General features: G+C 39.4%; 3 protein-coding genes across 9 annotated transcripts; all 3 read right to left on the reverse strand.

Annotated features, from left to right (window-relative positions):
- Nucleotides 1-16,506: 16,506 nt before the first annotated feature.
- Nucleotides 16,507-33,169, reverse strand: LOC121523155 (progranulin-like). 2 transcript variants are annotated; one of them, XM_041807922.1, is made up of 7 exons: nt 33,014-33,169; nt 31,501-31,638; nt 30,093-30,383; nt 29,852-29,933; nt 17,631-17,716; nt 17,227-17,370; nt 16,507-16,917 (listed from the first exon to the last, which is right to left on the reverse strand). In XM_041807922.1, exons 2-6 carry the CDS (start codon nt 31,636-31,638, stop codon nt 17,230-17,232), a joined length of 738 nt encoding a protein of 245 aa, XP_041663856.1. In that variant the 5' UTR covers nt 33,014-33,169; the 3' UTR covers nt 16,507-16,917; nt 17,227-17,229. The 2 variants fall into 2 exon arrangements, with proteins under 2 accessions (XP_041663856.1, XP_041663855.1); XM_041807921.1 differs by lacking the exons at nt 16,507-16,917; nt 17,227-17,370; nt 17,631-17,716 and adding an exon at nt 28,531-29,392 and having other exon boundaries at nt 29,766-29,933.
- Nucleotides 33,170-38,039: 4,870 nt separating this feature from the next.
- Nucleotides 38,040-49,890, reverse strand: fam133b (family with sequence similarity 133 member B). 5 transcript variants are annotated; one of them, XM_041809867.1, is made up of 11 exons: nt 49,740-49,890; nt 48,872-48,969; nt 44,053-44,131; nt 43,249-43,368; nt 43,133-43,165; nt 42,906-42,977; nt 42,705-42,803; nt 42,547-42,585; nt 42,300-42,392; nt 40,298-40,348; nt 38,040-38,724 (listed from the first exon to the last, which is right to left on the reverse strand). In XM_041809867.1, exons 1-11 carry the CDS (start codon nt 49,761-49,763, stop codon nt 38,629-38,631), a joined length of 804 nt encoding a protein of 267 aa, XP_041665801.1. In that variant the 5' UTR covers nt 49,764-49,890; the 3' UTR covers nt 38,040-38,628. The 5 variants fall into 5 exon arrangements, 3 of the variants coding, with proteins under 3 accessions (XP_041665801.1, XP_041665800.1, XP_041665799.1); XM_041809866.1 differs by having other exon boundaries at nt 42,303-42,392; nt 42,547-42,588; XM_041809865.1 differs by having other exon boundaries at nt 42,547-42,588.
- A 4,925-nt stretch (nt 49,891-54,815) lies between these two features.
- On the reverse strand, nt 54,816-111,406 carry cdk6 (cyclin-dependent kinase 6). Of its 2 annotated transcripts, none has more exons than XM_041808692.1 (8): nt 111,213-111,406; nt 110,043-110,392; nt 104,319-104,454; nt 92,969-93,136; nt 69,019-69,128; nt 60,433-60,483; nt 57,826-57,961; nt 54,816-57,702 (listed from the first exon to the last, which is right to left on the reverse strand). In XM_041808692.1, the coding sequence occupies exons 2-8, from the start codon at nt 110,264-110,266 to the stop codon at nt 57,550-57,552; spliced, it is 978 nt and encodes a 325-aa protein (XP_041664626.1). In that variant the 5' UTR covers nt 110,267-110,392; nt 111,213-111,406; the 3' UTR covers nt 54,816-57,549. The 2 variants fall into 2 exon arrangements, with proteins under 2 accessions (XP_041664626.1, XP_041664627.1); XM_041808693.1 differs by lacking the exon at nt 111,213-111,406 and adding an exon at nt 110,951-111,058.
- Nucleotides 111,407-128,336: the final 16,930 nt, after the last annotated feature.

The raw sequence follows: 128,336 nt of genomic DNA on the forward strand, positions 1-128,336 counted from the left end.
AGTAGCCACAGATAGGGTGTTGTTATACTGGAGGCAGGTATGACTGCTGCCAGTGTAGCAATAAGCTCGGATGTAGCTTTAGTATAGCATTTTTTAAAACTGGGCCACAGTTCTTTATGAGGGCAAAGAACAACACTGAAAGCTTCTCTTGGCAGAGAGGATGTTTTTGCACTTCTCCCGATTGGCCTCGGCATGAGTTTTATCCCCCAACAAATGATACCTTTCTAAAGTGCTTCCCTGTCTTCCTCCTTCAGACTGTGTTGCCTTTACTGCTGGTCCATGTCACATGACTTTGGGGACCAATCATACACAAGTAATAGATCTTAGCAGCTCTACTCCCTAGGGGTGGGACAAAAAAATCGATACACTGAAATATCGCAATACTTCCTGGCGTGATACTTTTATCAATATTTAAACTGCAGTATCGATATTTAATTAATTAATTATTCATTTTGTTGGTGCGGTAGTTTGTGGTGTAAAATCCCCCCCTGACCGCTAGTTGGCGGCAGGCATTGCCAGCTGGCAGTTGACTCTTGCCTCTTCTCTCTTGAGACAACAAGATCACGCGAGACTTCCGGTCTGCATGAGCCGGTTGCTTATAGCTGAGCGACTTCTGCTGCATTCATAGTGGATGTGTGGGATTATTTTGGCTTCCAAAACATTAAAAACAGCACAAACTTGGACAGGAGTTAGACCGTTGTTTGCAAGATATGCCACGCCAGAGTAAAATACTCAGACAGCACGACGAATCTACAAGTTAGGCATCATCACATTAGCGCTACAGCTAACGGCTAACTTCAACAAACAAGCCCACTGAAGCTACCGCTGGTCTCTACTCGTGCAACCATAATCACAGTCGTTTTATTTGTAAGAACCTATCCTGTGTAGTGTCATTGAGAATGACAGTTTCGGTAATACAATAAAGAAACACTGGCCTGTCACATATGCCCCCTGTAAAACAGTCTATCAGTCCTTAAAGCTGGACGTGATGATCAGCCCATCTCCCATAGTCTCCCTCCACAAACACTTGGTCGTTATGTGATGATATAAAAAACTGATATAACGCGATATACAAAGGATTGGAGTACATTCACTCATATTAACTTATTCCCCTATTCTTTAAAAAAAAAAAAATGGCAGCATTTTAATTTAGTGCAACAAATGGGGAAAATCCTCATCTTCAGATTGAACAAAGATAGTTAAAATGCGAGATGATGCAGGACTACATATTTTTTAAATAGCGTAATTCTACATTGTTAAATTCCACATGAACTTAAAATTATGTAACAAGTTGTATATATACACTACGCATATCTATAGACTTTATGCACTTCATATTCAGTATTTAGCTCGGTCTGTGTCCAATTCTGTGAAATTGACACTAAATTGTTGTGAATAAACTGAGAAATCCTGCACTTGACCATTTTACAACTATTTTGTATTCTCTAGTTAGACATAGTTTGTGATGTATCGTTATACAATTTTCTTGCAATATATCAATTATCGCAGTATCGCAGTATCGTGATAATATTGGTATCGTGGACCATGTATCGTGTATCGTATCGTATCGTATCGTATCGTGAGGTACCCTGTGATTCCCACCCCTATTACTCCCACGGGTATGAGCCTGGCCATCCTTCTCACTGAGGCCCCCCAAGTCAATTTCAAAATTGTAAGTAAAAAAAAAAAAAAACTCTTGAGGCCACATGCAAATACCACAAAATGTATGAAGATCAAAATATAGAAACATGACAAGATAATTATTTCAATATTCATATAATAATCAATTTCTTAAATTCTTGTTTGAAATTAGAGGCTTTAGCTGGCTAATCTATCTCAACTATCTGATATTTATTAAAGACGTGGGGCATTTTATGATGTAGATATTTTAATTTTAGGTATATAAGTTTGTTCTATAATTATTATTATTATTATCATTAACCTGCTTGCACAAACATTTTAATTTAATAGAAGTGTCTCTTAAAAAATTTGGGAATGACCTCGATACATCTTTTTATTTGCCTGAAATGTGTACCTTTTAAAGTTTAATAGTCCGATATTTTATTTTATATCAGTATTGGTAAAATAACATCAACATGTATTGGTATTCTATCGAATTCCAAAAATTTGGTATCTCCCATCCCTACTACTGGAGCTGCGTATGCCTACTACTTAATTTTGTCTTGTGGCTCTGATTGGCTCGTAATGATTGTGACAGACACAATGATGGTTCAGTCACCTTCTAACCTTGCAAAGCAGATGGATACGCCCATTTCCGTGTTTCTCACTGGTGAATCCATCTTGCAAAGCTCCCATCTGAACCGTTTGGGCCTGGTTGGAAAGTGACAGGACCAATCAGCCACGAGGGGCAGTACTTTCAGGCGTGGTGGAGTTGTGACGTAAGCAAGCAGCAACAAGAAACCAGTGCAGTTATGGCAGAAGAGATTAGCGTGGATGCTGTGAAAGCACCAGTTTTATCAGAACTTGACGACATTTCTTCTTTAAAAGGAAAACTAAGAACAGCAGTGAGTTGTTTTCTTTTCAAAAACAACAAAAGTTGTGTACTGACATGTCTATAGTTGCCATGGTTCTCGTTATTCCTCAGTAGCTGCGCACCCGCACCTCGGTCGCAGCTACATCGCATTTTTTGTTGCTCTGATTGGCCCGTAAAGATGTGACAGAACGTTCATCCAATCACACTCTGACCTTTCCCAAATGCTTAGTATTGAAGGTTTTCCAGATGGATGTGTGAAACAAATGCATCTGGTGCGTCAGGTTAGCCACTTTCCAGTTTCTTGGAAAAGTCCTGCCCTTCCTAAAGACTTTGTATGACAGGTTTCCTGGATGAATGTGAAACATTTCTTATGCGTTGGAAAAATTAAATTAAATTCAATCTGGTGTTTCAAGTTGGTTTGGTTATTGATTAGAAGCCTTGCAATCTGCAGCTTACATTGGGAAGTTGCTTTTTGACAGCTTTTTTACTGTCCAGATGTCTACATTTTTACAACTGAGTCTTTTTATCTTGGAATGTCGGTTTATGGATTCTATGCAAAGCTGAATGGCTCCCCATGTAGTGTTAAGTAACCAGTTTTGAGACTGATTTAACCCTCTCACTGTGGTAAAACTGCACACATGCTCTACAATGTTGTGTGGAGTTCACACAATAAAACATAAGTGGCCTCCATCTACATAAAGTTAGCACTAAAATAGAAGTCTAAATGTGAAAGAATAGAGTGAACAAAGGAATGCCAGGTCAGTGTGTGTTTGTGTGTTTTTCAGTATCCTCTTTGGTGTATCAGTGGCATGGCTTCAAAAGTCCCGATCTCCTCATTATAAAACTGGAACAAACTGGCTTTGCCAGAGAATGTGAGGGTAGCTAACAAGACCACTCTGTACGTGCATGTCTGAGTGTGTGAGTGTCTGCCTCCTTCATATTCAACACAGATCCTAAAAAGAGCAATCTTGCCAAACCACACAACCCCATTAACTCAGAGGGAAGGACGGGGCTGGGGAGGGCGAATGAGAAAACGAGAGATTTGATTGGATGGCGTCTCTACAGGGCTAAATTTTGAGTAATGGCCTCACCATTTTTAAACTTAATATGAAACACAGCCTAACAGAATACTCACTACTCCTGCAGTGAATGATCTGACATGAGATTCTCCCTTCAAAGGCACAAATACAAAATGATGTCTGGGAATGAAAGCATATAAACAAACAATCAATGTTTTCCACCTGCAAGCACTGAGGATACTCTCAGGAGCGTCGCCCAGAGATGTTTACAGAGAAGATGTGGTGCCATTTCCCAAAAAGACAAAAGTCTTTCTGGTTACTGTAAACATGTTTTCATGTATTTGTAGATGGAATTGGGACTCATTAACATATGCAAATAATGTATGCATGTGGATCTGTCAGGAAACCTTTGAAAACGTAACACAGGGGTAAGCATAATATGGTCAAAGTATCATCATAAACAGCTACAAATAAAATCCTCATATAGCTTATGAGCTGTACTTTCTGAGAGTGACCCTGCACGGCAGCACATATGTGTAAGTGAAAGTATGCAGCTTGCACTGACCTCTGCTCTGACCCTGGGACAGGATGCACCGTGTGTAATGTAATCCTACTCCATAAAACACAAAGGCCAGCACGTGTGGGTGGGTGCGTGCAGAGGGGTGCTGGGACACTCAGTCACAGTGATAGCAGCATTGAAGCGGCTGACATCTAGAGAATCCAGAGCTTTTAGGGATCAAAAGATCTAACAAGGCTTTTCCCCACTGACATAACTCATATGGTATGCAAACTGAACACTGTAACGTATTATACAGAAAATATGTTGAACTAAAAGACAACCTACTCTGAAATCATAGGAGTGCACAAGTCCAGCAGAACTGTGCTTTGCAATTCTATCAAATCACGCACAAATGGTTCTGTAGATGAACTGTTGCATCATCAATTTAACATTAGTGCTAATATCAGCCTTTCACTCATCTGCATTAACAGATATCAGTGGCAAATGTTTATCCATTGTGTCCCATCAATTTAAAGCTGGAATCTACTTTACTTAACTGCTGAATATAGGGGGGTAGGATTAGGTGGTATTAATATCTTAATACCATAAAACCTTCCCAAAAAATTCCCTGTAGTGTGCAGAATTACCACTAGGTGTTTTTAAAAACTACGGTGTGCAGGTAAAACACAGCAATCAGTGTGCATGCCTTTAGTCATGCTACATTGACTCCTTTCACAAAATGCTTCGGGGCTAAAACGGAACTAGAGATGGGCGATACCAATTTTTTAAATTCGATACCAATACTTTTGAAGAAATAATAAAATATTAAACTCACAAACTTTCAAAAGGTACAAATTTCAGGCAAATAAAAAGGCATACGCATATCATTCAGAAATTTATTAAGGAAGAAACTTCAATTAAAATAAAATAGTTGTGCAGGGAGGTAAAAAACAATACAAATCAAATATTATCATAGCACAAACATGTATTGAAATATCAACAACATAAAAATGCCCATTTCGTTTTTGTTCAGCTTAATTCGGATAGAAGGGCTAAATTAGCCACCTATAGCTACTAGTTTCAAGCAAAAATGTAAGAAATACAAGTCATTAGTGATTTTCATGGAAATGTTTATCTTTTTAAGTTTCTACAACTCGGTCTTTATACATTTTATGGTACTGGCATGTGGTCTCAGTATGTTTTATGTTTTCTTAAAATTTTGAAATTTACCTGGGGACCACATTGAGTGAGGTCCACATCACAGACTATAAAATAAATTCATATGCGAGCGAGTGGAGTGAAATCTGCTACTCATTTATGATTGGTCCCCAAAGTCACATGGTACGGCAGGATCAATGTCCGATTGGTCTCCAAAGTCATGTGACATAGACGAGCAGGTAAGGCAAGTCTGATTGGTGTCTAAATTAAAGTGACACGGACAAGCAGTAAAGCCAAAACAGTCTTGAGGAGAGAGAGGCAGGGAGGCACTCGGAGGAGAAGCAGTGGTGAGACGTGTTTTATAGTACTCATTTGGTATCGATACTTTGCTAAAGGGATTGATACCAAGACAGCACTTTTTAAATATCGATATATCGATACTGTAGTATCGATACTCCCACCACTAACAAAAACAATGAGGCAGTGTATTTCAGGAGCGCTGTTTTCACTATTCACAGGTAAGCTGAGTTACATCAGGATGTTTTTGTTGTTTTCCCTCTCTCACTCTTTCTATGTAATAGTGCAGGTTATATGAGAAATAATTATCCAAAACTATTATCAGATCTAGAATGGATACAGTAATGTTTTCAGTGCTTTCAAATAAAGAATGAGCAGCCGTAAATATAATCTTTTTCACGTTGTATATCAATGGCAAGCTTTGTTCAGCCACAAGTTCACTATGGCCTATGGGAAGCATATAAAAAGTCACAGGCTACTTTCGCACCCAAAATAACTAACAAACACCATTTTGAAATAGAAAAACTGAAACTGTCCTTCAAAAAGCAATACAAGGCACACTGTAGGTTTTATATGTAATTAAAATGCCTTTATTTAACATGTCAAAACACTTTTTTTTAAAAAGCCAACACATTGCGATCTACTCAGGTCTTCATCAGGGCCTTTGTCAGCAGTGGCATTCACACCTGCAGAGTAACACTAATCAGGTGAGTGTGAGGACCACTCCCCTATTTAAAAACATGTTTCATCATGTAAAATAAAGGCATTTTATTGCATATAAAACCTAAAGTGTGCCTTGGATTGTTTTTTGTAGGACGGCTGCAGTTCTTCTACACCGCCATCTACATTATTATGCAAATGATATTTTTCTCTGATTTTCCTAAATATTAATGCAAATAACAGTAAGAATATTTTTCAAGTCATCAGCCATTAGAGCATAATTCAAAGGTTTTTGAACAAACTTCATAATGACAAAAAATATTTAAAAAAAAATAAAAACCTCAAAATGCACTGTTCCACATTATTATTAAGCATGACAGCTTTTTAAAACATTTTATAGGTTGTAAAGACCTGAAAATGGTCATTTGTAGAAATTGCAGCATCAGGGGGTCATTATAACTGAAATCAAAGCTATTTCAATCAAAAACATCTTAACAGGACAAGTTCCATGTTAACATAGGAGCCCTTCTTTGATATCACCTTCACTATTCTTGCATCCATTGAACTTGTGAGTTTTTTGGAGAGTTTCTGCAAGAATTTTTTTTGCAGGATGTCAGAATATCCTCCCAGAGCTGCTGTTTTGATGTGAACTGCCTCCCACCCTCATAGATCTTTAGCTTGAGGATGCTCCAAAGGTTCTCAGTAGGGTTGAAGTCAGGGGAGGATGGGGGCCACACCATGAGTTTCTCTCCTTTTATGCCCATAGCAGCCAATGACACACAGGTATTCTTTGCAGCATGAGATGGAGCATTGTCATGCTTGAAGAAAATTTTGCTACAGAAGGCACGATTCTCTTTTTGTACCATGGAAGAAAGTGGTCAGTCAGAAACTCTATATACTTTGCCGAGGTCATTTTCACACCTTCAGGGACCCTAAAGGGGCCTATCAGCTCTCTCCTCATGATTCCGGCCCAAACATGACTCCGCCCCCTCCTTGTTGATGTCCCGGCCTCATTGGGACATGGTGGCCATCCACCAACCATCCACTACTCCTCCATCTGGACCATCCAGGGTTGCACGGCACTCATCAGTCGACAAGACTGTTTGAAAATGAGTCTTCATGTATTTCTGGGCCCACTGCAACCATTTCTGCTTGTGAGCACTGGTTAGGGGTGGCTGAATAGTAGGTTTATGCACGACTGCAAGCCTCTGGAGGATCCTACACCTTGAGGTTGGTGGGACTCCAGAGGCACCAGCAGCTTCAAATACTTGTTTGCTGCTTTGTAATGGCATTTTAGCATCTGCTCTCTTAATCTGATGAATTTGTCTGTCAGAAACCTTCCTCATTATGTCTTTATCTGCACAAACCCGTCTGTGCTCTGAATCAGCCACAAATTTCTTCACAGTACGATGATCATGCTTAATTTTTCCTGAAATATCAAATGTTTTCATTCCTTGTCCAAGGCATTACACTATTTGACACTTTTCAGCAGCAGAGAGATCCTTTTTCTTTCCCATATTGCTGAAACCTATGGCCTGCTTAATAATGTGGAACATGTGGAAAAGTGCATTTTGAGGTTTTTATTAAAAAAAAAAAGTTATCATTATGAAGTTTGTTCAAAAACATTTGAATTATACTGTAACTGTTGATGACTTGAAAAATATTATGACTGTCATTTGCACTGATATTTAGAAAACCAGAGAAAAACGTTGTTTCCATAATAATGTGGAACGCGGTGTATTTTTCACTATAAATCTTTGGGTTAAATCCATTGTTTTCTTTACTCATGCAACCACCCCTTCACCAGATGAACTGAGCAAATCAAGCCCAAAATTTCCAAAGAATACCTGTATGTGAAACCACAGAGACCTAGCAGTTCTTCTTTTTGTCTTAAAATATTACTTTAACATTAGATGGTCTGATGTTTCTGCTGCAACTGCAGCAAGTATGGTTATTGATAATAAACTTCTGATCATTTCCCATCACTGAATTACCACCAGAAAGAGGAATTAATGTGTCTTAAAACTTGCATTGCTGTGGATCACATCACAACTAGCAGTGTGTTTTCCAGTTTGCCTTTAAAGAAGACCGTAGAGCTGTGCCGTCTCGTGGCGCGAGCCCTTTTCATTCCTGGACATCTTAACAAACAGGCAGTGGTGCTGCTGCTAGAATCAGACCCATATTCTTGAGGCTTTCATTCTTAACATGTGCTCATTACAAAGTATTGTCTTCTTGACTGTAATCAAAGCAATACCATGGCTATTCCAAAATACTCTGGTATACAGTATTACTGCCAGTTCCACACATGGGTCCTCCTTGGCATGGAAAAGTTTGGAACCCCTGCCCCAAACAAAATTCCCCTCCAATCTGACTCACTGCACAACACTTCATGACTCCTCACAGTGGCACTTCTCACATGAATGAGGGTCACATCAATGGTAGTTAACCGAGCAAAAAACAATTTGACAATCAGCAGGGTAAAGAAAAGAACAGTACATCAGTACAGTACGATAGGATCATACTGTATCCTATCATACTATGGGTGAACCTACAATTCCTAGATGAACACTACCTCACACACACTGTAAAATGTGCTGGGAATCTGTAAAACAGTGGATAATTGCCAATTGTTCGTTTCCAAATTAATTAAAACACAAATTACATCCTAATGCTAAAAGCCTGGCACACTCTAGCTACGAGCAAAACTTCAGTGTCTATGACACATATGAATTAAGTCTGACAATGAAAATTGACACCTCAAGGAATCAGCTCTGAATGTCTGCCCATACAACACTGCTGCACAAACAGCATGTTATATGATGCACTGCAGCTCTTTAGCTGTGTGCTCTGGGCATTGTTGACACATCCTTAAAACCTCCAGCAATCAAGTCCAAACAAGACTAAAATAAACTCTCTATTATATGCACCACCTTTTGTTTTCATTCACTGGTCTCTCTCTCTCTCTCTCTCTCTCTCTCTCTCTCTCTCTCTCTCTTTCTCTCTCTTTCTTTCTCCAAGCTTAGCATGCTCCAAAGCTTTAGTTGGGCAGGACGCCCTCTAGAGGACACACAGGAGCTATAGCAAAAAGTGACACTTGCTCCTGTCTCCAGTTCAGTCCCGGGCTCTCTGACAAAGACTATTTTTGTCCCTTTGTCCATTTTTCTGTCAGCAAGCAACACAAAGAACAATGGAGAATAGAGAAGGGGATCTAATCATATACACTCTTCCCGTTTGTCGAGTGCCTGCTGACTGCCCGGAAGAACAGCCAGGCCAGGCCAGGCCACAGAGCTGCACGCTCACTGACCCACTTTGACTCAAGTTCATGTGTTACAATAGTTCAGTGTTACAATGACATATCTAACAATTCCCATTTAGGCCAATATGGAACACATTAGTGCTCTTCAAAGTACTTGGCTGCCATTATTACTCTATAGAAAATGAAGCAAGACAATGATAAATCAAGTTAAAGAGCACAATGTAGCTTTATACCTCACATTTTGGTTAACAAGCAGATACAATACAGCTTCACTCTATTAACAATGATAAGCGATACAAAGGCAAAAAGTGCTTAGAAAGCTGTATCCAAACAATGTTTAGTCCTTTCCTGGATAGAGGGACTATGGCATGCAAAAATGTCATATTTTCTGTTGACTGAAACAACCACTGGTTGGACTGATCTCATCAATTCACTCCCTCTGTCAGGAAAAGCATCTACAATCAAACCATCAGAATGTTGGTATTATTCAGAAAAGCCTTTAAATAACATGTGACATAAAAACCCATGTCAGTTTAATGGGCTACACTTTGTGCAACCAACATTGTTAGGGTTTTTTCTGCATTCGCAATTTTGTGGTGACTGGCTTTTTTTCATTAAAACACCACCTCTCATCAGAGTCAGACATATCTTTTAGACATGAAAACTGTCATCTTTCAAAGGCAGCATTAGATTAATTTGACATTGCCAATGACAACATGGCATTTGTGGTGGTGAAACATCTGACTGTGGCACATAAAGAGTTGTCTTTCTCAATTAAACAATTATAAGAATTTTAGGGCTGTAGTCAACCAAAGAAAAACTTGGTCAGCTAAAATCGCACCAGATCATCAATTAATCGATTGGTCGTGGGACAGCCCAGAATTAAAAAAACAAACAAACAAAAACTTCATGTTATTTCTACATCAAACTTATCACTGACAATGTAGTCAGTGCATTTAGGTGGTAATTAAAATTCAAAATAAACCCAAAATGAACTTAAAAATCCTACGATTTTTACAGTATATCCACCTTATGTTGTAATTAAATAATAATCCTTTTTAACAAAAAGTTGCCAAAATGCTGACTTTTTTGACATGTTGTCAATTAACAGGAAACGTGTATAAACGTGCTTCACTGGCTTTGGTGGGAGGGTCCTAGTGACATTGTTTTGACTTTCTGGGTATTTAACCTGTAAATAATTACCCTTAAAGGCACAATACATTTTTATATAATAGTAATAATAGTATATTTGAATAGTTATATTCGTAGTTATTTTCTTTTGTAAATTATATTTTGTAACACTAGATAACCGAAAAAAATAATAACACATGACATCTCCCCTCTCACCCCTGCAAAAAAATGGATTCTTCCAATTAAAGTAGCATGTGCGATTGTTCGACCAATTGGATTTTGGTCGGACATGAGGTCATCGACCAGTCGATTTGAGGCCGTCAGCCCTAAAGAACTCCTATAGTTTCCTGAGAGTGCTTGGTTGAGGTAGAAAAACAGGAACGATGACATTGTATTAGTTGAGACCTTAAAGCAACCAGAGTGCCCTATGATATTGAAACTATTATTTTCAGCTGTAAACATAAAAGTAAAGTGAGAGTTACTGTTTCTTTAGTTTTGAAGTCATTTCTATGTAACAGACTGAAAACATTTGTACATTTCTTGTGAGTTTTGAAAACACAGAAGTAGGGTTGGGTATTATTTGGGTTTCGTCCAATACCGGTACAAAATCAATACTTTTTAAATGGTACTGGTGCCTAAACGGTGCCTGAATTTATACTTTTAAGAGAAAAAGTGCGTTCAAAGTTGGTGGGTGAATAAAGCTGGCTTAGTATCATGAATGACTCAGAGTAATATCTTAAAAAGATGCCAACAGAACAACAGTTAAGAAAAGGAAGAGGCTAAAGCAAAATCAATATGTTGGTGTTGCATCAGAGATTAAGTAAATAAGTCAGTGAGTGTGACTGTGTCTTTGGTAGGAAAACCAGGTTAACTTAAATTTCTCTGGACAACAAAATAATTCAAAGATGTTCATGGTCTTCTGAAATAAAGCAAGAATGCATAAATCACATAAAATGCATGATGTATTTTGTGCCTTTCATTTGGAATGGCATTGGGTTGTGTCAAAGTAGCATAAAATCTGTGCAGGTAGGTATCGGATGTGTTGGTACCGGCAATGTCAACAGGCTCTTTGCAGCTGGCACAGCAGCAGAGAACTACCCTTGGGAGGCAATAAATGATTTCTGCATTAAGAAACAGTACCAAAAAGGCCATGTTTTGAGCTAATTTAGGATTATGCCAAGCATAATTCTTAAATATCTAGGCAAAAACAAAGTTTAAAAAACTCACCAAGAAACAGCAGCAGGCAGGAATGAAAAATGCCTCTATTTAAAGCCTGGACGAGCAGTGTGTGACACAGTGCTCATGTATGGTGTACATAAAGAGGCCCAGTTTGGTTTAGTACAGTTTTGTCATTGTCTAGCACATTAAACTCTGATCTTACCTGTGCTTCCTGCCCATGCCCGTCTCACCAACCCCCAGCCTCTCCCACTGTGACGGGAAATCTGTCTCTTTTAAGAGATCCAGATCATGTGGCTCAGCTCAGTGGAGCTGGTTGTTTGGCTCCCAAATGGTTCTTCATTTGGTACCAGTTTGGCTTTTTAAATTTGGATGACATAACAACAAAGAATGGAGGAAAGTGGCACTTAAACAGGAGCGTATTTTTTTCAGTTGATAGTCTATCACAATTTCAATTAAAAGCCTGTTTGTGACAAATGAGGATCTTTTTATGTCACAGGGGTTTAGCTAGTCTCTCAGCTCAGCACAAGACTCTTCAACACTTGTTTCCCTTCATCTGGCTAGAAGACGTTAGACGTGAGAAGGTCTGCGGGACTGAGAATTTGTGATATTGATCACCTCCATTCCAGGTAATTCAATTAAACTTTGGTAAAAATCACTTTTTTGTAAAGTGTCAGGACTGTATTCAATGTATGTGGAACTTTTCTGATGATAATTGCAGTATAAAGATCCATTTAGAACTTTAAAGTGCTAACTTTTCTCCATTTCATCCCTACAAATAAGGCCATTAGCTTTAATAATAGTAACTTCTAAAATCTCTGCTAAAAGAAGGTGTCAGACACAGCATACAACTGAAAAACAACAGCCTTTTACTTTTCCAATAGACAGTATCCCCGAATTGTTAGACATAGGCCTGATTTTTACATATGGGCCCATTGTTTTTTTTTTTTGTTAACACCATTTAAAAATGTATAGGGCGAAGAGATAAAAGCTACTTCAGTGTCCACAGAGGTCTCTAATCTTGATACAAACCAGGGTAGGGTTGCTTACAAGGAATATTAGGAATTCGACTTCGGTATACTGTGCCAACATGAAACATTACAGCTTGCAAAAGGTGTCTAATTCAAGACTTTTGCTGCAGACTTTAGCACTATCACCACCTGCTATTTCAGTCTGACAGCCTTTCTTATTTCCAGCAACAGGTGACTGCCCACAACTACCCCTTTGAAAAATGTGCAGGGGGCTGAACTGGGCAGCTGACAAAACAAAACGCTCCCTGGGTGGCGTTTCGGTCAGCTAATGTTGAATTATGCGAGCCATGATTAAAGACCACGTTTATCAAGTTTCTAATCGTACAATATATGTATAGCTGGAGCTAAATTTGCTATGTGACATGAGCAGAGTATGAGAGTTAGCCACCCCGTTAACAACGCAGCTATCCAGCTGTGTTCATCAGTCCATCACCACCAGATAAAGCAACAACAGCAGAAGGCAAAAACACCGAAGACAGCGGACAAGTGACCGTGTATTTGTTGGTTCGGCATGTATGAACTGCACTTTACCACCTAAAGCAAACATTAGAGCTGACGCTGGCAAAGTCAACGGGGTTTTCAGTTAACTGGTTACCGCTAGCTAGTTAGCTTAACTGTCAGATGACCGTTGATTTAACGGTCAGAACCTAGCAAACATACACTTCGTCAACTGAAACACTCGACATCTACTGTTAAAAGTTTCATTAACTTGACTTTTTTTCGTCACTGTTGACGACTTTAGCCGTTTGAGGATAGTAAAGTAAAGCTATAATAAGAGGTAAGTTGCGAAACGTTGTTCACAAATGATGTAAAGAAAAACAACCCGCTATTAAAGCAGGAACGAGAGAAGTTCTAGTGAAATGTTAGTTTGCTAAAACAGAGAACCTTACCTGGTCTTGTATCCTCAACACAGCCATGTTCTCCTTGTTCACCCTAAAGGAGGCAGCAACTCGCCCGGGAGTTACTGTGAATTAGCCGGGAGAAACTGAATGAGGAGGACTGAGTAATCCGGAATGGAGTCAACAGCGCTGAGTCCCCCCTCTTCCTTCCTGCCATGGAGAGAGTCACCACATCATGGGACAGAAATGTCAAACCGGGAAAGTGAGGACCTAAACATTGCAGCCAACAACAGACTGCACGCAGCTTAATCTCTCCACACAGCTCATTCAACAGGGAGAGTCCATTTAAACGCAGCAAATCCCTAATCTCCCTGCATTTTCATTGACATTTAACTAACCACTGCTCCTAATGCTCTTACGTGGCTTCAAGTGCGTGAAACGTGCTTAATTATAATTCCATTAGTGTGTTATTCTCAATGACCATTATGCAACTGACATTTAAGGAATTCCATAGAAAAAACATAGCCACCTGAAACTTACACAGACAGGACAGAAACAGTTTCTCCACACTGCAATAAAAGCAAGAGATATGTCCTGGGATCACAAAGTTACAGACTGAACGCCTGAATTAATTTAAGAGGCTAAAATGTAAAATTAGAAAGTAACAAATATGTCACATTCCAAGGGTGACAATTTTCTGCTTCAGAGAGGTCATGAATGAGTGCTTTCATACTGGTCCATGACCAGAGTGAAAGACCGATCAGTATTCTTGGATTTGAGAACTAGGGGAGAATGGGGTGAGATGAGCTAGTAAATGTGTCGACCTTTGCAACTAGCAGTGTCACAACACTCATGTATGGTCTGTTTCCACAGGTTTGGCTCCGTACTGTTTTGTTGTTTGACGCTTGATGCTAGGAGGACTGCAGGACTGAGTATTTGTGATATTGATTGCCTCCACTTGACTTAAACTGTGGTAAAAATCCCTTTTTGTATTCAGTGTATGCAGAAATCTTTTAATGATAATTGCAGTGTACAGGTCAATGGAGAACTGTTGAGTTCTAACTTTCCTCTGTTCCTAATGTCCCCCCCTTCATGACTCTCAGCAGACAGGATCACATGAATGCAAACAACCTAGGGCTGAACAGTGTGGTTCCAGTAGTAAAAAAATCCCATTAATCTTCCCTGTATAGGATTTGATTATTAGCCTTATTATCAGAAGTATCAAAGTTAGACTGACTACGAGCTACCTGAGAGAGAAATGTAAACAAAACAAAGTTTTATATCAGCCTCATTTTAAGAAAAACATAGTTCATATACAATCTCAGCCAAAAACACTACAATCCAACCCACAATCCTGCAATGTTACAGCGACATCTCTGATTGGTGGGGTCTCCAGTTACCATGGAAATGTCTTCCGAGCCCACAATAAAGGCTGCCAACTGTTGAAGACTACTGTTGAAGACTACAATACATGCTGCTGCAGTATGAAGCAATCAATATGCAAACTAGGATACATCATCATCATTTGAAATGTAAACACTACAATAAAGATAGGTATAGAAATCAGGCACAGTGCATATGTGGTTTGGAAGCTTAAAAAGCCATCATCAAAAAAATGAATCACAATGGATTGTGGGACACGTAGTTCCTTCCTCCTTGTAAAGAAATATGTACACAGTCTTGTACTTTTGCCTTTTTCACTGTGCTGAATCAAATGTTTTATGGTCATGAGTATTTAGGTAGCTGATTATTTTGATAAGGATTGTGAAATGTCTATGGGATATATGAATGGCGAATTTCACTGCCTGAACTTGCAACTCTGAAGTATTGGGCTGGCACTATTGAGCTCTATTGGCTGTACAAATGCAGTGATCTTATTGGTTGTAGAATAGCAGTGGTTTTATTTGGTGTGAAAACAGAACTACTACTGGATGTGTGAAAGCAGTGCTCCCATTTGCTTTATGAAAGTTGATGTGCTATTGGCTGTGTGAATGTAGCGCTCCTTTTGACTGTGGGAATACAACCTTCATGTGGGCTGTGTGGATGCACACTTCTACTGGCTGTGTAAAAGCAGCACTGCCATTTGCTGTTTGAAAGCAGAGCTGCTATTGGCTATGTCAATGCATCGCTCCCATTGGCTGTGCAAGCCAATGGGAGCTGTGGAGATAAAAGAAAACATATTGTTTTTATGAAAAACTCACCAAAAGTTCACTTAAGAAAAGTTTACCCAAATAGTTTACAAGTTGTAAATCACTAGTTAGTCAAGGCGAACTTGTGGTAAAACTAGGGTTGAACTAACGGTTGGTACTTGATTTGTTCCTCATTTCATCTTTTGGGCACTACAGAAATATCCATGAATATTTGATTGCGAAACATTGTCTTTATGGTATGGTGATAAAGACATATTCACATGTTTAAAAATCCAGTCAGATTCAGTTGTTATTATGGCCAAATGCTTCCTCATCCCTGAATGGCCTATTTGCACAAACAACGGTTGCTTACAGTCATACCACCCTCAACACGCCTGATCTTGTCTGATCCTGGAAGTTAAGCAGGGTTGGGCTTGGTTACTTGGATTGGAGCGAATGTTCTATCAGCTCCCACCACACACACACTTCTTTTTATGGAGAGCAGAGGGTGCTGCTGCTTCACTGAACACTAGTGAGAGCGGTTTCTTTTGGCAGCTCTGTTATTTTTTTTTTTGTTTGATGTGGCCCAAGGCTTGTACTTGCTCAACTTGTATTTGTATCATTTATCTCCAAATGTCCTTGGAACGTAAAGTTATACTGATGACAGCATGAAATAAGTCAGGGTCAGCTTAGGCTGTTGTGGTGGGGCCCAGATTCATATCTTTTTATGGGGCCACAGTTCCTTGTGGAACCCCTATATTCAGGTAATAAAGAAAAAAGAAACAACAACCCCGTCATATTTTTTATTCTTAAAATTCCACAAATTTGTAAGTGATTTATTGTCTGTTACATGAGAAGAAAATACATGAATTAACTTTGATTTGAGCTTTGTAAAAAAAAAAAACATTGACTTGTTTATTATTAGAGAAGAATCATGCAGACTAAACATTCTCAACACACCAGGCTGTCTGTATCTAAACTTTTGCTCTATAGATCGATAAGCTGCTGTTTTGGTTTCTCTTTTCACTGATGCTATGATGCAATATAGGACTTTCTCTGAATTTTCAAAATAATATCAAAAAGCTTTTAGTGCACAAAATTTCACATGTCCCCAGTCTGTCTTTGCTGGTTCCTGTTCTCAGGATGTGCCCGTCCTGCAGGTGGAGGAGGTGGGGTCACAGGTACAACCAGACTGAGAGCAGTGCTAGCCATCCACACAACACCGGCCCTGCATTACAGGAGGGTTCATGTTCAAAAAATACAGTGTTGATGGTTAAGGTTATTCAGATGTATGTTTATGTGTATTTCTGTCCAATATGCGCTATTAAATTATCAAACTTAAAAACATATAAATACACAGTGCATTCTGAAAGTACAAGGACAACAATCACTAGTCCTCCACTTTATAGAAGAGTGGCTAGATGAAAGACTCTCCTTAGTGCAACTACATGAAAATATGCTTGGAGTTTGAAAAAAAAAAACGAGGGGGGTCTGAATACTTTCCAAATGCACTGTATATAAATCATAAAAAGCATACCAGTTATTTGAAACAGCATCTCCATTGGCCTGTGGGTCCTTTGCAGCAGGATGTCCCCTCAGTGCAGTAAAACTCTGAATCACAGCGAATGACTCCAGCTTCACTGATGTCAGCCCTAGCCTCTGTCAGAGCCATCATTGGTGTCTGCATACAGAAAACACAAACTTACTATTTAAACTTGGCTGTTATCAAGACGTTTAATCATAAATACACAGGCATTGATATCAATCATTTCAGAAGATGTATTTATGTTTAAAAATGTCTCTATGCCCCTGTATGTCATATTGTGTTCCTATGAATGAGTCATTTTTGAACCCAGACATTTTCAATGTAAACACATTGGTTTCAGGGTATTTCAAATGTCATGTGAATGGAGAGAAGACAAATCACAGGGACACTCCTACCTCTTTCAGACTGCTTTTGACCTCTTCAGTGGAAATGGGAATGGCAGGAATGGAGGCTTGTTTTGGGGTGAAGGGGTATCTCAGACCTGTCCTCACGCATCGCAAAAAGATGTGGTCACAGTTGTAGCCATATGGACAACAGCCACAGCCATTCCAACAGCACCGAGCCTGTAAGGCACACATTTATAAGACGCTGAACTTTGACTGCAGTACAATAAAAAGAGAAGTTGGTTTGAAATGTAATCCCACTGGGTTAAAGTCGGTAATAAAGAGGAGTTTTATCACACAGACCTGCCAACCTTGGCAAAATATTTTGAGTACCACTTGTCTCATGCAGCTTTTTTCACAGATGACATATATATAAAAACTGCACCCATCTGCTACACTGTGCAGCCTAGCTTCTCCAGGAGCATCCTGTTTGAAGGGGTAACTTTCACTGAAATCACTGGAGGCTAACACTATAACTATCACCAAGTACCTTTTACAAAGCAACTTCAAAAATATAGAAGTAGTGTCCTGACACTCAGCTACATCATGCTATCTTGTAGACATATTAGCCATGCCCCTAACTATGAATAACACTTATCCTTTTTAAAACCAATGAGATATAGAAAATTAACTCCCATTACAGTGTGTGCACATAAAGACAAACTTTTACAACCAAAACAGTTTCATGAACCAGGCTGTAAAGGTCCTCATTTTTGCTTATAGATTAGCATTTTTACACTGGGTTTGTTCGTGACTTCCTGTGCTTCTGCAGCCAGTCTCAAGTTGCTGACATCATTTTTCAACCACAGAGGTCCCCACTTTGGAAAAACATCATTAAATTAATGTATGGATGTATGCTCAGGGGTTCCTCGACATTCTGTTAAACGTTGAAACATATAACTCACATGTGGAAGAGGGCAGCAGGCGTATCCAAGTGAAGTTTTGCAGCAGGTGGAGCCATCGGGGCAGATGTTCCCGTCAGGACATATGATATAGCAGAAAGCAAATCCCACCGCTAATAGACACAGAGCGAGTCTCAGCATCTGCAGAAAAGACAATCATACTGGGAGTCTTTCTCAACACCATGTTTAACCCTCTGACCTCTGAAAAAAAAAGATCCTTTTGAATGATTAGTAAAAAAAATGTCCTCATTCAAAAACTGCCATAAAAATCATGTTAAGCATCTTTCCTTCAAAAGACTCTGATCTTTTCATGAGCTTCAGTCCTGTTTCTTAAAATCATTTATTTAATTATTTCAATTAATTAAGCCAACCACTTTACATGAAAAAGTCCATCAAGTTTTTTTTTGTAAAAAAAATGTTATTTCCACATACTTTTTGCTAGATTTTTTTCAACATATGGAAATATTTCATCGATGGACAGCAAAAGTGATTTAAGTGAATTTATCATTTTTATATAGTCTCCATTTTTTAAAACCCCTATGGGTATGTTAGGGGACAAAGATGTCCTCATCCAAAAACAGCCTAAAATTAGCAAAAATATTCTTTTTCTAGTCTAAAAGACTCCAATCTTCTCATCAGCTTCAGTTCTGCTTTTTGAATTTTTTTTCTTTTAAATTTATTTAACTCTTTAAATGCCAGTTTACATGCCAAATGAGTGCTATTTTAAACTGTAAAAGACACAAAATGGCTCAATTTCTACATACTTTATAGTAAATGACATTTTTGGACATGCCATTGATGAACAGCATAAACTTCTTTGATGAAAAACTCACCAAAAGTTCACTTAAGAAAAGTTTACCCAAATAGTTTACAAGTAGTAAATCACTGGTTAGTCAAGGTGAACATGTAGCAAACTAATGATAAACTAGGGCTGAACTAATGGTTGGTACTTCATTTGTTCCTCATTTTATCTTTTTGGCACTTCAGAAATGTCCATGGATATTTGATTGGAAAACATTGTCTTTATGGTATGGTGATAAAGACATATTCACATTTTTAAAAATCCAGTCAGATTAAGTTGCTGTTATGGCCAAATGCTTCCTCATCCCTGAATGGCCTAACCTTGCAAAGCAGATGGATACACCCGGTTCCTTATTTTTCACTGGCGAATCCATCTTGCAAAGCTCCTATCTGAACCGTTTGGGCCCAATTGGACAGTGGCAGGACCAATCAGTGATGAGGGGCAGTTATCTCAGGCGCAGCAGAGTCGTGACGTATGCAAGCAGCAACAAGAGGCCGGTGCAATTATGATCTTAGTGCGGATGCTGCTAAAGCGCCAGTTTTATCAGAACGTTAGATTTTTTTGTTAAAAGAAGACCAAAAAACAGCAGTGAGTTGTTTTTGTTTTGTTTTTGTTCAAAGACGACAAAGGTCGTGTACTGACGTGTCTACAGTTGCCATGTTTCGCATTATTCCTTGGTAGCTGCGCACGTGCACCTCGATAGTGGCTACGTCACGTGTTTTGTTGCTCTGATTTGCCTGTAAAGATGTGACAGACAGAATGCTCATCCAATCACACTCCTAGTTTTTTTTCAAATCCTCTGCCCTTTACCAAACGCTTAGCATTAAAGGTTTTCCAGATGGATGTGTGAAACAAATCCATCTAGCATGTCAGGTGATGAACGGCCTATTTGCACAAACAACGGTTGCTTACAGTCATACCACCCTCAACATGCCTGATCTTGTCTGATCCTGGAAGTTAAGCAGGGTTGCACTTGGTTACTTGGATTGGAGCGATTGTCTTTCAAAATTTTTTTGATGCAGGGAGCGGGTGGCCTGGTGGTTTGGGGCACTCCCCAAGTACGTGGGTGGCCCAGGTTTGAATTCGGCCTGAGGCCCTTTGCTGCATGTCTCTTCCCCACTCTTGACCCTGTTTCTGACTCTTTCCACTGTCCTCCTCTACCTAACAAAGGCACAAAAATGCCCAAAAAAAAAAAATAAAAAATATGTTTTGATGCATGTTTTTCCTTGGTGTCCAATTTCAGAAAAAAAGTGTGATATTGAGAGAAAAATAATGTCCACATCCAAAAACTGCCAAAAATGTGTAAAATATATATTTTTTCTAGTCTAAAAGACTCCAATCTTCTCATCAGCTTCAATCCTGTTTTCTTGTCTGATCTTGTCTGATCCTGGAAGTAAGGCAGGGTTGGGCTTGGTTTCTTGGATTGGAGCAAATATTCTGTCAAATTTTTTTTGATGCATGTTTTTTTAAGGTGTCCAGTTTTAGAAGAAAATGTGTTATTTTGAGAGAAAAATAATGTCCACATCCAAAAACTGCCAAAAATTAGTACATTTTTGTTCTAGTCTAAAAGACTCCAATCTTCTCATCAGCTTCAGTCCTGTTATCAAAAAATGATTTTTTTTCTTTTTGATTGATTTAACTCTTTAAATGCCAGTTTACATGCCAAATGAGTGCTATTTTAAACTGTAAAAGACACAAAAATGGCTCAATTTCCACATAGTTTATAGTAAATGACATTTTTGAACATGCCATCGATGAACACCCTTTTTTTTTTTTTAAATAAAAAACTCACCAAAAGTTCACTAAAGAAAAGTTTACCCAAATAGTTTACAAGTAGTAAATCACTGGTTAGTCAAGGTGAACTTGTGGCAAACTAATGATAAACTAGGGCTGAACTAATGGTTGGTACTTCATTTGTTCCTCATTTTATCTTTTGGGCACTAAAGAAATATCTATGAATATTTGATTGGAAAACATTGTCTTTATGGTATGGTGATAAAGACATATTCACATGTTTCAAAATCCAGTCAGATTCAGTTTGCTATTTGCTAGTTTGCTTCAGTTTGCAGTTTGCTACATACAACCATCAACACGTCTGATCTTGTCTGATCCTGGAAGTTAAGCTGGTTTGGGCTTGGTGTCTTGGATTGGAATGAATATTCCACCCAAATTTTTTGATGTATGTTTTTTTAAGGTGTCCAATTTTCAGAAAAAATGTTTTATATTAAGAGAAAAATAACGCCCACATCCAAAAACTGCCATGAAAAATCAAAACAAACATTTTTATTTATATATTTTTTCCCACTTTAACTGTCCATGTTCTATCCTTATTTATTTATTTAGTACAAAAACACAAAAAAGGCTGAACTTCCACATACTTACTACCAGATGAGGTGTTTTTTTATTGATGGATACAGTCTCGGACATGTCATTAGTGAACAGCAAAGGTAATTTTGATGCATGTTCATTTTTGTCAGGCAGTGTTCAGGGATATTCCTGACATCTTTGGTCATTAAAAACAAGAAATTACACAACATTATGGGTGTAGGATTTATATAACTAAAGCCATGTCACATAAAACCCAACTATCCTACTGATGATGTGTGGTTGTTACAAATTTATATTATAGCTCTCTAGTTGGTGACTCTAATGTGAAAAAAATCCTATCATTGTAGACATTTAAGTCATACGATTGTAATTTTGACTCTTGTGAAATGTCACAAAAGTAGGGTTCAGTTTCATCTTAACAGCCCACCACTCAAAACAACCTCACACAAGAGCTAAATATATAATATATAGAAGCTGACAATGATAGCTGAACTGATTTGATACAGTGATGACTAAAGATTGCCCCACTTACCTTGTGAAACAGCAGCAGCTTCCTGTCATACAGTCAGACTCACACTTTCTCTACCCAGATACACCAGTCTTTAGAGTGAGGTTAGATCCTCCCCTCTTCTTCTTAATCTTTTGCTTTAGTAGTGAACTGTGTTTTGTTGCGTGGATATAAATATGGTGCACTGTAGGTTTTGATCTGATCTTAGGTTTGTCTTGGGGAAATAAAGAATGAAAGCCACTGCCCTAGTATGCAAATATACAGAATGATATCAGCAGCAGGAGGCTGATGAAAACATTTAAAATTGAAACAACAGTACAGAACACTGCACTTTCAATTTGAGATGTGGCATCTCAACCTGTGATTTAACAGTGGCTATAAAAAGTATTCACCCCCGTGGATGTTTACCCTTTTATTGATTTGATAAAACAAACATGGTCAATACAATTAGACTTTTTTGAAATAACCTCTTAAATGTCAAAGTGAAAACAGATTTCTACAAAGTAATGTTAAATAAAAATATGTAATGTAAAATAAGTGACTGCATAAATATTCACTCCCTTCAAGTCAGTATATAGTAGAGTCACCTTTGGCTGCAATCACAGCAGATTTACACATGTGCCAAATTCCTTCCATTTCTAGATTATGGATTTAACTGAACTCCAGGGAATGCTACATGCATTGAAAATGTTTTTGTATCCCTCCCCTGATTTTTACTTTTCCATAACATTTTTTTCTGAGTTGCTTGGAGTGTTCTTTTGTCTTCATGGTGTGCTTCAGAGTAGTCACTTATTTTACGTTACATATTTTTGTTTGACTTTACTTTGTAGAAATCTGTTTTAAATTTGACATTAAAGAGTTTTTTTTAAAGAAAAAGCTTTACTTCATTGACCATGATTAATTTATGAAATTAATAAAAGGGTCAAATACCAAGGAGGTGTATACTTTTCATAGGTGCTGTATGGGATGGAGGTACTAGCGGATGTCTCTAGCACGCACGGATGGCAATTACATACAAAAATTTTAAAAAAGGGACAGAAAATATACCTGGGTGGCCAACCCAAGTATTGTCATTGTGTGGGAAATTACTGAACTCTGAGATATGAAACACGGCTATCATATGGTTCCTTTAAACCAGTGATTCCCAACCTGTGGGCTGCGGCCCCTTGGTGGGCCGTGGAGGTATTGCAAATGGGCCGCCAAATCATTTCCAAAATAGTATGATTTTTTTTGGGGGGGGTGGGGTGTAATTATATAAAAATAAAAATATACAGAATAGTGTTTTATTGTTGAAACTCAGTTACATTTAAAAGGATATTAGAAATGTTCAAATATTCTTTTCATTATTTTGTTTTGTTTTTCCTTCAAGCATTAGACATATGACAAGCTAATGAGAGACAGGCACTTTTGTTATCTAGAGGTTATTGTGTTGACAGCTTCTCAATAACTGTAAAACTGAAGGTGTTGCAACATGTTACAGATGCAGTGTTAGCAACTGTGGTGCTTCCAACATGTTTCTCCTGTATTCAGTTCAGTCCTTTATGTTCAATCTTCAATTGAACAAAGTGCTCTGAGAACGCATTATATGGCAGTGTTTCCCATACATTCATTTATTTGTGGCGGACCGCCACAAATAAATTAGGCCCGCCACAAATAGATTGTGGTGCTACCTGTTCACCCTCGGTCTGTGAATGTAGCGTGTCGTTAAAATGACTATATCGCAAATTTTCGAGTATAAATCATGTGGATGTTTTGAGCCGCCAGCGTGCATTTCTCGCCGGAGTTTCATTTCTCCCATTGTCCCTGAATACATCTCTCACAGCAGAGAGCTCACTCTCTCTCCTGCGCCTGTGCCCATTCAGAAAAATCCTTTGCACATGTGCATCAGCAGCGAGAAGCAAGGGAGAGGAAGGTAAACACAGCAGTCGCGTGGCTAGTTAGCGGGGATCTAGCTGACTTTAGAGACAGAAACAGTGCTGGATCTGCAGCGTTGAGCAGTCGTTCAACTTTGAAAAGGAGGAGGTCGAACTCAAGCGGTATTTGTTCAAATACACTGCAAGATGACTCAGAGATAATGGCGGGAGTAACACAACACGTATATTTTAGGTACTCTGCCTTAAACTCTACATGGCAGCACTTGCGTCCAATTGGACCTGAAGCACTTGATGGCATTTACTGACGAGTGACGTCACACGGGGTTTGTCCAATTCTTCACTTATGTTGCATTCTCCAGATACAGTGCAATCACTTTGTCCAATTTTGTTGTTGCAGCCTGATGCTACAGTCATTTAAATTTATTTTCTCTCTCATTAATCTAAACTCAGTAAACAGTAAAGACAAAGTGAAGTAGAATTGTGGAAATCTTTGCAAATTTATTAAAAATAAAAACATGAAATATCACACTGACTTAAGTATTCAGACCTTCTATTCAGTATTTAGTTGAAGCACCTTTGGCAGCATTTGGACGGGATCTGCCAGTGGACAGCCATTTTTAGGTCTCTCCAGAGATGCTGGATGATATTGCATGTAAAAAGAGTGTTTTAACAGTTTAAGATGAAGAAAAACACAGAAACGGAATTTGATTTTTAGAGTTTTAGTGAGAAAAAACAGAAAATGTACATGAACAACAGATTTTTCATTTGAAATCATAAATTTGAACAGTATGAAACATATTTACAATAAAAAAATTGGAGTGCTGTCTTTCAATGTGCAAAAACAGCTAAAAAAATAAAACTATGTTCAGGCGTTTTTTCCTCTTCTCTCCTCTCTGGCTGGAAACACTCTCCCTTCTCGCTCAGAGGTCTTTGTGGAACTGACATATACATCAACATGCCTTTTCTTTTTTTTTTCATTTCATCTGGAGTTATTTCAGTCCAGAAGAATAGTTTTTTTCCTTTCTCCAGGTGTTTCGCTACATTCTTATTTGTGTTTTCACACAGAAGTTTGAAAACAGAGGCATCCAAAGAGTTGGAGAAGATTTCACCTGGTGGTGGATTTCCTATGTTGAGAAGAGGTTGAACACCAGGGGTACATTTTGGGTTGAACCCCCATTGCCAGGCTCTGCCTCATTCTTCCACCTAGGATGATGTGGTGAGCAGCTTTGCTGTCTCATAATATCATCAGAACCTCCAGCATCCGCATGGCCTTTCCCACTACTGCCCTGAGTGTGGCTTCTGCCTCTGCCTCCCTCTCCCAGGTCTCCCTCCTGCTCCTCATCACAAGAAAAACTGAAAGTAGTGGAGAAAAATAAGCTGGTGACACACACTATAAAGTGCAAACAAGGCATGGCACACTGCAAACATCCATATACATACAAACACAACTTTGCACACAACACCAAAAAAGTCACCAAGTAATGCATGCGCCATATTACGGAGTTAGACATGTACAAAGCACAAATACGCATACATTGTAAAAACTTACTGACTTGGTACGTGTTCTAATAAAGTCACTGCACATCATAAGCGTTGATTTACTCATACAATAATGTAAATAAAGTAAAAACTAGACAGAGAGAGCTTCATTCATCCAGAAATCAACCCAGAAAATCAACCGGTCTAACATTAACCTTTCGTCGCCAGAAGTTGCTCAGTCAGCTGCTCCTTTGGTCTCAAATCCATCTGTGAACCCCAGTGGAAGTATTATTACCCGGGAGAGCCATGTTCCGGGCATTTTTTATGAAATATTTGCTGTTTTCTTGACCTTTTTTCTCTCGCTCTGCGCTGTTTCTCCGCTCTGCTGTGTGTCTCTCTGCCGGTCCCTGCGTGAGGGGGAGAGGGGAGAAAGAGGCACACTCTCCTGCTTCCCTGAACAGCGGGAGTGAAATTACCGTAATAACCCCATATTGACTGTAAAGCGCAACTTCTCAGCTTTCAGAAAACGTTTGAATTTTTTTGATAGCACAAACTATCGCGAAGTTATGGTAATACAAAGAGAGCCTGCGCAAACTTGTCGGTGACAACACACTCGGAGTAAAAGGGTTAACTGTCTTTCGCAAATTCTGTCCCTGCACTCCCAGCTCTCTAAATAATGAAACAGCTAACCTTGCTACAAACCCTCTACATCCCACTTCTACTGAACGAGTCCTAACTTTCCATCCTTGCTGTTCAGCTTCTGCTCCTAACTCTTTGTATCTCAGCCTCCTCCTTTCATAGGCTTCCTCCACAGAATCCTCCCACAGAACCGTCAGCTCTATGAAATAAACTACACGCTGACTGGCAGACCATAGCACTATGTCAGGCCTAAGGTTGGTGCAGACTATCTCCTGTGGCACAACAAGTTTCCCTCCTAAATCTACCTGCATCTCCCAGTCCTTAGCATCCTTTAACTGGCCTAACTGGTGCCTACCTACAAACCTGCCTCCTTTAACCTTCTCTCCCTCTCTGACAAACTGAGCTGTCCTCGTTCCCTGCTTACGTCCTGCATTCACCTGTCGCCTTCTGTTTTTAATTCCTGCTGCTAGACTCTTCAAAACCCTGTCATGCCTCCATCTACCTTGTGACAGACTGATCTTACATCCTGTCAAAATGTGCCTGAAGGTTGCTGTCTCGGAGCACAAAGGACATGATGGGTCCCGTCAACCCAGCACTTTAGGTTCTGGGGTGATGGTAGGACGTCGTAGGTAGACCCTAGCAGGAATTTGATCTGCCTATCTTCCAAACTCCATAGGTCTCTCTAACTCAACTTCCTCTTCTCTACACTCTCCCACTTCATCCACTGTCCCTGCTTAGCCTGAGCCACAGCCTTAGTACACCTTACTACTTCCTCCTGTCTACGTACCTTTTCCACTACCAGTCTCTTTTGATCTTTAGGATCTGTTTTGTTCTACTCCGGTCTACCTGAGCCAAGCCCCAGGCCTCCCCGACCTATCTGGACATTGCCTACAATCTCAGCATGCCTAAGAGCTGCATTTGCCTCCTCTACTGCCTGTCTTGGGTTCCATTTCCTTCCCCTGGTTGGATTTGGAACTAGACTGCTAACTAGTCTATCTTTACTCCCTGCTAACAGCAGCTCTGCTCTAACCTTTGAGCACTTGAACTCTTCTGTAAAGCTAGTGATCGGGAGTTGGAATATCCCTTTGCCATACAGTGCCACACTGCTAAGGCACAGAGGAATGCCCAACCACTTCCGTACAAATGAGTTAATAACTCTTTCCAGCTTCTCTACCTTCGATATTGGGATCTCATAAACTAACATGGGCCACATCAGTCTAGGAAACAGCCCAAACTGCAAACACTATAACTTCAACCTTCCTGGGAGCCCTGATTTATCAATCCTCCCTAATCCCTCCACTACATCTTTTCTGAACTGCTCCACCTGTTCACCGTCATTAAGGTCTTCATTATACCATCTTCCTAGCTTCTGCCTAATGGACGGTATTTCTTCCTCATCTACAAAAAACTTCCTGTCAACAGTCTTCCCTCTGGATACTATGATGTTCCTGGACTTACTAGGCTTGATCTTCATGCTATGAAAGCAGAAGTCCTATTGGCTGTATGAAAGCAGTGCTCCTTTTGACTGTGGGAATACAACCTTCATGTGGGCTGTGTGGATGCACACTCCTACTGCCTGTGTAAAAGCAACGCTCCCATTTGCTGTATGAAAGCAGAGCTGCTATTGGCTATGTCAATGCATCACTCTCGTAGGCTGTAAAAGCCAATGGGAGCTGTGGAGATAAGAGAAAACATGATGTTTTTATGAAAAACTCAAAAGTTCACTTAAGAAAAGTTTACCCAAATAGTTCAAAAGTAGTAAATCACTGGTTAGTCAAGGTGAACATGTGGAAAACTAATGATAAACTAGGGTTTGTTCCTCATTTTATCTTTTGGGCACTACAGAAATATCCATGAATATTTGATTGCAAAACATTGTCTTTATGGTATGGTGATAAAGACATATTCACATGTTTAAAAATCCAGTCAGATTCAGTTGTTATTATGGCCAAATGCTTCCTCATCCCTGAATGGCCTATTTGCACAAAAAACGGTTGCTCACAGTCATACCACCCTCAACACGCCTGATCTTGTCTGATCCTGGAAGTCAAGCAGGGTTGGGCTTGGTTACTTGGATTGGAGCGAATGTTCTATCAGCTCCCACCACACACACACTTCTTTTTATGGAGAGCAGAGGGTGCTGCTGCTTCACTGAACACTAGTGAGAGCAGTTTCTTTTGGCAGCTCTGTTGTTTTTCTCTGTTGGATGTGGCCAAAGACTTGTACTTGCTCAACTTGTATTTGTATCATTTATCTCTAAATTTCCTTGGAACATAAAGTTATACTGTTGTGGTGGCGCCCAGAGTCATATCCTTTCATGGGGCCACAGTTCCTTGTGGAACCCCTATATTCAGGTAATAAAGAAAAAAGAAAACAACAATCCCTTCATGTTTTTTATTTTTAAAATTCCAAATATTTGTAAGTGATTTATTGTCTGTTACATGAGAAGAAAATACGTGAATTAACTTTGATTTGAGGTTTGTAAAAAAAAAACATTGACTTGTTTATTATTAGAGAAGAATCATGCAGACTAAACATTCTCAACACACCAGGCTGTCTGAATCTAAACTTTTGCTCTATAGATCGCTAAGCTGCTGTTTTGATTTCTCTTTTCACTGATGCTATGATGCAATATTGGACTTCCCCTGAATTTTCAAAATAATATCAAAAAGCTTTCAGTGCACAAAATTTCACATGTCCCCAGTCTGTCTTTGCTGGTTCATGTTCTCAGGATGTGCCCGCCCTGCAGGTGGAGGAGGTGGGGTCACAGGTACAACCAGACTGAGAGCAGTGCTAGCCATCCACACAACACCGGCCCTGTATTACAAGAGGGTTCATGTTCAAAAAATACAGTGTTGATGGTTAAGGTTATCCAGGTGTATGTTAGTGTGTATTTCTGTCCAATATGTGCTATTAAATTATCAAACTCATAAACATATAAATACACAGTGCACTCTGAAAGTATTCAGACACACTTCACTTTCAAAAGCCCGGCCCGGGCAAAGAACCAGAAGGACAACCATCACTCCATGTGAAAAAAAACGAGGGGGGTCTGAATACTTTCCAAATGCACTGTATATAAATCATAAAAAGCATATCAGTTATTTGGAACAGCATCTCCATTGGCCTGTGGGTCCTTTGCAGCAGGATGTCCCCTCAGTGCAGTAAAACTCTGAATCACAGCGAATGACTCCAGCTTCACTGATGTCAGCCCTAGCCTCTGTCAGAGCCATCATTGGTGTCTGCATACAGAAAACACAAACTTCTATTTAAACTTGGCTGTAATCAAGACATTCAATCATTTATTTATTTTATTTATTTATTTGTTTAGTTGTTTAGGTGTTTCATTCAATAAAACAAACAAACAAAAAAAACAATTTATATTCAACATAAAAAAATATTCCACATTCAGTCATAAATACACAGGTATTGCTATCAATCATTTCAGAAGATGTATTTATGTTTAAAAATGTCTCTATGCCCCTGTATATCATATTGTGTTCCTTTGAATGAGTCGTTTTTGAACCCAGACATTTTTAATGTAAACACATTGGTTTCAGGGCATTTCAAATGTCATGTAAATGGAGAGAAGACAAATCACAGGGACACTCCTACCTCTTTCAGACTGCTTTTGACCTCTTCAGTGGAAATGGGAATGGCAGGAATGGAGGCTTGTTTTGGGGTGAAGGGGTATCTCAGACCTGTCCTCACACAGTGCGTGTAGGTGAGGTCGCAGTCGTAGCCATATGGACAACAGTGGTAGCCATCCAGACAGCACCGAGCCTGCAAGGCACACATTTATAAGACACTGAACTTTGACTGCAGTGCTATAAAAAGAGAAGTTAGTTTGAAATGTAATCCCACTGGGTTAAAGTCAGTAACAAAGAGGAGTTTTGTCATAGTCATGTGTTTCATTGCACAAGAGTATACAGTTGAACTCACTGGGGAGTATGGGCAGCAGAACCAGGCTCCTGTAGGGTGTCTGCAGCAGGAAGTGCCATCAGGGCAGTAGTAATAGTTGTCACAGTAGACAACTGAAACATCCTGATCTTTGCTCTCGGTCTCCTGTTGGGGTGATAAAGACTGAAGAGGAACTCGTGGCTCCTCTGGAGCCTCCTTCTTCACCATGGGTATGTTCAACCATGGCTGGCCTGCTTTCTCACACATCTCAGTGATCAGGTTACAACGAAAGCCTGAGGGGCAGCAGTGGGCCAGGTCTGAGCAGCACATGGCCTGAAGAAACACGAAGACAGTCATTTACATCTTCAGAACCATTGTTTTCAGGTTAAGTTTATAAATGCACTCTTAAAAACAGACTTAGCTGAACTTGCTGAACAGACTTGCTGAACCTATGGCCTCCCTCCCAATAGTATGCAAGTACAACATTTATTTTACTTAAACCTATTTATTCTTAGCTTTTTTAGTATACCATGGCTGTGCTGGATGAAATCACAAAGTTTTTTGCAGTTCATTTTGCCATTTAATACAATAACAATAGACTACTTCAACAGAAGCACTAAGAAGACATACATCCATATATTTTATTTTACCAAACTTAGGCATAAAAGCATGGAAACTATGGTACTTTTCTGGAGATCTCGACTTATTAATCACATTTTCCAGGACTAATCAGGAATAATCCTGGAATGATCAGATATGCTGAGGTGGAAGGGCACATAGCAGGTAGCCGAAGCTAGCATTAGAAAATAGAGCCAAACACAGGCTTTCTGAGTGAACAAGTAAACACTTAAAAACATTTTGATATAACATTTGATTGAGCCAGCATTGTTTTTATGCCCATTTTTACCCAAAACTCACAAAATTCCACAGAGAAACTGTACCCATCTGCTACACTGTGCAGCCTAGCTTCTCCAGGAGCATCCTGTTTGAAGGGGTAACTTTCACTGAAATCACTGGAGGCTAACACTATAACTATCACCAAGTACCTTTTACAAAGCAACTTCAAAAATATAGAAGTAGTGTCCTGACACTCAGCTACATCGTGCTAACTTGTAGACATATTAGCCATGCCCCTAACTATGAATAACACTTACCATTTTAAAAACCAATGAGATATAGAAAATTAACTCCCTGTACAGTGTGTGCACATAAAGACAAACTTTTACAACCAAAACAGTTTCATGAACCAGGCTAAACATCCTTATTTTTGCTTATAGATTAGCATTTTTACACTGGGTTTGTTTGTGACTTCCTGTGCTTCTGCAGCCAGTCTCAAGTGCTGGCATCATTTTTCAATCACAGAGGTCACCACTTTGGAAAAACAGAGTAATATTAATGTATGGATGCACACTCTTCCCAGTTCTGTCAAGCGCTGAAACATGTAACTCACATTTGGATAAGGGCAGCAGGCGTATCCATGTGGAGTTTTGCAGCAGGTGGAGAGATCAGGGCAGAGGTTCCCGTCAGGACATCTGGTGGAGCAGGAAGCAAAGCCCACCGCCAACAAACACAGAGCGAGCCTCAGCATCTGCAGAAAAGACAGTCATACTGGGAGTCTTTCTCAATTCCACGTTTAACCCTCTGACCTGAGGAACAGTTCCTTTTGAATGATTAGTGAAAAAATGTCCTCATTCAAAAACAACCATAAAAATCATGTTAAGCATCTTTCATTCAAAAGACTCAGATCTTTTCATGAGCTTCAGTCCTGTTTCTTAAAATCATTTATTTAATTATTTCAACTAATTAAGCCAACCACTTTACATGAAAAAAATCCATCAAATTTTATTTTGTAAAAAAAAAAATTTTTTTCCACATACTTTTTGCTAGATTTTTTTCAACCTATATAAATATGTCAAAAGTGATTCAAATGAATTTAAAAATTTTTATAGTCTCCATTTTTTAAAACCCCCACTTTTTATGTTAGGGGACAAAAATGTCCTCTTCCAAAAACAGCCAAAAATTAGTAAAAAAAAAAATATTTTTTTCTAGACTAAAAGAATCCAATCTTCTCATCAACTTCAGTCCTGTTTTTTCATAATCGATTATTATATCTTTTTTTTAATAGATTTAACTCTTTAAATACCAGGTTACATTCCAAAATGTGTGATATTTTAAACCCTAAAAGGCACAAAAATGACTCAATTTCCACATATTTTATACTAAATGAGATTTGGACATGCCATTGATGAACAGCACAATTGATTTTGATGCATGTTTTTTTAAGGTGTCCAATTTCAGAAAAAAAAAGTGTTATATTAAGAAAAATAATGCCCACACCCAAAAACTGTCATGAAAAATCAAAACAAACATTTTTATCTATATATTTTTTTTTCCCACTCTAACTGTCTATTTTTCACCATGTTCTATCCTTATTTATTTATTTAGTACAAAAACACAAAAAAGGCTGAACTCATGTACTTACTGCTAGATGAGGTGTTTTTTTTATTGATGGATACAGTCTCGGACATGTCATTAGTGAACAGCAAAAGTAATTCTAATGCATGTTAATTTTTGTCAGGCAGTGTTCAGGGATATTCCTGACATCTTTGGTCGTTTAAAACAAGAACTTACACAACATTATGGGTGTAGGACTTATATATATCTATAGCCATGTCAAATAAACCCAACTAGCCTACTGATGATGTTTGGTTTTTACAAATCTATATCATAGCTCTCAAGTTGGCGACACTAATGTGAAAAAAAATCCTATCATTGTAGACATTTAAGTCATACGATTGTAATTTTGACTCTTGTGAAATGTCACAAAAGTAGGGTTCAGTTTCATCTTAACAGCCCACCACTCAAAACAACCTCACACAAGAGCTAAATATATAATATATAGAAGCTGACAATGATAGCTGAACTGATTTGATACAGTGATGACTAAAGATTGCCCCACTTACCTTGTGAAACAGCAGCAGCTTCCTGTCATACAGTCAGACTCACACTTCCTCTGACTTGAACCAGCTACACCAGTCTTTATAGCGAGGTTAGATCCTCCCCTCTTCTTCTTAATCCGTTGCTTTAGCAGTGAACTGGGTTTTATACCCCTTTTGTCTTGTGACTGACACTTTTCAACTATAAGTGAATGTGGAAGTGGCTCACGCCTCATTGGCCATGCATGGATTTATAAGAGGGGTTTGATTAATCATTGTATGAGGCTGCAAACACACCGACTCTACAAACATGATGGCCTTTATGAGCTCATGTTAACCTTTGGTACCGGTATGGGGTTATACTATCACATGATGTGACCATAAAGCCTCATTCAAATCTAAAAATACATTTAATACTAGATGTTGGTGGTAAAACTAGGCTAGATCTGAATGTAATGAAAACAAAAATGAGATCGACTTGGTTTTTACTCTCTAATTTTGCAGATAAAATAGTGGACACACACTTTTTGAAACAATGTTTTCCACAGAATTACAAATCAGTTGGGTCATAGGGATGGCCATCCCACCCTGCCTCATGTTCATGGGCTTTTCATGTGCTCTTTTTATAGTTTTCATCATCTGATGCTCAGATAAAACCACTCACCTGTTGAAATGTTTCACTTGATACTCCATAGACATAGCAGGTGAACTGCAGGTTTGAAAGTCTATCACTGATGAGGTATCACAACTATCACCATAGAGCAGTGGTTGTAAAATGGTGTGACAAGGCGCACTAGTGTGGCGTCGGATCTGTACAACCATGTATTATTATTAGGACAACTATACAATAACCAAATGAATTTTAACACTTGTTTAAGAGGCTATTTTTGCGTGGATATAAATATGGTGCGCTGAGAAATTTTGATCTGATCTTAGGTTTGTCTTGGGGAAATAAAGTGTGAAAGCCACTGCCCTAGTATGCGAAAATAGAGAATGATATCAGCAGCAGGAGGCTGATGAAAACATTTAAAATTGAAACAACAGTACAGAACACTTCACTTTGAGTTTGAGATGTGGCATCTCAACCTGTGATTTAACAGTGGCTATAAAAAGTATTCACCCCCATGGATGTTTACCCTTTTATTGATTTTATAAATCAAACATGGTCAATACAATTAGACTTTTTTGAAATAACCTCTTAAATGTCAGAATGAAAACAGATTTCTACAAAGTAATGTTAAATAAAAATATGTAATGTAAAATATGTGACTGCATAAATATTCACTCCCTTCAAGTCAGTATTTAGTAGAGTCACCTTTGGCTGCAATCACAGCACTGGGTGTGTGTGGATAGGTCTCAGACAGGCTTGCACATTTGGACACTGTAATTTTACTCCATTCTTCTTCACAAAACTGCTCAAGTTCTGTCAGGTTGCACAGGGATCAGGCATGAACAACCCTTTTCAAGTGCAGCCATAAATTCTCTATTGGATTGAGGTCTGGGCTTTGACTCGGCCACTCCAGAACATTCACCTTGTTGTCTTTAAACCATTTCTGCATAGCTTGCGCCATGTGCTTTAGCTCATTGTCTTGCTGGTGAAGAACCCGGCCAACAGTTGTTGTATGCAGAGTCTCTTTCATCTAAGCGTCTGAAATTGTAACTCCTTCAGAGTAGTCATAAGTGTGTTGGTGGCCTCTCTCACTAGTCTCCTTCTTGCACGGTCTCTCATTTTGTGAGGACAGCCTGATCTTGGCAGATTTACACATGTGCCAAATTCCTTCCATTTCTAGATTATGGATTTAACTGAACTTCAGGGAAAGCTAAGTGTGTTGAAAATGTTTTTGTGTCCATCCCCTGATTTTTACTTTTCAACATTTTTTTCTGAGTTGCTTGGTTGTGTTCTTTTGTCTTCATGGTGTAATGGTAGCCAGGAATACTGATTAACCAGTGACTGGACCTTCCAGACACAGGTGTCTGTACACTATACTCACTTGAGACACATTCACTGCAGTCAGTTGATCCCCGTTTCACTAACTGTGAGACTACTAGCGACATTTGGCTGGACCTCAGTTGAATTAGGTCAGTCACTTTAAAGAGGGTGAATATTTATGCAGTCGCTTATTTTACATTACATATTTTTGACTTTACTTTGTATAAATCTTTTTTTACTTTGACATTAAAGAGTTGTTTTTAGAAAAAGCTTTACTTTATTGACCATGATTAATTTATGAAATCAATAAAAGGGTCAAATACCAAGGGGGTGTATACTTTTCATAGGTGCTGTATGGGATGGAGGTACTAGTGGATGTCTCTAGCACGCACAGATGGCAATTACATACAAAATTTAAAAAAAAAATGGACAGAAAATATACCTGGGTGACCAACCCAAGTATTGTCATTGTGTGGGAAATTACTGAACTCTGAGATATGAAACACGGCTATCATATGGTTCCTTTAACATCACTACAAAATACTTTTAAATGAGCTCCAACTGAACCAGATACATTAAGATGTTTCTCAAATATGGTGGTGTATTAGGGCTTTCCCCCAAAAATGACTCTAATCCAACCAGTGTTTTGAGTTTCATTACTCCTAAGTTTATGATTTTATAAACTCATTTCATTTAAGCATTTTTTCTCATAAAAAATTCTTAGTTTTGTATCTTTGTATCACAATTTCATAAACTAAAAAAATCTACATATATTTTTTCAAAAACAATAGATCCTTTTAATTTTTTTATGGTGACTCATCATACTTAAATACTAATGAGAATCTTAGAATATATGATCATCTGAGAGCCTCTACTTTCGATATTTCATCATCTTGATGATCCTGAAGCACTTTCATTTGATATTAGGTTTTAATGTGTTGCTAGAAAATATGTTTTGTACACCAATGTTTTTTTTTTTTCCATAAGGTATTGATCCTCTTTTCTATGAAAACTCTAAGAGACATGTATTTTACTCAGTAGTCTTGTGATGTCATTTTGGGTTGTTTTCTCAAGATCTTCACTTATGTTGCATTCTCCAGATACAGTCACTTTTTTTCAATTCTGTTATGTTGCAGCCTGATGCTACAGTCATTTAAATTTATTTTCTCTCATTAATCTAAACTCAGTAAACAGTAAAGAAAAAGTAAAGTAGAATTGTACAAATCTTTGCAAATGTAATAAAAATAAAAACCTGAAATATCAGACTGACTTAAGTATTCAGACCTTTTATTCAGTATTTAGTTGAAGCATCTTTGGCAGCATTTACAGCCCCAAAGTCTTTTTGAAAATGACACAAGCTTTACACACGCGGATTAGGGGATTTTCTGCCATTCTTCTTTGCAAATCCTCTCAAGCTCAGTCAGGTTGGACGGGATCTGACAGCAGACAGCCATTTTCAGGACTCTCCAGAGATGTTGGATAGTGTTCAAGTCAGGGCTCTAGCTGGGCCACTCTAGGACATTCACAGAGTCCCTAAGCCAGTCCTGTGTTGTCTTGCCTGTGTGCCTAGGGTCATTGCCCTGTTGGAAAGTGAACGTGTGGCCCAGTCTGAGGTCCTGAGTGCAGCAGAACAGACTTTCATTGAGGATATCTCTGTATCTTACTACATTCAGCTCTCCTTCAACGCTGCCCAGTCTGCTGAAAAATACCCCCCACAGCACGATGCTGCCACCACCATGCTCCACTGTTAGGATGGTACTGGGCAGGTGATGAGCAGTGTCTGGTTTCCTCTGGACATAATGTTTAGAACTGAGGCCAAACAGTTCAAGCTGGGTTTCATCAGGCCAGAGAATCTTGTTTTTCACGGTCTGAGAGTCCTTCAGCTGCTTCTTTCAAACTCCAGGTGGGCTTTCATGCGTTTTGCAGTGTGGAGAGGCTTCCATGTAGCCACTCTGCCATAAAGTTGAAATCAGTGGAGGGCTGCGATGATGGTTGTCCTTCTGGAACTTTGTCCCATCTCCACACAGGATCTCTGGAGCTCAGTCAGCATGGCTATGGGGTTCTTGGTCACCCCTCTCACTGAGGCACTTCTCCCATAATTGCTCAGCTTGGCTGGTCAACCAGCTCTTGGAAGAGTCCAGGTTGTGCCAGACTTCTTTCAGCTGAGAATTATGGAGGCCACTATGCCATTGCAAACTTTCAGTATAGCAGAATTATTTTTGCAACAACCGTCTCTGAGCTCTGCAGGCAGTTCCTTTGACCTCATGGCTCAGGTTTTTCTCTGATATGCATTGTCAGCTTTGAGGCCTTCTATAGAGAGGTATGTGCCTTTCCAAATCATGTCCAACCAATTTAATTTACCACAAGTGGACTCCAGTCAAGGTGCAGAAACATTTCAGCAACGATCCAGAGAAATGGAAGGCTGTGGCTAAAACAGTGTGGCTAAAATTCAAGTGTTGTAGCAAAAGGTCTGAATACAAATGTCAGTGTGATATTTCAGTTTATTTTTCAGACATTTGACAAAAAATTATAAATTCTTCATGATTCACGACTCTAGTTAATTTCTTTAAATCAGGAGTTGCTTCAAAATAAGTTAATATATATATGGAGTTATGACAGATACTTTTAGATGAAACCACCTGCAAATTTTGAAGGTCAGTCCTATAACTGCTTAAAATGCATCTTCATTTGTTGATGTTTTGTCATTTCTATAGGCCTGCAGTACTTGGATGAATATCTGCATAGATAATCTTTGCTTGCAGCAGAGACTGATGGTATTGCAGAATTTATTTTACTAAAGTAATACGATCCAAGCGCTCTTTCAAAACTGGTCTATTACCAGTGGTAGTTCTCGCTCTAATTAAGAGATATCTGAGAAGTGAAAGGGACCATAATAGAGCATGTGATAATGAAGAACTAGGCTGGTTGTCCTCTTATTGCACTTTGATTTACAGGAATGCTAATCTTAAGGAAGTTACAATGCAGAAGTTTAACTGTAAGGATTTGGAAATAAAACAGTGCTTTCGGTAGCTGTAGAAGCAAATTCATTAGGTGATGTCAGTTAGTGTGAACGGAAGTAAAACACCAGTAAGACTCGCAATAAGGGTTGTTAAGTAACGGCTATAAAGGCTAAAACAATACTTTATTCATGAATTCCCACTGTTTACACATTTACAATGCAGTGTAACAATTCTTCTAACAGAACAGTTATCCCTTGTTTAAGTGTCTGTGACCACGGAGCTCACATTTATCATAAATCCAACTTCAATATGAGGCTGGCAAGACGGCAGATAAGGTCTACATGCATGAGTGCAGGCACGAGCACAACAGCCTCATCTAAAAACTAGAAATGCAAGATGTCGGGTATGAAGCAGTCACCAGAGAGAGGGCCAGCATTCTGAAGGTGCCGGTCACAGTGAAACCTCTGAGATGAGCCAGGGAAATAAAAAATGTGGACATCATTCATCATCATCTAAAAAAGCATGGTGATAAAAAGAAAAAAAAAAACAAAACAAAAAACCCCCCATAAAATATGTACCAGTTGTTGCTGCTTTGAGGGGTGGAGACCTCCCCTCAGTTTTACCTCACTCACCTAACTCCAGCATTGTTAATGTGTAGGTGTCAGGCTGGATGGGAGGAAGTTTTTAAGTCAAAGGCAAAAATAACACTACTAGTGACAGTCAGGACGATGAGGACCGTAATGCCACGGTCATTAGTCGAGCTCAGAGTCTGAATGTGACGCCGTCTTCTTTTTCTTTTTCCTGCCGTGTTTTTTGTGCTTCTTTTTCCTCTTCTTCTTTGATTTGTCCTGTGTGAATAAAAAAAAACATGTGACTTACAGCTCTACAAGTTCTGTTCAATGTCTTCATGAAGTCCTTAATCAGCTAATCAGCTTTGGAACACCAGTGTCTTAGGAGGCTTTTATGGGATTCTAATAGAAATCAAAAAATAACAATGCCTGCTTAAGTACCAAGGCAAAATACAGTGAAGTCCCAGGCACACTGGACCAAAAATTACAAACAACTGCACAGTGACAAAATTTCAGAAAAATATTCACTTAATATTTTGTGTGAAATCAAATTAAGACTGTGTGGAGAAGGTTTATTGCAAAAAGCACTCCTCATCTAAGCGTCCGTCTTGTGAGACACTTTAAAGTTGAAAATAAGCTGCACCCCTGTATAAGCTGCAGTCTGTTGTTTTCCCTTTTTTGGAGGAAAATCATGTTTAAACTGTCCTCCAGTGTGACACATTGATATTGCTCAGCAATGTCCACCAACTACAGTTTCTGTGCAGCTGTGTCGTTCTTTTAGTACCATCTTTTTTTTGCTTATCTACCAGCTATAGCGTGGTAGTTGAGTTCTAAGCCTGCAGTAACTGTTGTGACAGACTTAGCCCGGAAGTTGACATTCCCTCCTCCACCTGTCGCATGTTGTCCTTACTGAGGAGTGTTTTCTGTCAAACCACCTTTCTACAAGGTTTACTTAATGACGTACTGCCTAATATACTCCCGTTTTCTATACATGCACTGTTATTATCACACTATCATGGCTTTAGAGCAGCTTTCTAGAAAAGGCTCATTTATGAATGGCAAATTATCATTCAGTCTCCTACCCCTCAAGATTTATTCAGTTGATGGTACGTCAGCGCTTCAATTAAAAGCATGTACTTGCCAAAATGAGGATTTTTTACGTTGTTATCCTCATAGTATAATTGCCTAAGTCATATTTTAAGGTTTTCAGAAAATAAGGCACAATGAATCAGCAGCATTAGGAGAGTAGAGTTAGGCAGATATCACTATGTGGCCAAAACAATGACGTAGGCAATTACATTATGAGGCTAGTGATATGCTAAAGAGGCTCAGCTAGCCTCTTAGCTCAGTACGAGACTCCTCTAGACTCTTGTCTCCCTTTATCTGGCTATGAGACACAAAAGGCTAGGCAGTCTGCAGGACTAAGTAAATTGCAATACTGATCACCTCCATGCCGGGTAAAGCAGCCACATGATTGCAATCGTGTTAAACACACTTGCTGTAATGATGCTATGTGTCTCAGCACTTTATACTGGTATATTGTTTTTATCAGTATAAAAAGCCACAGCCCACTCTTTAGATAAAAAAGTGTATTAAAAGTGCATTTATACACCATATTTTATAGTTGATGTTTCCCTTACTAAAGTTTGGTACACTTTGACGCAAATTATCGTTAAAATATCAACATATTTAAACACATTAACAAACTCAAAATTAACTATATCTACTATATTATGCATACTTGAGATTTATGTTTGCAATAGTTATCACATTAATATCTATCTCTGAAAGCTTAATGAAACTAACATCTTATTTATGAGGTGTAACTCTAAAATAAAAACTAATTACTCACTGTAATTTTCTCCTTTTCTTCACTACTTCTCTTTTTCTTCTTGGCCTCAGCCTGTAGGGAAGAAAAGCTCAAATGAGAACATGGAAAAGAGAAGTCTTGAGGTCCAAACTGTTGAAAAAAATTCCCTTTTTGCAACAATCTCTCCCACAATTTCACAATTTTTTATTTCTTCACAGGTATACAACTGCGGCAGTATGCAGGTTTAAGAAATATACGTTAAACCCTCTTTATAGAGTCATCTTTATGAACCAAAAGGTTTTACATTTATGAGAACTACTGAGGCAGCACCTCTATCCACTACAGATTAAAGTAACTGAAGATTAAAACACAGGACAATATCCTGTGTGGAGCCCCGTAACTTGTTTCACAAAGCTTTGAATGCAATCTTTAACTATCAAAGAGGGGACTTCAGTATAGAGCAATAGCTCCTGTGGTAAAGGACATTTTTTTAAAGGCAACACTGTCACCTTTTTTTTGTGAGTTGAAAGGAGGCCATATCTCTGCAAGTATTTATGCACAAATATGGGTTTGAATATGTTTTATGTTGACACTTAAATGTGCTAATGAATTATACATCTTTTTTGACAGTGAGAAGCTTATAAAACAATTTTTGAGTCACCTGCATTAAGCTGATTTTAAAAATGATAATGGTGTCCACTTTGTAAACAGGTTGTCTCCTTTCCAAAAGTGCTACAAAGTCACTCCAAAACAAGGCCTAGTGCCAACGAGGTAGAATTGAGAAATGGCCTCTGACTTAATCTCTCTCTATCAGAGAGAGAAGTCCGTCTCATGCAACCTTAAATGTGGCCCGAGTTGAACTTGCAGTGCCTGTCAATCCAAGGGTTACCATGAGGTCACAACCCTGCTCCTGATTTAGACCGCGTTTGATCAAAGAATTCCTGCAAATGGTAAAAAGGAGTTGAAGTAGCAGTGGAGACTGAATGAGAAATAATTTCCATTTATTATCATGAATAAGACTCTCAATGAAGAAGAGAACCTTACATAAGTTGGTAGAGTGAGAGAGTGACAGAACATGAGCATACAGGGAGAACTGAGAGTAAGAATAATCCACGGTCTGTTGTTTTGAGTCAAAAACAGCGTAGAAATTAAATAAAACTATCCATCCATTTGACTGTTATATCTTGTCTCATACATTTGAATAATAAAAAAGGAACAGAGACATAAAAGAGGAACAAAGAAGACTGCTTCACTGATTAAAATTGTGTCGAATGAGGAAATATTTAAAGTAGTAAATTACATAAGAACTTGTGGTGAAGAGATAAACCTATATCAATCAGTAACTGATCTTTACATCAAAGATCCAAACGCTCAGTCTGTGGAACCCTGGATCAGTAAAAATGTCACAAGAATGAGTCGATGCTGCGACTTTAATGTTATCAATCAGTTTAGTGGGGGGTCTTCCACTTAGCTGTCCTACATGCTCTTGCTCAGTGTCTTCAATTTTCCAAGACTCACACTGACTTTTTACCTTACCAAAAGAATTACATCAGTGCTAGAGCTCCTTAGGTGGCTAGGTGTGTTACTAAGGCCGACACCTTCCAGTCGGTTGGTTGGTTGATAAGCTCTCATTCGACCAGGATCTTGCTGATCCGTTGGCATCGCGCACGCTTGCATGCCTGAGAACGATTCAGCGGGAGCACGCAGCTGACAGATTGAAAGACACGCAGCACTAGGCGATTCAGGTAGAGAGAGCAGCACACACAGTGATGCAGAGCATGTCATATTCTGATTGTTTCACAGCGATTACATCTGATGACACACTGTTTATCAGAAATGTGTGATGATGAACAGCAATCAAGTGGCATCTCATTTCTTAAGGGAAGGTTTTAAAGAGAATCAATTTGCATCGGTTTGAAGAGAATTGGACCGAAGAGTTTTATATTTAATCAATAATCAGTGAATCAGATCATAGTCTGTTGAACTGTCCTGAAAAGAAAAGAGTCAAACCTCTTGTAAAAAGTCTAAAACGAATAATACTTACTACCTCTTCCCCTTCAGAGTCTGCAGATGACTCGGAAGTAGAGTCTTTATAGCTTCGCTCGGCCTTCTTTTTTCTTTTGCGGCTCTTGTCATCCTAATTAACAAAAGATTTGGATGAGAACATCATTTTTTAATACCTGGAATTAAAGATGTATTACCTAGCTTTAAATGAGCCAAGAGGAGAAAAGAAATGTAACAACTTTATAGTTTAAAACACTTCATGTGTATGAACACCATCAATCAGTCACCTTGTCTTTGTCCACTTCTTCCTTGATTTTTTTCTTCTTCTTCTTGGGAATGAAAACAACATTTAGACTCATCACAAGCATTTTAATAAATAATTAAAAAGGAATATTTTAAGTGTGCTAAAACAAGCCAGCTGCATTGTTTAAAAAAAGATAGAAACCTTGCTATCAGCATCAGATTCTTCCTCTGAGCTGTCTGATGCTCTCCTGACCGATGACTTCCTTCTCTTCCGCTTCTTCTTCACATTCTTCTTTTCATCCTGAACATGCAGAAAAAAAGACGATCACTCACTGTAGTGCTTGTAAATATGTGATTTTTTTTTAGGGATCATAGACCCGATGAAGTAAACATGATAACTTACATCGTCTTCAGACTCTGAGGAGGAGCTGCTGGAAGAATCAGAACTCGATGAGGAGGAGGAAGATGAAGAATGCTTGACCAAAACACAATGAAAGCAGGGTTCATTAGACTTGAGGTTATTCACTTATTTTGAAAAGGGAAGAACACAGTCAACAGTTCAATAAGAGACCATCTAAGGACAGATTGTGTGCGTGTGTGGCTGCATCATGACTGGAGGTCTGTCCTCACCCTGCTGGATTTCTTCTTCTCTTTCTTCTTTTTCTAAACAAACACATAAAAGTCAAAATTAGCAAAGTTGTACAAGTAAGATCATTAAAATGTCTGATGACAGAGTGGTATCTTACTTCTTTTTTTTCTTTCTTCTCCTCCTTCTCCTTGTCTGTGATCTTTTTGTCTTTATCTTTGTCTTTTTCACTCCCTCCTAAGAGCTTCTCTCTGTTCTTCGCCAGTTCTTTTTTCCATCTCTGAAAAAAAGCAAAAAAACATCAATCTTCTATTTTGCAAACTGCTTACGAGGCCAATTTTAACAAATATTAAAAGTTTATAGCTATAGAACCTAAACATTCCTCGAGACTCAACTCATATCATGTGAATAAACAAGCTGTTAAAAGTCCAAATGTCAGTTTGCATCAGTGGTTCTCAACTGGTGGCTCAGGGTCAGGACCCAAAAGTGGGCCTCAGAGCTGTGCTTGTTTGACCGCAAATGTGTGCCTGGAAACATTTTTGTTGCAAAAAAGTATTTTAAAAAATGTAGTAGATAAGTGGGCATTTGTCCATTTATTTCATCTGCCTGTTTCATGTGAAAATTAGTCAATCTTGGTTGTTTTCTCCAGATCATGACTTATTCATTTTATCTTGAGTTACAGCTTGTTTTACCATGATAATGATTCAATTACTTAAAATCTCTAGAAAATGACCAAATTGACAAGTTATCACATAAACAGAGTAAAATAAAATGTGCTCATGCATGTCTGCCCAGCACTTCTGTAAAGATGTGCTTTATTAAAAATGACTTATTTGTCTTTTCTTGCTGTTATATCAAGTGTTCAAGGTCTAGAAGGAACAGATTTGGCTATTTCTCCTTCAGGAGGTGGCAGGTCCTGGCATTCACCAGTTTTGAACCACTGGTCTACATTATCTAAACTTACATCGTTCATTTTGTCTTCAAAGTCAGCCAGAGCTCTGGAGCCCTTCTTCTTCTTCTCCAGCTGCTCCTTTAACTCCTCCCTGAGGAAGAGACAATGAATCAGTGACAATACAAATTAGAATATGAGGTTTTTCAACCAGTTTCCCACACCAACTGTAAAAAAGGGATTTATCGGCATAATATCAGTATCTGCAGATATTACCTTAAAAAGTGAAATATCTGTCTGGATAGGCTGGTGATGTGAGGCAGATCATAGATCAGTTAAGCCACAGTGGAAATGAAATGAAAGTGAGTTTGTGGATTATTGTGAGGTTAAATGGGATGCAATAGGCTACATAAAAATGTCCGTATAGTTTCAGAAGAAACAATACGTCACTGATAATTAACATTTATTTCATTTATTGCTGACGTCGGGCCAAAAATTTGTATCTCAATTTTTCACGATTTTAATTTGTTTTTATAAATCAGTGCTATTGGCCACCCTTTACATCTGTCAGTGGGTTTTAACCAATTTTAAGGCAATAAAAAATGTCAAAAGATGTTTATTTTTTTCACACCCTAAAAAGAGGTGATTTTGGAGCTACAAGTCTTTGGCCCGACACCAGTGTTACACGAGTTCCACCTGGCCTGAAGATTTCTTAAGATATTAGAAGGTGCTGAGTTTAAGCTATGAGATGCTTTTCAAACATCTCACACACTGATGTTTTTCTGTTCATTCTTTGTCTCATTTTTGGCTTAGTAGCTGCCCACCTTGGTTGGATGTGCATTTAAGACTTTTCCTCTAATGCCTTTTAAAGAGATGATGAATTATGGCTGGACATTTGAGTATTTCATGGGGTATCATGGGAAGATTATTTCATGGGTAATCTCACAATGGGAAATTTACTATTGTTCTAGGCTTTATAAGTATAAAAGAGATGTGTTCTGGTTTTATTCACACATGATCAATTTTTTAGCTAAAGGGGGAGGGGCCTCATATTAGTCATTGCCCTAGGCCTCCAAATGACTGTAACCAGTCCTGCCTCACAACTGCAGCTCTCCCAGGCACCCTATTCTGCTCTTTTGACCATATTTATTATCAGAAGTACATTAAAGTTAAAATAAAACACCCAAGTTTGGACAACTTTCACTAGTTATTAGGCTATCTCAACATGTGATCCGTGTTTGTTGGGCCTGCTGATGATGACATGTATCAGCATAATCATAACAAAATACAACTGTGAGAGAGCATCGGCAGGAAGTGACCGACGAAAATAGTTATAATGAGGGCATAGGAAGTCCACAACACTGGTGGACTTCCTCTGCTCTTAGACATGCTCCTCCGTCGAGTGCACCTGACGGTAATAATATATGGATTTTAAAATATTTTCATTTAAATGTGGTAGTTAAAGCCTGTCTTCTCTGTGTGGGTAACAGATTTATCGATGTGACTTACAATAAATCTTTACTGATGACAGTGTTTACCTTCATAAAGCTTTTTAGGAGGTTTTTTTTCCTCCAACGTAAGCCTTAAAAGAGCTGCAACTGGTTGCTGAAGAGCCACATGTGGCTTGAGAGCTGCGGGTTGAGTATCACTGCTTTAAAGTCTGTTAGAATTACTAGAAACTGTTTTTTGTTGTTTTTTTCATCCTCAAATTTTAGATTGTGTTTTTAGGGACTTAAGTTTTAGATCTGAACTACAGTTAAATATTGGTATTGATATCAGTAAAGGATAAAATTATCTTTAAATATCTGCATATCGGAAATCATTTACCCCTAATTCAATCAAAAAAGGGACACAGGAAATAAATGGATAAGTGGCCTTTATATTTCAGAACTTCAATTAATGAATCAAGGTTGTATTTTTTTAAAAACTGTTGTCATTAAAATAAATTACATCACTGTAACAAATGAAACAGGCAGCCTTAAAAATGTGTCATGCTTTGTCTTATTTGCTTTGACAAATTTCACATGGGCAGTGAAGTGCAGCAGACAGTGAAGAAAATGGGTCCTCTTCTGTTTGGATTAAAGATAATTTCATTGGAATATAGAGGCTTATTCAGATAAGAAGGATATTTAAGGTAGGCAAAACAATCTGATTAAGGTATCTGTATGAAATGCAGGATAAAAAAATATTCAACCAGCCAACACACATCTGTATAACTCCTCTATCACATTGATCTTCTGCAACGTGTCTGGAGAGGCCTTTTCTTATGGGAAGTAAATTTCTAGCTAAAAGATTGAATGTTAATCATTCATGAGAGGAACAATAAATGTAAATACACAAAACACAGGGCTTGAAGATGAGGCCGACATAGCTTCTGTGCATAATTCATAATCAAGCTTTAGGCACTAATGGAGACCACACAATGTACCTTTCCAAGGGTATGCTGTCATAAGAGCATCCTCTCCTGGAGTAATGCTGATGGTGCATTTATACATCCTTACTACTTTGAGAAATCCAGCGCCACAAACAAATTTACTCAAAGTTAATGATGCACCCAAGGATCCATTTGCTACAGACAAGTCATATCCTTCTGTATCAGAAACGTGCATTTTTCTTGGTTGCACTGGCACTAATGTTGAATGCTCACAATCCCGTTATGTTTGGAAATGTAGGATTCATGATAGAAGCAGCCCCAATTCAACCTAGTTATAGCAAACAAATGCATTTTTTTTTCTTTTTTGCATTGAACAGGAATATCATGATGCTCTACTATGGCTGTCCTACTGAAACTAGTCATACTGTATGGCTTGTAGATTGTACAAGCAACTATTTGAGCAAAAGTAAAACACATCTGATACAGTGCAAAGCCATCACCTCATGTATGGGTTCCAAACCAACAACAGTCGTAGCCTTTATCACTATTTTATATCAGACCAAAAGGCAGTTGCTGGTTCTGGCTGTTGGTAGATAATGAATGTGCTTCCTTTTTGCATCACTTTCCAAAAAGGCAATAAACAATGCATTCAGAAAGTATTCATTTTGTTATGTTGCTGCCTGATGCTACCATTGAAAAACGTGTTTTTATTCTTATTAATCTAAACTCAGTATCCCATCATGAAAAAGTGAAAACAGAACTTCAGATTTCTTCTGCAAATTCTAAAAAATGAAAAACAGACATGTTCAGACCCTTTGCAAAAACACTTGAAATTTAGCTCAGCTTCCTTCCGTTTCGCTTGATTGTTGCAGAGATGTTTCTACACCTTGATTAGAGTTTCTAAAGAAGGTCCTCTCTATAGAAGGCCACACAGCTGTTCATGTGCAGTGCTTAACAAATTTATTAGACCACTGTCATATTTGTCTCAGAGACCATCCAGCATCATGAAGTGCTTTAATGCAGACTCTTTCATTTTCGGTCAGGTCTCCACATTTTACCATTTTGAACAGGAATGAGGAATTTCAAACTGAATTCACCTTTTTATACCCCAATTTGAGCTGGCTCACTGGGCTTCTCTGAGAAGTCAGAAATTAATCAAGCATAACATTCAACCACTAAAACTCATTTTTCTGTTCAGGAATGCAAGTAAATAACTCTAATTTGACATATTAATCAAGAAATAATAATGTGCTTTACTATTTTTTTAGATTTTTTGTAAATCAGTCAATTTGAAAATTCATGGATAAAAATAATAATTATATTTTAGCATTAAAAATATCATTTCAGTTAAAGAGCTTCTACATATTGGTGTATTAACCAGTGCAGAAACATAAAAAATGATTTTGGTTTTACCAATGCAGTAAATTTAGGGTAGCTGTGGCATAAACCTTACTTTGGTTGGTGGTCTAATAAATTTGTTAAGCACTGTATGTCAGAGCAACCACAAGCCATGAGGTCAAAGGAACTGCCGTCATAACTATCAAATGGAGGAAGTTTGGCACAACCAGGACTACTCCAAGTGTTGGCTGCCCTGCCTAACTGAGCAATCGGGGGAGAAGGGCCTTAGTGAGAGAGGTAAATATGATGGTCACTCTGACTGAGCTCCAGAGAGCCTGTGTGGAGATGGGGCAAAGTTCCAGAAGGAAAGCCATCACAGCAGCCCTTAACCAATCTGGGCTTATGGTAAAGTGGCTAGATGGAAGCCTCTCCTCAGTGTAAAACACATAAAAGCCCAAATGGCTTTCACATGCAAACTCTAAGGGCCCGGCCAAACAAAGTAACCCCCCGACTGCTCAGTTGTGCCTCAGTTTATGTAGGTAACCGTCCTCTTGGGAACCTTCAGTGCGGCAGGTTTTTTTTTGTAGCCTTCCCCTGATCTGTGCCTGTCAACAATCATGTTTCTTAGCTCTTCCGACAGTCCCTTTGACCTCATGACTTGGTTTTTGTTCTGATATGTATTGTCAGCTGTGAACCTTTCCAAATCATGTCCAATCAATTTATTTTAAACAGGTGGACTCCAGTCAACATGTTAAAACATCTTAGCATTGATCAAGAGAGATGGTGGGAACCTGAGCTAAATATCAAGTGTTTATGCAAAAGGTCTGAACACTTGTGTCAATGTAATATTTCAGTTTTATTCTCTCTTTGTGTGAAAAAAATGATAAAATTCTGTTTTCACTTTGTCATGATGGGGTACTGAATGTAGATTATTGACAAATAAATGTTTTTTTTTTTCCCAACTATAGGATCAGCCATCTCTCAACATAAAATAGAACAAAGTCAAAGAGGGCCTGAATACTTTCTGAATCCATCATATCTCTGTAGAAAATGGAAAGCATAGACACAACTTTGCTTCCAGGGGAGCAGCACTATCAGACAGACAGCTGTCTTATTTTTCATTGACTCTGAGCAAATATCTGAGTCAAGACAGGCTTATGTGGAGGTCAATGCCTTCCTCACCATGTTGGCCGAGGTCTGCTTAAATAATCTTGTATTGTTGGTCCAGAGTTCTGTACTGGTCCTCTGGCTCGTGCTGCAGCAATGGGGTTAATATAAGCCTTAAAAGACAAACAGAGGAGAGCATTAAATGTTTATATGCTGGTCATTGAAAAAGCCAAATTATCAAACACTGGCACTCAGTAAACAAATTCATGTTTAGAAACAACACACATATCCTCAAAATAACCATAAAATGTAACATTTATCCTTAAAATTTTAAGTCTTTAAAAATCATTTAATATTATTGTACGTCATACAAAGTAAGCAGATCCAATCCTCAGTAGTAGAGTAGATGTACATAATAAACATTGCACGATAACATAATAAAAATGCGAAAAAGTTTAAATTATGTTCTTGATATGTAATTAAAAAACATCTCAGTTTCACAAGATGGACTAACTGAAAGCGTTTATGTCCCACCTCAATGATAACGGTTGTTTATAGTCTTCACAGCATCAAAAACACTGCGCAACATCACCACGTCAAAACATTGCATTACCAGCTATGAGCTAGCCTGCGAATCATAGCATTTGTACCTTTACGTTAAAGTAGTAGCAACGGTCAAGCCCATACTTTTTCATAGAATACAACACGATGCAATTCAGCTTAAAATCTTACACTAGCAGTTTTGAAACACCTCTGCATCTTTAAAAGTAATTTTTTGATGCATGTTTACGGACAACTGTCTAGGCCCAGCATCAGTACACTCGGCGGAGGGATACAGTTCTAGCCAGGGCTAGCTGCTAAGCTAACCATAAGCTAAACTGCTTTTAGGTGAACTGGCGTGATGCAGTGCATAATTAACTTTTTCAATTTTATATCTGCTTACCACTCGATTGTCTCTCTTGCCCATATTAAGTTAATGAAATGTGGAAAAATCCAACACTGCAAAAAAATCATTAGTGATACCTAGCTAACGTTAACCTAGCCACATCAGACTTTGTCAATGGAACCTGACGGCTCTTCTTCTCCTGAGTGGTTTGGTGCATAGCAAACACTAATATGGTAAGTTAGCGCCACCAATTGGTAAGGGGTACGAAAAAGCTAGAAAATAAGGAGAGTGCAGCACCAGGGCAGCGCATACGCTGTATGGACAAAAGTATTCGGCCGCCTGACCGCTAATGACATTGTATTTAAATACATGTACCATATCATGGAATTGGCTCCCTTTTGCAGCTATAACAGACGCCACTCTTCTTGGAAGGCTTTACACAAGATTTGGAGTGTTTTTGTGAGAATTTGGGGAGTTTTGGGGGAAAAAGACAGCTGAAGACAGACTTGTCAACAGCTTTGTGGTCAAAACAAACAAAACAACAAAAAGGCAGCAGAAGTGCTCATGGAAAGGTTTACTTGAAAAAGGGGTGAAAAATTTAAGACTGAAGACGTATAAATAATCCAAATCAAGGCATGGTTTGCTTTATATGCTTTATGCTTTATATATTGAGCTTGACACAATATAATAAATAAATACATGAACAAATAAACAAATAAATAAATATGTCTAGCCAAACACTTGTTATAAAACCATCTTGACTGGACTTGGATTCTTCACACCTTTGTTTTTTGGTATTATTTCTGACTGTCCAATGTCAAGCCACCAGCACACACTGCTTCTCTCAAGGCCATATCCAGTAAACTACAGGTAGATGGCAGCAGAGCAGAAAATAAAGCAAAAAGCTACTTTACACTCTAAACTACACAGTCTGTTTAAATTGATATTTGGGATATTATTGAAGCATAGTTTGTTACTTAACATCTATCTTGATAAGGCATATTCTGTTGTCTCAAAACAGTAATTCACAGCAAAATGCTGCTAAAATGTGTCTTCTTTGGCCTTCTATACAGTACGCTGTAAGATACACATGCTCTAATTGCCAAAAATAATACCAAATGTTCCTGAGTGATACTTGACTGCTAAATGCATCAGAGGCCAGTCACAGTGCATGTTAGTAATTAGATACATTTACTCAAACTTCTGTAATCAAGTAGTTTTTGTACTTTTAGTTTTAGTTAAGTATATTTCGGGGGAAGTATTGTACTTAGTTTAATTTTAAAAAGCATCAAGGACTGAGTCAATAATAAACACTGCAAGTCAAAAGAAGGAGGTTGAAGCTTTCTGCAGGCAACCCAAATATGCCAGAAGCTTGACTTCCACAACACATGCATAACACCTTATGATATACAACCTTGTTGAAGATCTATATTATCTTGTTTATATCGCACATTAATGAAACCATATTTTATCTATAAAGCCCCTTGGGGATCAAAAGTAGCAACTCAGAACCGTTAATGAAAACCCAAAATTCTGTATCTCAAAATTTAGAATATTACATTAGACCAATAAAATGATTTTTTTAATGCAGAAATGAGAAATGTTGGCCTTCTGAAATTTATGCTCATCTCTTCTCTTACTCATGACATTTTCTCAAAGATTCTCTATGGGGTTCAGGTCAGACCACTTGGCTGGCCAATCAAAAACAGTAATATCATAGTCAGAAAAAAAAAACAGTTTTTGGTAGTTTAGGCTTCACTGTGGGCAGTTGTCAAGTCCTGCTGGAAAAGGAAATCAGGATCTCCATAAAGCTTAAGATGAAAAAATGAAGTACTCTAAAATCTCCTGGCTGACTGTGGAAACTAAAAATAATGAACTTCAAGTACCTTGGGTTCTACGCATCTCTGATCTTCCTCCAGACTCTGAGACCTTATTGTCCAAATGAAAGGCAAAACTGACTTTCATCTGAAAACAAGACTTTGGACCACTGAGCAACAGTCCAGGTGAGAAGCTTGTATTGTTGTCTGTGGTTCATGAGTGGCTCAAGGTGTCGTCCTTTTTCTGGATCCGTCTGTGTGGTGGCTCTTGATCCACTGACTCCAGTCTCAGTCCACTCCCTGTGAAGCTCCCCTGAGTTCTTGAATCTGCTTTGACAGTCCTCTCAAGGCTGAGTTCATCCCTGTTGCGTGTGCACCTTCTTTTACAACACTTTTCCTTCCAGTAAACTTTCCATGAATATGCTTTGATACATCATCTGAGAACAGCCTGCCCTTTCAGCAGTGACCTTCTGTGGCTTACTCGCCTTATGGCACAACAGTCCAATCAGCAGTCTTCCCCATGATTGCAGTTGTGTGTGCTGAACCAGAGTGAGAGAATGAAGGCTCAGGAAACCTTTGCAAACTGGACTCTTCCAAAAATTCTAATATTGTGAGATAGTGGATTTTTGATATTCATGAGCTGTAAGTCACTTTTCATTAAGATTAGAATTTTAAAAAAGTCTTAAAATGTTTCATTTTGTATGAGATAAATCTAGAATACATGGAAGTTCAATTTCTTTAATTAAATCATGGAGAAAAAAAAATATTTTCAAGCTATTCTAATTTGTTGACATCAACTTGTACAGTGCTTAGTACCTGTACATTGCCTAGTTTTAATATTCACATTTATTTATAGGAAACAGGACTGAAAACACACATTCTGTGATATAAAAAATATTTATTAAAAATATTTTGTTTGAAATAGAAGCAAATTGCTGGGAATAGTCTGTGGAAAAATAAAAATAAAAATAGCACACTAAAACTGCAACTTTGTTGCATCTAATGTTCCCACACTGCATAAATGTTAGCTTCCACAAGAATTCATTAGTTGGTGGAAATGAATCCAAAACAATGTTGTCAAAAGCTGCTTTTTATTAAATTGGTGTAACACAGTAATAGGACACCAATGCCAGCAATCATACATAATTATAATGCCATGATTGTGTTTTTTTCTCCTGAAGCGTGTTATTTGAGTTTTAAGATGGATCAAGCGGCATTGGTTTGAAAACATTGATGCTTTTTAATGGTTTAACATTTGATTTCAGTTTTGTGTTTCGAGCTTGAAATGTACTACAACCTGGTTAGCTAATGAGAAACATGTACAGTGATTTTACCAAGTGTGAGGAGACTAAAGCAGTCATTACTGTAATGTAAACCTATAGGTCTTAAAAGGAACCCTGCATGATCAGACAAAGTCCTCTAAACGGATAGATAATTGTAACACTTACATGTATACTCAACAAAAACTCACTAGATATCTGCATTTCAAATTAACTCACCAGGGCGCAGCCATGTTTTAATCTGCACTGCACTCTGGGTAGTGTGGTTTCAGCGGTCCTTACCCCATAGCCTACTATTTCTATACATTATTTCTTTACATTCTGAACGTGATCACACTGTTAGTGAAATGAAAATCGTGAAGGGGTTACTCTGTAAATGGAGCTGACATAACAGTTTCTGTATTAGTGCCTACAATGTCTCACTGATCACCTGAACGCTTTCCCTCTTTATATTCAAATGAACACTTAGCTCCTTTCACCTTTCTAGCCTTTAAACACAGGAAATAATGGCCACATACCACAAACACAAGTGGTGATTAGCCAGACCTTTACCCCTGATTTTTGCTGTTAGCAAGAAACAGGGCATCTGAAAGATGGACTGGGCGATTTTGGCTAAATTCCGATATTAAAGACATGAACCAGGTTACCTAAAGCCTAAACAGAAACAATACCTCAGTATTTTGTGAATCATGCCATCAGAAAGGATTTATCTTGTGAGTTTTCTATATATATATACAGAGACTAACAAAATAAATACATCCATCCATTTGCTACACTGCTTATCCCATTTAGGTCACAGGGGCTGCAGAACCTATCCTAGCTGTCCTTGGTTAACAGGCAGGGTACACCCTGGACTGTTAGGGCTGGCATATAGTGGCAAACAACCTGGCCTGCTCACACATATGGTCAATTTAGAGTCAGCAATTAACCTAACCAGCATGTCTTTGGTGGTTGGAAGTCAGAGTACCTGGAAAAAACCCTGCATGCATGGGAGAACACAGCAGGGTTTAGTTGAGCAATGGCTTCCACTTAGTGTAGCATCTAGCTCGGCTGTAGCTTTAGTATAGCAGCATTTTTATCAGGACTGGAAATTTCTTTATACAAAAAAGAGCAAAGAACAGCATTGAAAGCTTTTCATGACAGTAAGCTGCTGTTGCTCTTTTGCTGACCTGTTTTGGCATGAGTTTGTAGGAGTTACAGAGGAAGACAGGGTGGTACTGTAAGCTGATAGCGATTAACTTGGATGTAGCTGCAGAAAAAAAACTGCAGTTTAATCAGACCTCATCCACATTTCTTTATTAAAACAAGAGCAAACAGCCACACTGTGAGCTCCTTGTGGCAGAGTGGACATTTTCGCTCTTCTCCTGATCGGCTTCAGCATAAATTTTATCCACATCATGCCCCAATGTTACAATACAGTAGTGTCTATCTGTCCATTTTCCTGGAGCTGAGTGTGCGTGCAACCTTACTTTGTCTCGACACACTGATTGGCCTGACATGAATGTGCCATTTTCTACACTGCATATGCCATTCATGGTAGCAGTGAGCTGGAGCTTATTGCAGACTAGAAGAGGTAGGTACACTCTGGACTAGTCGCCAATCAATAGGCACTAATACGGACACTATAATCAGCTTCATTCACCGTCTTTTTGCCTCTATGACTACATTTACTTTGATTTTCACTTCCCCAACAGTGTAATCTTGTCATACTATAAATATATAATGCATAGAAATAGTCTGTGGGCCCAGGACAGCTAAAGCCACACTACCCAGAGTGCAGTACAAACTAAAACATGTCAGTAAATCCAAATTTTTATCTACAGCTCTCTCAAAATGCAGAACTTTAGTGAGCTATGTTGTTCAATATACATATAAGAAATGAAAATATCTATCCAACATGGTGAATTTGTTTTATCATGCAGAGTTCCTTTAAAGTATTTGATGCTTTCATTGCATTGTGATCATTACTAACACAGATATGAGTCGAGTTATTGAATAAAAAATTCACACAGTGCTTAATCAAGCAGACAAGTATACATGATCCACATCGTGTTCGCCATCTTGCGTTAAAAGAAGCTGGCAAAAACAGTTCATACAGGCAGTTATCTTTAGACAGTTATGACTACAGTAACATACGGTTGATAAACAGGAATGGCAGTAGACTGTGATCAGTGATATGATCATGGGACAGCTTGAAAGAAAAACCTAAAGGAGTAGTGATGTAGTCAGTTAGTAGCCCAGAGATGTGCAAATGGTGCCCTGAAGTTTGGGCGTCTGTAAAAAGAACCTGAGAAAGTCAAAGAGTGTGTCTGTGTGTGTGCTAGCAGCACTACCTGTAAAGAAGACGTAAACCAGTGTTAAAATATGTTACTGTTCTGCAAGAACTACAAGATACAAAAATACAGCTCTGCATAACTTGCTCTTTCTGTCCGGGTAATGACTAAATACGACGGGACATGATTGTAAAATAAAGCATTAAAAACTGTACACAAAATATTTGTGCATTGCTGTAAAATCTGTAGTCACTCTTAATCCGACAAATTAAAATCCAACAAGCACCCACAAAGCCGCCCAACATCTCCAAAAGACAAAATACCTTTGCCATGCGACATTCCTCTGACCCTCACTACGCTACATCTACCCTTTTTTACGACATTTCTATGGGCTGACGATGCATGAATCATTACTCTATACTGTACAGTACCAATGCCTAGCCTTTATACATTCCTCTCTTTGTCAAACTACTTTTACACATATTCTAGCATCATCTACACTCGGTGTAATTGGTGTAAGAACATTGTTTTCCCCAGCATCTTCAAAATAAAAAAAATCAAGCAACAACTTGATTAAGACAAGCATATAAGACTTGTCAATAAAATTAAAATTAAATATACAATATTGGCGACACTAGTCTGTGCCCAATGTATTTATGTGGAATAGTGCTGATGGACTTAGTCCACCTATTGCAAACCTGTGCATTACTGTATCACTAGGATAGTAAATAATAATTGTATTCTACAACAATAACAGCCCGTGATGGCTGACTAAAAGCATGTTAAAAAAAGGCTGACTAAGTGGCAGGAACGCTTTTATAAAAAGTTCTTTCATCATTGTCTCAGCACTGATATCAGCCCTTTAGGAAAAGCTCCTTGAAGAGTGCAGAAACCATTAGAATCCCGCTACTGGTCTGCAGTTACTGAAGACATCCTCAAGGTGGCAGTAATGAAATACATGAAGAACTGGAATGTTAAGTCATGACTTGGCAGTGAGCAGCTGGTTTGTGATGCCCGCTAATGTTTCAGTGAGTATACACAAGCGTGCTTATGACAGTGGTGCTGCACATGCTAAATGCCATGTACATATCTGAGCATGCTCCTTCTGCATGTTGGCTCACTGCATGCACACACAGTTTGCTTAAAATTCAGAAGACATCCATGACGTTTACACTGGCTCCTGTGCGGTCCGTTCCTCTGCAGAGAGGACTCCTGCAGGGCTGAACACTGATCACATGGCCTCCTGCTCACTTCTAGCAGTCAATGTCTCTTTGCATTGTTTACAGTCAACATTTAACAACCTAAAAGCAGCAATTACAATCCATCAGTTCATGGAAGGAGGGCTTTTGTGCATTTTTCAGGGGAGTGAGAGAGCGACACTATCCTGACCCTCTCTATCGTTGCTTAAGATTTCCACAATGGCTATAAAAAGTATTTGCCCCCTCGCTGTAATTCATGGTTTATGCACACACAAAAAACAGCTGATTGAGCTTTTTTGACACTGGCTACACAAAAATTGGTCCCATATTTTTTTATGAATGGATCTAAATGACAGCTAATGATCCCTTTGTATTGTGACTTCATTTGTCAGTGTTTGGGCCAGCTGCTTTTGACACAAATAGTTACTAGTGGCCATCTGTGTGTAATAACAATGGAGTTTTCAGTTAATTGTGCCTGTCTCTGCAGGGCCAAACAATGGCAAGTTTAAGGTTATGATAAAAGAAAAACTTATGAGGTTATCTTTACTTAGCAAAAGCCAAAGGATGCCAGAGATGGTTAAAAAACACAACCTATCTTTAATAATGATATAGCGATGATAGTTCCTTATCTAAGATAGGAGATTCTGAGCTGACAAGGGCATATTTCTAGCTTCAGCAGAAATAAAGTGTTTAAATTAATTATCACACTTCAGTAGTTTTTCTTTTTACAAGCATGCAGGGTTATATGAAGACTCTGTGGTGATATTATGCCAAAATAAAGCCTTCCAAGCTACAACAATGCTTTCTAAAGCAAGCATTTTAACCAAAGACCAAAGATTAAGGGTAAAGTAAATGTAAACTGCAAAAGAAGTCTGCAAGGAAAATCTTCTCCACAGCAGCAAATGCAACCCTATCACTGTCAAATTGCCAAAGAACAATCTAGACGTTATTCAATGAAATGACGGTGGGACGCCGAGCGAACTGCTGCTCAGTGAAGCTTACAATACAGCTGAGCTTTAAACAGCAGAATGAAGGAAAACTGTAGGATCAAATGTGCAAATCTGCTGCAGATAAAAGTGAATATGTTCATGCTGCCTCTCCTCATCTTGAGTTTTTTTTTAATCACTTTGTGACCTTTCAATTTTATATGTTAAACTTTCATGTTAAATCTGTGCATCAGTGTCAAACAAGCTCAATGGAACATGGATTTAAACTAAAAACCCATGGAAAACTCCAAGGTGGCTGACTCAGTACTTTTCATAGACACTGTATTAATGATTAAGGGTCACAGGGCATTCTCAGGCACTCCTCTCCTCCATGGTGGGCTTGTTGCTTGGGATTGGTTGGGCCGCGTACACACTCCTACTGAGGCTATCCACACTTTGAAAGTACGGATGGCTCAGCGCAGCGAAGGCTGATATCCTCCTGGAGGGGTTGAAAGCGAGGAATTGCTACAAAGAAGAAAGCGAAACAGGAGATAAAATATAGAATAAATTAGATATAATGGAGATATTATGGTACAAAGACTATATGAGCACCATGATGAATTTGAAATTGTCAAAGGCTCATAATACCATTAAGAGGGCCCGTCCCTGCTCATCCATGTCTGGCACTAAGTCCTCTATTGGCTTTGGGGGCCGAGGGGTGAAGGCACTCTGTGGTAGGGCCACTTCCTGGGGCCAGTCTTCTGCTGAGGGTACCCCGACAACACTGAGGACGGATAATGTTGGTTAATGCTTTTACCAGCAGCAGAGACAGCATCCTTAAAACCTTCGTATAGACAAGCATTGCTTTGGCAACTGATGCTGTCAGTACTTTCAAGCTCCCTAAACTGCTAACAGGGCTGCTAAAAGATGGCAAAGATAATAAGAGTTATTTTCATTGATGGTACCATGGTTATTCATTGTTACATGTGTAGTGTTGCCATAAGGGGAAGCCACAGCCATGTAACAAATTCTGCCAGTTATTTTGAGTTTTTCCAGGGTTGTATCCTCAAAGCCAGAGTGGTTCAATATGACTGAGGTTGTTTTTCCTTTTTTTTGTAAAAACAGCTGCTTTTATGTCATCTTTTTAGCTCTCTTGCGTTTCATGGTTACCAACTCTTGTTTTCATTATTGTGGAAAACTAAAGTAATAATTGAAAGGTAAAACATGCAGAATTTTTGCACTGAAAAGTTTCCAAAAGTTCTTGAAACCAAAGAAACTCTTAATCTCGATAATTATATTGAGACATTGCTTGTTACGGCAGCTGTCATAACGGAGCCATCGTGTCAGACATATATTTATGATGTCATGGAATAGAGGTTTAACAGAGTAACCATTCGTACCTCAGTTTCGGGGTCATGATTTGGTACGGGTTTGGTTCATCAATAAAAAGGAACAAAGTCCTAGATTAGTAATTCTAGATTAGTGCAACAACTATCAGTGATAGTTGGTTCAGCCTGTGCTGTATTAAACATGAGACAAGAAAAGAGAAAATAAAAAAATATGCTAATTAAAAGCAAAACAGAAATTAACAGTCTTGTATCTCCTGATTTGAAAGAAAAACAAAATCATGTAATATGCTTATTAAAATGTCTGCATTTTAGAGTAATGTGTCATATTTATGATTTATGAAGAGTTCTGTGGAACCATCGGTGGTAAAAAGCCAATGCAACAGATGCTTGTGCAAAATCCTGAGTGAAAGAGCCCAGACTGACTCATGTAAACACAGGATGGGACGTTGCAGTGGAGACTGAGCACAGTGCCTAAAGTGCTTGTAGCTGCTGTTCTCTATTCCTACATGTCTGTGCATGGTCTTTAAAATATATTAGCATCAGTAATGTCTTCAACCATCTCAGCTTTCACCTCCAGAAGCTTTTTTGAAACAGCACAGAAATGAGTAGAGGGAGAAAAGACCAGGCCTTCTGTGCTTCACTTGGAGCTAACTTCTTGTTTTTCCGGCTTCCTCCCCTTCCTCGTTGAATGTTTAATAGAGGTTAGAAAAAACATACAAACATTACTGCCTCCTAGATTGGCGGGTAAGCACACTTATTCACTTCTTTTTTTTTTTAGGTAGTCAAAAGACGAAATGTCTGAATCTTGACCCCTGAATCAATGAATACATATACCCTTACACCCCAGCACAGAAACATTTGTATTTACGTGAAAGAAAGCTCATAGTGCAGTCAGACCTGCAGCTGGAAGCTGCCCTTATCTATGTTGTTGCAGCTCATTCCTGTTTTTTGGTGCTCATTTGTGTCTGACCACAACAATTCTCTGCCATCGCCCAAGCTCACCCCAACCGTATAGTTATCCAGCCATTATTTAGGTTACATGGATGAATTTCACATTGTAAGGGAGAAAAGCTGTTAAAAATGCCATTCCAGGTTCGCAATGTGTGCAATCCATAATGTTTTGGAAGTAGCTCATTGCGCAAACCAGGAAGGCCAATTTTAATCGTTTTTCTCCCTATATTTCTTCTTGTGACTGCTCAGCTGTCCTTGGTGCTGACCACACACAACAGGAATTCTGGTCCTAAACATTGAACATATTTCATATTTTTGATTTCAAGTCAGGGCGCCTCTGATCAGGTCAGAGAAGGACAAGCTAATCTCAACACACCAGAGGATAATCTGTCAAGATAATCTTCAGAACCATCAAATAGTCAGACCTTTGCGGACATTGGTCGGGGGGAGGGATTCAGCCCGACAATCAGCACCATTATTCCGTGGTGTGTGTGGCCTGCTTTAGTCCTCAAATTCCTCAGAAATTAATCGGGGAGAAATGCATTTAAGTTTTTTTCTCCCTTGAAAAAAACTCGTGACAGTTCATGAGCTAGTCTCATTTGATCACTTTCAAGAGATGTTGACCTGCAGGGAGGTTTGTCTGGCTGAAGATGTTCTGCCCCTAAAATTTTTGCAGCTCTTTTTTTTGGCAGAGGCAATTATTTGCACTTTTACTTTTTTGTTTTCCAAGTCCTTTAATGTGTCATAAAACGTATCTAGTATGAAGTTTGAATGAATTGCTGCTTGTTGTATGACAGAAACTTAGATAAGCTCACAAAGACACTTTTGAGAGTCTGAATCCCTACAAGTGTTTAATACAGTTTAAAGGGAAATAAAATACTTTATAAAGCCATTTTTCTGGGGAAAAAAAAACATTTAGGATGTCAGAACATTAATCAAAGGAAAATATACTTACTCAAAAATCTTTCCCAGCTGATCAACATCTGAGTTTCCTCGAAATAGCGGCCTAGGAAATAAAAAACAACATTAAGTCAGGTTTGCCTTTTATAATTGTCTAAACTTCTATATATAAAGTTGCACAAAACAATGCATATGTAAAGGAGTTAACTTATTTTCCCATTAAAATCTTTAAGATCTGCACATCCCAGACAAACAGCCCTGAGATAAAAGGTTCAAGCACGAGGCAAAGAGGAATGTGTGACCCTGATGTGAGCGTTTGAAGAAGCCACACACTCGCAGCCCCGTCTCATGTCAGGATTGTGGAGCGGAGTTGGTAGCACCGCTGATGAGGGGAAGGGAGAGAGGGAGGGGTGGGATGAAAGGAGGGAGGATAGCGGCGGCAGGCCTGCTGGTGGTTCGTGTGGCTTTGGGCCGTCTTTGGATGCCCGTGGGCGGCCCATGCCTGCGCTGGCATCCGCACAAATTCCAGTAGTCATCATCAGCACAAGGCTGCCGGCCGCCGCACAGCACAGAAAAAGCCTTTTTATCCCTTATGTGTGTGTGAGTCTGCTTTTCACTCATGTGTTGGAAAGAGGGAGGGAGAGGCGTGTGAAAGAAAAGTTGGACTATTCTAAAAGAGAAGGAGTTTGGGAACTAGATCGTCCTGCAGAGAGGAAACCAGGAGGTGTCAAAAATGGACCTTATGATTTCTTTTTTGGTCCCCTACTTTTTTATGGTGATTAGTCACCAGCAGATGTCAATGTAATGCAGGATAATGTCACTTATGTGCACTTGTGTCTCTGCATTCTGTTTCCAGGCCTGAGCACAGCTCAAGTGCTCCCCTCTTAACTGAAGTCAACAGACTGGCCGGCCACCATGTGCTCCCTGTGTTTTCCCACTTGCAGGAAGCTTTGCATAGCTCAACACCCACACTTTCCTACAGACACACAGACGGCTGGGAAATTAGTCACACAGGGGTATTTTTCACTTTTTCACTCTGATATCAAACTGTCACGTGCTTAAGCTCAGATGCGGGACTGACATACAGATTTAACATTTGACTATGAAAAAGGCTCACACCACTCATGCAGGACTTTCGGGGTGAAGCTCTGCGCTGAGGTTTTGAAAGCCATTTAAGATCAGACCAAACCAGTTCTGACTGTTGCAAAAGAAGTAGAAAAAATTCACCTACAGCAAAGTCATCGTGCCAAAACAAGTAGGGCTGATAATTCCAAGAGGTCCATTTTTAAACCTGGAGTGGTTTGTTGGTTTGTTGGAGAGGGATTCACATGCAGCCGGCCACTGGCATGCACACAGTCAACAGTGGTGCTAATGCTCATGTGCAAAGAAAGTAAGGGGGACTAAATCTGCACATTTAAGAGATTGCTTCCTGCTTTTGAGTTTCATGTGCACAAATATGTGCACAAATACGGATGGGAGGTAGTGGAAAAGACTGAGACGGGGTTGGGACAGAGAGCTGAGTCATGCTTCCCTTAGTGCCAGCTCTGTCCCTCATTCCACTGAGACAACCTCTGGAATGTGTGTGTGCATGTTCGCACGTGAGAGCGTCAATCAGTCTGGGTGGGAAACAGAAAGAGAGAGAAGAACTGTGTGCTTAAGCGTGCCACCTTCAGTTTGAAAAGTGCAGACATGAGTCTGTGTTGAGTTTGGATCTACTGTACCCGTATATCTGAGTGTGCGCATGCATGCATGCGTATGTTTGAGGCTTTATCAATTGAGTTGCAAACTGTGAGAAAGTCAACACGGATGTGGGACCTCTCCCAGTCCATTAACACAACGCGCTCAACCTTTTTGATAGGAGGAATGTCAACAAGCAGGCGCTCTCTCTTCCCCATTCACTCGAACCGTGACTCACCCTGACACCATCCCAGTCATGCAGATGCAGACTTGCATGATATTTGCTCACATTCCTTTGACGACAAGTTCCCAACCATTTTGGCTACAGTAGATACTCATTATGTTTCTTTTTTTCACAGTGTTGGTTGATGATGAAAGTGAAGAGCAGAGAGGAAGGCGCTCAAGGGGAAAACCTTTGAAGATTTTTTGAGTCATAAGAAAATAAGGTTTTAGGTTGGATTTGCACTTTTCTGACCTGCACGAGGTGACGCAGGGTGAACTGGGGCTGTCTCTAAAGTGGGGTGAATAGATTAATCCACTCTTGTACAGATGACATTTTGTTCTCATTCACTTTAGATACCAGCTGTTCTCAAAGTACTTAAAGCACCACTGGGCATGTCTGGATCGTTATACCAGAGCTGTCAACAATTGTAATCTCCAATTCAAACCAATAAACAGCGTTCTTCTCGTTGTCTCTTGTTCTGCACTTTCCCTCAATCATGCTTTCTCCTGCCTTCTTTCACCACTTCTCCCAGGTGCCCTTTAATCTCTAACAGGTGGCCTTTTAAAAAGCCACCTTAATCACCTGCAGAGAGCGAGTGAGCGAGCGAGTGAGAGGGTGAGAGAGAGTGTATGTTCTGTTCATGGCCATCAAAGGGCTCTGCTTCGCCTTCAGCCTCAAGGCAAAGCTGGACAAGTGCCAGATTGTGAAAACACACACACACAAACCAAAGCTTTTTACAGCTTATTGTGTCAGGGTGAGAGAAGTACCTTAACCTAGACAACACACACACACACACGGCTGACTGCTATCAGACGAGGACTGTCGTCCTCAGACTGTGTCTGTTATTTAAAGGACACTTTTATGAACAGGAGGAAGAACAAAACTGCACATAAACATTAAAACAGTTGCAGGGACTGGAGACTAGCTGTAGCTTTGTGCTGTTTATTAAGTCTTACAGTGGGTTTGGAACAAAGTACACCCAAGTTGCTTCAGTCAGTAGGTTTACATCCATGGTGAGGTCAAGCTACAGAGTTTCGATTAAGCAATTTAACATGAGTACTGTCCTTGTCCCTGTATACATGCACAGCAAGAAAACTGATTTATTGAAGGGACCTTGTTTTCAACTTCCATCGCAGTAAATGGTGATGTGTTCTATTTTCAGCTAGTTACTGTGGACCTACAACCAGTTGTAAGTCAAATGAGCTTGCGCAGTATGAATTCTTGCAGATATCTGATATGCTGATATTCACAAATTAATTTTAGCCAATACCAGAATTGAAATATAGTCAAGACCTTAAATTTGGCTATTAAAGTCTGCCTATATCAGCTGTAAATGCTGGCCATACTAACAAACAAGATGATGGAGTTTGAAATAAAAAGACCTACGTTAGCTGAGGTCTTTGATTATTCATCACAATTCTTTACAATTTTGTAAAGTGTAAAACGTTTTGGGTTTTAAGGACTTAAATTTGTTGATCCTCAAACTTTATTGTAACCTTGCAAAGCAGATGGCGAATCCATCTTGCAAAGCTCCCGTCTGAACCGTTAGGGCCCGTTTAGAAAGTGGCAGGACCAATCAGCATCAAGGTGCAGTACTTTCGGGCACAGTGGAGTCGTGACGTAAACAAGCAGTGATAAGAGGCCAGTGCAATTATGGTGGAAGAGCTTAGCGTGGATGCTGCTAAAGCGCCAGTTTTATCAGAACTTGACAACATTTCTTCGTTGAAATAACAACAAAGAACAGCAATGAGTTGTTTTGTTTTCAAAAACAACAAAAGTCGTGTACTGACATGTCTATAGTCGCCATGGTTTGCGTTATTCCTCAGTAGCTGCGCACGCGCACCTCGATAGCGGCTGCGTCACGTGTTTTGTTGCTCTGATTGGCCCGTAAAGATGTGACAGACAGAACGTTCACCCAATCACACTCCAAGTTTCTTTCAAATCCTCTACCCTTTCCCAAATGCTTAGTGTTAAAGGTTTTCCAGATGGATGTGTGAAATGAGTTCTCACCTTAGAAGTGAGTGAAATTATTGGTAAATAAAGCTTATTGATACCAAGACTTGGAGAATGAAAGACAGAGGTGGTGATATAAGAAAACGATGTTTGAAAGAAGCAAGTAATGGATTATCAATGGTGTTATACAAGTTAAGACTGAACGATTAGTCAATTTTTCAGCAGGTCTGCAGGTTAATCATAGATGCAGCTTTAACATGAAGGTCTGGTTCTGCACTTATAAAAGGATGGACGCGATAACAGTTTTATAGCAGTGGATAAAATGCAGCTTTAACACGAGCCAAGTCTGACATTCTCCAGGTGTTTAAAAGGACAAAGTGAAACAGCAACACTGGATGGTTTACATTGGAGCAGTCTCTTCACCTTGTGTCACCCCTGTGTCACCACAGCTTTTACGTTCCCCCTGTGTCTCACATGCAGAGCGTGGGTCGTTGTGCACCACTGTTTGCGGCTGTGCATGTTGGGGTTTGAGGACGGTTGGGGAAGGAAGCATAAATTATAGGCAGGGCTGCTCCCCCTGGCACTCTGCCCTACCTCAGAAAGTCTGTTCTTATCTGCTGTGAAGCACACCACTACAGGCTGGCTCTACCCCAGTTCACTGATCATTACACGACAGTTATACATGCCTTAGCACATGACTATTAATATTAGATTGATGTGTTGATGATAAAGTATGTCCTTAGGTGCTGGAAAACTTCCTTCCTTTCACAGTCGGGCAGTTTAATACTTTCTTTTTAAAGAAACAGTCCGTTATTAGCTCGGCTCTCCAGCATGTTGAGTTCGTTAGACCACAAACTGACAAATACCTGTACCAAGAAGCAGAATCTAGACTCGCATGGCGCAACCACAGCAGGCAGCCTGTCATTACTGTTATGGTTTGATAAGCCAACTGAAATGTGATTGCTCAAAAAGCATCTGACAGGTGTTATTACATGAGAAGTTAAAGAAACAGACAAATAACTGATTCTTTTAAGATGGCTGCTTATTCATCTGAGGCATAAAAACCCCCTCAAAAAACAGGTTCCTAAATAACATTTAGGGAACACAGATAAGGAACAACTCATCAGACTTTCTGTTTGACATCACCATTCAAAAGGAAAACCCCTGTGTAGAAAGAATCAGCCTTTAGTGGCACTAGCTAAATATATCCATACTTTCTAAATATATACCTGGTCACAAGGATATGAGCATGTGAGTGTGTATTTACAGTGTTTACATCCCTGTAGGTCACTGATCATTATCTGTTCTTTTAATAGTAAATGTGGTAAACCCATCAGTAAAGGGGGCAGGTTCACTGCATGACCTCCTACTACTGATAAAGGGCCTGTAGAAGGACAGCAGTGTGTAGCACATGGTTAAGCCCTGGTTCAGGCCTTAGTTTGATATTACTACACAAATTTAACCCTCAGGTCACTTCGGATGAAGTGTGCTCTGCAAACTAAAAGAAGTAAAATGAGTTCTAAGTTCTCCACTTGAATCTTTCCCCTACTTTAAATTACTCTAAAAATGTTCAGCCCTGGAATGAAAGTCATACTGAGCTGAAACCAAGTCATTTCACACATATCAGCCCAAAATAAACACACTAAGATCAATATAGCAGCTGAGGGGCAGTTTTCATGTAACATGGACATTATGCCGATGCCTGTCAGTGAGTGTGTGACCGTTTTTTTATCATGTTACACCACATGAGTGAGTTGCAGAGGTGCAATGTTAGTGTGATTCAAGGGTAAAAAACACAAGCAAGGAGGATACTAAAAAGGATGAATGAGAGAATTGTAAATAAGAAAATAATCATGAGTAGCTATTAAGTGTGCCAACTATTTCAGTGCCAAATAAGGGACTAGATTTTTGTTTTAAGCTCAGCAAACCCAGGATGTTTATAATGCATGACGGTATTGTAAATGAAAGAAATGCAAATTTGATCTGCCTTTGACACCTATGCTATTCTTTAAACCAACAATGTGTGTCTCCTGGACTTTTTGTCTTAAAATGTTTGTGAAACATCAACCCTGTGGTGAGCATCCTTTTGTTCAGGACAACCTGGGCCTTAAGAATAGGTTTGCTGCAGTAATGTCACTTGAATTTTTAAAAAGCTATGGGACATGAAGGACAAAAAAAAAACTAAACAGGAATAAAAACTCCAAGATTTTTATGTGTGGCACACAGTTAACAATAACGACTAAGAGTTTTCTGCACAAACTTGTACTCCCATCTCTTTAGGACCAAAAAGTGAAAAAAAAAATACTTCTGTGACAAAAAGTCTTCAAAACACATAATACAAAAAAGTCTTTGCGCTTTTCGGAATTTGAGTCAATATTTAAAGCAGTTCCTGTCTGCAGTGACTCTGACGGACAGATCACAGTCTCTCTGTGTCTCCTCTCTGAGTCATTCAGGCTCTCTTATTCAGTTTCAAAGTGTTTGCACTGGTGCTGCAAAGCATGACATGACGACAGATCAGCCTGCCATTGGTTGTCACAGCCCTGTGACAATGCATCGTGGGATATGAACAGGCAATATGGTGACAGTATTAACTGTTAGCAGCAGGAACAATCAGAAATTGGATGATAAAATACATAAAGAGATGTCCAATATTGGCGTTACTGGTGTGGATTTAATCTCGAAAGACCACAGAATGTCAGCAAAAAACCTGTAAGAGCTTCAAAGGCGCTGATATCATCCTTAGAATGGCACAACGGAGAGTATCAGAGGAAAAAAAAGTAAGTGGCTATGACTTATGGTTCAAAAGTTATTTAACTTTAAATAACACGTGTCTCTTCCTGTGGTATACAACAATGCTGGCCACAGGTACTATTCCTAATAAACTAGGGATGTTCCTAGGTGTCCATTTCCCTGTTCGGTTAAATGCCAAGTTAAATTCCCTTTAACCAACTAGTCTAAAGAGAAGAAAATACATAGAAAACAGTCAAATTAATCACAGGGTCTTATCGGGTGTGATGTGAGCCTGGTATACTGTGTAGAGTGTAGCTAACATTAGCAGCTAGCTCCGCCAGCAGTGCTTTGATATGCGGCTTCTTCTTACTTCAGTTGACATACATACCACTTCATTTCCATTTATTACTTAAAAAACTGTCATACCACGCTGTTCCTGAGGCATGCTAACTGCTAAGCTTCTCATATTTACATCTGCTAAAGTGACAGGGGAAAGCTCAGACACAAAGGCAGTGGCATTTTACTGAAGCTACATTGGCTTCTAGTGGTGGGAGATTCATCACAGTTTAAAAGAGCATTAGAGACTGGGGTTTAAAGCTTGTCTTCATGAAAAAAATATACGTAATTAGTTTAACTGACTCATAAATCTCGCAGTGGCCAACGAATTACCGTGCACCTCCCTATAATAAACCTCTCTATCTCCCAAAAAAGCTTCACAACTGAAAAATGATACCAGAGAACTCCATCTGACAATGACATACAGTGCTTGACAAATTTATTAGACCACCACTCAAAGTAAGGTTTATGCCACAGCTGCCCTAAATTAACGGCATTTGGTAATTACCAAAATCATTTTTATGTTTCTGCAATGGTTAATACACCAATATGTAGAAGCTCTTTAACCAAAATGATATTTTTAATGCTAAAATATAATCATTAATGTTACCCATGAATTTTCAAATTGACTGATTTACAAAAAAACTGAAAAAATAGTAAAGCACATTAATATTTCTTGATTAATATGTCAAATTATAGTAATTTACTTGCATTCCTGAGTGGTTGAATGTTATGCTTGATTAATTTCTGACTCCTCAGAGAAGCCTAGTGAGCATTAAAGCACTTCATGACGCTGGATGGTCTCTGAGACAAATATGACAGGTGGTCTAATAAATTTGTTAAGCACTGTACCTATAACAAAAAGTTAATAAAATCAGGTGCAAATTGTTCAGATTCTTCCCTGGGACGAGAGAACAGTTCCTGGTCCCCGGTCTTTTTGCCCAGCAGAGAGAATTCCTTACAATGCAAGACACATTTTACAAATGTTTGAAGTTTTGATCAGCTTTGTGCTGCACCTGCACCAGATATGTTTGGTGCATATATAATGCTTCTCTTTAAGAGCAATTTTGTCATTACCTGGTGCCACAAATGCTAGAATGCTTGAACCTTTTGCTTTCCTGGCCCTGTTGTCTATCACTGTAGCAGCATGCTGTGATGCTCACTTTTCCTTCGTGGCCTGTCAACTCTCCCGATGGCACAAAGTGCAGAGAGCTTTCATTGATTAGCCAGTTACAACAGCCCTTGTTTTAGCTGTGAAGTGTTTCCTTTTCTGTGGGTTTATCAGTTTTTAATCCAAATTTGTACCCTATAGCTGAACAAAACTGCCCCTAAATGAAACTTATTTAAGTGGGACTGGGGCTGTGATTGACTGACAGGTGCCACTTGACTGACGTCTTCAATGCATGTTGGGCTACAGGCCCATGTCAGAAGATCTGATCTAGGATCAGCAAAATGTTGTCTTGACAGATAAGTAATGTCAAATCAAGGGACAAGGGGCATCACGCTAGGGAAAAAGACATTTTTTTAAACAACATCTCCAAACGCCTGGCTACCATCCTGACTTCCATGTCTGGTAACACTCCACTCTACAAAAAAGGTGAGGCCAGGACCTGAAACTGCAGCTGACACTGATGATTGTAGCCTCTGTATGTGGGATGTCTGCTCTACCAGCTGAGCCCAATCAGTGCCAAAAGTTAATTCTGTTTTATCTGCAGCTCTCACCTTCTCCTGAACATCTCGGCGAAGATGCAGCCGACGCTCCACAGGTCCACTGGTGTGGCGTAACTGGACTGGAGAAGCACCTCGGGCGCCCTGTACCACAATGTCACCACCTGGAATACACAACCAGAGCAGAAATCTGTTTAGAAAAAGGTGAAGTGATACCCACTGTACACACAAAAAGGAAGAGAGACTTGTGAAGAGATGGCATGCAACTGTAGTTAGAAACTTATTATAAAAGCCAACACATGAAAATATAGAGGGTTTAAAAGGAGCCTGAACCCATAAATACAGCTCGAGACACAAGGGCATGTACTCCTTAGGATCGTTCTCAGTTTCACTACACCTAAGGTACCCCAGCAGCCATTTTGTGCCACTTCCCTTAATTCAGGGTTTCTAAATTCGTCCCTGTTAACTCTATCGGGAGCTCTGAGTGTGTGTGTGCAGTCATAACCTACAGGAAAGCAGCAGCATTGTTAACAGCTACAGTAGGGAAAGCCTCCAGACAAAACTCAGTGACCCTTAGTAAGAGAGTGGACTGCTTCCAGGTGCTTTCCTAAACTCCAGATTTTTCCAACAGCTTTTGGCTGCAGTTCCTCTCTCAGGCACTGCAGAGAGCTTATCTGGACCGTAGAGTCTGAGGCAAATGTTTGTAAGCATAAACAGTGTGCTGTCACTTAGACATCTTTATTAACAGTTTTGGACTCTGTGTGGGAGAACTGGGAAAGGACACACTAATCTTTTAGATGTTTTTCATATGTCTCTTGGTGTAATAGTAGAGCAATGATCTTCACTGTCTAGAAATGAGAGATTATAAAGAGAATAGGGGGAACTTAAGTGCATATGCAAGGACCTGAGAGGCCACTTTCAGTCAGCAGACAAGTACCTATTAGATAGAAGCCTTTTTTGTGGAGAAGACATGTTTTTGTTTTTGAATAGTTTCAGCATTACATGAACTTTTATTATCTTTTATCTTTTAAGAGATACAGTTTGGTTTATAAATACTTCAATGTTTTTGAAAAAATTGCTGTCAAATGTGTACTAATCCTTCATAATCTCTAGGGCCAAGTTTTTTAAAGCTAATCAGATCGGATAATTGCTATTGGATATAATTAAACCTAAATTCAGAAGGAATGGCTAACAAGCAAATATAGGATAAGATAATCAATTTTTAGCCTTTAATATAATGAAATTGTCAGTTTGTGTACATTAAAACCTGAATAGGATTAAAATAACTGTCTTAAAGAAATATCAAGATTATCCAACAGCCAGGAAAGATCTTAATTCATGCTATATGTGGGGCAAAAAACACAATATGCAGTTCATTCAGAAAGTAGTCAGACCCCCCTTCACTTTGTCAATCATGTTATGATGCAGCCTGATACTACAGTAGAAAAAAAATTCTCTCAATAATCTATACTTAGTACCCCATCATGACAAGGTGAAAAAAAGAATGTTTCTGAAAATACATGAAAAAGGAAAAACTGAAATATCACATTGACATAAGTATTCAGAGCCTTTGCAAAAACACTTGAAAATTAGCTCATGCTCCTCCCACAAATCTGGGCTTTATGGCAGAGTGGCTAGATGGAAGCCAACTTATAGTTTATGTGGAGTTTTTTGCAAATTCCATGTAAGCTTTGTGTGTTTTGCACTGAGAGTCTTCCATCTAGCCACTCTGCCATAAAGCCCAGATATGTGGAGGGCTGCAGTGATGGTTGTCCTTCTGGAACTTTGTCCCATCTCCAAACAGGATCTCTGGAGCTCAGCCAGAGTGACCATCGGGTTCTTGGTCACCTCTGTTACTAGGACTCCTCTCCCTTATCACTCACTTTGGGAAGAGGCGACCAGCTCTTGGAAGAGTCCTGGAGGTGCCTAACTTCTTCTTCACTGTGCTCTTGGGACCCACATCTGTGCCTGTCAACAATCCTGTCTCTGAGTTTTGCAGGCAGTTCCTTTGACCTCATGGCTTGGTTTTTGCTCTGTGCATCTGTGAGGCCGTCTATAGAGAAGTGTGTGGGCTTTCCACATCAGTTCATCAGTATAATTTATCACAGGTGGACTCCAGTCAAGGTGTAGAAACATCGCAGCAATGATCAAGATGAATGGGAGGAACCTTAGTTAAATTTACAATGTTTTGCAAAGGGTCTGAATACTTATATCAATGTGATATTTCAGGGTTTTTTTATTTTTCTTTAATTTTTAAAAATGTCTAAAATTCCATTTTCACTTTGTCATGATGGAGTGCTGAGTGGAGATTAATGAGAATAAAAATGAATTTAAATGACTGTAGCAACAGGCTGAAACAATAAAATTTTTAAAGTGAAGGGGGTCTTAAATTGCAAACTGAATACGATGGCGTCACATCAGGACCACATGAGGTCTGGAGAATAAAACGATTTTTTTAAATCATAGATTGATTCCCCACTGCGTGTACAAACCAAAATAATGGGTCACTTAAAGCAGTTTTGAGGAACTCAAACATGTTGGTTGATTCTGGTCCCACCAACAGACAAAAAATGTTGTAAATCTCAATTACAGCACTAATGGATTTTCCTTTAAAGAAATAATGAGTCAGTGTTAATATGTATATTACAAAGAAAAAGAAAAAGCTACAGTTGCCTGAGGACGTCTATTTTATCACATTTCTTTTCAACAATCTGTTGAAGGTTTAGCTGGATTATCTGATCCTTGATAGAAAAAGTAGATCACATATCCAGATCATTCTATACTCAACATTTTAAAAAGCTGAGCCCAAAGTAAGTTCACCTAACTTTGGGGATCCTGCAACATTTCCTGTAGTGTCATCATTATGAGTATATTTCCTTAAACCTATCCAGTTACAGCTAAATGAATATCATCAACATAACCTTTGATAGCATGCTAGCAGGATACTCAAACAAAATATTATTTGATAAACATCTAAATGATAGATTTAAGACTACACTAAGCTAGCATGTTAAAATGAGCATTTAGCTGGAATCCCAGCTGTGTTCAAATCTGGTCCAGTCCAGAATAGCTACAGCAAAGTCAGACTGACCGAATTTTACCCTGAGCTGGAATTCTTAAGCAAAGCGGTCAGAAGAGAGTGATAAGAGGAATAAAAAGTTCAGTCACATTTTTTCCTCTAAACTGAATGGCACTATTAATAGAGCCGGGGGCTGCAGATGTGTGATACTTTCTCATCTCTTGCTTCCTGCTTTAGTGGAAATATAAAGGAAGTTGAGGCTAGTTGGCTGAGATGTGTCAGCTGAGCAACGTGACCAGAAATGAGACATGCATAGAGAATGAAGAGAATGACTGTTTGGGTCATTGAAGACTTTTGAACAGAGAAACCTCAGAGAAAAATCATGAATGGAAGTGCACAGCTGCTGATAAAGTCAGGAAAGGAAATGTCACTCTTTTTTTGCAAACTGGAAAATTCAGAGCTGTGTTTCTGTTATTTTTGTAGGATTTATCAAATCTTCTGTGCTTACTCAACTGTAAGCGACCAGCTACCAAACACTCAAACGTGTTTCCTTTTTCAAATATGCAATGATGCATCACTGACAAATGGTCCAATCCAAATCTTTTAGCAGCTGCAGACCTAAAATGCATGTGACTTCATTGTACTGCAAAGTTTGCAACCCTGCAAAAGCAAGAGCCAAGACTTCCATGAACACTCAGAAACAGCTAGAGCCTTCTAGGAAGAACCACAGACCCAGAGCTAAAGGTTGCATCCGCTTCATAGTTATTCGAAAACCTACCCACAACTGCAGATTAAGACTTATATCACACGCATGCACTCGCAGATACACACAGGAAGACAGATGATCTAAGATTTATCACAATCTGAAGTAACAGCCTGACTATTCCCACTTTAGGAACTCTTTTCTGTATCTAATTGTCTCATGGGTTTTGTTTGCACTTCAGGTCAAAACTGTTGTTTTTCTGTTTCCCCCTTTTCTGTCAATGAAATTGAAAAAGGCAAACAATATATTAATAAGCCTCTCAGGACTCTCACTTCCTTTCTCAATGACACACACCCCGAGTCTGCTTGTTCCGACTCTGGGCATGCTTCTTTCTCAGACATACAGTGATCAACAAATTTATTAGACCACCTGTCATATTTGTCTCAAAGACCATCCAGCATCATGAAGTGCTTTAATGTGGACTCTTTCATCTTCAGTGAGCTCTCCACATTTTACCATTTTGGACAGGAATGAGGGTTTTCAAACTGAATTCACCCAAATTTGAGCCGGCTCACTGGGCTTCTCTGAGAAGTCCGAAATTAATCAAGCATAACATTCAACCACTAAAACTTTTTTTCTGTCCAGGAATGCAAGTAAATAACTATAATTTGACATATTAATCAAGAAATATTAATGTGCTTTAATATTTTCAGTTTTTTTGTAAATCAGTAAGTTTGAAAAATCATGGAAAACAATAATAATAATTATATTTTAGCATTAAAAATATCATTTCGGTTAAAGAGCTTCTACATATTGGTGTATTAACCATTGCAGAAACATAAAAAATGATTTTGGTAATTACCAATGCTGTTAATTTAGGGCAGCCGTGGCATAAACCTTACTTTGGTTAGGGTTAGGGTGGTCTAATAAATTTTTTAAGCACTGTATGTAGACTACTGTCCTCTCAAAGCTGAAGCAAGCATGGCTACTGAAGAAAACATTAACTTTTATTTTCAGTAATTCATTAAGTGCCATAAGAGTAGTCTCTGGGTTGCCTTAAAATTGTGAGTAGACTGAGATAAACAAATAATCAAAGTAAATCTATACCAGTCATGCTGACTTGTAGTGGTGTCAAGGTGACCATCCATATCCAGCAGTTTCAGCACAGGACCTTATACATGGAGGACATGCACCAATCCAAACAAGTGCAGAAAAAATGTACATCAAATCTGAGTTCCTACATGGACCAGAAAGTGGGAGTGCAACCCCACATCACTGATGCACACACATACAGGGCATTTGGAGCGTATCAGACCCCTTCACTTTGTCATTTTTGTTAGGTTGCAGCCTGATGCTTCAGCGAAAAAAATCATTTATATTCTCTTTATTTCACACTCAATACGCCATCATGACGAAGTGAAAACAGAATTTTTTATTTTATGTTTTTTTTTGCAAAGTTGTTAAAAATATAAAACTGAAATACCACATTGCATAAACACTTGAAATTTAGCCCACATTCCTCCCATTTCTCTGGCTCTTTCCTGAGATGTTTCTACACTTTCACTGGAGTCCACTTGTAGTAAACTGAATTAATTGGACATGATTTGGAAAGGCACATGCCTCTCTGTAGACGGCCTCACAGCTGACGATGCATATCAGAGCAAAAACCAAGCCATGAGGTTAAAGGAACTGCTTGTAGAGCTCAGAAACAGGATTGTTGCAAGGTTCCGATCTAGGGAAGGCTACAAAAACATTTCTGCTGCACTGGTGGTTCCCAAGAGCACAATGGCCTCCATAGTTCTGAATTTGAAGAAGTTTGACAAAACCAGGACTCTTTCAAGAGCTTTTCGTCTCACCAAACTACGCAATCAGGGGAGAGGTGACTGAGAACCGATGGTCACTCTGACTGAGCTCCAGCAATCCTGTGTGGAGATGGGACAAAGGTCCAGAAGGACAGGTCATCACTGCAGCCCTCCACCAATCTGGACTTATAGCACAGTGGCTAGAGGGAAGCCTCTCCTCAGTGCAATACACTGTAATTTTTTTGCACTCCAAGTGGGCTTTCATGTCTTTTGCACCGAGGAGTCTTCCATCTAGTCACTCTGCCATTAGAATGGGAGGAAAGTGTGTTACTCGGCTTACCTCTCTGCAAATGTTCACATGAGAGCGCATGATATGACCGAGTGTAGGTATCACTGTTCTACACCCAGGGCACTCTGTGTAAGGTACCAGTGAGACATTTGGCATTTGTTCCATGTAGATTTGATTTAAAAAGGAATGTTTTTATGATTTCTTTGTAGATTAAAAAAATCCAAAATTTATCGTGTGTTGCAGCTCAGCTAAACAATTTTCTGAGGTAGCACTTTTGGTCCATATTGCCCAAATTAGTTCTATGATTGTGTGATAGACTGATAATAGGTGATTAAGAGGAGTACCGGCACTTGTTTTTATACTTAAAGCTCTGACAAGGAGCATCTTTTAAACTCACTTTAAAAATTTCAACTGAACCATTTGAATCAGTTGAAAAACCTTACATGACTTGAAAAGAAAAACACAAACTATTGAGTTATCACATTATCACATAACCTCTAGTCAAACTGTCAAAGTATGACTGAGCATGATTCATCGTTTTTACAGTGTGGAGCCGAAGTGCCAAAAATCATCATTACAATAATAAATAAGCACGCCATCCAGCACAGCAGTTTGGCTGGCTTACTGTTTTTGTTAGATTTTGGATGAGTTCTTGGCTATCCTTTATAAAATAAGTTTCTGGTAACTGGCTAAATCTTTGATTTCCTGGGGCATAATCTCACACCCATTTTCACATGGTGAAGTTGTTTTCTTGTATTCACAACTGAAAATTTCAAAAGAAATTCAGAAGAGCAGCCTCTGAAATCCTTTCAAAGTTGGTAGTTCAAACATGCAAATCAGGTATTAGACAAGAGGGCTGGTGGGGAGGTCTCATGGGACAAGTGGAGTTGTAAAAAGAATGCAGAAGTAACAGAGTCTGCTACACAACAGAAATCCCCATCCATGCACGAGAGAGGCACACCGAAGTATGTCCAGTTAACGCACCATTGGAGGAGTGCCGCCATTCTTTTCGCAGTTTTCTGCAGATGCTGACTACTGATATAATCCTGTACTTCTCCACTCTAGGATGACGGCTCAGATATTCTGCTTCCTTAACAATAAGAATTAAGGCATGCAGCCAGCAGTGATTATTGAAATATTACAAAAGGCAACTGGTGCTGAATGTCAAAAGGGCAAAAAATAAGCCTCCAAAATGAAGGGGGTAAGATGGCCCCCTCTGTTACCTATACCTGCCAGGTACGGTATAATTCCAGGAAAACACTATAAAAATCAAAGCTACAAGTAGTCCAGTCTATTAAATGATTAACTAAAGAGTACAGAAAAACATGCCAGCAAACAAAAAAAATGTAATGAAGCAGTTTGTTCAGTCTGTAGTGGCATGACTGTTGCATGATATAAACATAATACCCCTCTCTCACCTGCTTGTGCTCAGACAGGCTGAACATTTCCTGCTGTTGCATCTGATTTTACACAGAAAATTAAGAGGTGGTTGGCACACATGCAGTTCACCCTAAAAATTTCAAGAGGATTTGGGTAGATTTGCACATTTGTGAATAGGGCTTAGCAGTGCCAACTAGAGATGTGAATCTTTAAGTACCTCACAATTTCGATTCAATTCCAATTCTAAGGGTCACGATTCCATTCAGGCACAACCTATCCTCTATTTCTAATACAGAGGTGATAACTTCAGCATATCCAATCTGCTGCACATTAAATGTGCTCAAAATAATGTACAGTGTTAACTAGTTACTTCTCGGCTGAAAGCTTTGTAGTCATAGCCGTGATTACAACATTGTGAAAACACTGAACAGTCTCCATTATGTCTAATATTTGCTTAGGAGATTTGAATTTCATGAAAACTAAACAAAGGTCTCTTTAAATTGTCAACATCTGTTATTCTTTCAGACACACAAACAGGTATTTGGGGGCGTGGTCTTTTGCTGGAGATGCAAACAAACAGAGCACCCCCAGTCTCTTTGCTTGACAGATATGGATTAGTTAGCTGTTTCTGCACAAATTTGGTAAAGCTGTGTAGTTAAGGGAGCCACCAAAACTATCATTTTTTTGGAATTTTAAGACAGGAACCCCACATACTTGTTTTTCAAGTCCTGAGTTCATGGAAAGGAGTCTGAAAGGCCTGTTGGAGGCAGGACCTGTGGCCATGCTGAAAACATGGAAGTGAGCTCAGTCTACACACTGTATGTTTTATAACAGGGAATAAACATGAGACACAAAGACATCAGAATATTTGCATAGAAAAAGAACAGGGAATTCCAGTAGACAGTGCAGGTAGTATGTAAGAGTGCCAAACACAGTAATGTAAACATTACAGACACTAAGGGCGCACTCACACTAGGCCATCCTTACTGTGCCTGGGCCCATTTCAGCCTAAAGTCTGGTACATTTGGCTAGCGTGAGTGCAATCGTTCCGTGCTTGGGTACGGCATGCTTTACGGCCCCAGCACGGAAGGACAAGGTGGGCCTAGGCATGGCACGGATGCAAATGAAGGAGCACAAGCAAGGGAATGTGACCTAACATGAAGTAACAACAAGAGGACCCGCTTCAGAGTGCAGAAAGCACACCAAGCAGTAGCTGCATGCTCAACAGACTGTCCCAAAGAGAGATAGAAAAGGCAGGATATTTTCTAGAGAGATACAGAGATCACTATATTTTGTCTCATTGTATTTCAGCAAGTTGCAAAGATTTTATCCGAGCTGAAGAATTTAACCTAGCAAAGCTCCACTACGACCTCGTTCTAATAGATCCCAGTCCTGTCCACATTTCTTACCAGTTTCAAGCAAAGTCAGGCTTTAACGACAATGAGAGGTTTTTTGGTTTGTAAAACAAATTTTCTTCATTTGATTAAGCCACAAACAGCATCTCACAGGATAACAAACACCTTTCATCATAGGTGCGTAAAAGAGAGTCTGCCAAATACGTGGACAAGTGTGTGCAGGGGTTAATCTCATGACTGATTCAGAAATTACAGAATACAGAAATTACGCTGAGATATGGCACAGTTCATGCACATAAAGGAGTGTCAGGGGATTCAGATAATACACAAACATGCAGAGGAATGACTGTGGGGGCTCATACGAGTTACAAAGTCTGGGTTTCATTCAGCAGAAGTGCTTGGAATTCTGCTTAGGCCAGATTATATACTGTAGAGAGAGACAACTCTGCGCTGTGAACCGCTTTCACTCTCTTCTCACTGGGCTCTGTATAGTTACTGATCCCAGGTCAGCTGAAATAACTCTGGTGTCAAATCAGATATCGTACAAATCTTTTGCTATTTTACAGCCTAAACAACACTTATGTATATTGAGTCATCAACATGTATAAGTTCATCAACGGTGAATACTCTGTGATGACGTCGGCGCGTGAAGTATCTGTGCTCAGGCCTGGATGTGTAGAGCAGTGTGAGTGCGGGCCAAAGGGGGGGACAGGGGAGGGGGTCAAATGGGCTTCAGCACAGTTAGAATATGGCACGGTATGGCTAGCCTAGTGTGAGTGCGCCCTTTAAAATGTCTGATTTTGAGTTTCAGGCTAACTTTCATTTCCTAACTAGCTGTACAGTCAGTGCAGCTTTCCACTCAGCAGTCCACCTAACTCTTTTACCCATCCTCCTCCCTCTGTCCTCAACTCCCCACATTCCCTCCAATAAAATGCATCTCTTTCTCTTCCAGTCTGTAAGCCTGGGCGTCTGTGAAACACAGCACTTAAGTCTGCTTACAACAGTTGCAGAGCCTCCAACAACCATGATTACATCTCTATCACACGCACCTTTGCAGGCTAAGACACTCCAATGTCTCCATATTGAATGTGAATCAACTCACTGTGAACTCCTTAAAGGGACCTCTCTATCACCAATTGTCTACATGCTGATGGTTACACATGCATCAGACAAGGACATTCCCCCAATCACAATGTTCTGTTGAGCTTGTTTCTGTCCTTTCCCTTCCTCTTCTTCTGACCACATTTAAATTCCTTCTTCCTTAGTCTCTCCGTCCTTCTCCCCCTTCTCATTCTCTGTTCTGCTTAACATATCCCTTCATTACACACTCCTGCTCTCCCTCCTCTGCGCAGGCTGAATGGAAACAGAGATACAGACACATGTAGGACAATCACACTGAGAAAGTTAGTCAGCCTCGTGCACTCTTTTTTCCCCCTAGGTCAGCTGCTTTGCATTTTCAATCTCTATCTCACACCCCTCTTCTCTTCCGCATGGTAACAGAGAAGCCAGAGGAGGTCAGATAAAGCAGAGGGAGGAAAAAAAAAAAAAAAAAAAAGAGCATGTGTGTGTGAGGCTGACTCCAGATTAAAGGACAACATTCTGAGAATTCCTCTCTGCTGAGAGCATCCTCCCCCTCACCACCACCTCTCCTCTGCCTCCTCCTCTCTGCTCCCCACTCCGCTTCAGGGAGGAAATGGCTTCCTCTGCCCCAGAGGACCTCCAGACCTCCTTGGCCAGACCTCCAAGACGCTCCGACTTGCAACATCCGGATCTGTGCCACCAGTGTGCCGTGCATGTACAGCAGAGGAGAATGACAATAGGGGAGCATGCATGTGAGCGCGGGGGTGTTTGGTTTTTGTTATGTGTGAGTACTCGCACGTGACCGAGCGAGCACCTGCTTTTGTCTGGATTCACGTGCTCAATTGCCAAGTGCTTTTGAGTGCTGTACGTCTGCAAATGTATGCAAGATATCTGCAGCATGTGTTTCATGTTTGAAGGATAATTCCAGTTGATTCCGACTTGGGTCTTATTTTCATATGTTGGCAATCATTTCCTGTGGATAGTGCTACAGCGGACCCTCCAAGTTATCGTGTGCAACAACGACGGAGCAGTGAAGAGGACAGCAAGCTCGAAAGAATTTAGAAGAATTATGCAGCATTTTTCCATTTTGATTTTAAAAATCCCTCTAAAGCTCCTGTGAGTGTTTTTTTTTAAACTGGTTATGGAATGGACTAAAAATTAAACTGATGCATCTTAGTGACCTACAAATACCATCACTGACAAAACTGATCATTTCTATGTAACAAATTTGAAAGCATGTAACCACTGCTGCAGGGCAGATGTCAGATGAACTGAATTACAAAATGCTGCAGTTTAGTTTTTACCCAAAATAAGATAGTTTAGTTAAAGAGGTGTACGCAATACTTCAACGTTTTGGGATATATACTTACACACTAAAAACTGTTACATATTTGGCCCCTAAATTTGAAGCTACAGGCAAAAGCAGTTTACCTAGATTTGCATGCCAACTGAAGAGATGGAAAATGGTTTATGCAAATTTCATTATGAATGTAGCAGAGAGGTAATGGGGGGACAAAGTGTGCCCCTCTGTGTCAGCTTTGGAGGTAGTAACAGAGGAATTACGGAGGCAATAGAAAGACCAAAGGAGCCAGTGCAGGGGCACATACAGTAGCTATGTGGGTGAGTGCTTTAATGCTGGATGATATATCGGCAATGTAAGCATGCACAAAAGTCACTTTGCAGGACTTGCAATGTTAGTCGCATGTCTTGAAGCACATCTGCCACTACTGTGTTGTTGGATGTAGACCAAAACCGCAAGTTTTCTCATTCATATGACAATTAAGTCTGCTTGATATTACCGTTCTCAGTCAGAGAGTCTGTGTATCTCCTGCATGCAACTACAGGTTATAGGTAATGCTACTGCAGCCACAGATACACTGTTGTAATCAAGTAAAAGTACAGTTACTTTGGTTTAAAATTCATCGTAGTAGAAGTAAAAGTACTGGTCTTTCAATACACAAACCTAACAATGGAATTTGGGCTCTTTACACATCCACAACAGCCCTCACTCAGACCAGCTGTTGCAGCCTAACCACTGAATGATGAGCTACACATTTCAAATTGTCAATTTGGTTATGCATGAAATGTTTGGCTTCATGATACTGATATAAGATCAGGCACTTGTAAAGAGAAACCGTAGAAAGCAGAAGGGCTGTGCACAAGAAGAGAGCAGTGGTGCATGCACATTTGATTTTGGATAAATAAGTGAACCGTTTTAATGCACAGGCTAATTCAATTGATAGAAAAGCACTATAAATAACCTATATGTGTCAAAACTTTGTTAACAATCACCTACGCGGCATCTATTATTTTTTTGATCAGTAAAAGACGCACAAAAACCTTCACAGACTGTAAAAACATAATTACCACCCTAAATCACAGAGATGCTGATTTACACAGGATTAGAATTGCCAGTCGCCCTCTGTGTGCACTCAAATATGATTGGTAATTTGACCTGGACTCTTTATTCCACAAATAACATACATGGTTGATTCCCACAGGAGTAAAAACAAAGACATTTCTTGTGATTTATTTCAAATTACCAGAGGTCCCCAGGTAATACTTATCCTGTGGAATAGAGCATAAGACCAACATTAAAAATGACTAAAAATGTGACTAAAATTTTCAAAAGATTTTAATCTATGGACTTAGACTATCCAGGACCCTGAACAACATAAGTCATAGATAGTCGATGCAAAGACTAAGATGAAGATTAAGTTAAAAATAGCTGTCAAATTAACAGTTTCATGCCTAACTCTAAGAGGAAAGTTCTAGTCATTTTTTAACGTATGGAATTCCTCTGACCTGCTGCCTTGTTGGAAACCCATTTTAATGTGTAATACATACCACTTCATTGTCAAGTTACTGTGTTGTCTGATGTTAGCAATGAGTTTAATGAGCACAAAGGCATAAAAACTAAGTTCAAAAATACTTACTTTGTTGAAATAAACCTGAATTCAGTGACCTTGCATTGTTGAAAACTCCATTCTTTCCTCACCCATACCCCCCTAACATCCCACCTCACCCATGACACAAATATTTTCCTGTCACTCTCCATGTGCACTTCCGAGAGGGACCTTCACAGCGACCTAATGTCATGAGGATGACTAAGGCCGGAGCTGAAGACTGCAGTGCCGGAGGCACCGGGGCTGATGGGACTTGGCCGGGGGCCTGTATTTACATTCTCTCTCACTGAGGAAGCCAAGGATGAAAGAGCAGCACTGCACAGACTCACATACACACCATCTACACACTCACAGATAAGTGCTTTGGATGCACCTGAGGCCAAATAACTGCTGTAATTGAATTTAAAAAGAGCATGATTGGAGGTTTTAACTTTCAGCAATTACTGAATAAAGAGGAATAAGTGTGCGATGAAGTTAAGCCCTTCAGGTAAATGGCTCAACTGTATCACGCCTTAAGTCGGCTTGAATTTTAGGACATTCCTGAAAGCTATCCAGGTCAAATTAAAGCTTTCCTTATGTGAATGTAAGGAAGGAAAACAGATAAAGGCTGCTGAGTGTACATGCAGGCCACATATGGGAGAAGCAGAGCGGATGTTATAATAATAAAATGAACAAAACTATGCACTCTGAGAGCACAGTGGAGCTCAGGCTGTAATGTTGTGTCTCCAGAGAGGCCCCATTCGAAGTTCTAGCAGTCAGCCATGTTGTAAACACCATTATTTCACTCCTCCCTCACTTTCCCTTCTTTCTTTCTCTTGTTCTGCAAAAAGGACAATTTACAGTCCCCAACAATGGAGCGTCACAAAGCCTGGAAAGGAAATAAGGGATGAGAGACAGAGGAGACTTAAAGGAGAGGTGAGGGGGAGAGGTAGAGGCAGAGGGAGGGACAGACAGAAAGAAAAGTGCAAGAGCAGCGCACAAACTGTATACAGTAAAAGAGAAAAAACGGGCAGTACAACTGTTGCCAAAGTATGCACAGTGTACAGGAATGCAGCATGGGGCCCTCAGCGAGTGAAACAAAGACAGCACAGTCAGTGGCTCTCTCTCTCCCTAGTGCTACCACATCCGCACATCATTAGCTGGAAAATTCCTGATATATGCTGTAATTTTTTTCTCTTTTTTCCCTCCTCTTCCTCTTGCCATTGCTGCTACAGACAAGGCTTTAATATCCAGATGCCGGCACACATGCACTATGCACGCTCCAATCAGAACCCCCTTTTCCCTACCTGGAGGCCTGCCAGGAGGTGACCAACAGTTAATTCAGGGAAATGTAGAGAAGTGTTTGTGAGCGTGTGGGGTGCTACAGGTAGCTCTTAAGACAGACCTACTCTGTACATGTCAAAGCAAAGCAATGCACATATCTACGTTTTTATAGTGTGCATGTATGGTAAGTCTTTGTTCAGATATGTGTGTGAACTGTGTGTTTTCTTATGTCAAATTGGGGCCAGCCCCCCTCTCCTCCAGCCGGCTGCAGTCGAAGCATTGAGCATGACTTTTCCTTTTTTTTCCCATGCGGAGCCGTTTGAGGAGATATCTAAACATTCCCAGAGTGCGCTGCACGTGCTCTCCTGCGTGCAGTGCAAGGGTTTCCCCCCTCCCTCTCCCTGCTGCTGCTGCCTGCATCTGATTCTGTCCGTTTGTCCGTCGATAGTAGAAACACACAAGCACGGCATGTTCCATTCATCTTTAGTTATCAGTTTGAAATGAGTTACTATGCTGCATTTTGCAGCAAAACAGATGAAAGTGTGCCATTCATACATGCATGTATGACGCACAAACCTATGGTTTTTCTTTTTACCTGCTAGTGTATAAAGCTTCATTTTGAATAACAAGGACCAACCAAGAGAGCAGCCACTATCAAAAAGTGCATCGTTTGTTTGCAGGTGTTTTATCTGCATTGTCTTAACTTTCTTGTGAGATTGGTGTGACTTTCCATAACACCAAACACTTTCCCCTAACTCCCACAGGCTCGCGTTTAAAGTCAACTAACACACAAACACTTCAAGTGAAGCAAAAGTCCGATAGAGTTTGAACGGTCTTGAAGGCTTTGTCTTGTCATCAGAACAAGCAAAGGCAGGAAATCTGGTTTCAATTTGTTTAATGCTATTTGAGATATATGCATCTTATTCTGGTCGTGGGAGAGCTTTAAGACGAGGGGGAGTAGGAGAGGGATTGGGAAATTACCTTTTATCAGGTAACAATTTCCCTAATCTGCATGTCTCTGACAAAAAGGAAAGTCTGACTACTTCACAGACTGGTGGGAGATACTGCTTTGAATATAACTGGTTGATTTGATTGTATACAAGGAATTTATTTACTGAGAAAGACTTGAAAAGCTCCAGTTTAAAGACTTCTAAAATTCCCTTTGGCTGCTGTGTAACTCAATAACAGACTCACTAAAGATAAGCTCAGAGCAAAGACACCAAAACATTTTCCCCACTAATAAGATTATCTTGTCATCTTCTGTAAATCATAGCACCCCCTCAGTTTATTTTGGTTTCAAGCTAGAAAAACAAGAGTTCAACAATAAGTGACAAAATGAAGGTCTAACGGCATTCCCCCTTGAGTTTCCCAAATCCAATTTGACTAGCAATGGGAGGCACATGACATCCATGAGCGAGAACGCTAATGGGCTTCATGGGACCGTCCTGTCAGCCTGGTAGAACAATGGCTGCCAATAAATAGTGGTCATTAAAGGGTTATTTTTGGACAACACCACCTGACCTAATCTCTAACTATAACAATCATTCATGATATGGACATAAGTGTCCTGTGGGCTGACCATTACACCAACAGGGACTGTAGTGACATTATTCAAATACATGCACTTTAATATGGAGCTGGTCCCCTTCTGCAGCCATAACAGCCTCCACTCTTTTTGGGAGGCTTTCAGCAAGATGTTGGAGTGTTTCTGTAGGAATGTGTACCTATTTATTCTGCAGAGCATTTATGAGGTCAGGCACTGATGTTGGACAAGGAAGACAGGCTAGCAATCTCCATTCCAGTTCATCCCAAAGGTGCTCGATGGGGTTGAGGTCAGGGCTCTTTGTGTGGGTCAGTCCATTTTTTTTTACACCAAACTCATCAAACCATGTCTTGATAGTCTTTGCTTTTGCTGTGGGGAACAGTCATGTTGGAACAGAAAAGGGCCTTCACCCAAACTGCTGCCACAAAGATGGAAGCATAGCATTGTCCAAAATGTCTTGATATGCTGAAGCATTAAGATTGGCCTTCACTGGTGATAAGAGATCTTGCCCAAACACAGCCCCATAACATTATCCCTCCTCCATCAAACTTCACAGTTGGCCCCCCACAATCAGGTGGGTAACATCCTCTTAAACCAGGTTTAGGCTTACAGACCAATTTGACAAATGTCAAAAATGAAAGTCCTTGTTTACAAGTGCTGGCATCAAGTTTTGTTCAAGAGAAAGTAGTGCCTCATGAAGTTTTTTTACATATACTATAAAAAACATGGACGCAGTGTCAGTGACATCATCCATTGGTTTCTGAAGAGGAGTTACACCCTAGCTGTCCAAATTTCTGCAGATTTTTCCCTTTTTAACATCAAAGAGACTGAGCTATGAAAAAACAGCCCTCGTATAAACTGTATATAGATTTTACCAACCAAAAAATTGTTACTGCTAGATTCATATGATGTGGTCTTAGGTTCTTATGAATTGTCTCTTGGGTTCTTACGATGTTCGGGTCAACTGTTGTTCATGGGTTCTTTTGCTGGTGGACTTCTGGTTTTTGGAGTTATATTATTTGTTCTTATGAGTGTATTTGCATATGGTCAAAGAACTTTGTAAACCTCTGGCTTTAAAAGAGCCATACAAATAAATATATTACAATTATTACAAATATATTTAAACATTCTGCAGATATTTGCTGTATACTACATATCTGCTGTAATTATCAGCAGAAATTTTAAAGGGGCCAATACTGACAATTAACTCTGCAATATCAACCAATTCCATACTGTTGATGTTGTGATCCCTGATCTTATATGCAGTTAAAAGTTCAACATTGTCTGGGTGCAATTCTGTTAATGTCCAAAAGAGGGTATTTTGGGCTTTTTGCCTTTATTGTGATAGGACAGCTTAGGAAGTAAGGGGAGAGAGTGGGGGAAGACATGCACCAAACAGCATCTGGATCAGGAATTGAGCCTGCCACCATTGCGCACCATTGAGGCCTCTACCCTCTGTACATGGACTTAGGGGCCCTTGAATTATCTCTAACCTCCAAACAGGCGCAGTAATCACCCAGACAGAAAGTCTAAAAGCTTCTCTGTTCTTTGCTAGTAAGGAGCTACATTCAGCCTTAAGAATCTGTCTGCTGGTTTTATCTGGCAGATCCAAGAAAGACGCTGAAAGGTTTCAATTTAACTTGTTTGAAAAACAGATTAAAATGTGTGTTTTCATACTAATAAATCATTATTCAAACCCTGTTACACAGAGGAATTTTAGTATCCGTGCAGACTCCTGGTTTGGATTCTGCTGTAGCATTTGCTCCAAATTCAAACAGCATCAGAAGAAATTGTTTTCCCTGAAGCGCTTTAACAGAAATGGGATCTCAATGAGATGGACAGAAAAGAGACCCCTCTCCACTCTTTCTGGGTTTGTCAGATTAACCCATCAGCTTTTCCCATCTGCCTGTCACTCAAGCCAGTACAATGAGCCCTGAGCCAGCGCGGGGTCATTAAAAAACCATCAACAAAGCAACGAACCTCTAGGGACTGCCAGGGGCAGCCTAATCCGGACCCCAGTACCGAGCCAATGGGTGGTCTCCCTCCCTTTCTTCCTCTCTCTCTCTTAGGGTGAAATATGTGCAACATGGTCGGTGAGTGACGCCGATAGGGCCATCAGTCACATGCAGCCATGCATGTGCAAATGCAGCCGGACTCCATCACACGTTTTCTCCAATACTGAGAGCACATTTTTTGTCAATGACATATTAACAGCCCTGCATGTTGCTGGGTGAGAAAGCAAACTCATTATAAAAAGAGAAGTTGGAGCAGTGCTGGTAAATCATCAGCAGAAAGTACCAGAGTGCCATTTTCAGTTAGTGACACTGGGAAGAAAAGGGGCGAGGGGACTCTTTTTGAAGACCATATGCAAATGTTCATTGCAGCTATGTTGTCATTTTAGAAGTGCTAAATGAATCACTTTGAAAGTGAGAGAGAAGTGTCTGGTACGCTTAAGCAACAGCAGTTCTCCAAAGCCCATCTGTCTGCCAGTAACGGTGGCATTAGGTGACTAAATAAGCAACTGCTCGTCTGTTGGGCAAAGGGGAAGATCCTCTTAAACTCTGTATTTGTGTGCATGTGCACAGCATTCAGTGTTGAGTATCTGCTTTTATTAGCAGGAGGAAACACCGAATGTATGAATGGATGTTGTCTGTGTGTTTGTGTGAGTGTGTGGACTGATAGGGGGATTCCAGACAGAGGACTATTAATCCAGAAGTGGAGATCCTGTGCTCACGTTGCAGCTCTTTGCTCAGGCGCGCGCACTAAAGGCACGCACATATGCACAACCTTCACTGAGACTAACCAAGGAAGGAAATGAGTGTACGAGTGCGCATGAGTAGTTTCGGGTGCTTGGTTTCTACCACTCATGTCTAATAGGGTGAATTCCCTCATTTTTATTTTACATTTGACAAAGTGCTCAAGCCCAGTTATAAATGAACAACCGAAAAACAAAAACATGCAACGAAACCACCAACAAATACTGAGCATCACTATCTAAAGTCTTCAGTGATTCCAGACTTCCCCTGAGGGTTTCAGAAATATTATCAATCAGAATGATTAAGAACTGCAAAAGTACGGCGTGCTTTGATTGGGATTCATAGAAAACCCCTTTATAATACTGAAATTACATTTAAGAGTACAATGGGTTTATAAGGCTATAGATGACCATTGTAATTAGCTCAAACATTTCCAACAGGTGTCAAGGCTAGAGAAATGCTTGGCTTTGACGCTTTAACCGTCTGTTTCCTTTCATGGAGGACACAGCATGTTTATTGCTGCCTAGAAATGCTGGATGTTATGTGACAGACTGCTATATAAGGAAACATGAACTGCTATACGAAGCTACCTTTCACCCACTGAATCTCTGTCATGTTTTGTGCTGCTTACTTCTGATGGACTGCAACTATTCTCTGCCATCCTCTGCATGTGCCATTGCCTGAGCACCTGTGGCCCAACAAGAAAGGCACCAACTGTGAACGTTGGGACCGATACTATTACAGATGTTTGAAATAGTAATTCAGCTGGTATCGATGTTCTTTTCATTACTTCCTGTAGTGTAAAAACCTTGCAAAATTGATGGACCGGCCAGGTTGCCTGTCATCAGGCAGATCCATCATGCAAAGCTCCAGTCTGGAACAACTGTGTCAGGTTTAAAAATTGACCTGACCAATCAGCTGCAACGGGTGGGGTTTTGTTGCACTGTAAGCCAGTGTATACAATGGCTGCCACTGGTGTTGCTCTAGTATAGTGGCATTTCTTCAAGAAATTGACCACATTTCTTCATCAAAACAACTGCAAAGAGCCACAATGAAAGGTTTTCTTGGTGAGGATGTTTTTGCACTTTTCCCAATCAGCCTTGGCATGAGTTTCATCTACCAACACGATCCAACATTCATAAACTACAAAAACACCTGCCTGTTGAGCTTAGGTTACTGAAAAGTCCAGCCCTTCCCGAAGACTTTGTTTGAAAGGTTTCCCAAAAAATTACCCATGCTATGGACATATGAAAGAGTCTATGCGTGTCAGGTTACTGGGGTAATGTGTTCACACCAAACACAATCGCCTATGAGCATATCTGAATGCGCCAAATATAAGGAGTTTACGCAGTTAGTTTTTTTTTTTTAATTTGTGCAAGTAACTTGCTCAATGCGTCAAATCTACAATCTATGTGTCCACAACATGAGAGAGGGGAGGGGCTGCCTTCTCCCACAACAGGCATTTCAGTCTGTTGCCAGCAAACATGGCTGAACTTGACCACATTAAGAGGATTGCTGCCTTTTATCTGTTGTGACAAATGGCAAAGTTTTCACAACTTCTCAAGCAATCAGACCTCCTCTATCACTTTCCGCCAAGCAAGCTTCTTTTTATTCCTGTGCTGGCAGAACAGACTTGTGCTTATAGCTTGGGGTCACCATAGACAGTTAGGTGGTGGCGTGGAATGATTTGCTTGAGTTCAAATTTTTCCAGTCTTGCGATCAAGTGAATAAAGTGAACGTGGAGTAAATTCGCCTCATTTGTGCAAAATTAGAGCTCACTTTATGCAATACATGGTGTTCGCGTCACCCGAGGTTAACTTGCACCTACTTGCTTCTATACACTGATTTTACATGAAATTAACTTGTGTGAATGATTTTACTTGTGTCTGGTATGAACACAACATCAGACTCCTACAATGGTGACATTTTCTAATGTGTGTGACCATGAAAAAAGATCAGGTTCCATGTGACTTCGTCTCAGTAAAAACCTCATCTCTGAATCAGCAGTTAGATCTACCAGACGCCAACAGATAAACATCTGCTACTGACATCTGTTCATGGAGCTCACGCCTTAACCAGGAAGGCCACTTTTAGCTCCTCCTCTCCATTGTGTGAAATCATCTTAACACAGTGTATCGAGTGTTATTTATTTATTGAAAAGATGCCTCAATCAAAACAAGAAGGAACAACAGAGGTGGGTGGAGCTGAGCAGCGCACCTTTTCAGTTTTTGTTGCTGTTTTGATCAAGAGCCCGCTGACAACAGAATTTAAATGCTGTGAGTTTAAGGGCATGGTACTATAATGTTACTCAAAAAGAGAGAGCCTGTGTTTGACATTTCCAACACAGTATTTCCTTGGTAATTTTTGCTTAAAAATGAAGGGCCTTTTGATTCCTGTGATGATCTCAAAAACCTCATCGTCTGATTTCAATCAGTGATAAAATATCTGAATCTGTCCTTAGTTCTACTAAGATCTGCTGTTACTTGATGATAGGTAGAGCATAGATTAATGAATAAGGCATCTCATGCAATATTTTAACACTTAAATATGCATGTTCAAGGAGAAACTTATAAAACTGCTGAATATGCACAGAAAATAATTATGTGAACTCTTAAAATAATCTATAAAGTGTATATGGTGCTCTGTTGATATTTTTCATCATAGATGAAACTGTTGCTACGTGAAGAAAAATTACTTTTGAAACTTGCCTGATGATACTCGATGCTCTCAGTTTCTGTACCAAAAACTCTTTTAGAGATTGATTCATGGGCAGTTAAAATGTCCTTAACATAGGATATACATTACTCTGTGTAGCTGACACTGTTAGAGTTCTTTGAGTTGCCATGACAACATAAAAGGTTAACTACATAAATTTAATTTACATGGTTGCTAGATTAATTTTGTATTCAGTCATGAAATGTCTGCTTTGTTAATGTTTATAATGTTATTGGTCATGTTATTATTTTATTTATATTTGTCCGTGATGTTCGTCCTGTAAATAAAGTTTTATGGTGACGTGATTGTGTTAACTGAAGCTAACTACTGGAGGACTTAGAGAGAGATTTGCGGGTTTCACCATGGAGAAAAGTAAACACCTGCTGTCCTTTTGTTCCCTTTTTTCTGTTGGTCTTCAGGCAAACACGGTAAATATTGTTTATTTTATTGCTTTTGAATTATGTCAAGATGTATGTATGATGTATATTGTTTCAAACTGTAAATTGTTTTATAATTTCAGTTTTCATGGTGCTCCACATGCCTTTTCTTCTATGAAGATTAAAACCTTAAAGTGGACATCAGTTTGACTTGTGAACTTTTTGAATGACCAGCATTTATACTCTGTATAAATCAGCTCTAATTATCCTAAAGTGGAGAGCACCTGCTGGTGTCCACTATCCAGGCTGCTTATCTCTATTGTGCGGTGAAAAGTACAAACGTTTGTGTCCACTGATTCTCACAGTAAGAGCAGAAAGAAGGGCTAGCATTCTTCCAAAAGGATGTTTATGTTTACTTAGGCTTGGCAGATGCTCCATTAGTGGATGAGCCTGACTTAAGCTCTCATGCTAGCTCAGCTTACTTGGCAAAACAAAAGTTTGTTGGCTTTAAACGTCCAACCGTCATCCTGCTTCCAGAGAATCTGATGATCATCAGCAGATCTGTTGAGTAATGTTCATTCACCTAACATTGTCCAGAATAATCAGGCCTTTTTCAGTTTATTTTAGGACTATTTCAACCAAAATCAAGCACAAACAAACATATATATATATATATTTGTGCTTGATTTTAAATTAAACAGCATCAAACTGATATGGTCAAAATAATAAAGATAATCAAGGTATATAAAGAAAATATGACATTTAATTTAATACTTTTTAAGTCCTATTTCAAGACTCACTATGTAATTAAAGACCAACTGCATCTTCAGTTTCTAACCAGTTATATTCATGTTTTGTGCAGATTTTAAGATAAAAATCTGAAAACATAACAACTATTCTACTACTATTCTACTTGCTATGCTAACATTACAACCCACCTCTGAGAAAACTTGCATTTACCAATCATTGACATGTATGCATCAATCGATCACACAATGAACTTTCTGGCTAGGGACACAGCGGAGCATTAAGGATGCACTGATAGCTCACTGGGCAAGAACATGACACTGGTCTCAGGTCAAAATCTCCTATCTCCATTTTTTTATGATTTTAGTTTTTTTCATGTATCAGTGCTATCACTCAATCTTTACATCTGACAAAGGGTTTAACAAATTTGAAACCAATATAAAGCGTCAAAAAAATGCTGTCTGTGACTATTTAGTGTTAAAATTGTTTGAAAAATATAGTCCTTCCCTGAAAAGTGGGGATTTAAGAGATTGGTTGTGGCCCAACAGCAGCGATTAACAAGTGCGCAGACTGATGTCTGATCTTGTGGAGTTCCATCAGAATTTCACATGCACTTTAAAGTTAAAACAAAAGCAGAAAAACAAGCCAATAACCTCTTTGGACAAATATGAAAATTGAACAGAGCTGCAACATTTAAAACCTTAAGGTTTTGCATAATAGTACTTTTCGAAAGCCTACATTTTTTACAAAAGACCCCACAGACAGCCTGGTAATATGACAAAACTCTTTGCATGCAGAGCCACATAGAAACTAACAGGAAAATGTAACAATCATCACACAAAACTTCCTTTAACATCTTTTAATCCTGGCAGGTCTGTATTCTACTCCGCCCAGATTAAAATACGTAAAAGGATGTTTTGTGAGTCACCTGTTCCATTTTCCCAACGGCAAAAAGAAACATGAAAATATCTGTGTGAATATGAAGTATTACAAGAACTTGTCTTTGTAATTAAAGCTTACAACAAGATATCAAGAAGTTGGCTGCCTCCTCAATCTTAAAAGTCTCATCTCTCTCTATTTCAGTCTTCCAAAGACTCCTTTCAGCCTCTCTCTATTTTATCTGGTCATCAGAGCTCACAGCTCACCATTTGGACATCAAAGTCCCGACAGTGGGAAGGGAGGGGTGTCCGTCTCTCCTTGTCTGTCCGGTCCCTGTCTGCAGTGGCCACTGAGGGATTCCTGAGAAGGACTGCTGGGGCCCTGGGCTCTCACTTTACACAGAGAAACACTATCATTTGGCTCGGTGCTGCAGAGCTGCTTGCTGATGCCCTGTAAGTGCCCGCTACGTCACTTTAGATTCTTTTCATCTAAGTCTCCAGAGATGGAAGGGGAGTTCAAGGCAGTGCATCAGTGGGTGTAATTGTGCATCTTAAACATGATGTTCCTGCGATGTCTTGAGCACACAGTGCATTTAGACTTGCATATTTTCATGTATGCACAAGTTCAATGTCCACACTAGAGACTCCTTGACATCTTGTTGTATAGCTAACTTGTGTAAAATTAGACTGGAATGTAGTTAAATAATAGTGTGCGCTTCTTTGAATTAATTTTCTTGTTTCTCTTGTATTTCATCTTATTTTTGGAAAACAAAAAGGACTATTATAATCTTTAGTTAACTTTAATATTTGTTCTCATGACTAAATTCCCCAGAAAATAAAGGGAGATTATCTGTTTATGTGGCTTCAGTGTGCAGCAAAGGGTCAGGATGACTCAGGGTTTGGAGAAGGTCGATTTGGTACTTTTTACTCAACACTGCATAAAGGTGGATTGGAGCCAAAACTCCTATTGCGTCAGAGTCTGTGCACTATACAGCAGTTGATATTGAAGGTCATGCAACATTCCCCCTTTACAGGTCTATTTTTGTCTGTGACCCAGTTTAAACATCCTGCGACCCACTTTCTGATCTTTCCTCATCAGCTGGGCTCGCAGTGTTTGTGATGAGTCACTCTGCTTTAAGAAACTTTTGGTTGAGACTAACTGAGCTCAGACACATGAACGACTTCACTCACCACAGAGGTGAGCGCCATCTGGAAGCTGTAGATGCGGGCTAAACCAAAGTCGGCCAGTTTGATCTGTCCAGAGCTAGTCACCAGGATGTTTTGCGGCTTTAGGTCACGGTGAACGACGCGGTGCGAGTGCAGGAAGTCTAACCCCTGGAGCAGCTGGTACATCATGTCCTGCAGGATGACAGAAAACAAACAGAATTGATTTTCTAATAACAGCCTTAATTTTTGTCAGAAACCCTCAAAGAGTTAAAGAGTAGCTCAGCCCCAGTGTCTCAGCTGAAGTCACTTACTCTTGAAATTCAAAACATGCCTTCAAAATATCATGGATTTGATTACTAGCCATAATGTAAAAGAACCATTCAAAGTAGACTTGCAATAAAGCAATGATATATGGTTGTGTAAAACAAGTTTGAATGTTGTCAACATCATTTTATGCAAACATGATTTAATCAGATCGTAGGTCAACAGCACTACTACAATTTTGTGTCGCAGTCTCACTTGTAAGTCACACCAACTTTGAGTGATTGTGCGTTGTTTGTCGTGCAGTGTACATGGACACACAACAGCTGACCACAGCCTGACCATGGACTGGTGTGATGGATTTGTGGTATGTTTAACACTTTGGTTGTACAACCGCCAACACTCACACAGTGTAAGCAGAAACACAAGCTGAATCCTCAACTATGGGCCACTTTTTCCTTCGTAAACCGTCAGACCCTGCCTTGAATCACCACGGCAGTAATGCCTTTCTCATGCCCCCCATAATAAAGGCAAAACAAGCAGATAACAGGCCTAGCTGCAGATCTCCAGCTGACACAGATGGGGATGTTGTTTGTGTATGAGAGAGAGATAAATGGCACCACATATAACACTTGGTACCAGATCAGCCAATAGATTTGTTTTTTAATTTAGGCTATTCAGTTGCGGTAGACAGATTCAGCATGTGAAGGGCAGTCAGTGTGTTTATTTTTGATACAAAATATAGGATATAAATACTGTGCGAAATTGTCAAGATTTGGACCCTAACTGCTCAACAATGGTACTAAATAAATGTGCACAATGAATTTAATCCTAATCGTTATCAGGGTTTTGACAGACCTGCGATCAAAGAAACACAATTGTTGATGATTATTTATGTTTTAATGACACAGTCCGCCATGATTTTTAAATATTATATCCTGGTCATTTTCATAACTTAAATCTGCTCAGTGTCTCTCTCTCCTCTTCCTAACATGCACACACTAGTCTGCAGCCATCAGCTTTGCTTTTCCTCTCTACAGTCTTAATTGCTTTGTTGGCAAAATTCATTGAACACTGAAATAACACAACTCACGTTTAAACAGCTTCCCTCGTGATTCCACTGTAATGTGATCTGAATGGGGATGAACTTTCACTTTGTTTTGTTTCTTTCGGCATAGTTAAATTAACGCTAAACTGACAATCCACCGGAACTTTGTCTGTGTCTTTCAAAATAAGATGACTTTCCATACTGGAAGTAAAGTGCACAAGGCATTAGACATAACAAAAGACAAATATGATGTACAGTATGTAAGAAAAATAAGTATTTAGTATTATTTGATTTAATTAATCCTTAGATGAGGATTAATACTGAACAGTAGGGCTTATTCTTTGACATTCTCTCTGTACTTTATGAACTCTTTAATAATCATTGTGTAGCCTAACAGAGGAGCAGTGGCTGTCTTTAGGGACTTGTTTCTGTGTCATAATTGACCAAATGTTTGGGACCAAAATGCCAGAGCAGAAGTTTTGTCTCAGTCTAGCTCTGGAAAGAGGTGAGCAGCAGGAGAAACTTTGAAAACAAAAATAAGCAAGGCTTATTCACTCTTTAACCCCATCAAATTATGTTAGTTAGTCCAACGACAGGATTACATCCATAAAGATCCATGGACTGGTTTTGTATAATTTCAAACTAGCTGTTGTTGCTCTTGACAGTCCACTGTATTTGCTGCAATAATGTCTTTATTTCCAGGCAATTATTAGCAAATTTATCTAGAAAAATGTCTGCAAACCTTGATCCTTTCTGGAGTCTCCAATTTGATACAAATACAAACGTAGACAAGAAAAAATGCTTTTTGTTGCATTTCTCAATACTAGTGGCATCTTCCGTTAATCTGAAAGTTTGGGAAAAAAACTTCAGAGAGTTACTTTTCTTAAGATGCCTGGTTTGTGCTTTTACTCCAAATGGTCCAAACACAGCATTCAATTTAATACGGGTATTCCTGGATAGGTGTTTTTGACCTATTTCACCCAGAATTCGAAGAAATTATTGTCCCCACATCTTCACTTCAAAACTTGAATTATTCCCCTGGCATACCAGGGAAAGAAATGTTTAAATGACAAGAGCATGCAGGGAGAATTTAAGCAAAGAGAAGACACTTTGGCATTGGGAGAGTTAACGAGAGGAGGCCTGTGACTTTTCTTGTCGACTGTAGCAGATGTTTGATAACCATCACACACAGGATAGAGGCAGAGAGAGGCCCTGCTCTGTTTCTCAGCAGCTGTCCTTCCTTTCGTTAATCAGCCCTCGCCGTCTTCTTTTTAATTCCCAAAATCTGACCTCAGACATGGCCATAGGCACTGACTGCCTCCATGACAGACGAGCAAAAACAGTGCGAACAGCAGTGAGCTATGTCGAAACCAGCTTAGACTTGTTCTTTTCAAACTGAAATACTCTCAAACAGGTCCTGCACCTGTAAACAAATACAAGTCATTAAGAAGGGATTGTGGCCAGGTGGTTTTGGCAGAGCAGGAGTTGGATTGTTGGGTTCAAATCTTGTCTTGGGAGAGTCATTTCAGGTCCAAAGTGAACCAAAATTTATAAATATGGAGATGAAAGATTCAATTTGAGTGGCCCCCATGGTCATTAAGTATGTTAGAAAGGTGATAAATAAAGAGATATAAATGTAATATCATGATGCTGGTGGTGGGCTGAGCACCCCCCTACAAAACACACATACTCCCTCCGCCAAGACCTCACAAGTGACATGGACCTGAGCCCGCAGCGCTATTCACTGGCCGACCAGCTGGTGAGTGAGTCAAAGGGGTCTGCACACTCAAGCAGAAAACATTAGCAAACGGCGCGGGGCTGGCTGCTGTGCTGGCCACAGAAGAAGAGACAGGGTGCCACACACAATGCTGCAGAGACAGGGTGTGATGTGAGTGAGTGTTTGTATACACACATTGTCCCTACGCGATATGTGTGTAGTTATTTGTTTGAATGTGCATCTCAGACTGCGTAAGGGTGCACCTCTGTGTGCGTGCCCCCTGACCAAAAGCAGGCAGGATGCATAAACAGACCTTCCTTTCTACATCTCCATCCAGCCATGACCCGGCGAGGAGGGCAGCAGACAGACAGGGCCATAGGAGAGGCAGGCAGTTGGCTATTTTGTGTGTGCATGTTTGAAGGGGGGGTTAACACAATAGCAGCCCCCCACCACCAGTTCCTCTCTGCTTTAAATAGCCATTTCACCATGCTTCCTTTCAGCAGCATTTCCTAGTAAACACTAATTATCTCAGAAGTGTGACTCTTGGACAAACACACAAACAACCTTGGCCCCCTTTAGCCCGGGTGTCATCTCCTCTGCTGTATCAATTACCGTCACAACTGAGTAACATTCAAGTCATCAGCTATTAGCAACAGAGCTGGGTTAACCTCAAAGTGGGAAAAGTCATGATATAATAAAAGTGAATAGCTAAATCAAACAGTGTCACAAAGTTCTACACCTCATTCTGCAAGAAGTGTTCCTTTTGAGTTCTTTTAGCCTCAAAAGGTTGATTCAGCACTCATAAAAGTTGCTAAAAATACGAAAGTCTGTTGCTGAGAACTCCAACCTTCAAAACTCCACATCAAACTTGTCCAGGAGGAAATCAAATCACAAAAAGGCAACAGATATGACCCTAAAAAAGTAGTCGGCCCGCTGCAAGATGCAGTCAAAACATGGCTTTCTGAGTGCGCCTCCTTTTCTGATGCAAATACACCAGAGGCGGCCATATTGTTTATTGTAGCCAAGCACAATATGGGACATCTGCCGGTTAGCATTAGTGTAATTCCCTCCCCATGCTTCATTAACCTCCCCCCTTTATGGGCCCAGAGAATAGAGCTGTGGAAGCTTGGACGGTGGCGGCGGCAGAGGCGGAGGAGGGTGAGTGAGACCCCAAGCGCTGGCCCGGCTGAGGAGCGCTGAGGCCGGGGCAGGCTGGCTGCTTGATGTCCTTCCAGCTCATTTGATTCCTGGAGGAGGACCTCTTTCATCAATGACCATGTGGTGGGTCTTGAGCCTGAGGAAGGCGGAGTGGGGGGTGGAGGGAAGAGGCTGAGTGAGGGTGGAGGGAGTCTGGTTTTAGGGAAAAGTATGCCTGTCCATTAAGGTCTTTGAGTTTTTAGTTCTCAGTTTTCAAAGTTGACAGTCTTAAATATGTGAGAATTTGTCATGATGGGGACAGGTATGTTTGGACTGAGACCCACCATCTGGTGTCATCTAAAACTAAGAGCAAACTGAGCTGTTGGTTCGGGGCGGGGGCGTTTGGGGGTTACTGTGCAGTGTCCACTGTCCTAGAAATAACAGGGGATGGTGCCAGTGTCATCGTGTCACTCCATCTTTGTCCTTTTGTCCCCTAAAGCTCCAGCCGTATGGATGTTAGGAGAAAGCTTAAGAGGGAGCAGGTCTTTAGGGGTCAGTATGCTTCTATGAAGCCCTTGTTGGATTATTGAACAGCGTCCTACGCAACTATAGGGCAACTGACAATAAGTGCAGCTATCTGGTATAAACAAGCAAAAGTCACGATGATGAAGAAAGTTTGTGGAAACAAAGAAATGAACAAGATCTGAATCTTAATTGCAAGTCCACTTTAAACCAGAAATCTTAAAGGTACAATGTCTTTATTTAGTGGCATTTAGTGGAACAAATTTTGTAAAAAAGAAGATAATATTTATGAGTATGTTTAAATGACTGTTTGATCACCTGATTGTGCAGATTGTTTTACTTATATCAACTTAGAATAACCTTTTAATCATACATAAGGACCCCCCTCCCTTACACTGCCACCTTGCACTTCCATGTTTCTACAGTACCACAGAAGGGACAAAATAACAGCTTTTTCAAATTCCACTGGTTGCCACTTTTACCACCAGACGTGAGTCTTGCAATTAGGAATGCACCGATCCCACATTTTTCCAGACCAAGTACAAATCCAGGTACTTATATTTGGCAAATTATGTATTTAATAATACCATAACCGGTCTTAAAATTATTTTTAAATGTTTTATTTCTATCAAATGGTTTTTCAACTCTTCTCTTGACAATGTATCAGCGCATAGTTTTTAATTCTCTTACTTTTCTCATCCTCATTTGCTGTGCATTCAGAGTATTCAGACCTCTTTCACTGTTTTTGTTTTTCTTATGTTGCAGCCTGATGCAACAATTGGAAAAAAACAAACAAACAAACAAACTAAACATTTTTATTCTCATTAATCTGCACTCTGTACCCCATCATGACAAACTGAAAAATATAGAGATTTTTGAAAAGGACAGGAGACTGGAGTTAGCAAAAAAACCTCCAAAAGTCTAGCAAACTCCAAGCAAGCTTTCATGTGTTTTGCTAAGAAAGTCTTCAATCTAGCCACTCTGCTATAAAGCCCAGATCAGTGGAGGGCTGCAGTGATGGTTGTCCTTCTGGAGCTTTGTCCCGTCTCCACACATTATCTCTGCAGCTCAGTCAGAGTGACCATCTCCCCTGATTGCTCAGTTTGGCCAGGCAACCAGCTCTCGGAAGAGTCCTCGTTGTGCCAGACTCTTCCAATTCAGAATTATGGAGGCCACTGTGCTCTCGGGAACCCTCAGTGCAGCAGGAATTTGTTGTAGCCTTCCCCAGATCTGTGCCTGTCATCAATCCAGTCACAGAGGTCTTCAGGCAGTTCCTTTGACCTCTTGGCTTGGTTTTTGCTCTGACATGCATTGTCAGCAGTAAGGTCTTCTTTAGAGAGGTGTGTGGCTTTCTAAATCATGTCCAGTCAATTCAATTTACCACAGGTGGACCCCCTTCAAGGTGTAAAAACATCTCAGTAATGAGAGAAATGGGAGGAGCCTGAGCTAATGCTCAAGTGTTTTAGCATGTGATAAATCAGCTTTCCATTCTTTATAAATGAGCAAAAATTTTCTAAAATTCTGTTTCACTTTGTTGTGATGGGATACTGAGTGAAAAATAAAGAGAATAAAAAAGGATTTTTTTCAACTGTAGCATCAGGCTGCAACATAATAACATGAAAAAGTGAAGGGGACTTGATTCTGAATGTTAAAATATAACTAAACTCCAGACATGACTACAACTTTGACTACATACTCGCATAACAAGAAGCAAACCTGTTTCTTGGAAATGATACCAAGTACAGCATCTGCAGTATTTTATGAGTACGAGTACTTAGGTTTGGTATCTGCAACAATACCCGATTCTCAGTGTAGTGGTATGCAGAAGTTGGGTATACTCTTAATTCATCAACTCTTTAGAAGTTGGTATACCCTTAATTTAAAGCAGGTACACTCTAAACAGCAGGAATATTCTGTATACCCTGAACTCCACCGGCTCTTATACTGGTATCTGCATCTGTACATCTCTAGATGCAATCCACAATCTGGCTCTTACATATCCCTGGTATTCCAGATATTACATACTGTACCTCTAAATATTTAATAACAAATTTCTCCATTTAAGTGACAAATGTGACACTTTATCTATGAAATTCAAAGCAGAGACAAAGCTGAACGTTCTTAGAACCTGATGTGAGGTCTTTAGTTTTCTTTGCCATTAGCTTGGTCCAAACTAAAACATTTTTAGTTTACAATGATTAACAATAAATGGAGCAAATCCACACAATTAAAAGGCAAAAATATCTAAAAGATTTGAATGGAAACAACAATTTAAACCAAAACTTCTATGTCAACAGCTTTGAACTTTAACAATTGATTGCTACAGTTGACATCATGTTTTCAGATGCTTCATTTTTAACGATATATAAATTTAGCACAGAAAGTAAGAACATTTGTGTTTGGTGGATTATTTCTTTGTTGTAACAAAGCTTCTTTGCAATAAATTGTATACTGTTGGAAAGCCTGTTTATTTCCTGTTTATAGGGTGCCAGATTTGTAAGGAGCATGCATTTGTGGAATGATTGGCACCTGAATGTCGTTACCTGTGAGCATCGGCCTACTTCAGCGGTCAGTAGGTGTATGCTCCAAGAATCTGCATGCCCCGTTAGACTGATCTGGATAGGGCAACTTCAAGCTGGTGTTCTGCAAAATCAAGGATTCAGCTGTAATGCTCATCCCACAAATGCAAACTCCTTAAAAATGTTGCTCCAACTGTATAAGATTTATGGCCAAGAGGCATTGTTACAACAAATAATCTACCAAACACAAATATCCTTACTTTTTGTGCTATATATGAAGCTCAAGGTGACAGATGTATAATTTCCTGACTGATGGTCAACAAACTATATAAACATTAGATCCTCATATTTGAGATTTCTTTTAAAAATATAGTTATTTTTCAGATACGTACTGTAACAATTCAATGTTCTTAATGCTTAATAAATGCACTAACTTATTTGTAAATGGGTGCTGTGAAACTGTAGTGTGCTGCAGCAGAAGCCCATCAGAATTAGCACCACAATCACCTCTAAGTGAGATATCCATACTGTACCACATACTGTATTGTCTTCAGTAAAAACCCTGGGAAAGCCTCGGGTGTGATCTCTCAGACTCGTCTTTGCTTGCAGAGCATCCCACCAATGTTAAAGCTCAGCGCAAAACTATCACACATAAGCCCAGCCCTGGGGTGAAGACCAACTGTTACTCTAGCTTACAAATCATCTCTGTTACAAATATGAGACTTTAGACTCTGAGGCCCCTCTATCCAAAAATAGAGATTTCCCTTTCCAATATTGTTCACGAAACATTTATGGACCTTGGGGTGAAACACGATAAAGAGATTTTGAACACTGAACTTGGTGTGAGAAAGACTGAAAAATGGGAAGAAAGGATTGGTGACACATCCATTTCCTACCTTTTGGCGATGTGAAAATAGACACTCGGGGTATTTATTTAGTGAAAAGGAGACATTTAGAGCCGTTGTGAGTTTGAATATGATATATAGGGGGCATTTTATATTCTTTTGTTAAACAGGTATCATAATGCATTAATAAATCAACATCTTTCTATATTTCAAATGCTGTATCATGATATTACTATTATTTTAAACCACATAGCACACGTGCGATTTTTACCCCTTGTGTTGATGCTGCAGAGGTCACACTAGCATGAAGTACAGCGAGCATCAAATTAAACTTTTTTTTTAAAGGATCTTTAAGTCTAGTTTTTCACACACAGACACTTTTCTTGCCTCCATCTGTTAATGCAGTGTGGACTTGGAGAAAGAGGCCAGAGTGAAAATAGAGAAGGCGGGGAGCCTCTAATTTGGAGCCCATCTGCCACATGTGCTGCCCTTCAGTAGCTCTGATGTTGGAGGGAACTTTACTCTGTCCTCTGTAAACTCACTCAGTACCACACAGACACAGCTCTGGTCATGCAATGCTCAACCACAGAGGGTTAGCAAATAGCTTCCTTTAAATTTCAAACAGAAGCTGAAAGCAATATTTCACAGTATCTTTTTTTAACTTTTTTGTTTTTGTCCCAAGGAAATCTTGACTAATATGTTCTGCAGCAGAGGCAGTGATAACACGTACATTATTTATATACAACTCAGGAGGGTCATTACAAATATTCTGGTGCCTGACTAGATCAACAACTTGCATTTAAACCTCCCATCAGTCCACTGACGTAAGACAAAAAGTGGACAGAAATAAACGTAGCTTCTCTCCTTGCAAAAAGCACATAACTGAAGTAGAGATGCATAATAACATCAGCAAAACAGTATCGGCAGATATTCACTGAAAAAGCTGATCATTATCAGCAGATGTGAAAATTTATGTTGATATTTGCAAACGATTCATCAGATGTAAATATAAACCATACGTATGAATACGTTGTGGAGTTATTCATAGATATTCATACTTCATTTGATACCCTGCCACTTATGTTTTAAGTTAGATTTTCATTTCCTGATCCCATGTACAATTACTTACATCACCCACACAGTTTTCATTCTCACGGTGACTTTCAACACACTTTTTTTTCCTCAACAACATCGATTCAGACACTGTTAGGCACCAGTACCATATAAAAAGTATCAATGCAGCAAACAATACCCAACCCTAGGCAGGACTGAGAGATCAATGTCAACATAAGTGTTTATCTTTGTATCACTATCAAACTTTAAAGTGTGTTCTAAGGACTCAAGTTTTAGGTTTAAATTACATTAACATATCGGTATCATCGATATTGATGTACTGGATAAAACTGATTTGTAAATATCAGCATCTTTGATAAAATCTTATATCATGCATCCCTAAACTGAAGCCTTTTTCATGTCTGTTCTAAACTATAGAGATGTAATTTACAAACTTAATTCTAATTCCACCTAAAGTTCTAAGACTTGATTTATAATTCTGCCCTTTACTTTTATCGTCTCCATCAGTCCACTCGTCAATGCATTTTTAATAATGCTGGGCATAGATTAATTTTTTTGATGTAGATGAATCTCACTGCAATCCTGTAGTTAATCTAGATTAAAATGCTAGATTTGAATTTTGCAGAAGACATTTAAAAAATGCTTGACCTATCTAAATATTAAGGAAAATGCATCACAGACTGCTTGAGAATACCTTGCTTGCTCACCACTAAACCCTCACTTTAAACACCAAAGTTTGCTCATTTATCATGTGGATTTCAACCATGGAAATATAACAGATAGATGGGTGAATGATGATTCAGATCAGCGCCTGTTCTCTCTTGCTCGCTCACCACCACCGGACCCTCCTCTCTCTCCCTCTCCCTCTCCCTCTGTCTCTCTCTGAACCTCACTTTAACACTGCAGTGTCCATGAGATCAGTCATGGAAATCTAACAGATAAAGGCATACATTTGTAGCCTACTCACAGGTCATAACAGAGACAGAATTAAACGTTGTTCTCCATCTCTCCAACCTGTCTTATTGCTTTGACGAGAGTGTGTTGTATGAAGCTCTCCGTCAGGATGGATCCAGCAGGATTTTAAAGGAGTGACAGACAACAAAAAGTCCAGCGCAACCTCTGGTTTGTGCTTATGTGCAAACAACATGTAATATTGACTACTGGTTGAAATCACACACCCAAGCATCCACTCTTTCATTAAAAACAGATGTTGTCCAGTTCAGCGGAGAGCAACACAGCCACTCGGATGTGACCCTTCTGAAACCACACACACATACACACACGTCATGGCGGTGAACTGCAGAGCGAAACGTTCCCTCGACGCAGAACTTCGAATGGTCAACGACGGCATTGCGTCGACAGTGTACCTACGCCGTTCTCACGACGCAGAAGTATAAATCAGGCTTAAGCCTGCTCACAGTAGAGCGTAAGCCTGCTCACAGCAGACCCAAACCTCTGCCCTCCTCCCATTGGAAATGACTGGAGGCGTGTTGGTAGCCTACTACGGTGTGTCTGTAAGTCCCTTTAGCGAAAAGATTAATGTGCAATAATTTTCTTATTGCGCGATAAGAGTCTTGCGTTAACGTGCTACGTTAACGCCGTTAATGGCCCAGGAATCATTTTTAATCATAATGTTTTGGGCTTTTTTCCTTTGTTTAGCTAGAGAAAGGAAATATGGCAAGAGAGTCTTGGGAAGATCTGCACCAAAAAGGAACTGACACCAGGAATCAATTTCACTACCAGTGCACTGAGGACGCAGAGCAAAACACATGAAAGCCCAAATGGAGTTTGCAAGAAGCCAAGTGGGCTTTCAAGTAGAAACATCTCAGCAAAGATTGAGAGAAACGGGAGGAACCTGAGCTAAATTTCAAGTGTTTTGCAAAAGGTCTGAATCTTATGTCCATGTGATATCTCAGTTTCAATTATAAAGTTCTGTTTACACTTCGGTACTGAGTGTAGATCAATAAGAGAAAACTGAATTAAGCTGACAGTAGCATCAGGCTGCAACATAACAAGATTTTAAAAAGCAAAGGGAGTGTGAATATTTTCTGAATGCACTGTTGTATGTCACTGTTTTGATCAAGAGTCTGCTCTTAGTGTCATAATTGTCAAAAATATTTTGTTTTTGTGTGTGTACTTGTAGTTTTACTCTTGATGTCATAGAAAATGAGGCTTTCAGTGGATACATGAATGAGTTATTGTGATAAGTATAGCCTCAAACAGCATTTGTCTTCCGTATTTCAACAGTTACCTTGATGGTCTCAGGTGGTACACCGGGATCAGGGGCTTTCTCCAAGTAGGTGGTCAGGTCCTGGTCCACGTGCTCAAAGACTAGAGTGAGTTTGGTTTCTCGGTCAGTCCGAGACACTGTGCACACATCAAACAACCTGGAACAAGAGGAACAGGTGGAGGAGATCAATACTATTGATTTAACGTTGGTCCACTATGCCCGCTACTGCAACACAGACACTGACCACAACTAATGACTCTGCAGAATCAATACATCACTCATATTACCTTATAGTCATGGCTATGCCACTATTTTACTGCAGAAATTACTTGTGTCAGTCATTCTATGTTTAATGTTGACCAGGTCTTCCTTTGTTTTCACTTTACTGTTTAATAATTCATGACAGCTTAATAGTTTAAAACTAAGGACTTTATGGAGCACACAACAGTGCTGAATAAGAAGGGAATAAAAATTTATAGGACAGTTTTATTGTATATTTTTACTGGGGATGCATGGCATAATTGGCATGATATTGCATATGCAGATATGAAAATGTCATTCCTTATTTTTACAGTATGTTTTAAGGACTTAAGTCTTAGGTCTGAACCACATTTATATATCACATCAATTGTGGGATAGGTTAAATGAGATCAGAAATAACTGCATATTGGATATCAGCAAAAATCCAATATTATTTGCCCCTATTTTTTATGGAAGCAACAATGTTGACTGCATTGTGACAAGCCTTTAAATGTTGTTTATTTCAGACATTGTTTATTTCACACATGGATGAATGAAAAAAAGTAAATGCATTATCTTAGGACAAATATGGAGTAATGTCAGACAGTAGCACCTTCTAAACACTAAAACAACCACTGATATCTATGATTAGAGTTCCAGGAACGTAGTAGCAGAGTCCTTGTTAGTTATTTGGGTTCACCTGTTGTTCAAACTGCATGCTGGTCTACTAATGCAGGAAAATTCTGATATAGGTCTCATGAAGCCTAGTGTTAGTTCATGCAGCACTGTAGTCATACGCCCAGCCATGATCAGCAATAACATATTCGAATAAAAGGCAGCATCAATTTTAAGCTAAGTAGTAGTACTTCAAAGGTTTACAAACTGCCTTCTGAAAGGGATTTAAGTTTACAAAAGTACCATTGAATTTGTACTTTGGTTTTATCACAAGAAAAAAAAATGTTTTGGGAAAATATTCAGTTTTTTCATAAGCAGTACGGTAAAAATTTCAGATTAAGAGTTGAGAAAGGCACACCTCAAAACTATTTTTCTCTGCATTTCTGTTGAAAACTGAGCAAGTAGACTCCTGATAGCATTATGTATTATAACACAATCGCAATATTGTCTTGTATCATTGCAACTGCACATTACCATATCATGCAGCACTACATTAAACAATGGAAACCATCAAAAAAAACTTTATCCCATTTATTTTTTTTACTCTCTATAAAAAAAAATCTTGAAGAACCTGTATACAGACTGAGGTTTAGAACATCAGTAATTACAAAAACTTGAGTAAAAGTTTTAAAATGCTTGTTGACCTAAAAAAAAAACATATGCTGCAGTCAAATCAAAAAACTACGCCAATGCAAAGTCTCTGAAGATTCAGGACCATCAAACCCCAGACACAGGCGCTTATGGTTGTGTTTCACTAGGCAACAAACTAAGGCCAAGAATCCAGATTATGTCAGCAGACCTGCCAAAGCAGGCTTTGGTGAAAAGCTGAAAAAAGCTTTCCAGATTGTCCTCTTCAAAGAGCCGGGGACCACAAGCAGCATTCCTCCAGCAGCACTATGACAACTCCTGATGCTTTCTGAGAAGTCGAGTGGACCCTGCCTGTTGGCTGCGAGCATCTTTTATCACAGCAGCATGGAATGGGATGTGAATTATCTCCTTCAAACAAGATGATAAAAAAACTGTTAACGCATTACTTTTAAGTCAAACAACATCAGAGGAAAGATTTTCTTCCCTTTAGCCGCGACAATATGTTCTGCATACAGTATGTTCAGTGAGCTGTAAGTGAAAAACCCACACAAGACCTCCTTAGGGTGCCAGAGTAAGTTCATGTCACAAGCCAAGATTGATTCATGACATCCCACCATGCATCAGGTTTATCTTGGCCAATGGAACAGGTGTAAATATTGGCATATTGGTGTGACACTGATGAGTGCTGAATATGTAAATTCAATTTGATCCTTCACACAATTACTCCAAAACTTCACTCCCGTCGCACCTAAAACTCAAACTAGCAAATCTAAAATAACTATTAAAAATGTATGCATGAAGATGAATGCCTAAACTCCTGAAACTTTCTTATTCCAATCCAATATGACACCATGTACATGCCATCCCCCTTCAATCAGTGTTTTTGAGACTGCTGAGTGCTAAGTGGTGAGTTCTAAGCGATCCATTCGAGATATCTGTACTGTGCATGATGTCACAGCGTAGACGGCGCCCTCCTTTCGTAGCACTGGGGTTAAACGCCCCTCACAGTTCGATTGTTGCGCTACAATGGGGGCTCTCAGCAGACACTGAACATATGGAATGAATAATGGGCCTCATTACAAACATCCAGGGGTTGCCTGGAGTCACACAGAAGGCCCACAATGCACTCACCCCGGAGGTGAGCTGTTCGGCTAAAGTGGTTAGCAAAACTGGAGAACAGTATAGTTGCTCTGGTAGCACACAAAATGGGTTCATCCTTTTATTCAAAATGACATAAGAGAACTTCAATTTCAGCTCATGTACTGCACTCCAGTGAGAACAAACTATTGTGAACTCATTATGAGAAAAGCATTATTCTCCATTATTCATCGATCCACTGAGGATTTATTGTCTTATTCATTTATTACAAAGGCTGTAACTTTGCTTCTAAAACATCCATTTAAAGCTTCCTTTCCAATCCCTCAGCTCTCAATATTCCATAATAAACCAGTACCAAGGTCAGACCTTGGTAAGTGCCAAGACATGACGCAGTCTCTGACCTCTGAGCGAACAATTCATAACAAAAGTGAAAGAAAATGGCCTCCACATGCAAAGCAGAGATGATACTGAAAACCTCGCGCAGTGTGAGCACTTTCACTAAATCCAGTTTGACTTACAGAAACCAGGCTGGAGTGTCAGTGTTGGGCTTTAACAGTACAGATAAGTATTACTGGAAGAAATTGAGCCATAATGGACTTACCACCAGATACTCAAAATGAATCAAACCTCTGCTTCACTGTAAATGAGATATTTCAAGGCAAGTTGAGTACTAAAGGAAGTCTATGAAGACAATAACACGGTTCTCTCAAAAAAAATTTTTTGTTAAATAAAATAATTTTACTGTTTTTTGCAAGTGCATTAATAAAGAATTAAGATAGGTGGACTCAAGTATTTTCATGCATATTTTTCCACTAAAATATTTGATGTTTCTTACATTTTTGGATACTGATCTAATTCCTTTCAGTGTGTTAGCTGGCCATGTGAAACAAAGTGATGCTAACTTAAGCCCCAGGATCAATTTGGAGATATTTTTTGACACAAGTAATCTTAAAAGGTATTAAGAAAAATTAGAAATTAAGGTGTGGTGTACTTATTTTACATCACTGTAGCTGCAGGAAGACATGGTTTAACCAAAGTTTGATACATTAACGCAATTAATGCTATTAAAAGTAAATAAAAGAAAGTGAAGAGTGGATTGTGTGATATCACATGGTGAAGATGACTTCTGGCTTGTCCACTGGCCTGTCTGATTTTTTTAAAGTAACATGAGACATTAAGGTTCAGTGTACTTATTTTACATCTCTGTAGCTGTAGGGAGACATTGTGTTGGCTTAACCAAACTTTGAGCCAAAATGCATGCAATTAAACAAAATTATGCACTAGTTATGGATATTAATCACATTGCAGCTGATGCATTAGTGATGGCAGCCCTATAAATCTCAACCCAAATTCATCAGAATGTTCAATGTTAGTTCAGACCATAAATGGAACGTAAGAGATGGAAAAGAATGAATACATTATTACAAGCAAATGACAGAAGTATGCATTTGTTTTATCTTACTACATTTTCCCCAATACAGCTAAGAAATCTGGCATTTTCTCGCAGAATTCCATAATTATCTTGGGAAAACCAACTTTGTTATGCAGGAAAACAAGATGGTACTTTAAATCTTGTGAAGAAGACTGAAGAAAAGAAAACCTTTAAAAGAAAAAGAAAAGCCTTTGGCACTTATTTTTTTTTCCTTTGCGACCCACTGGAAGCAACTTTATGCTCCACTTTTAGGTCTACCAATTGAGAACCCTTGCATTAATTGTAATGAAAGCTACAGGTATGGTTTGAATGTAAGCGTAACATGTTGATGTGTTCTTATTGGTGCACATCTGTCAATTCAAAATGGTTTCAAGCCCAATCCAGTTTAAATCTAGTGTTTATTTAAATAACTGAGCCTATTATGAGTAATACTGAGCAGCTAATCCAAATTAAGATTGAATCACAACTTTCAAATTGGAGCATGTGCAATATTTCTTTTACCTGATGTGTCAAATATCAGTCAAATGCCTTTTTGAGATATTATGCTCTACATATCATGCAAACATTCAGGTTTAATTTTTTTTAGAAGAAAACTAGTTTACTCATTTTTGTGTATGTTTTCTGAACCAAAATAGGAATGGCATAAAAATGATAATCCCCTTCTGCAGTTAATGAATCTGCAATATTAGATATATTAGATATTTTTACAGACTCATTCAACCCTTGTTTAATCTATCTAATATTAGGGTGGGTATAATACAGAACGATTAATTGCTTGTGTTTAATGAAAAATAAATAAGATAAGGAACTTAAAGGTGCAATGTGTAAAATTGGACAATATTAGCATCAATCAAACAGATTTTAGATTAAAATGGCCAACTCTGTGGCAGCAGTGGAATTAAAAAGAGAAAGTGTTTGTTATTTGGCTAAAACATGCCAGAAGCAAAAATCCAAGATGGCAGACTCGACTGAGGGGACCTTCCCTATGTATGAATAAAGAGCGTATAAGTTAATAAAAAATTAAAACATATTCCACATTGTCAAGGGCTTGAACACTAATTTAGATAGGCACATTTATTTGTATTATATTTAATTTCTACCAAGTTTGTTCAGCTACATGCTACCGGACTTAATATTACACATTGCACCTACAGAACAAAACCTTTTTATAATAAATTTCAATACTGGAAAAGAAAACAAGAATCAGATTGTTTTCCCAATTATTCAACCTTAATTGAGAGTATGAAGGGGTCTTTCCAAGTTCATGAGCACGCATTTAAATGATAGTTCTGTGGCTGAGTGTTTCTATGAGTGGCGGTACAACATTTGTAGGAACAATGTGATTTAAGCGGGCCAATAAAAAGCTGTCAGTGCATGGCAAATATGAGACTGGATAAAGTTGTGATCGGACAGGTGTGCTACTACTGTCTGGTACCAGTGGCAGCAACCTCATTCATCAACAACAGGTTAAGAGGAATAGTGTTACATAACTTTGGACACGCATGAATGTAGGCCTAACCCTAAAGGTCAAATGAGGCAGCATGGCTGCCACCACAGATCATCAAAAAGGAAGTTGCATGTCTTTGTCTTGAACAAAAAGTTCTGCCACTCTCTGCCCCCTCTTCCTCTCTCTCTCAAACACATCCACTCTGACACATTTCAACACACAGTCACACAAATACAGGGTCTACCCACCTCTCCCCCTCACTTACCTGACAACATTGGGGTGCTCGAAGGCTTCAAGCTGCCTCAGTACCGCCACCTCCCGGATGGTGGAGAGAGGCATCCCCTCTTCCTCCGTCTGGACTCGAACTCTTTTTAACGCCACAAAGCGTCCCCCGTTCTTCAAATCTCTCGCTTTGTACACTTTCCCATAAGCTCCTTCTCCAATCTCGGCCACAGGCTCATATTGAGTCCCAGCACTGTCTCTGTCCATTTTTGCTGATTTTTTTTTGTTCCTCGTCTCTTGTTGAAAATATTGCGGGGAATCCCGGCGAGGGTGACGAGCCAGAGAGTTTCTCACAAAGGCATATTCACAGAAAAGAGTTGGCACATGCAATGCCTAGATGACAGGGAGACACAGATGGAGGAAGACACCATCTTTGTCAAATATGGTTAAATTTTCCTCCAGGTTAGCAATAACAGGACTGTCATCATGTTTTATTCCGACTAACAACACAACAGCCCCGATGCGTCCCAACTTCCACTCCTCCTCCTATTACGCATTGCAACTCATGTCCTCCTACCACCAACAAAAAAAGTTAAATAAATCAAATAAAATACATTTAGCATTTTTAAGCTATGTTTGCATGCAGCAAAACGTCTCGCGCATTCAAAACTTCACCCAACATGCAGTGTTGTTAAACTTAATGTCATGTGGGCTGTCTTAACTCTTTAAAAAAGAATTAAACAAGAACATTTAAAGAGAACACACAAATATGGAGCACAAATCTTTCATAAGAAGCGGGTTTACGCTACTAAAATAACAAGCTACCTCTTAAGAGCCATGTGTTATCAAAGTGCATGTTTGAGACGACACAAACTTTGCGAGCACGTGGCTGTCTGATTGCATTGTCTGAACTTCCTACATCAAGTCCTTTTAAAACACCGTAAAACTCACCTTTCACACACGAAACCGGTGTAATTCCGTAAAACGATACTGGATTTGAGTTTTAAAGTTGTTTTTATTTGCATAGACAGCTTCCTCTAATTTTTTCTAATTTAATTGCGCGTGGGCTCAAACGGGCTAATTGAAGTGAATCCTAGAAAGTCGGGAAATTTCTATTTCGGGCTTTAACATGTAATTGTGCCGTAAAGTAACATTTCCAACCCATAAAAGACACTTTTTTGCACACTTTGTTTGTAAAAGTATCCACATTTACCTTAGTTTATGTTGTCAATAAAATGTCGTAACGTCGGCATGTCCAATAAAACGTGGAGACACTCGCGTCTCGGGTAAAATGTCCTGCAACAAACGCATCACTGTCCACTGTCCTCCATGCGGGGGCCACACAGGTAGTTGGACGGTGCAGGCTCTAACCCCCCATCCCTCTGACTACACCAGGCTAGCAGAGAGAGACACTCAAACAAGGGAGGAGGAGGAGGAGGTGGAGGTGGAAGAGGAGGTGGTGGGGGGGCTGAACGAAAACTCACATACACACTCTCACTGCAACTTTGTGGGTGGGGGTGTGAAGGGGAAGGGGGTGTAGCATGGAAGGAGTGTGTGTGTGGGTGGGGGTGTGTGTGTGTGTGTGTGGGGTCATAGGACAAAGGCAAACGCGTGATACAGCCCTCCAAAACCACGCTCTTCTTTAGATTTCTCCTCTCTTTCTTCTTTTTTTCCTCCATATATCCCCGGATAGGCCCATGCAACTGCAGCCCCGCTCGCCTGTGTTGTGAGCTCCGTCTCTGCCTGGCTTTCCCACGCCGGCTGAATGTGGCTGACCCCCTTCAGAGAGGTTTGACACGGAGCGGGGACATTTCCGCATTCCTCCCCGACTACAAAGGCACACCGCCTCCTTTTTGCTCTCCCTCGGCCTCCTCGGTGCTTTACCATTCATAGTCCTCTCCGCGGGTTTTGTCTCCCGTGTCAAACCCGGGAGCACCGCGGGGATCGGAGAGGGGAGAGAGGAGGTGTGTTGGATGGACGGCCACACTATCTATCTCTCTCAAGGCATTGAGGAGCTCCTGCAGGAAACAATGCGCCAGCGGGGATGCGATGTGACAAGCTCGCCCTAGATGGACCTGAGGGGTCAGGTTCAAGGCCCGGAGGTTTGATCTGTGGCAGAGGGTGGGGGGACTCCTCTGCTCGGGTGGTCGTTTGCAGCCAGGCTCCATGCTGCAGGAGTGGGCAATATATGGCTAACAATTTTTATTCAAGATATTCTGCAGAGCAACTCCTCAGGAGGAGGCCTACTTAGGATTTATTTCAAGTTTTATTGTTTAATTTTCATATTGATAAGTAAAAACATAACACAAAAGACTAAAAAATTCATCTTTTGATTATCAGCTTTTAAAATTTTTAATTTGAGCTTTGATTTTAGCCAAACAAAAAAAAAAAATACTAGGATATTTAACCTTAAAATCTAAAAGATTTATACTTAAAATAGCCCTAATTACAGTTCTTGTGTCTAAAAATGTATGAAAAATAAAAAATAGAATAACTGTATTATCAAATGAAGTGTACAAAAAGTGTAAACAGTCTTGAATTTCTACTATTGCAGTCACCCTTTGTCCTTAGCTCTTTCATTTTATTTAAACAAACCTTTTTATGCTTAAACTCTTGCACATTAAATCTGCTCTGCACATTCAAAACAATCATTTCTTTTTGTAGAGTTCTTCAAAAACTTACATAAAGTTTGCATTTCATTTCTTTCTCTCCTTCATGCTGGACACGGTTTAGACATGACAAGACTTGATGTCAGATTATCCCCAATGAATAGCCAATTACAGGCGTGTAACCCAGCTCTATTATCATAACCTCACTGAAGGCGTGTATCAGAGAAGCACAGAGGATCAGAGGAAGGACATTCCTATGGTGCTGTGATTTACATAACAGCTTCTCCTGTATGCTGCCTGTAGAATCCACTCATCTCCATTGAAAAATTAAGAGGAGACTGAAATTGATGTAGTCTTCCTTGCAGCTTTATTAAGCAACCCTAAATTTGCACAATTTGCATCACAAAGCAACACGGTGAAGACAATGTATCCCACACTAATTACTATGAATGTAATCTACATTTTTCATCATCATTGTTCATGTGAAATCAGCTCTGAGCCTTCACCCAGACTGAATTCATTAACATGCATGCTTCTTATTTGTCCAGAGAACAAACCAATTAAAGCGTGTGTGTGTGTGTGTTGTAGGCTGAAGAAATAAGAGAGACTCTCCTGAAACACATACACTCATTCTGCAACAGCCCTCATTGCTAAATAGAGGTTTGTTTTGAATTTTCCACAAGTCTGAGCGGTTGTCATGTGTTCACCTTGACGGTGAAACTTCAGAGACTCATTTTAGAGATGCAAGAGCAGAACATTATGATCTGGAAACACCATGATCTCAACTTAATGTAATATCAGTATCTTCAGCTTTTTAAGTTTTTGAGTGAATGGAAATTTCCATTAGAAGTGCAGAACATTATGAAAAGACGAGCTGACTCTTTATTTGCTGAATGTAGTATTTTAATGCAGGATAGATACTCTTTATGTCCTTTACATCATCCTTTTTTAAATGAACTTTTCATTTTACATTTTACAAACATTTAACAAGATACTACTTGACATTTTTGTGACATAGGACTTTGTTCCCCACAAGATACAAAGAGAAGATAAACAGAAGAAAAGTAGCTGATAAATAAAAACAGAAATAAAATAAAAATATTGTGACATTTACATGGTGACAGAGATTTCCAGCAGAGCTTAGTTTCTTGACATCATTCTTTGTGAGTAATAATTATCCTGACTCATTTCATAAATGATGATTTATTTTGGAATTTTTACATCCCATTTATGTTTATTATTTCATTTTTATTTTCCTGCAGTTTCACAGATTTTTTTCATGTCATGCATAAACTCTAAACTCAGGACTAGTCTGTACAAAAAGGACTTTAACAGTTGATACATTTGCTACTGGCTTTATTAGGCAGAATGAATCTTATTAAGATGAAAATCCTACCTGCATGTCTATACATGTTTCAGTCTCTTCCAGTTCTCGTATTTTGACTTTTAAAACGGATAATTGAATTTTATCTCATATTTTGTTGTTTAAAATGAATGGTTCAAATTTTATCTCATATTTTGACCTTTAAAACTGATTATTTTAAATTTATTTCATATTTTGACTTCTAAAACTTGTGATTTGATTTTTATATCATATTTTGACTTTTAAAACTCTTGATTCCAATTTTATTTCGTATTTTGACTTGTAAAACTGATTATTTGAATTTTATCTTATATTTTGACTTTAAAAACCTGCGATCTAAATATTACCTCATGATTTGACATTTTAAAACAGATTATTGAATTTTATCTTATATTTTGATATTTTAAAATGGATTATTTGAATTTTATCTCATGTTTTGACTTTTAAAACAGATAATTTGAATTTTATCTCATATTTTGACTTTTAAAACTGATTATTTGAATTTTATCTCATATTTTGACTTTTAAAACTTGTGATTTGAATTTTATGTCATATTTTGACTTTTAAAATGGATTATTTGAATTTTATGTCATATTTTGACTTTTAAAATGGCTTATTTGAATTTTATCTCATATTTTGACTTTTAAAACGGATTATTTGAATTTTATCTCGTATTTTGACTTTTAAAACTTGTGATTTGAATTTTATCTTGTATTTTGACTTTAAAAACGGATAGTTTGAATTTTATCTCATATTTTGACTTTTAAAACGGATTATTTGAATTTTATCTCATATTTTGACTTTTAAAATGGATTATTTGAATTTTATCTCATGTTTTGACTTTTAAAACAGATAATTTGAATTTTATCTCATATTTTGACTTTTAAAACTGATTATTTGAATTTTATGTCATATTTTGACTTTTAAAACTTGTGATTTGAATTTTATGTCATATTTTGACTTTTAAAATGGATTATTTGAATTTTATGTCATATTTTGACTTTTAAAATGGCTTATTTGAATTTTATCTCATATTTTGACTTTTAAAACGGATTATTTGAATTTTATCTCGTATTTTGACTTTTAAAACTTGTGATTTGAATTTTATCTTGTATTTTGACTTTAAAAACGGATAGTTTGAATTTTATCTCATATTTTGACTTTTAAAACGGATTATTTGAATTTTATCTCATATTTTGACTTTAAAAACGGATAATTTGAATTTAATCTCATATTTTGACTTTAAAAACGGATAATTTGAATTTTATCTCATATTTTGACTTTTAAAACGGATAATTTGAATTTTATCTCATATTTTGACTTTTAAAACTGATTATTTGAATTTTTATCTCATGTTTTGACTTTTAAAACAGATTATTTGAATTTTATCTCATATTTTGACTTTAAAAACGGATTATTTGAATTTTATCTTATATTTTGACTTTTAAAATGGATTATTTGAATTTTATCTCATATTTTGTTGTTTAAAATGAATGATTCAATTTTATCTTATATTTTGACTTTTAAAACGGATTATTTGCATTTTCTGTCATATTTTGACTTTTAAAACAGATAATTTGAATTTGATCTCATGTTTTGACTTTTAAAACTGTTTATTTGAATTTTATGTCATTTTTTGACTTTTAAAACTGATTTTTTGAATTTTATCCCATGCTTTGAATATTAAAACTGATTATTTGAATTTTATGTCATTTTTTAACTTTTAAAACTGATTATTTGAATTTTATCTCATGTTTTGACTTTTAAAACTCATGATGATCTCACATTTTGACTTCTAAAACTTGTGGTTTGATTTTTTTCTTATATTTTGACTTTTGAAACTGATGGTTTGAATTTGATTTCATGTTTTGACTTTAAAAACTGATTATTTCAACTTTCTATATTATATTTTGACCTTTTAAATTCATTTGTGCATAAATCTCCCTTTGCCTTTTGAAAACGTAATCTTAACGTTTCTTATGGGCTTCGACCTTTTGAACAAATAAGTTTGACTTTTTATCTCAGATTTTAAGTCTTTAAACCTCTTATTTGGATTTTTTAAAATCCCCAAATTTATTATCTTTGCTAAGTCTCCCCATCCCCTTTTTCCATTACTTGTGAAAATGAGGTTGACAGTTTCTGGCCAATAGGAACGCTCCCTCTAAACTGAGCCTTGATTGGCTGCAAGTACTAGCCTCCTCATTGGCTGGAGCATCATCCCTTGCTGGTTTTTCCTTAAGTGAGAGTGCAGCAAGAGGAGGCGTTGCAGAAGTGTGTTACTCTGTTAAATGCCTTCAGTAACAAGACCCTGACGGGTTGTGTTGTTTTTGTGGGCATATGACACTAAAAATAAATCGCTTACTACAGCTTTAATGCATTCATTAAAGTATAAATGTGGTATATGAAACCTACCTATATATATATACATTTTCATAACTCGTCTCCCTTTTCTTCCAGGCTGTCCATGCTTTCCAAATAAAAACTAGTGTACTTTTGCCTATCACTGATATTACTCTTTGTGTCTGTAGACAGTCTCTATACGAAAGAAATAAAGCAGCATAATGGTGTGGTTCATTCCTCAATTATTTCAGCCACTAGCTTACATGAGCTGTTTTTTCAAATTAGATTAAACTTATTCTGATTGGAGATTTAAACTTCTCCGTTCACATGGAGGCTAGAAGATGCTCTCTGATTCATGTGTGTGTGCTCATACGTTGTACATTTGATCTGAATAAAACTGCTCTGACAGGCACAGAATCATCCCACTGGTCAAATCTACTGAAAATTTGCCATAGAAGAAGAAATTCTTCCTCTAGGCCTTTGTTGTAAACAGGCCGTCATACACTATACACTGTCAGATTGCTTTTTTTTCAACTCGTCGTTGCACGAAAATATTGGGTTGTTTTACTCTCATATCTGTACCTTGTATTATCTTTATTTTTACTTTATCTAATATATTATGGACCTCCATCTGCTGCAAACAGTTTTGCTTTGCAACTGCCATGTTCCTGCCCGTTCTGGAAATAATGAAGCAGAACTACGTCATGTTACATGGGGCAGACATGAGCAGTCAGACAAAAATCACTCCAAACAGTGAGAGATGATAAGATCGAGTGTTTTCACAGGCAACGATAAGATCAAGTGTTTTCACAGACACTGATCTGAACGACTATCGGCATAAACCCCCACTCTAGATTGGAATAAAAAAAAAAAAGATATTCAAAGGGGGCCAGATCTGGGAATTTTTCTCTGAAAGAAGTGTTTGTGTGAAGCACTTTTATTCAGATCAGGCATTTGATCCAATTACAAGTGGGCCATGTAAACACAGTTAGTGTCTTTACTGTAATTATCATTGGGGGGCTTAGGAACATTTTATGGTGGCTGTAGCCCCTCCCCTACCAAATAAAAGGCCTAAGGACATCCAGAGTGTACACAAAGTTTAGTATCTGGCAGCTTAATGTGTGCTGCACTTAGAGTCCAAGACAAAGTTTCCTTAGGGGACAATAATGTGTATCGTATCATGTTGTGTTGTGTCAAGTCGTATCGTATTGTACCATATTGCACCAACGTATCGTATTGTATAGCATGGTATTGTATCGTATCAACATATCGCATTGCATTGCACCAAATCCCATCGCATCGTATCATATCGTATCATATGGTATCGCATCGTATCTTACTGTCTTTTCTTCTCTGAACAAAATGATAGAAGAAATCCTAGAGTAAGTCTGGATAAATTAACTCTGATTTATGATAAAGGAGGGCCAAAACTCCCAAACTCTAAAATGTATTACTATGCTGTTAAATCAAGATTTTTGGCACAGATGTTTGATGGCCCTCACCCTTCATGGAATAACATTAAAAAAACTGAGATGAATGAAGAGTCTCTAACTGACCTTCTGTATAAGTGGGATAAAAAGTCGATTAAAACTGTTACCGAAAACATTTTATCATACACACAGTCCTAGTTTGGTCAAATAGGGATTTTCTCAGCCATCTCCAATTACAGGACTTTGTAAGGGTTAGTTACAAGGGCAGGTGGACCATACCCACCTTGACACCTGTGGAGTAACCATGCTGGTGATAAACCATTATCAAATGTATGTATTTCTAGAATGTATAAACTTCTTTTTTTATACCTAACTACATCTGACTTTGACAGTTCCTGGCTTAGATGTGAGAAAGACCTAGGAAAAGCTTTTTTTCTTAGTTATCAGTAAACAGTCTTGTGTAAAAGTATTTATAACTTTGGGATCAGTATCTAGCAGTCTATTGTTTAGTGTCTGTCATTTTCACTTTCATTTTATAACAATGCTTCTTTACCCCTCTTTACTATCTTATCACTGAAAATGATGTAAAATGGTACATTGCTCTTCTTCCGACTGAGCTTTATCTTTAAAGCCTTTTAAATCTGAACTCAAGGGAGGTTTCAGTAGAGGACAATCAGGAAGAAGGTTCTGTAACGTGGATCAAGGTGAGTACAGTCACAAAGTAGTGGGAACAAGAACAGTGCAAACACCTGACATCACTACCCAGAGCGCATTGCACAAAAACACTACATGACATGTGGATCTATTTTTAAATTTTCTCTAGAAAGTGAAATCTATGTTTTAATTGTACAACATGTGTATAAAACACCAATGCTAATCCAGTTGGATCAGGTTTTCTTAGTATGCATGGCTTCCTTTAAGCAACAGGTTGTCTCACAGCTCCAGAGAGGGAGGGAGGATGGATGAGTGGATACACTGATGGCCAAAGTATTGGGTCACATCTGTTAATTAATTAATTCAGGTGTTTCAATCAGGCCTGTTGCCACAGGTGTAAAAAATCAGGCACCTAGCCATGCAGTCTTCATTTGAAAACATTTGGGATAAAAATGGATCGTTCTAAAGAGCTCAGTGACTTCAAGCGTTGTACTGGGATGGATTTCACCTTCGCAATAAGATGGTTTTAATGTCATGCATGCTGGATATTCCACTGTCAGCTGTAAGTGATGTTATTAGAAAATGGATGAGTTTAGGAACAACAGCTGAATAGTTCTGAACTTCCACTGGCATAAATGCAGGCACTGAAACTGTGCAGTGAAAGCTTCATCAGTGCATGCTAACCTCACATAGCCGTCAGATGGAGTGGTGTAAAGCACGCTGACACTGGACTGGAGCAGTGGAAACATGCAGTGATGAAACTGTGAAGTTTGGTGAGGGAGGGAAAATGGTATATGGCTGTTTTTCAGGGTTCGGGCTAGGCCACTTATCTCCAGTGAAGGCCAGTCTTAAAGGGATACTTCAACATTTTGGCAAATTTGCCCATTGCCATTATTCCTATAGTCTTAGTTATAGGTCCGTTTCCTTTAATTGTCGGTGCAAGCTGTTTCTAGATCTGGGGGGACCGTTAAACCAGCTGCAACGCGAACGCTATTTTAGCAGACAGAATTTTTGTTTTCCCTCATCAAACTCATCAGATACACAATCCAACAACTCCAAAACGCTCTCATGGACAAGTTGTGACCTGTACATTCACCAGGCTATGAAATAATAACGTATAATTATGTAACATTACGACATATGAAGCAAACACTCGGAACTATTTCTTGAGTGAACTACTGGCCAGAGTGACACAGTGCAGCAGCCATGTCTGGAGTGTAGTTCTGGCTTTCCATTTAACTTTAAAACATCTCCGTCTCGTAATGTTCCATGATTATTTCATAGCGTGGTGAATGTGCAGGTCACAGCTTGTCCACGAGAGCATTTTGGAGCTGTTGGATTGTGTATTTGATGAGTTTGATGAGGGAAAGCAAAAGTTCTGTCTGCTAAAATAGCGTTCGCGGTGCAGCTGGTTTAACCATCCCCCCAGGTCTAGAAAAAGCTTGCACCGACAACTAAAGGAAACAGACCTATAACTAAGACTATAGGAATTATGGCAATGGGCGAATTTGCCAAAATGTTTAAGTATCCCTTTAATGCTTCAGCAGACCAAGACATTTTGGACAATGCTATGCTTCCAACTTTGTGGCAGCAGTTTGGGAAGGGCCCTTTTCTCTTCCAACATGACTGTGCTCCAGAGCACAAAGCAAGGACTATAAAGACATGGTTTGATGAGTATATGTGGAAGAACTGGACCGGCCCTCTCAGAGGAGCCCTGACCTCAACCCCCTTAAGCACCTTTGGGATAAACTCTAACAGAGATTGAAAGCCAGGCATTCTCGTCTAACATCATCCTCATTAAGGCTCTCGAGAATGAATGGAAACCAGTTCCCACTAAAACACTCTGAAATCTTGTGGTAAGCCCTCCAAGAAAAGTGGAGACTGGGGCCAACTCCATATTAAAGTACATGTATTTGAGTACAATGTCACTACAGTCCCTGTTGCTGGAATGGTTTGGCTTTTTTGCTTAAAGCTGTGTTACATAAAGTGATTTGGGTAAAAAAAAAAAAAAATGGGTGTCATGGGTTTACCAAGGCACACCATTTGAGTCATCATGCTGCTTCTTCTGAGCATCCAGCAGCTAAATCTTTCACTGTGACTCTGAGATGTGAAAGATTTTTCTATCTGTGTGTCTTAATGGGCTGCCTTTGTTCCTACGTAGCACGTGGCAGCTGCTGATCAGTCAAGCCAAGAGAGAATTAAGGCCCTCCTCAGGGGGATCAACGGGGCCAACAAGGGACAGGTGACTCCCAGATCTCCTTACACCCACCCACCCACTCACACATCGAGGGGGAGAGATTGATTGTGGACTTGTCTACCTTGTCACACCTATGAGTAAAGGGGCATTTCTGCACAACAAGGCAGAGGGTGCAGTTTTTATAGCCTGTAGGTGGGGAGATGTCACACCTGGAGGAGAATCTGATAGGATGTGTGATACTGGATTCCTTCTCAAGTTTCTGATCCCTTTGTTTGGCTTTACAAGCATCACTTAGTCTGCAGTGTTTCATGTGAGTCAGGTGTGATCCACCCATTTAGCCGATTAATATTTAAACCACATTTTGGGTGTAAAGACTGCACCCAGAGGACAGTCAGAGTCTTCTCCTGACTTCCTCTCTTCTGTCGAGCCAGGCTGAAGTCCAGCGAGTGCATGGCGAGCAAGTAAAGCCCTTTCTTCTCTCCTCTCCTCTTCCCTTGTCCTCCTCCTCTTCTCCCTCCCGGCACCGGCCCCCAGACACAAGCCTCCTTCTGTTGGGGCATCGCCATAGCAACCAAGCCACTAACTTGAGGAGGCGACATAAAAACCTGCTCTTTTAGGGGGACACAGGAACACCTGCCGCCTCTGCCTGGCAGGGGAGGGCTGGGGCTGGACGCCGCGGCCACGTGCAGACACACACTTTACATACAAATTCATGTGGTCACACACGCACATCCACATAAACAGAGGATCAGTGTAACATTCAAATGAGACCTCTAGCTAACATCTGCTCCCCTTTAATAGCCTGTTTATCTTCCAATAACATCTCTGGATGTTTGGAGGGAAGACTTAAAGAGACAAAGAAATCATTGATTTATTCTTTCATATTTCTCTTATTCCAAGATCTCTCTCTGGTGGTTTCTGGGATAAGTAATCCTAAAGGACCACCTGACTCACACTCAGCTGAGTCACCAGCACATCAGCACAGCATGAAACTCTACCTGCGAGGCTTTGTTGTTAACTGTTGGTTACCTAACCTGCACAAGACTCTTTAATTACAGGGAAGAGTGCCTTAAACATTACAAGCAACTCCTTTGATTAATGCTGGGAAATGGGGCTATGAAAGCAAATTAGCATGGGTAGGCTAATTTTAGCAGGTTAGCTCACATCACGCTGAAAACTTCCAAGCCTAACCTCACAAGCACATCATCAGTGTACCTCAGCAGGATATGAATGCTTAGACTACTTATGTCCCACAGACATGGGTGGGCACAGGGGGGAGAAAGGGTACTGATTACCCAAGCCCACAGTTGAGACGGGCCCTTGGGAAGTCTGCAATGAAAAGTGTGTTTTTTTTATGTATTCTTAGAAATAAGTGTTATCATTGAATCAAAAGCAACTAAATGAATTGTCAACAGACTGAAATTTGTATCAAATAGAGTGAAATAAAATACTGGGGGAGCCCTGCTCCTCCCTTAAAAATGGTCCAAATGTTAAAGTCCAGCACTGCTAAATAATGCATGTAAATTTAATTTAACCATAGTAAAAATATTGCTCATACATGGTTCAGAAATACATTTAAATGCATAGATATTTGGGGAAAAAAACGATGCAAGATTTGTTGCTTGGCTAGCTGGTTAAGGGGGGCCTGTGTACGATTCTTTCTGGGGGCCCAAAATCCCTAGCTCCGACCCTGCCCACAGAGGTCATTTTGCAGCTTTTTTGGCCATTTGTTTTCTGTTTTAAAATTCTGTGTTAAGGACGGCACAGCGGCGCAGGGGTTAGCGCTGTTGCCTCACAGCAAGAAAGGTCCCTGGTTCGCTTCCTGATCAGGGCCTTTCTGTGTGGAGTTTGCATGTTCTCCCCATGCGTGCGTGGTTTCTCTCTGGGTACTCCGGCTTCCTCCCACCACCAAAACATGCTCTTTAGGTTAATTGGTGACTCGAAATAGGTGTGAATGTGAGCGTGCCTGGTTGTCTGTCTCTCTATGTCAGCCCTGCAATTGACTGGCAACCAGTCCAGGGTGTAGCCCCCCTCTCGCCCTGTGACAGCTGGGATAGGACCGGGAGACTGCAGGGTTAAGGGAAAGCTGAATGGAGCAGAAGATATCCTCAATGAAAACCTGACTGAGCCTGAGAGAATTTGCGAGGAAGAATGACAGAAAATTGCTGCAGTAGGTGCTTCAGCTAGTATTGAGAAATGGGAATGAATACTTTTGTCAGTGCGATATTTCGTTTTTCTTTAAAAAAAAAAAGTGCTTTAGGCAGTTGCAGAAGTAGTCAGCACAGCCATCAGGGTCCGTAAGTTCCATCGGCCTCCTCAAACCTGGCGAGAGCCCACCACGACAACAGATGAAATCACCATTGCTCTCTACAGCCCATGACTGGCAGCGTGGACCTCAGCAGACAGCTGAAATTCCCCGAGCACATCACCCACACAGCACTCTGTCCAGACCTGGTCATCTTCTCAGATTCCACCAAGAATGTCATCATGTGGGAACTCACCGTGCCTTGGGAGGGACACATGGAGGAGGCCCATGAGAGGAAAATGAGCAAACACCAGGACCTTGTGGACAAGTGCAGAAATCATGGGTGGTGAGCACACTGCATTACCTTTGAAGTGGGCTGCCAAGGCTTCTTGGGATGTTCCCTGACCGGAGCTATAAATCCAATCCAATCCACTTTATTTATATAGCACATTTTATAAACTGAATGTTTCCAAAGTGCTGCATAAAACATCATTTAAAAACAAAACAATTGTTCTACCAGTGCTCAAAATAAAACCAATAAAACCAAGAGAATATACTAAAAGAATAGATAGTTGCTAAAAACAATAAATATAAATACAAATTAAAAAAAAAAAGACTAAAAACAATAAGATAATAAAAAGACACAGGGGACCACACAACTCATAAAATGGATCTTAAGATGAGACCTAAAACACTCCACTGTGGGGGCTGTTTGGACGTGGGGGGGCAGAGTGTTCCAGAGTTTAAGGCCAACCACAGAAAACGCCCAGTCCCCCCTGGTTTTAAGACTCATCTTAAGCACCACGAGCTGGAGCTGGCCCTAGGACCTCAAAGCGCACCCTGGTGTATAAATTTGGGTGAGGTCAAAGATAAACTGTGGGGCCTGTCCATTCAATGCTTTAAAAACAAACAATAAAATCTTAAAATCAATTCTAAAATTAACAGGAGGCCAGTGCAAAGACGCAAGAATTGGGGCCCTGTCCATACGGAGACGAATTCAGGTGTATACGCAAAATATTTTGTCGTATCGGCGTTTCATCCACCCAAGGCTTGTTGCTGCTGGAACGCAAGCTGGGATTTCATCACCCCAGCTGGGTAACCTGGGTGAGGGATGTTGAAAGACCTGAAACCCCTAATGACCCCAGGAGCATAACTGAAGATGCACCCCAACACCCCAGCACCCTAGTTTCCCCTTTGTCATGATGGGGTACTGAATTACTAAGTTATACGCATCAATTTCAATAAAGCTACAGGAATATCACAACTTTTAAAGCTCTTCTCTGGAGCCCCACAAGCTTCAAGAAATGTGATTGGCTGGTGGTCTCAGAGGGCGGGGCTTCGCGTGAGTCAGTTATGTCTTAGATGGTTGCTGTAGCTGCTTTGGCTCTTTGGCTGACTTTAACTTCTTACTAAACATACAAGTATGGTAGTAATATTAACAGTTCATCTACGAATATCAGCTTACTCTAAAAATACACCGTTTTGGAATTTTTTTCCACAACGTCATACTGTTACTTTAAGCTTTATGGCTCAAGGTGCTAGCAGTTTTAACCTCTGACATGACTTTCCAAACAAACACCTGCATTAGCATGAGCACAATGCAGTCTGACAAGAAGACACAGTTTAACCTTCACTAAGTTAGCCTCAGACTTGTCATTCAGCTGTCATGTTTCTCAAGGACGTCGGGCGAATCTTCATCAAACGCACAGGCAGTTTAAAGCTCCTGCAGCCTCCCCCCTTTAAAAGGCCCCAATCAACAAGTGTCAGTTTGGGGTCAGCCGGCGAGGCCTGCGTCCTCCTGCTGCAGGCGGAATATTCTGGAGAGACTGCTGAGTGAACCTCTGGTGCCTGGCTGCTGTTCATTAAGAGTATTAATGATTAACTGAGAGTGCTATTGTCCCCCCCGGGCCCAGCTGTCCCTCCTCCGCCCGTTGATCCACTCTGATGCCTCTGGGTTGCTAAACTGGCTCCATTCATGTGCTAAAGTGACAGCTGCTCCTCACATTCCCCAGAAAATTAACCGCAGACACAGGAAGCTGAAAGCAAATAAATAATATCAGGCAGATTTCTTTTGTCTTAGTGTTTTTAAGGGGGATGTGTCAGGGATTAAAGAGTTAATCCCAAGGATTATAACCTAAAGAAGCAGAAGGTGGGGGTTTGGATAATGTTAGCCATTCGGGAGATGTGAATACTGTGCCAATATGTGATCAATAAAAGGTGGAATTATGATAATTTATATCAGGATTGCAGAAATATACAGCTTTTGCTTCCTTATTTGGCAACTAATCCCATCTTTTCCGGATGCTATCTTATCAAACTTGGTTATCATTTTGAGCAGGATTTATTTTTATTGCATATGATAGCAAAAGATGAAAGCTGTTGCTTTCAGCTATAAGACTTCCATTTGCTGTAAAAAGTACCGCTGCTGCTGGAAAAGGTGGAATTACACAAATTATCAGTGTTTCTATTTATTTAAAGGAGAACTCCTAAGAGATTAAGAGCATTTGTTCTCATTTATGCAGCCTAAATGACACTGAAAACAAGATAATTTTGTGGATTCTAAAGAATGCAACGCATGCACGTGCTCAGCCATGCAACACCCATGCAAAGTCTGATATCCCTCCGTGGGAACTGTGCAAAAAAGAATACAATGAACAATATCAGCAATCTGAGCCTGTATCATCTTAGATGTGCTGTATTTTTTATCACGTCTGTCATAAAGAAATCAAAGTCGTTTTATGTTTCCGCAGTTTAACTGCCCCTTTAAAAGAAGCCGCTGCTGTTTTCACTGTGCCTCTTGCATTATGAAGAATTATTTATTTCACCTGGCAACACTTAGTGTGCCATCTCGCCTGTAATCAGATGAGTGGGCACAAATCCTCAGAAGAGTTATGGGCCTGTGTTTTATTTCATGGAAACAGGTGGGATGTAATTACTGCTAACATCATGCTTGTTCTCCACATCATTCATTTAGAAGATCTCTTTGTGTTGTTGTTTATGGTTCAAGACTAAGTAAACACATACTTTACATTCCTGGTTTTATCTTCTTGTATGTGGACAAAATAGCAGAAACACCTCAGAACACAAAACAAAAAAATTCCAGCAGCTAATGATAAGTTTGTCTCTGGTTTGTTGGAGTTTTGTAGAAAGCAGTGCTGCTTACTTAGTCCACTTGAAGTTCCTTTTGCTGACTCAGTTTTGTGACTTTTCTTGCTTCATTACACCCTGAAGTGTTTGTGACTGATGCCCAAACCAGTGATGAAAATGTTAAGAAACTCTGGTACAAATTGAAAATTCTTTTAAATAATTTGATTAAAACAGCTACACCAATGTAAGATAGATGAGGAATTATTACCTATTTAACCATTTATTTCACTTGAACACACAAAGGATAATGGCAGTGAAATTTAACTTAATATAGAGGAACTTATGGCACATTATTAAATTTGCTCAGCTTATAGGTTGTTTCTAATCACATGATCCTGAATGACCATTAGGGGTCAGGAAGTGTTGGACAACCATTTGGATTTATAAGGAAACCAAGGAAAGTTACAGCTCTAAGGCCCTGTTGACATGATGTTTGTGGCTGTCTGTCTACATGAGAACGGAATGAAAAGTTTTCAGAACACCCTGGTCACAACTTTCTGAAAACCCACCTGCGAAGTCATGTAGGGTTTTCCCACATGCCCCGGCTTGGCACACAGAGGAAGGAAGGTTCTCTATCCAGACATGTGTGTTGGTTCACTGCAAAAATCACACTGCCAACTACTGGGCTGGCATGTACACTACAGCAATTTTGGTGTTTCCTGCGGTCTTGTGTGCACGGAAATTGTTTCCCAAATGTTGCTGGCCGCACGTAGAACTATTTGAAAATGAAGATGCAAAATGAAGCAGAATGTGGTCCTGGAGAGGATGAGAAGAAGAACTGATGCAAAGCAGATAGATTTACCAGACTTCATGTCTTTGATCACACAACTCCATCTTCCAATTCTCTAATGTAAAATGTGCCAAACCGAATATGGATCAGAGCAATCATCATCATTTGATGAGAAAGAGGCAGTAGCTATGGTGCAGTAGCTATGCTAGTGCAGCTATAGGGGGGTGCAGTCGTGACGTCATTTTGTAGGCAAACCCGGAAATTCGCTTCGCATGGGTTCCCTCGGCGTCAGGTTTTTGGATTCTTGCTGAAAATAAGGTCTGTGTCCAATAAAAGTTTATGACATTTGCAGGTTTAGTTCATAAAGATAATCTTCATAAATTGATAGTATAAGCGTCATATCTGGTTCATTAATCTAACTGATGAAAGTAAAAAGCTAACGTCACGCTGTACTGAACTACAACACGTTCAAATGAATTTAACATCATCACCTGCAGATACAAGTGAACAGCAGGCTCAGTTGCCATGCTTCAGATGATGACGTATAATCTTCCAAACAGTCTACAAACGCTGTAGTCCTTGTTAAGGCCCATTTATACTCCCTTTACGTACGAAAATGTATACATCCTTTTCAAACGATGTTACCGTCACTGCCCACATACTTCCATGCATCCTTTACGTTGGCATGGATGTTAACCAATACATCTACTGGGGGGGCAGCCCAGAGTCAAAAGTTTATGACAACAACAAACTCAAAATCAAACATGGCGACTGTGGAGGAGGTATTGATAATGCACCTTTTGCATAAAAGACAAAAATGGAGGCAGCGTTTCTAACCAACTCACACAACTTTTCCTCAAAAAGTTCCGCCATTGTTATTTCTTCTTCATGTCTCACTAGAGCTATGTATCTGGTAGTGACAGCAACACTGCCCCTATGGTTTCTGGTGGTACTGCTCCGTTTGGCCCATATCTGTAAGCTTTATGGAAACATCCAGAAATACGGATGAAGTGAACGCGGAGCACAGACAGAAGGCTCCGTCTGTCCATATTTAACGTTGAGCATAAATGGGCCTTTAGCTGTCATTTAGCAACCGCCTTTATTAAGATGTGAAAAGATACACAATTCAAAGGTGGGGCATGTTTCAGATGTATTTTATGATGTAGGATAAAATGTTAAAATCTCTTGGGCTTGTGTTCACCACAGACCTTATTTCAGGCATTTAACCGAAAACGTATTCAAAAATACCGTAGACTTTCAGACGAGGGAACCGAAAGTGATAAAATGCTAACTCACTTCCGTGTTTTAGGACTCACTACTGCACCACTCTGTTAAGTTGAATATAGCTTTAGTGTAGTGGCGGTTTTCTCTATGAAATACAGCTTTGGCATGAGTTTGCAATTGTTAGGGGTGGGGTTTGCCGGTTTATACAATGGCTGCTACAATATTAGTCTGGATGATTCTACAGTAAAGCAGAGTTTAATCAGAACTAGACCACATTTGAAAGACTTGTCTTGGCAGGGAAGATATTTCGCAACTGGCTTTGGCATAAATTTAACTCACAGAGAAGCTCCGCCGTTTACACACTACTGCAGCATTAGCCTGTAAAGCACATGGAAGTA

This window comes from Cheilinus undulatus, linkage group 16, assembly GCF_018320785.1.
Source record: "Cheilinus undulatus linkage group 16, ASM1832078v1, whole genome shotgun sequence".
Classification (NCBI taxonomy): domain Eukaryota; kingdom Metazoa; phylum Chordata; class Actinopteri; order Labriformes; family Labridae; genus Cheilinus; species Cheilinus undulatus.

Bases quoted from the DNA above. Each gene is read 5' to 3' on its own strand.
- cdk6 (XM_041808692.1), bottom strand. From the start codon at position 110,266: ATGGACAGAGACAGTGCTGGGACTCAATATGAGCCTGTGGCCGAGATT. The intron at 69,129-92,968 runs GTGAGTGAAGTC...TGTGTATTCCAG, and splicing joins AGATGGCGCTCACCTCTGTG to GTGGTGACATTGTGGTACAG. The intron at 57,703-57,825 runs GTATTATGAGCC...TCTTCTTTGTAG, and splicing joins AGGGACGGGCCCTCTTAATG to CAATTCCTCGCTTTCAACCC.
- fam133b (XM_041809865.1), bottom strand. From the start codon at position 49,763: ATGGGCAAGAGAGACAATCGAGTG. The intron at 48,970-49,739 runs GTAAGCAGATAT...TTGTCTTTTAAG, and splicing joins GCAAGAGAGACAATCGAGTG to GCTTATATTAACCCCATTGC. The intron at 42,978-43,132 runs GTGAGGACAGAC...GTTTTGGTCAAG, and splicing joins AGAAGAAGAAATCCAGCAGG to CATTCTTCATCTTCCTCCTC.
- LOC121523155 (XM_041807922.1), bottom strand. From the start codon at position 31,638: ATGCTGAGGCTCGCTCTGTGTTTGTTGGCGGTGGGCTTTGCTTCCTGC. The intron at 30,384-31,500 runs GTGAGTTACATG...GTGTTTCTTCAG, and splicing joins CCTGCTGCCCTTATCCAAAT to GCCATGTGCTGCTCAGACCT. The intron at 17,371-17,630 runs GTAGGAGTGTCC...TTCTGTATGCAG, and splicing joins TCAAAAGCAGTCTGAAAGAG to ACACCAATGATGGCTCTGAC.